The sequence below is a fragment of the Papio anubis genome, chromosome 17 (genome assembly GCF_008728515.1).
Source record: "Papio anubis isolate 15944 chromosome 17, Panubis1.0, whole genome shotgun sequence".
NCBI lineage: Eukaryota > Metazoa > Chordata > Mammalia > Primates > Cercopithecidae > Papio > Papio anubis.
The window spans coordinates 11,551,781-11,695,959 of record NC_044992.1 but is presented as its reverse complement, the minus strand read 5'-3'; the positions used below and the strand labels follow the sequence as shown (position 1 = coordinate 11,695,959).

At 37.9% G+C, this 144,179-nt stretch overlaps 1 protein-coding gene, 1 non-coding gene and 2 pseudogenes across 5 annotated transcripts; 2 read left to right on the top strand and 2 right to left on the bottom strand.

Annotated features, from left to right (window-relative positions):
* Window positions 1-22,620: 22,620 nt before the first annotated feature.
* MAP2K4 (mitogen-activated protein kinase kinase 4) lies at window positions 22,621-143,832 on the bottom strand. Of its 4 annotated transcripts, none has more exons than XM_003912362.4 (12): window positions 143,655-143,817; window positions 132,405-132,437; window positions 109,772-109,874; window positions 83,578-83,752; window positions 70,009-70,128; window positions 57,785-57,904; window positions 55,268-55,319; window positions 52,319-52,446; window positions 39,603-39,680; window positions 35,687-35,835; window positions 26,543-26,588; window positions 22,621-25,285 (listed from the first exon to the last, which is right to left on the bottom strand). In XM_003912362.4, the coding sequence occupies exons 1-12, from the start codon at window positions 143,767-143,769 to the stop codon at window positions 25,172-25,174; spliced, it is 1,233 nt and encodes a 410-aa protein (XP_003912411.1). In that variant the 5' UTR covers window positions 143,770-143,817; the 3' UTR covers window positions 22,621-25,171. The 4 variants fall into 4 exon arrangements, 3 of the variants coding, with proteins under 3 accessions (XP_003912411.1, XP_003912410.1, XP_021783870.1); XR_002517842.2 differs by lacking the exon at window positions 22,621-25,285 and adding an exon at window positions 35,400-35,491; XM_003912361.3 differs by lacking the exon at window positions 132,405-132,437 and having other exon boundaries at window positions 143,655-143,832.
* LOC103878651 lies at window positions 48,828-50,352 on the bottom strand (annotated as a pseudogene).
* Window positions 87,975-88,052, top strand: LOC116271191 (annotated as a pseudogene).
* Window positions 128,071-128,210, top strand: LOC116271144. The gene has a single exon (XR_004179582.1). It is a non-coding gene; the product is annotated as a U11 spliceosomal RNA (small nuclear RNA).
* Window positions 143,833-144,179: the final 347 nt, after the last annotated feature.

The window sequence follows — 144,179 nt, the reverse complement described above, 5'->3', positions numbered from 1 at the left end:
TTATACGTCATGCTACCCCTACTCAGGGGCTCCGTATTTCCGTGTTTTCTTTCAGCCTCAGTTCCCACCGCCACCTGCTTATCTCAGCACTTCCCAGTTCAAATTCTTGACAAAGAATAATTTGTCCACTCATCGTTTTCCATCAGCCCTGTCATAGCCTCGCCTATGGCTCAATTGATTCTCCATGGTCCAGTAAATTATAACCAGCGGGAGAGGGTAGAAGGCATTGTCACCTGTTACTCTGTGGTGACCTGAGGTTGTTCCTGTCATCGCCCTATCTAGAACAAGTAGAACTGCCAATGTTCTTCCTCTACTGTTTTTGTTGTTGTTGTTCTCTAACAGCTTTTTCTCGTAATTTGTTATTGTGGTAAAATATGCATATCACAAAATTCACCGTCTTGACTATCTTTAAGTGTACAGTTCAGTGGTATTAAATTATACAGGCGAGGTCGGGCGTGGTGGCTCACTCCTGCAATCTCAGCACTTTGTGAGGCTGAAGTGGAAGGATGGCTTGAGCCCAGGAGTTTGAGACCAGCCTGGGCAACATAGGGAGACTTTACCTCTACAAAAAATTTAAAAATTAGTTAGGTGTGGTGGTGTGTGCCTGTAGTCCCAGCTACTTGGGAAGCTGAAGTGAGAGGATCACTTGAGCCCAGAAGGTCGAGGCTGCAGTGGGCCGTGATTGCGACTGGGCAGGGCTGCACTCCAGCCTGAGTGACAGAGTGAAACCTTGTGTATAAATAAACCTTGTGTATAAACAAACAGGCAAACACAGAGGTGTTGTGGGTTTGGTTCCAGACAGCCACAATAAAGCCAAACCAATGTTGCAATAAAGTGAGCCACACAAATTTTTTGGTTTCCCAGTGCATGTAAACGTTTTGTTTACAGATTCTTTTTTTTTTAGACAGTTTCACTCTTGTTGCTCAAGCTGGAGTGCAATGGCGCAATGTTGGCTCCCTGCAACCTCTGCCTCCCGGGTTCAAGTGATTCTCCTGCCTCAGCCTCCCAAGTAGTTGAGATTACAGGCGTGCACTAGCATGCCAGCTAATTTTGTATTTTTAGCAGAGACAGGGTTTCACCATGTTGGTCAGGCTGGTCTCAAACTCCTGACCTCAGATGATCTACCTGCCTCGGCCTCCCAAAATGCTGGGATTACAGGTATGAGCCACTGGGCCCGGCCTGTTTACAGATTCTGACAGTGCAATTGTTGTCTAGATGGGGAGACAGATCCCTGGCGCTTTCTACTCCTCCATCTTCTCAGACTCCTCGTCTCTAGAATCTTTAAAAAATTTTTACTGTGAAATAGTTCAGATAAATAAGCATATGTAAAAGATATATGTACGGTTTTTCAAATAAAGCGAACATCACCGTACCTACCACCATCCAGCTTAAGAAACAGACTTAGTCATGCACGGTGGCTCACATCTGTAATCCTAGCACTTTGGGAGGCTGAGGCCTGTGGATTACTTGAGCCCAGGAGTTCAAGGCCAGACTGGGCAACATGGTGAAACCCCATCTCTACTAAAAATGCAAAAATTAGCTGGGTGTAGTGGCACACCTATAGTCCCAGCCACTTGAGAGGCTGAGGTGGGAGCACTGCTTGAGGGAGGCAGAGGTTGCAGCAGGCTGAGATTGTACCACTGCACTCCAGCCTAGGTGACTGAGTGAGACCTTATCTCAAAAACATAAACAAACCAAAAACAAGAAACAGACTGAATACTCTAATTACTCTCTTAGAGGCAAACTCCTCTATGCCCCTCTCTTCCTTTCTCTCCAGAGAAAACCAATATCTTGTATTTTGAGTTAATCATTCTTTTGGTTTTTATGAGTTTTAATATATTTAAATGTATTCCTAAAATATATTTTAGTTTTACCTGATTTTGAACTTTCTATTAATGGATTCATAGCTCAAAAGCCTTCTATGACCTGCTTCCTATATTCAACATTACTCTTTGGAGGTTCATGTATGTTGATGTGTGGAGGGATATTTCTTTCATTTTTAATTCCTTACAACATTCTATATGTATATGTGGCTAAATATGTATAATTATACATTTGTTAATATTCTATAATATACGTCCAATTATACACTTGTAGATGTCCAATTATACATCTATTCCACTGTTAGTAGGCATTTTAGTATTTCTGGGCTTTGTTTTTATAAGCACTATAGACATTTGTACATGCTTCCCATATATTGGCAAGAGTTTCTCTGGCGTACATACTTAGGGCAGGTTTCTGGATCATAAAGTATTATTATTCTCAAACTTACTAGATTACAACACTTCCTCCCCAAAGTATTTATATCAGTTGACTCTCCCAACAACAGGAGATGAGAGTTCTCACAGTTCCACATCCTTCCCAACTTTGGTTTTGCCCAGCTTTTAAAATACTTTCAAATAGTTGAGTATGAAAATGGTACCTACAATTTGCATATCAGTAAGAACAAGCATCTTTTCATATGCTATTAGTCTCCTGTTAAAATGTCTATAAAAGGGCCAGGCGCAGTGGCTCACACTTGTAATCCCAGTAAGGCTGAGGCAGGCGGATCATTCTTGAGGTGGGCGGATCACTCCTGAGGTCAGGGGTTTGAGGCCAGCGTGGTCAATATGACGAAACCCCGTCTCTACTAAAAATACAAAAATTAGCCGGGCATGGTGGCACATACCTGTAATTCCAGCTACTCAGGAGGCTGAGGCAGGAGAATCAGTTGAACCCAGGAGGCAGAAGTTGCAGTGAGCTGAGATCATACCACTGCACTCCAGCCTGGGTGACAGAGCAAAACTCTGTCTTAAAGAAAGAAAAAAAAATGCCCATAAATGTTTTTACACATTTTTTTTTTTTTTTACTGATTTGTTTGTATTTCATTTATTGATTCACAGGAGTTTTTTTTATATATATTTTAGGTGCCCCAAGACTTCAAGATATTATTTTCTATTGCCTTCTAAAGTTTTAAAATGTTGCCATTCACATTTTCATTCTAAATCTATATGTAATTGATATTCATATATGCTATAAAGTTAGGACTCTAAGATCACTTTTTTCCCCCCATTTGAAAGACTTACTGGCACAGAACCATTAATATACCTTTCTCTACAGAGAATTTCCACTCTGCCAAGAATCAAGTTTTTTATGCATGCATGAGTTTATTTCTGTGGTTCTACTCAATTTCATAAAAAAATGACTCACAGGCCCAGGCGCGGTGGCTCACGCCTGTAATCCCAGCACTTTGAGAGCCTGAGGTGGGCAAATCACGACGTCAGGAGATCAAGACCATCCTGGCTAACACGGTGAAACCCCGTCTCTACTAAAACAACAAAAAATTAGCCAGGCGTGGTGGTGGGCGCCTGTAGTCCCAGCTATTCGGGAGGCTGAGGCAGGAGAATGGCGTGAACCTAGGAGGCGGAGCTTGCAGTAAGCCGAGATGGCACCACTGTACTCCAGCCTGGGCAACAGAGCAAGACTCTGTCTCAAAAAAAAAAAAAAAAAAAAAAAGAGTCACATCATGTCCTCCTCTTATTCTATTCTCTGAAAAATTTGGCAAAATTTGAAATTATCTGTTTTATTATATTTGGTAGAACTATCACTAAAACCAAGCATTAAGGTATGGTATGTTTTTTAATATTTTAAAACTATGTTTCATTGACTTTCATAATTATAGAACTAATGTTTTCTATTTCTCCTTGAATAAGTTTTGGTAAACTATAGTTCTCTATTCATTTTTTTTTTCAATTTCCACTAAGTTTGCAAGTTTATCAGCATACATTTTTCCCCTAACATTCCACTGTTTAGTCTCTGCAACAAGTCTAGTTACAGACCCCTATTCAATCCTAGTGTGGTTTGCACCTTTTCCTTCTTTATATAGAAATAGAAATCTTACCAATGGTTTATCCTTTCATCACCCCTTCCAGATAAATACATTTTTTTCTTGATTGATCCTCCCTATTAAATTTTGTCATTGGATTCTCCGTCATTTATTTCTGCAATTAATAATTTCCTTCTGGCCAGGCGCGGTGGCTCACACCTGTAATCCCAGCACTTCGGGAGACCGAGGTGGGTGCATCACGAGGTCAGGAGATCGAGACCATCCTGGCCAACATGATGAAACCCCGTCTCTACTAAAAATACAAAAATTAACTGGGCGTGGTGGTGGGCGCCTGTAATCCTAGCTACTCAGGAGGCTGAGGAAGGAGAATTGCTTGAACCCGGGAAGCAGAGGTTGCAGTGAGCCAAGATTGCACCACTGCACTCCAGCCTGGCGACAGTGAGACTCCGTCTCAAAAAATACTACTACTACTACTACTAATAATAATAATAACTTCCTTCTATTGTCTTTTGTTTTTCTTTTACTTTTTATTCGTTCATTTATTTAAAAATATTTATCAAGAGTCTGTTCTTTCCATACAGGTCAGTATTATGAAGAAAGGGTACACAGTGAGATGACAGGGCCTACTTATTAACAGACATGTTGCTATGTCAGGGAATCACATTTCCTCCAAAACAATGATACTTCCTTGTCTTAACAAGATCAAAACTATAATATCTCCTTCCTTTCGAGTCTACAAACCTTTTGTTGCAAGGCATAGAGCATAAATGGAACAGTGAATCAGTTTATTACAATTAATTGTTTTCATCTTTTATCTTAGAATCAGGGGTACATGTGCAGGTTTGGTACATGGGTATTCTGTGTGGTACAAGGTTTGGGGTGTGATCGAAGCCATCATCCAGGTAGTGAGCGTGGTACCCAGTAGGTAGTTTTTCAGTCTTTCCCCTATTTCTTCTCTTCACACTCTAGCAGTTTCCATTGTCTATTAGTCCCATCTTTTTTTTTTTTTTTTTTTTTTTTTTGTGGCGGAGTCTCGCTCTGTCGCCCAGGCTGGAGTGCAGTGGCCGGATCTCAGCTCACTGCAAGCTCCGCCTCCCGGGTTCCCGCCATTCTCCTGCCTCAGCCTCCCGAGTAGCTGGGACTACAGGCACCCGCCACCTCGCCCGGCTAGTTTTTTGTATTTTTTTAGTAGAGACGGGGTTTCACCCTGTTAGCCAGGATGGTCTCGATCTCCTGACCTCGTGATCCGCCCGTCTCGGCCTCCCAAAGTGCTGGGATTACAGGCTTGAGCCACCGCGCCCGGCCTATTAGTCCCATCTTTACGTCCATGTGTACCCAAGGTTTAGCTTCCACTCATAAGTAAGAACGTGAAGTATTTGATTTTGTTTCTGTATTAGTTCACTTAGGATAATGGCCTCCAGCTGCATCCGTGTTGCTGCAAAAGACATAATTTCATTCCTTTTTATGGCTGTGTAGTATTTCATGGCATATACGTATGACATTTTCTCTATCCAATCCACCATTGATGGGCACCTGGGTTAATTCCTTGTCTTTGCTATTGTGAATAGTACTGCAATGAACGCACAGGTCCATGTGTCCTTTTGGTTAAATGATTTATTTTCCTTTGGGTATATACCCAGTAGTGGGATTGCTGTGTTGAATGGTAGCTCAACTCTTAAGTTCTTTGTCCTTCTATTTTCTTTAAATTTACTCTGCCATTAGACAAACAAAAATCAGCAAAAATATAAAAGATCTGAATGACAAAGTAAACAAGCTTGATCTAATACACATAGAAAGTTCTGAACCTAACAATTAGAGAATGTACATTTTTCTCAAGCACTGAAAAAAAAAAAAAACTTTTTTTGAGATGGAATTTTGCTCCTGTTGCCCAGGCTGGAGTGCAAGGGCGCAATCTCAGCTTACCGCAACCTCCACCTCCCAGGTTCAAGCAATTCTCCTGCCTCATCCTCCCAAGTAGCTAGGATTACAGGCATGTGCCACCACGTCTGGCTAACATTTTCTTTTTTTTTTTTTTTAGTAGAGATGGTGTTTCTCCAAGTTGGTCAGGCTGGTCTTGAACTCCTGACCTCAGGTGATCTGCCAGCCTTGGCCTCCCAAAGTGCTGAGATTACAGGCGTGAGCTACCGTGCCTGGCCAGAATATTTTTTTAATGATCATTTATTATTCTTAAAAAATTTCAATTTCGAATAAGTACTATATGTACTAATACCTCTGACTGCAATATAATTGACAATTTAATAACAAAATATTTTTGAGAATATTAAAACATAATGCTAAATAACACCTGGAGAAAAAAATTAATCACAATTGAAATTTGAGGGAAACCTCAAACAGAAATATAGTGAAACCACTATATGTTGAAATGTATGCATCAATACCTGTTCTTAGAAATGTATAGCCTTACATGTTTAAATAAAAAAGAATAAAGGTTCAAAATTATTGGATCTAATGTCCATGTTAAGAAGTTAGAAAAATAACAACACTGTAAACCTAAAGAAAGTAGATGATGAGGTAGTAAAAATAACAGCAGAAACAAATAAAATAGAAAAGAAAAGCAAAAGGTGATTTCAGAAAAACTAACTCAGTAGACAAATCTCTGGTCAGATTAATCAATGAAAAAAAGAGAAGATGAGAACAATATCACTAATGAAAAAAGGGAACTGATGAATTGTATTAAAAAGAAAAGTATTGGCCAGGTGTGGTGGCTCACGCCTGTAATCCCAGAACTTTGGGAGGCCGAGGCAGGCGGATCACGAGGTCAGGAGATCAAGACCATCCTGGCTAACATGGTCAAACCCTGTCTCTACTGAAAATACAATTAACCAGGCGTGACGGCATGTGCCTGTAATCCCAGCTACTCAGGAGGCTGAGGCAGGAGAATGGTGTGAACCTGGGAGGCAGAGCTTGCAGTGAGCCAAGATCATGCCACTGCACTCTAGCCTGGATGACAGAGCAAGACTCTATCTCAAAAGAAAAAAAATATTAACATTCATATGCCAACAAATGTAACAACTTAGATGATATAGAGAAATTAACATGAGAATGGATGGAAAAGAAAATTTTTCATTTCATAAATCATCCTATTAAAAAAAATAAAGCAGGGCTGGATGTAGTACCTCACACCTGTGGTCCCAGAATATTTTGGGAGGCCAAAGTGGGAGGATCACTTAAGCCCAGAAGTTCAAGGCTGTAGGGAGCTGTGGTGGCTGGGTATGCCACCATATGCTGCACCTTTTCAGGAACAGCATCAGAGGCTTAACACACTGTGTGTGGTGGGGGGATAGTACAAAGGAAGTAAACTTCACTAAACTAATCCAACCAGTTGCTAAAAATGAAACAGGCTAATAAAAAACCCCAGAGGGGAAGGATGAGTGCTGATGTTGCTACAGTATCTAAAATGTCCAGTTTCCAACAAAAACTTACAAGGCATGTAACGAATCAGAAAGTATAAACCATACAACAGAAAAATAAAATTAAAAACAGCCAACATAAACTTCCCATGATTACAACCAGATATTAGATTTAACACAATAAGATTTCAAAATAGTCATTATAAATATGTTCACAGAACTAAGGAAAATATAACTAAAGGAGTAAAGGAAGTATGATGACAAAGTCACATCAAATAAAAGAGATCAATAAAAAGAAAGTATGAAAAAGAAACAAATGGAAATTATAAAGTTGAAAAGTACAACTGAAATTTTAAAAAATTCACTAGGGGAGCCCAACAGTAGATTTGAACTGGCATAAGAAATAATTAGCAAACCTTAAGACTGATCAAACAGATTATGCAAGCCAGAAAAAGACAGAAAAAAACACAATGAAAAATATGAACAGAGCTTCGGAGAAATGTAGGACACCACCAATCACATGCATTTATGTAATGGGAGTAACAAGAAGAGGAGAGAAAGAATATGAAAGATTATTCGAAGTAATAGTGAGAAGAAATTTCCCAAATTTATTGAAAAACAATAACCTACACATCCAGGAAGCTCAATGAACACTAAACAGGATAAACACAAACAAATCTAGAAACAGATATGGTAAAAATTCTGCAATTCCAAAAAGAAATAAGGGGTTGGGGGAAGAAGGAAGGGCAGAAGTCTTGAAAGCAGCAAGAAAAAAAAAGGAGTCATCAATTACAAGGAAACTCCAATAAGATTAACAGCTAATGTTTTCACAGAAACTATGGACACCAGAATGCAGTGGGATAACATATTTAAAGTGCTCAAAGAAAGAAACAAAACTGTCATCCAAAAATCCTGTATCAATAAAAACTATCTTTTAAGAATGAGGGAGAAATAAAGACTTAAAGATTAAGAAAAAACTGAAGTAAAGCATTATAGAAAACAGTATGGAGGTCCCTCAAAAAAAGTAAAAATAGAACTACCATATAATCCAGCAATTCTACTTCTGTGAATATATCCAAAGGAACTGAAATCAATGTGTTAAAGGGATATCTACAATTCCTAGTTCATTACATAATTATTTATTATAGCCAAAATATGTAATCAATCTGAGTGTCTATGAACAGATGGATTGACAAAGAAAATGCAGTAGGCCGGGTGTGGTGGCTCACACCTGTAATCCTGCAAAACTTCTGGGAGAGCCAAGAGCAGTCTGTGATTCACGAGGTCAGGAGATCGAGACCATCCTGGCCAACATGGTGACATACCCCGTCATCTAGGTTAGACCAAATACAAAATCATCTGGGCATGGTGGTGCATGCCTGTAATCCCAGCTACTCTGGAGGCTGGGACAAGGAGATATTCACTTGAATACAAAGGGAGTCAGAGGTTGCAAAGTGATAGCATGTGATGGCAGTGCCGACACCTCCAGCTATGGTGAACATGAGTTAGACATCCATCCGAAAGAAAGAAAGAGAGAGAGAGAGAGAGAAATAAGGAATGGAAATCATAAAATACATTAAGATGATAAAAATGAAGGCGCAATTATGGGATACAGCCGAAGCAATACACAGAGAAAAGTTTATAGCTCTAAATACCTATATGAAGATCTCAAATCAATAACCTAATACATTAAGACCCTAGGAGATGAGCAAACTGAACCTAAAGCAAGTGAAGGTATGGAAACAATTAAGATCAGGGCAGGAATAAATGAAACAGAGCACTGACAAACAATGGAGATAAATCGATAAAACAAAAAACTTGTTCTTGAAAAACATCAATAAAATTAACAAACTTGGCTAAACTGACACCAATAAAAATACAGAAGACTCTGATTTCTAGAATCAGGAATGAAAGAGGATATAGGACTATAAACCTACAACAATAAAAAGGATTAGAAAGGAGTACTAATTAATGATTATATGCCAAAAAATGAGATAACTTAAAAAAAATCCCAGGAAGACACAAAATACCAAAATTAATTTAAGAAGAAATAAACAATCTGAAAAGACCTGTAACACATAGAAAGACTGAGTTAGTAGTTATAAAATTACTCACAAAGAAAATATCAGGCCCAGAGGGCTTCACCTATGAATTCCACAAATATTTAAATAAGAATTAATGCCAGTTCTTTAGTTCACAAACTTTTCTGAAAATTGAAGAGGAGAAAACACTTCCCAAATTATTTTAGAATAAAATGACAAAACCAGACAGAGACATCACAAGAAAATAAAACTATATATCTCTTAAGAATACATACATGGCCGGACGTGGTGGCTCACACCTGTAATCCTGGCACTTTGGGAGGCCGAAGCGGGCAGATCACGAGGTCAGAAGATCGAGACCATCCTGGCTAACATGGTGAAACCCTGTCTCTACTAAAAAAAATACAAAAAATTAGCTGGGCAAGGTGGCGGGTGCCTGTAGTCCCAGCTACTCGGGAGGCTGAGGCAGGAGAATGGCGTGAACCTGGGAGGTGGAGCTTGCAGTGAGCCGAGATCACACCACTGCACTCCAGCCTGGGATACAGAGCGAGAATCCGTCTCAAAAAAAAAAAAGAAAGTACACAAAATTTTTTGACAAAATGCTAACAAATCAAATCCAGCAACATATAAGAATTACACCCCATGACTAACTAGGATTTATCCCAGGAATGTAAGTTATTTCGATATCTGAAAATCAGTTAATGTCATACGTATCAATAGAATAAATAAAGATCACACAATCATGCCAATGGATGCACAAAAAGCATTTGACAAAATCCAGCATGCCTTTATGGTATTAAAAAAACAAAAACATGGCCGGGCATGGTGGCGCACGCCTGTAATCCCAGCACTTTGGGAGGCCAAGGCAGGTGGATCACCTGAGGTCAGGAGTTCAAGACCAGCCTGACCAACATGGAGAAACCCCATCTCTACTAAAAATACAAAATTAGCCAGGCGTGGTGGCACATGACTGTAATCCCAGCTACTCAGGAGGCTGAGGCAGGAGAATGGCTTGAACCCGAGAGGCGGAGGTTGCGGTGAGCCGAGATCACACCACTGCACTCCAGCCTGGGCAACAAGAGCAAAACTCCATCTCCAAAACAAAAACAAAAACAAAAACACACACACTAAGAAAACTAAGAATAGTTTCTCCAACCCAGAAAACAGCTATCTATGAAAACCCACAGCAAACATCATACTTAATGATGATAGATGGAATGTTTTACTCCTTAGATCAGAAACAAGAAAAGGATACCCACTCATCATTTTTGTTCAACATTTACCAGAGATTTTATTCAGAGAAATTTGGCAAGAAAAATATATAAAAGGCATCTGAATAGGAAAGGAAGGCCAGATGCAATGGCTCACGCCTGTAATTTCAGCACTTTGGAAGGCCAAGGCGGGCAGATCACTTGAGGTCAGGAGTTTGAGAACAGCCTGACTGACATGGTGAAACCCCATCTCTACCAAAAAATACAAAAATTAGCTGGGCATGGTGGTGTGCACCTTGAATCCCAGCTACTCAGGAGGCTGAGGTGGGAGAATCACTTGAACCCAGGAGGCAGAGGTTGCAGTGAGCCAAGATGGTACCAATGCACTCCAGTCTGGGTGACTATGTCTAGCTAGACTTTGGCTCAAAAAAATAAAAATAAAAATAAATAAATAAATAAATAAATAAATAAAACCAGATAGGAAAGGAAGAAGTAAACTATCTTGTATATAGAAAATATTAATTAATCTACTTTTTAAAAACTATATTAGAATTAATAAATGAACTCAGCAAGGTTGCAAGATACAGTATCTATATAAAAATCAATTGTATTTCTATACATTTGCAGTGTAATCTGAAAATGAAATTAAGAAAACAATTCTGGGCCAGGCACAGTGGCTCACACCTGTAATCCCACCACTCTGGGAGGCCGAGGATGGAGAATTACTTGAGGCCAGGAGTTCAAGACCAGCCCGAGCAACAAGGCAAAACCCTGTCTCTACAAAAAATAAAAAAAGAATTAGTCAGGTGTGCTGGTGCATACCTATAGTCCCAGCTACTCAGGAGGCTGAGGTGGGAGGATCTCTTGAGCCCAGGGAAGAGAAAGCTGCAGTGAGCTGATTGTGCCACTGCACTCCAGCCTAGGGGACAGAGTGATACTGTGAGGAAGGGAGGGAGGGAGGGAGGGAGGGAGGGAGGGAGGAAGGAAGGAAGGAAGGAAGGAAGGAAGGAAGGAAGGAAGGACCGACCTAATAATTCTGTTCATAATAGCATCAAAAAATAAAATAAGGCCAGGTGCAGTGTCTCATGCCTGTAATCCCACCATTTTGGGAGATCGAGGTGGGAGGATCATTTGAGGCCAGGCATTCGAGACCAGCCTGGCCAACATGGTGAAACCCCATCTCTACTAAAAATGCAAAAACATAGCCGGGCATGGTGGTGCATGACTGTAATCCCAGATACTTGGGAGGCTGAAGCACAAAAATTGCTTGAGCCTAGGAGATGGAGGCTGCAGTGAGCCCAGATCATGCCACTGCATTCCAGCCTGGGTGAGAGAACAAGACTCTGTCTCAATAAAATAAAATGAAATGATAAAATAAAAAAGTAAAATAAAAAATAAATAAAATAAAATATTTAGGAATACATTTAACCAAAAAAGTGCAAATCTTATACCCTAAAAACTATAAAATATTGTTGAGAGACATTAAAGAAGACTAAATAAATGGGAAAACATCCCATGTTTATGGATTGGAAGACTTAACATTGTTAAAATGACAAACTGACTCCCAAACTGATCTACAGAATGAACACATGCCCTGTAAGAATCTCAGCTGACTTCTTTGTATAAATTGAAAATTTTATCCTAAAATCTGTATAAAATTGCAAGTTATCTAGAATAGCCGAAGGATATGATGAGTGTCCCATCCAAATATGTTGAAATGAGATCTCCAGTGTTGGAGGTGGGGCCTAGTGGGAGGTGTTACATCCTGGGGCAGATCCCTCATGAATGGCTTAGCACTATCCCCTTGGTGATAGATGTGCTCTTGCTCAGAGTTCACATGAGATCTGGTTGTTTAAAAGAGTCTGGGACCTCCCCCACTCACTTTCTCTCTTGCTCCTGCTCTTGCCATGCGACATGCCGGCTCTCCATCACTTTCCACCAGGATTGTTAGCTTCCTGAGATCTCACCAGAAGCAGATGCTGATACTATACTTCATCTACAACCTACAGAACTGTGAGCAAATTAAACTTTTCTTTATAAGTTTTATAAAGAAGTTTTATTAAGCTTTTCTTTATAAATTACTCAGCTTCGGGTATTTATTTATAGAAACACAAGAATGAATTAATACAGATAATTGGCACCAAGGGGTAGGGCATTGCTACAAAGATACCTGAAAATGTGAAAGTGGCTTTGCAACTTGGTAATAGGCAGAGGTGGAAGAGTTTGGAGAATATGATAGAAAGATGAGGGTAAGTTTGCAATTTCTTAGAGACTGGTTAAATCATTGTGATTAAGATGCTGATAAAAATTTGGACAGTTATGTCCAGGCTGATGAGATGGAAATGAGGAAATAACTCCAGTTATTGGAGTTATGCCCTATTAATGAGAGTTACCCATGTTATGCCCTAGCAAAGAACTCAGCTGCATTGTGTTCATGTTTTAGAGATCTTTGGAAATTTGAAATTAAGAGTGATGACTTAGAATATCATAGAAGAAATTTCTAAGCAACAAAGTGTTCAGGAAGTGGTGTGGCTGTTTCTAGCAATCTGTTATCAGATGTGGGAGCAAAGGAATGACTTAAAGTTGCAACTTATATTTAAAAAGGAAGCGGAGTATCAACATTTAGAAATTTTGCAGCCTGACCTTGTGGTAGAGAAAGAATCCAAGCAGGCTGTGGAGTAACCACTTGCTAGAGAGATTAGCATGACTAAAAGGGAGCAAACTGCTAATATCCAAGACAATGGGAAAATAGTCTCAAAGGCATTTCAGAGATCTTCAAGGCAGCTCCCCCATCACAGGCCCAAAGGCCTAGGAGGAAAAAATGGTTTCAAGGTCAGGCCTGGGACTCTGCTGCTCTGCACTACCTCTAGAGGCTGCTCCCCATAACCCTGCTGCTACAGCTCCAGCTGTGGCTCAGAGGACTTCAGATACACCTTGGGCTCCCACTTCAGAGCATGCAAGCCATAAGCCTTGGAAGCTTCCATGTGATGTTAAGCCTGCAGAAACACAGAATGCAAGAATGAAAGAAATCTTGGCTTGGCACCTGCCAGCTAGATTTCAGAGGATGTATGGAAAAACCTGGGTGTCCAGGCAGAAGCCTGCTACAGGGTTGGAGCCCCCACAGAGAAACTCTACCAGGGCAATGCCAAGGGGAAATGTGGCGTTGGAGGCCCCCACACAGAATCCCTACTAGTGGAGCTGTGGGAAGGGTCCACCACCCTCTAGACCCCAGAATGGTAGGTCCACTGGCAGCTTGCACCCTGAGCCCAGAAAAGCTGCAGGCTCTCAACTCTAACCCATGAGAGCAGTCACATGGGCTGTGCCCAGGAAAACCACAGGGATGAAGCTACCTAAGGCCTTGGGAGCCCACCCCTTGCACTGCGATGCAAGATACAGAGTTAAGAATTATGCTAGAGCTTTAAGATTTAATGCCTTCCCTGCTGGGTTTCAAACTTGCATGGGGCCTTTAACCCTCTTCTTTTGGCCAATTTCTCCCTTTTGGAATGGGAATGTTTACTCAATGCCTGTATACCACTATTGTATCTTGGAAGCAAATAATTTGGTTTCAACTTTACAGGCTCATAGATGGAAGAAACTTGACTTGAGTTTCAGATGAGACTTTGGACTTTGAACTTTTGAGTGAATTGAAGCTAGAATACGTTAAGATTTTGAAGAACTTTGGGGAAGGGATGATTGTATTTTCCAATGTGAAAAGGATATGAGATTTAGGGGGAGCGGAGGAAAAATTACATGATTTGGATGTGTGCCTCCTGCAAACTTCATGTTGAAATGTGATCTCTAATGTTGGAGGTGGGGCCTAGTGGGTGGTATTGGATAATGGGGGTGGATTCCTCATGAATGGCATGGCACCATCCTCTTTGTGATAAGTGAGATCTTGCTCTGAGTTCACATGAGATCTGGCTATTTTTAAAAGTCTGGGACCTTCCCCCTTTGCTTCTTGCTCTCCTCTTGCCATGGAACATGCTGGCTCCCTGCTCCCTGTTACCTTCTGCCAAGATTATAAGCTTCTTAAAGCCTCACTAGAAGCAGATGTTGGCACTGTGCTTCCTTTATGTTCAGCTTGCAGAAACTTGAGCCAATTTCTATTCTATTCTATTCTATTCTATTCTATTCCCCACTGAACAGTCTTGGTACTTTTGCTGACAATCGGTAGGCCATAGATGTATGAATTTATTTCTGGACTCTCAAGTTTACTCCACTTACTGCCAATTCTATTTTCTTTCTAAATTACCCAGCCTCAAGTATCTCTTTATAGCAACATAAGATGAACTAATACACTGAATAATCCTGAAAAAGAACAAAGGAGGATGACTCATACAGTAGCAGGGCGAGCCACTGACAAAAATCCTCAGACACCGAGTTAAAAAAGGAAGGGGTTTATTCAGCCGGGGGCATCGGCAAGACTCCTGTCTCAAGAGCTGAGCTCCCGGAGCAATTCCTGTCCCTTTTAAGGGCTCTCAACTCTAAGGGGGTGCACGTGAGAGGGTCATGATCAGTTGAGCAAGCAGGGGGTACGTGACTGGGGGCTGTATACACCAGTAATTAGATCAGAACAAAACAGGATAGGGATTTTCACAGTGCTTTTCTATACAATGCCTGTAATCTATAGATAACATAAGCAATTAGGTCAGGGGTCGATCTTTAACTACCAGGCCCAGGGTGTGGCACCAGGCTGTCTACTTGTGGATTTGATTTCTGCCTTTTAGTTTTTACTTTTTCTTTCTTTGGAGGCAGAAATTGGGCATAAGATAATATGAGGGGTGGTCTCCTCCCTTAATACTTCCCAATTTCAAAACCTACTGCAAAACAATGATAATCAAGACAATGTGGTACTAGTACAAGGACTAATATATCAACAAGTAGAGTAAACTTGAGAGTCCAGAAATAAATTCATACATCTATGGCCTACCGATTGTCAGCAAAAGTACGAAGACTGTTCAGTGGAGAAGGAACAACTGGATAGCCACATACAAAAGAATGAAGTTGGTCTTTTATTTTACATCAAATATAAAGGTAACTCAAAATGAGTCAAGTAAATAAGTGTAAGAGTTTTGCTCTTTATAGTTTTACACTATGAAACTGTTAGGGAGAACAACAAAAGTAAAGAAACCCAAATCCTCATATACTGCTAGTGAGAATGTGAAATGGTACAACTGCTTTAGAAAACAGTCTGCCAGCTCCTCACATGGTTGCACATAGTGTTAACATAAGGCCCAGAAAATCCACTCCTAGGAATATTCGTAAGAAATGAAAACATATGTCCACACCGAAATTCGCACATGAATATTCATAGCAGCATTATTCATAACAGCCAAAAGGTAGAAACAACAGCACAAATGTTCAGTAACAAATAAATGGATAAAAATGTGGTATATTCATATAATGGAATATTATTTAGTCATATTCATATTCATACAATGGAATATTATGTAGTCATAAAAAGAAATGAAGTACTAATATATGGTCCTTATATGAACTCTGAAAATTAATTAAGAAGCCAACCATAAAAGTCCACATATTATCTAATCCCATTTGTGTGAAAGTCCAGAGCAGGGAAATCTACAAAGGGAATGTAGATTAGTGGTTACTTAGGACTGGGAAAGGTTAGAGTCAGAGAGAGTTTGTCAGAGTATGAGGGTTTTTTGAGGTAATTAAAACATTCTAAAATTGACTGTAGCAATGGTGGTACATATCTTTGAATATACTAAAAACTATTAAATTGTACACATTAAATGGCTGAATTATGTGGTATGTGGATTAGAGTTCAATAAAGCTATTTTTAAAATACATATAGAGGAAAACGGGGTCAAGAATAACCAAGATACCTGTTAAGAAGAGCAGAGAGAGGGGATCAGATATGAGGATTTATTATGAAGCTGTAATAAAGACAGTGTGGTATTTGTTCTGGGATGATTAAATTGGCCAATGGAATAAAACTGAAAGCCTAAACAAGCATGTATGTTAGGAATATTTTCATATGATAAATATGGAATGCATGATCCATATGAAAAGGAGAGGTTGATTGTTTAATAAATCGAACTGGAAAAAATGATTATTACGTGGAAAAAATTGAAATTGAATTCCTACCACACACCGTCTACAAAAATCAATTCCAAATGGATTCAGGACTTAAACTCAGGAATAGCACTTTAAAACTCTCAGTATAAAATACAGGGTAAATGAGAAAGAATAGAGAACCCAGAAATAAAGCCACACACCTACAGCCATCTGATATTCAAGGAAGTCAACAAAAATAAGCAAAGGGGAAAGGACTTCCTATTCAATACATGGTGCTGGGATAACTGGCTAGCCATATTCAGAAGAATAAAACTGAACCCCTACCTTTCATCATATGGTTATGGATTCTTGGAAATTTCCTCCAACGTGTGCCAAGATGAAGGCAAAGATGTTTCAATTCATCTCCAACAGATTGGCATATTCATTTATTTTCCTATTTTATACTTTGTATGGAGCCCTTTGGGGTCTCAGCTTTATTGGAGGATTTCCTGTTAGATATCCCCCAAAGCTCAAAGTTCCCAGGGTTCAGAAGAAACTTTCAGCATGAAAGACCTACTTATCGGCACTTGGTTAGGCACGTTTCACAGAAAGGCCCTGACATCTTCAGACACAAAAGTTGATCCTAGCAAATTCTTAACACTTTTTTCTGTCCTCAACTGAAGCAACTCTTCATGATTTGGAAATGGATTTCTAGAAAAAAGTAAAAGCAGGTTGGAATTCAGAGTCCCTGCTTCTATTTATGTGGGAGCTTGACAGATTCCTTATTTTTGTGCCAGCTCAGAAAAGCATTTAAAAATAAATATTTTTATTTTGTAATTGCCAGTGTAGTTACTCCAGTTGGGATTATAATTAATGCTATATAACTTAGCATTCTGTCAGAAATGGAACACACTAGTACTTTCTTAATGGCTACTGATAATTGACTACTTTTGTTTAAACAATACCTAAAATTTGATTGCTAACCTTTGACTGTGTGGTAGGATAGCCCCAATTACAAGTCACATTCACTTTGCATTTAACAGAAGTATGCCATGGATACATTAATCCAACTTATTTTGCATTCGAGGGGAAAATCATCTAAGCTAAACAGAATAAAATACCATCTTCAACAAGTGTGATAAAATCAGGTGTATGTGGCCTTTCTAACAGAAAATCAGTATCATAATATGACAGCCTCGGCTGACTAGAGGACTGGATCTTACATATGACTAAGACTGACTTCAAATTAACACCAAGTAAGAAAATGTATGAATGACTATAACTCAACAGGATCAAATGTAACATAAATATATGTAGAAACACATATTCTGTTCTCTTGAGCTCAAAGAATAGACTTGGGAAAGGGTTCCTAAAGTGTCTGACATTTAACCTAAGGTCTTAAAAGATGAGTAGGTGCTTTCAAAAGGCAAGTTAAAAAAAAAAAAAAAGAAAAAGAAAGAAAAAGAGAATTCCCAACAAAAGGAACCAGCTTACGCAACTAGAAGGCATAAAAGAGTAAAGCAGATTTGGTAAACCATGAAAGGTTATGAATGGTGCAGCAGATGGTATAAAACAACCCAAACCACTCAAACCAGAAAACATTATTCCAGGCTTCTTTACCCCACACTTTTGATTGGGAACCAATAAAGTAGCTCGTAAAATTCTCTCTTCTCCATTCCCAATTCTACCACTTCACCTCTCTTAACGTTTTACATTTTTTGCCTAAAATATTACAAGTTTTCTAATTCGTGTCCAAGTCTCCCCACTTCCATTTTAGGCTACATAGTCACTGAAATGAATTGTCTAAAATACAAATCAGATCAAACAATCTCCTTGCTTAAAATCCCATATGGCTCACAAGCAATTAAGAGATAAAGTTCAACATTATTGGCACAATGCACCATTTCCTATATGAGTATGACTGTCTACCTTTTCAGACTCATGCCCTATTGTTTTTTTCAAATTTAACAGAAATTATTTTAGATTATTATTTTTTATTTCAATAGGTTTTTGGGGAACAGGTGGTGTTTGGTTACATGAGTAAGTTCTTTAGTGGTGATCTGTGAGATTCTGGTACACCCATCACCCAAGCAGTGTACACTGTACCCGGTGTATAGTCTTTTATCCCTCACCCTTCTCCCAACCTTTCCCCTTTCCTCCAAGTCCCCAAAGTCCATTGTATCATTCTTATGTCTTTGCATCCTCATAGCCTAGTTCTCACTTATGAGTGAGAACATATGATGTTTGGTTTTCCATTCCTGAGTTACTTCACTTAGAATAATGGTCTCCAATTCTATCCAGGTTGCTGCAAATGCCATTACTTCATTCCTTTTTATGACTGAGTAGTATTCCACGGTATATATACACCACAATTTATTTATCCACTCATTGATTATCATGCCCTATTCTTGATCCTTCTAGATTCCTCCTTGGCTGTGAAATAGTGGGCAAGTTACCAATCACAGTGAACCCATTTCCTCATCTTTAAGATGAAGATAATACGTCCTATCTATGTGTTCAGGACTAAATAACACTACATCTAAAACCATGAGTTTGGCCTTCATTTTGGGTATTCCAGGGATTCATTAAGGAATTTAAACAGAAGAACATGATTAGAGAAATACTTCAGAAAGGCTAAGGACAGTAGTGGGGAAGGGTCTGAAGGGAGCAAAACCAGAGGTGAGGAATGAATACACAGCGTCAATGGAAACAGGAACAAAAGGAACTAGAGAAAATTAAGAAACGTAATCAAAGAACTTGGTCCCTAATTAGAAGTGGAAGGTGAAAGAGAAAGGACTTATCAGAAAGCATGTTTTAAAGAAAGGGCCGGACACCTTCAGGAACAAAAACTGATCCTAATGAGTTCTTAATATTTTCTGCTTCTGAATGAAACTACTGTTCGTGATTTGAAGATGAATTTACTTTCTACAGACAAAAGTGGGTTGAGATCAAGTCTTAGGAACTAAGCAAGAAACTGTGAAATACCATTTAGGATTAAAAGTGAGCAGATGATCATGTAATGTTGCTTCTAATCATGTGCTAAAGGCAATTTTCCAAAGGAAAATGGTTCCAGGGGTTAGAATAAATGTAGCACGCGGGAGTCATATGTAAGTAACAAGCTTTTGCTTTTACACCTTGTAATTCATCATTGTCAAACAGGAAGCACAGTTTCATAAAAATCCTAACAAGCCAGGTGTGGTGGCTCACGCTTGTAATCCCAGCACTTTGGGAGGCCGAGGCAAATGGATCATGTGAGGCCAGGAGTTCGAGACCAGCCTGGCCAACATGGTGAAACCCCATCTCTACTAAAAATACAAAAAATTAGCCAAGAATGGTGGTAGGTGCCTGTAATCCCAGCTACTTAGGAGGCTGAGGCAGAAGAATTGCTTGAACCTGGGAGGCGGAGGCGGAGGCTACAGTGAGCTAAGATCGTGCCACTGCACTCCAGCCTGGGCAACAGAGCAAGACCCTGTCACACACACAAAAAAGAATCCTAATAAGCCATCAAGAGACCTGAGCTCTATATACCCTCTTGATGATACCTTAGGCAAATTACTTAATTATTTAGTACTGTTAACCCATGTGTAGAACTGAAACAACAAAATACCCTCCCTTTCTACCTTGAAGAATGGTGTTCACATTAAATCTGTATAACAATTAGGAAGAACTGGAAGTCTTAATACACTATTCTTTAGCAAAATGCATATGTAGATAGAAATTTCAAATGCAGACAGAAACTCGATTCGTTATGCATAACAATTACTGAATTGTGACTATATGCTATACGGGTTAACAAGTTTTAAATAGCAGGACTACATTTTACATTTCAGATGTATAAATACACTTTGGCATATCAGAAAAACAAAACAGAATGTTATCAAAAGCAGATACTGAACCACTATCCTTACGATTTCAAGGTTTGAGATGAGAATTTCTGGATATTCACGTATCGGATAGGAAGAAACAAGAAATAAAGATAACTTCAGTCTGCACTAAATTACCAGAGGACAAGCTGTTTCCCCTTCTACAGGTGTTCCTTATATGATGTTGTCTAGTGTCAATTTTCAATGGCGTGGTTCTTACCGTTCATCCTAAGAGTTATGACTGCTGATTACATTTTCTCTCAACCACTTAATGAGGTATTTAAAACCAAGCCAGTAAGGTTAAGACCAAGCCTTTAGATTATCTGTCCCTCACGTCCCAAGCAGTAAGTCCAGGTGCAATGGATGTGACTGGTGCATACAGCCCTGCACAAGAGATGGAGATACATAATCACTACACACTGCCACGACAAGTAACCAGTGTCCCAAGGGTACTTTTAAGACCTTATGTGTCCTTTCTCTATTCTCCTGCAGCTAAGACAGTTGGATCAAATCAATTAAAGGGAGGCTGAGCATGCTGGCTCTTTGTAATCCCAGCACTTTGGGAGGGCGAGGCAGGTGAATCGCCTGAGGTCAGGAGTTCGAGACCAGCCTGGCTGACATGGTGAAACCACATCTCTACTAAAAATACAAAAAAAAAAAAAATTAGCTTGGTGTAGTGGCAGGTGCCTATAATCCCAGCTACTTGGGAGGCTGAGGCAGGAGAATTGCTTGAACCTGGGAGGCAGAGGTTGCAGTGCGCCGAGATTATGCCATTGCACTCCAGCCTGGGCAACAAGAGCGGGACTCCATCTCAAAAAAAAAAAGAAAAAAAAAATTAGCCGGGCGTGGTGGTGGGCACCTGTAATCCCAACTACTCGGGAGGCTGAGGCAGAATTGCTTGAACCTGGGAGGCAAAGGTTGCAGAGCCAAGATCGTGCCATTGCATTGCAGCCTGGGCAACAAGAGCGAAACTCTGTCTCAAAAAATAAAAAATAAATAAACGAAAGGGCACTTTACTCATTCTCAGTGATTGCCACATTCTCATGCTAAGGGAGACGTTCAGTCCATGACACTGAATTCTCAGGTGTTGCACTTAAGAATTACAACCTAGAGTTCCTCTAGTTAATTCTAAGGTAATTACACAGCTGCCTATGTATGGATCACTTTGCATGTAACCCCACTGTGGCCCTCAGAACCTCTGCCTTCAACTTGTTTCCAAAACAACAAAGCAGGCCCTGGTCAGGTTTATGAACACAGTGTCCCCAACTATATGCATTCTTCTACTTCTCAACTCCACACCACTTCTTTAATAGCAGTGTTTTTAAATTAATGTAACTTCTTAGTGTACGTGTTATGGCCTTGAATTTGAATCTCAGCTCTGCTCCCTACTGTTATTTGGGCCAGAACTTCACTTCTCTGGACCTTGGTTTTCTTATATCTAAAAGGGGATACAGCCATTTGATTTTAGCGGGCTGCATTTGGAATCAAATGAGATGAACAAATACAAGGCAGTGTCCTATGAAACACGGGAGTGTGTAGTCTCTCTCTCATGCCAGTGTTGAAACCCAATGAGTACCCTTTCCCTTAGCAGCTGAGGCTTAGCTGGAGAGGCCAGAATTCCTGCTTTCACACCCCTCTCAGGGGAATGTTTGATACCACATCTGGCTCTGTAATAGTATCTCAGATTCTGTTTGGAGCAGGCACAAGGGTAAGGTGCTGAATCACCATAATATCAATGAATCTGTTATCCGATCAGTCACTGGTAGGAGGAAGAGTACAGCAGATACATACAGTGCTGGAGCTGCAAAGTGCTTTTCTCCAACAGTTTCCAGGCTCCCATGGTTTTCTGTTCACTTCCATTGTCCTCTCATCCATAAACATCCCAGGTTTGACCTCCCAGAGGTCTTTTACCCACAATCTTCCCTACCCTTCTAAGGTAACAGTGAGTGATTCCAACCCAGTAAGTAACCTGACATCTAATGCTCACCTGGCAGCTGTAGCACCAAGAGCCAAGGGCATGACTGGAAACCATACGCGGGGCCCAGATAGCCTTCCAAGTTGCACCTCTCCACCATGACACAGGTTGAAGAACTGTACCCACTTCCTTTAGCATTAAGAAAGCTGGGGCAGGCAAAGAAACTCAAGAGACTGTGATGCCTGTTCAAGCAAAGCTGTGCTTAACAGATACATCTGTGGTTTCAAGAAGGATAAGCAAAAAGGGTAGCCATGGGAAGAAGAAAAAGAAAGCAGCCATGAAACACTTCCAAAAGGAGGTCATTTTCCCCGGTGTGAATTGCACAGATAATTTAATGTAATTTACTTGATTTTCCCCTCTCAGGGTCTGATTTCAGAAAATCAAATTACAAAGTCATCATCACATCCTAGATTTATTACAACTGACCTGCAGGCAAAAGGATAGAACTATTACATAAACACTTCGATTCCATGTATATATCTTAAATAGAGGAGGAATTCAAACAAGAATACAGGATAAAATATTCCAAAGCTCCAAGAAGCAGTTATGTTACTGAGCTCCATTTTTTACAGACAAATAAGGCAATATCCCTGCACATTAGCTTTTTGATAATTTTTATACATTTTTCTATGGTACAAGAGAAAAATAACCAGAGCTCACAATGTACAGTTCTTACACTATTTTCACAGTTTGTGAACACTATACACCCTTTTGTTTTAATAAAGATACATTGTAATAAACTCCTTGCCCTTAAGTTTATAGTTCATAATAATCTATGATTAATACACTAAAATTGCCTTTTTATGTGGACATCCACACAAGAGAACGGTCAGATTAGCTCCTGGACAGTCAGAATTGCTTTTATCTCCATTTGCATAACGGCAAAGTGACCCTATGCTGAGCCAGACCGGAAGTTGACAGCAGAGAAACAGATTCCTCTTGAGTTCCCGGGAGCAATGGAGGATGATGGCTTGCTGTGGTCGAAGGGAGACATCAAGCAATGTCTCTTTTCAGAACAGTGGGAAGTCTAAAGTTTAGGATACCGTGGGGGAGAAGATAGGGAAATGAGGCAAGTAGATCAAAGAGATAATCACTTTCGAATTCTGCAATTTACAGGGATGTGACTTTAAACAGCACCATTCTCCCTTTATTGTTTGATAGTATTTATGACTGTCACTCTGAGAGGAGACACGGCAATACCTGCCACGATTTGGTTCTATAACGGCATCACCTGCATCTCAGGCCATGGCCGTTTTATATTCCAGTGTGCCTGAACCACTCACCGTGCTGCTTCACTGTCATACAAAGCCTAAGGTTCAGTGCCAGGGAGGCCCAAGCAAAACCTAATGAGAACCTGGCTAATGGGTAAGTGAAGAAGCACAAGATACTTAAATGGCCTCTTGTAACAGTGCTGAGGGTTTTGTTTTGCTTTTTGTATTTTTTTCCAGTAGAATTCCAATGCCAAGAAATGGTGGCAGACTAGGAGAGGTTCTAGCAGGTGATGAAGGTAAAGGCTGCCATTTCAGATCCTCATCTGGTCCAATGTGTCTCTAGAAAAGATGCCTCTTTATCACCTACCACATCGGCTGGGCCCCACTATTCTTAGCCTTTTAAACACCAGCGCATATGAGAGATTTGGGGCTAAAAATCCTCGGTAAGGAACATCCCTGCTAACTGTAAAGGTTTTTTGATATAGAAAAAAGGCAAAATATTGGATTAAGCGAAAGTCACATAGCGACAATAGACCACAGGGGAAGGGAAAGGGATTCAGAAACTGAAGACCTGGACCAGTGATGGCAAGAAGCAAACAACTGAGATTTGGTCTTTTGCTGCCTACTAGAAATCTTTATCTAATCAATCAAGGCACATTGCTACTAGCTACTTCTCCCTGTTAGTGAGTTATGATGGCTAAAGTATCAGGCTTGGGACCAAGGGGAAATATATAGCTGCTACAAGTTGTTCCAGATAAAATACTACAATTAAAAACATCTGTAAACTTTGCCTTCTGTACTGTTTTCTTCTTTCAGTCCTGGTGGTTTGTGGCAGGTGGAACATCAAGTTGGCAGCACACCGAATTCTGAGAATGAAAAATTCTTAGGATCAGCACCTTCTTTGACAAGTGGCAGACTCCTGAGTCTTCCCAATGAAAAGTAGGACTGGTAAAGGAGAAAACACATTCTGTCCTGTCTCAATATTTTAATGTTCACCTCTTTGAACGCAACATGGTTTTTGGTAAAGATAAATTCATTCTAATTTAACATGATATTTCAAACAGGAAATTTGGCTGAGCACATCGATCCCCAAACATCAACTGTAACTGTAAAGCAACAGAATATCACATCAGTAAATCTATTGCACTTGGTGAAGAAAGTAAATTCCTCCTTTGTCTCCCAGCTCCAGAAGGCAATGTGTCTCGTTGGCTGCGCAAGCTCTTCTCACTCAAGCCCGAGTTTCTAAGTTCAGACATAGTACATCCATCACCGTGTCCTTCCAGGATTTGGACGTCTGACAAAACACCATTCCAGTAGCTGCATCTCCAGGTTTTGAGTCTAGAAATGAATTTAAGATGTGATCTAATCACAGTCAACAACTTGATCGTACTGACTTCCATATTTCATGAATATGTTCATCACAAAAGAGCAGGATGAGGTCTCTCTGACCAGCACTCACACCGTGTGATCAGTCAGGTATTACAAGGATGCACGTTCTAGGTGACAGGAGTATACAGACATGATGGAAACGAACACCAATCTTATTGCACATGGTGTCTGGGCGAGCAATAAAAACACTGTGATACGGGATGAAAATTCTTTACGTCTTGCTTCCTCTCAGCCCTTTTTTCTAGAGTCTGATGTAGCAGCGATATCAATCGACATACATGGGAGAGCTGGGAGTAGCTGGCATTTGATCCAGGATTTTACAAACATAGCATGCGACCTCAACGGCACGTTCTTCATACATCAAAATAAAGGGATGTTTCTGTAAGAAAATTGTAAACAAAAAAGTCAAAAGTTTGTATGACAGCCCAAACTGAACATTTTCCAATTTTTATAGAACACAGAACTCCAGGCTCCCAACCACACACAGCTGTGAAATACTGCAACACCACAAGTTCAGAGAGGTGAGTTCAGCCTTTATTCCATGCAGATATGCTAATGGGCATGGGCAGGCCTGGAGAGGATACGTGGTAATGATTTGAAGGTGCCACCTTGGCAACGAGGTCTGGAAACTTATCTGTATACCACGGAGTGTTTGTTGAGGGAGACAGCTAAGTTGTTACTCAGCACGAAACATAGCTGGAGTCTCCACCACACCATCTAAGAGCTAAGAAGAATGACGTAAATACCAGTCGCTATTCCTCTTGGGACACCAGTATAAATCTCAACCTCCATTTCCCCCATATACAACAGGAGGACCTTTTTACAAAAAGGTCGCAATCCTTTTGACCTCTTCTTTTGACCTTTTAACAAAAAGGTTGTAATCCTTTCGACCAAAAGAGGCCTAAGAAAAATTTGCCCCAGGAGCTTCTTCCCTGTACTCTCCAGAGTCCGGGCCCCAGCATCTGCTTCAGCTTTTAAACTCCACCTCTATCAACAGTTTTCTTCTATAGCCTAAGTACGCTGACTGGATGTTCTTACAGTCATTGATGGACTGCAATATCGGAAGTTTGTCACAACATCCTTGGAGAGCTAGTAGTTAAATGTGACAAACAAATGGATCTTTTCTTAAAATATTCCCACATTATTAGATCACAATACTTTCTCCACTGCCCTACCAATGCCACACCCAGCAGACTGCTTAAAACACCCAAGTTCCATGGGATGAATGAGAACTTTCAAAGAAATGGGAATAGGCCGTATGATGTAAATTTGTGTGAGTTTTTATAAGGGCAGAATAAACACAAACTTTTCACTAATTTTTTTCTTACGGCTGCATCACATAGACTATGCAATGGAAAATGGCTTCTTAAAGTGAAAGTCAGAATTCTCTGGGGGTAATTTTTATAACATGTTAAGACCAAAATTTTCCATGAGAATTTAGCTAGTATTAGTAGAAAAATTATAACTACAAATTTTCTCTTTCCAAATATTTGTTTAAAAACATTAACAAAAAAAACTCAATAAAGTTGAGATGTTTGTTTACGACAGAGAGGCCCACTGCTTGCTTAGTGAACCAGCACATTAAGAGAGTTCCGGTGTGAGGATGTACCTACAATCCCCACAGTCCCACACTCACCAGAAGCTCTTTATACTTTGGCCTTTTGGATTCATCCTTCGTAAGGCTAAAATAACAGAAAAATAACATTATTAAAATGTAGATTCATTTGCCTAAGTATTTTTCTTTTCACAGATGAAATATTACAAAGAATGAAATAGTTCTTTCCTTCAGATCCAAAGTAACAATGCAGACAGCCTGCTAAACACAGTAAAGCACATACAAAAAATTATGACAGTCTATAATCTGAAGATTTATCTCTGGGATAGTCAGTGTAGGATGATTAGTTAAAAATTAGAAAAATACTAATTCTTGAAAATTGACTAAATTATGGCATAGCTACACAACACTAGTTAAATATATAAATGTTGTACAAGTATAAAATTATTTGTGTACATATATGCTTTTCTAAATGTAAATAAAAAAGTAGACAGGTATTTATGCAGAGACTACCCAAGAGAAACCAGCAATCAAGTAATTCTGGGAGATAAATTACATATACATTTTTATCAATTTATCCTTAAGTTTTAAAAAGTTTATACTCTGTATCTCAATATGTTCTTTGGTCCAAAAGTCTAAAACAATATAACTTCACTAAAGACTACATCAGTATATACAAATCTCTGCCCTGTTGACATTTTCTCCTTGTCTCCTTGAATTCTACCTTGCCTAATTAAAGCTGCCAAAAGTATTTTCATTTTGTTTATATTTACTTCATCTATCTTAGCCCGTATCTTAATCACCATTCCCTTCCAACCTCAGTATTTTACTATCAAACATGAATATGGGTAACATAGTTCACCTCTTTCTAAACTCATTGCTGTTTTCCATATCCCACTTTCTGTAATGGATACTGCAATGTGCTCTGTAGATTCCCTCTTTGAGGAGGAAGGACTTATTCTTCCACTGTGGGGCATGCTACCAGCTGACAGCCCTTTACTATCGGCCTCTTCAGAATTACCACAGCTAAAGAGAGCCACCTTAGCCCAACTGGGACAGTCCGTCTCTAATGACTGAGCCACAAAAGTGTATAAAAATCCAAGGTCCTCATTCCAAGGCAGATCAATACTAAAGGCCCTCCCAGCTTCACAGATTCCCAGAGTTGCCTGAGGCTTTCACTGACACGGCGCTGCAACTCAGCTTCTTCTGCTCAATCTCGTTTCCTTCTCATTGCTAGTGTTGATCCCAAGATCACTACCTAGTCTACACTCTTATCTCTGTCTCAAAAGCCTGCTTTCCAGGTATCCAACTCGTGACATCCTTCTTCTGGGTTAACTCTTCTTCTTGGCCAAGTACAGTTGGCCCTTGAGCAACACAGATTTGAACTGTACAAATCCACTTATATGTGGATTTTTCTTCTGCCTCTGCCACCCGAGATAGCAAGACCAACTCCTCCTCCTCCTCAGTCTATTCAATGTGAAGACAAAGATGAAGATCTTTATGACGATCCACTTTCACTTACTGAATAATGTATTTTCTCTTCCTTATGATTTTCTTAATAATATTTTCTTTTCTCTAGCTTACTTCATTGTAACAATGCAGTATATAATACATATACAAAACGTTATGTTAATTGACTATGTTATCAGCAAGGCTTCTGGTCGACAGTAGGCTATTTGTTAGTAGTCAAGTTTTGGGGTAATCAAAAGTTATATGCAGATTTTTGACTGAACAGGCGGTCAGCATCCCTAACCTCCACACCATTCAAGGATCAAAACAGTCTATGAATTGTAAGCTCACAGTCTTCCCATTCCTAAAAATGTCTGTATTTCTTCCTTATTGTGAATATTTGAGTGCCTGAGTATAAAACTTTAGGACCAGGTTGACAATTATTTTCCCTCAGCACTCTGGTGCTGTGACTCCACTTTTTCCTGCAACTATTGTGGCTGGGAACAAATCTGCTGTCAGTTCTATCAATCCTTAACAGATAATCTGTTTTCTCTTCCTGATATTGTTTGATAATTTTGCTTCAATGCATAAATGATGAGAAACAAAGGTATAAGTTTATGTACCTTATACCTTTGTTTATACCTTTTTCATCATTTATGCATTGAAGCAAAATTGCACAATATCAATTAAAATTTACCTTTTAAATTTATATTTAAATTTACCTTTAAGCTTTTACCTTTGTTTATCCTACATGATAAACAGACTTCATTTTCAATCTGAAAACCTATACTAAATCAGTTTTCAAATGTTTTCTTTCCCCTATGATCTCTGTAAATATTGCTTCTGCACTTTCAGAGTTGCCTTCTCTATTTCCATTACATGCATCTTAGAACCTCTTACTTGGTATTCTATTCTGATTCTTTACTGCTTTTCATATAATCTGTGTCATGCTGGGGGAACTTCTCAGCTCCATTTTCTATTTCTCTAATTTTGCCTTCGATTATTTCCAGTCTAGAGTACATCAAGTCTGTTGTGTCTTTCATATCAACAGCTATGATTTTTCCATTTCCAAGACTTCTATTTCCAACTGCTTCATTTGTTTCTTCCTCAGTTTTAATTGAATTTATGCCCTTATTTCCTTGAGCAACCTAAATATACTGATTTTCTTTTACAGCATATTTCAGACAATTTCAGATATCTATTTCAACTTAAAAGTTTCTGTTCCATTTTGTTAAATGCTTTCTTAGCATTACCCTTCAGTATTTAGGAATTTTGATTTGCAGACTCATTTTGAAGTAACATGCTTACCCTCCACGCATATCCATACATTTGTTCAACAAATGTCTGAGTGCCCTACTGATCACTATGAACTGAACTGGGAGCTAGGGATACACATATAGAGCAGTTTTACAGTTGCCTCTATTTCACAGGGCCACCAGTATTGAACAGGGTCCTATAATGGACCTTTCAAGTTCCACTCCTATGTTGGTATTAGGATAATTACAGTTCCAGTCCTCTGGTTGCAAAATCGGTATCTAAAGCCTTGTTGTTGTGTAGTACCATAGCTTGCTTAAAGCTGTGGCCCAGGAAGTAACTGAAATCATTTTTTTCATTTTCCAGAATGAAAAATGACCTGGAATACAGCAAGCCCATGGCTTCAGATCTACACAGCATTTTGTAAGTATTTTTGTTGCATTTTTCACCCACACAGATATTTGCCTTCTTTGTAAAGCTGCCATTACCTTTCTGGTTTTGTGTTTTTCTATTTCATCTACTGGAGCAGAAAATTATGTCAGTGTATAAACCTATGATGCTATTTGGGTGGAAATCTTAAACTATTAACATTGACTGTCTTCTGTTTCTAAATTACAGCTGACATTAATCATCTGTTATCAATAATTATATTAGCTTCCCTTAGACTAATAAGGTAGCCATTAGCAAAATTAATTCTAATAAAATATGTATTTCCTTAGTTACATTAGCCACATTTCAAATGCTAGCAGCTACCACACTAGACAGAGCAGAATATAGGCCATTTCCATCACCTCAAAAAGTTCTACTGGGAGAGCTTCAGCTCATTAATCTCTCTTCAACGATATCTAATCTGTTGAATCCAGCTATTGTTTTAATTTATGCTTTTTATTTCTAGAAGTTCTATTTGGTTCTTTATAAATGTGTTCCCTGCTTATATTTCTCAGCTGCCTCTTTGTTTTTCTTTACACTTATATATTTTTTGTTTCCTTTCATTCCAATATTTGAAGTCTCTGCAGATCTATTCCTACTATCCATTGTTTCTGATTCTCATTTCTTTTGTGAGTGTTGAAATTTTTTTGTGGACTACATATTCCACTTAACTTTATTTTTCGGAATCATTTAGTCCTAGGCTGAATGATTTGCTTTTGCTTCTGCCCATCAACTGGGGGCAAGAGGAGGGTATCTTTCCAACCAGGGACTTTGAAAAGTAATTTTTCTTAAAATTAAATTCTCTAAGTATTTTTACCATATACAATATGAATTTAGACAGCAAATCTACATTTGCTTGGGTTATCATAATTTACTTTGACTCTTCCTTCTCTCCCATAATTTCCCTCCCTGAATTTCAGTCAATTTCAGAGCTCCATGGATTCCTCAGTTTTGCACCAACTCTTTTACATTTTAAAAGGGACTTTAGGTGGGGCACGGTGGTTCATCCCTGTAATGCCAGAACTTTGGGAGGCTGAGGCAGGCGGATCACCTGAGGTCAGGAGTTCAAGATTAGCCTGGCCAACGTGGCGAAACCCTGTCTGTACTAAAAATGCAAAAATTAGCTGGGCGTGGTGGTGCGTGCCTGTAGTCCCAGTTACTCAGGAGGCTGAGGCAGGACAATCTCTTGAACCCAGGAGGTGAAGGCTGCAGTGAGCCAAGATCACGCCACTGCACTCCAGCCTGGGCAATGGAGCCAGACTCTGTCCTAAATAAATAAATGGCACTTTAAAATGCTTATCCAGGCCAGGTACAGTGACTCACGCCTGTAATCCCAATACTCCAGGAGGCTGAGGCAGGAGGATCGCGTAAGCCTAGGAGTTTAAGACCAACCCGGTAATACAGTGAAATACAGTATCTACAAAATTTGTTTTAAGAAATTAGGCAGGTGGGCCAGGTGCAGTGGCTCACACCTATAATCCCAGCACTTTGGGAGGCCGAGGCGGGCGGATCACCTGAGGTCGGGAGCTGACCAACCTGACCACCATGGAGAAACCCCAACTCTAGTAAAAATACAAAATTAGCCAGGTGTGGTGGTGCATGCCTGTAATTCAGCTACTTGGAGGCTAAGGCAGGAGAATCGCTTGAAACTGGGAGGTGGAGGTTGCGGTGAGCCGAGATTGTGCCATTGCACTTCAGCCTGGGCAACAAGAGCAAGACTCTGTCTCAAAAAAAAAAAAAAAAAGAAATTAGCCAAGTATACACACTGCTGTAGTCCCAGCTACTTGGGGGGCTGAGACGGGAGGATCGCCTGAGCCTGGGAAGTTGAGGTTGCAGTAAGCTGCGATCATGCTACTGCACTCCAATCTGGGTCACAGTTTAAAATGTGGGCTGAGATCTGAGGAGAGCAAAATCACTTGGTGATCACTGAACAGGACCCAGAGACAAAAACTCCTTATCTGAGGAATTTAGAAGGGAGCAAAAACCACCCAATGACTATCAAACAGGCAATCTGGAGGCAAAATTCCTCATCTGGGGAAAATTAGAATTAGACTTCCCAGCCCGGCGCAGTGGCTCATGCCTGTAATCCCAGGACTTTGGGAGGCCGAGGCAGGTGGATTACTTGAGGTCAGCAGTTCAAGACCAGCCTGGCCAATGTGGTGAAACCCCATCTCTATTAAACATACAAAAATTAACCAGGCATGGTGGCATGTGCCTGTAGTCCCAGCTACTTGGGAGGCTGAGGCAGGAGAATAGCTTGAACCTGTGAGGTGGAGGTTGCAGTGAGCTGAGATCGCGCCACTGTACTCCCACCTAGGCGACAGAGCGAGATTCCATATGAAAAACAAAAACCAAAAAAACCAAAAAAACCAAAAAGTAATTAGACTTCCCTATTATCTAAAGCAGGCATTGGTTTCAGATTTTTTCCCCCCAAAAAACTTTATAAGTAACTAGAATTTCTATACATCTTCAGAATGCCATGTTGAAATTCACTGTGCAACACTTGCTGACTTTAAGGAAAAAATTACTACAAATGTGATCATTTATTGTGACTTACATGGATAATATGGTCCAAATTACCCTCAAGCTTTAAGGTCCATAAATACCCCTAAGGAAAAATCCACTGTGGCATGCTCAGTGCCCCGCTGCACTCTTCTGCAGCACGCTTTCTTTCTAATAAACTTTTCTTTTTCAAACCTATACTGTTGTCTGTAAATTCTTTTTATCAACCCATGAGTCAACCATTTCCTAATGCCGGGGGCTCAGACACCTCGGCCGGCAAGGTCTTCCTTTTGAACCATAAGTCTTATCCTTTTTTTTTTATCTTAGGAAAACTTTTAATTGAAGCAGACACACAGAAAACACAACTCCTAAGTGCAGAACTAAAATAAAAGTAACAATATTCTGACTTCCAATACCTTATATTGTTTGCTTTTAACTTTCATATAGAAATAGAACCATACATGCTGCTTTCTGTCTTACTTCTTTCACTCAACATCAGTCGTGAGATTTACTGAAGTTGCTGAGTGAAGCAATGGTTCTATCTTCTCGATGCCATATACCGCTGTATACATAATGCTACAACTTATTATCTGTTGTACTGTACAAAGAGTTTCCAATAGTAGGTTATAAATCTGCTTTTCTGGACATTCTTATATATGTCTTTTAGTGTATTTATGTCCACACTTTTGTTGGGTATATAGTTAGAACCTGAATTGCTGAACCATGGTGTATACATCAACCACATTAGATCAGCTATACTGGATTACTGCTTGTTTTTCACGGGAACTGTACTAATTTATACTCCTACAAGTTATGTATGAGACTTTCAGTTGCTTCAGATCCTCATCAATACTTGCTACTGTCAGTATTTTAAACTGTGGTCATTCTGGTGATTATAGTGGTATTTCATTGTAGTTTTGACCTGCATTTCCCCTGATTACTAATAATGCAGAATGAAGGCAGCACACTGAATATGTTTACTGGCCTCCTGAATATTTTAAGTGCCTTTCAAGTATTTTGTTATTTTTGGTTGTTATTTTTCATAAGTGTTCTACATTTTTAAGTATTCTTTACATATTCTGTGTAAGTCCTTTGTCGAATATAGGTATGAAAGATAACTCCTAATGTGTGGCTTGGCATGTCATTCAGCGCTGTCTTTTTAATCAATGGAAGTTCCTAATTTTAATGAAATCCAATTTTACCAATCTTTCTCTACGTTCTGTTTCAGAAATCTTTACCCAAACGTAATGAAAATATTCTCCCATATTATCCTCTGTGTGCTTTTAATTTACATAACTGAAGAAATTCAGTTTGGCAAAAACCATTCAAGGAGAGGGAAGTCATAAGAAATCCGGCCACAGCGAGCCAGGTGCAGTGGCTCATGTCTGTAATGCCAGCGCTCTGGGAGGTCAAGGTGGGCGGATCACGAGGTCAGAAGTTTGAGACCAGCCTGGCCAACACGGTGAAAACCGTCTCTACTAAAAAAAATAGTAATAATAATACAAAAAATTAGCCGGGTGCGGTGGCACGTGCCTGTAATCCCAGCAGTACTCAGGAGACTGAGGCAGGAGAATCGTTTAAACCCAGGAGGTGGAGGCTGCAGTAAGCGGAGACCACGTCATTACACTCCAACCTGGGTAACTGAGTGAGACTCCATCTCAGAAAAAAAAAAAAAAAAAAGAAATGTGGCCAGAGCAATAAACTAAGTCCAGATCATTATGGGTTCTGAAAGCCTAAATTAATTAATTTTAAGGATAAGATGAAGTTTCTAGAATAATATTTCTCAATTTTTTTTTCATTACTTATCCTCCCCATCATGAAATTTAAATACGACAGATATAGTGCATATCTGTTTATATTCTATGGCCCTTTGGAGGACTAAAAACCATTATACAATCCAAGATTTTCATTTCTCCAAAATCAATTTTTGCCTCCTTAGGGTCAATATCACCCTGTTAAGAATGCATACTTTAGACAGAGAAGTAACATGATCAGATATACATCAGAAAAAATTCAACTCTAATAAAAAGGGGAATAATTTGGAATAAGGCAATATTGGATTATGAGAAATCTGAATGATCCAGGTCAGAGATTACAGGCAATGTCCAAGACAAAGAGTGGCAGAAAGAATGGACAAATACGGAGAGCTAATATGAGCATATTATAAACATAAGTATCCTTCAATGTAGACGTTAACGATTTGCAATGACATGGAACTATGAACCTACTCAGGGAAAACAATGAGACTCTAATGTCTAAAACTGTCACTCTACTATGGCATCAAGGGAAACAGAAATAAACATGTACAAGTACCAACACATACAGAACAAAACCAATAAAGATATCAAGGAATTAAAAAGAAAGCAACCATGATGGAAGGTTCACAGGTGATCATTTTAAATATTATACTCTAAGACTTATACAGATCCTTTTAAGCAAATATTTCATAAAAATGAAATACATAAAATGATCACATTTATGCAATTATAAACTATCCATATTGTGTGCAAATTAATAAAGGGTTGTGTTTTAAAAGGAGGAAGCAGCCAATTTGAGTCATCCTTATGTCCTTCTTCTACCTAGAAAATCTTGAAGTATTCCTCTCCCCTCTGAAAAATCAACACAAAAGTAGAATTTGGTTACAGAAGATGAAAGAGACTTAAAAACTATAGTCAAACAAATATTTTTAAATTTTTCATACAGAGGAGGGCAATGTTCCCTAATATAAGTCTGTAAGACCTAAAATGAGTAGAGAGAAATCGCATTCTTGGCAGGAAAAAATTATGAGAAACAAAAAGGTATTTTCAGGAATAAACAGAAGATACACAAAATGCTCTGAGGCTTTTTGTTCATACCATATCTTACATTTAAATCATGTTGGATAAACAAAATAAATGTCAAAATATTTAAATGATAACACAGAAATATTTTATTTAAAATAGAGACTGAAACAGTATAAAGCATGATTATATTTCTTCCATATATGCATATGTTTATTCTTAGGTGCTGCATATACACAAACACACAACACACTATTAGAAAGGTGGACAAACAACAACAGGTGTGGGGTTCACACCTTCCTTGGAGTAAGGTTTCAGAGAGCAAAGATACATAGTTCTACCAACTACACTTTGCATGTGGATGTGACCGTACTACGTAAACCCGACGGTTTTCTGTTATGTCAGAACACAGATCCAACCCTGAAAGTCTGGTCTGACAAGGTCTTGATTCAGTAAATGCTTCCAGGTGATTTTGGTGCAACTGCATTGTGAGAACCACATTAGAGTAAGATGATCAGTCTCACCTAGAAGTTTAACCTGGTATTTCTTGTACCAGGGTACTGGAAGTCTGGAGACAGCAGCTTCTCCACCACTCATGGCTGTTTTTCACCAATACCTGAGTAGCAGAATAAGAAGGTGATGCCTCTCCCAGCTAGCTGTAACCTTCCATACAGCCACAGTGATCCAGAGTCCCAGCTTAAAAAGCACGGTGATGTGACCAAGGGTCCCCTTCCTCCATGCGCTGCTAAGACCAAGTAAATCTCACTATTCTCACCATGCATGTTCGACCATTCATAAATCAGGTACTCACCACAAGTTGACAAAGTTGATGAAACTTGGGGAGAATTCCCTTTCCTCAGAATTACTCAGCTGCGGAGGATCTCCTTTCACGACTTGTGTTAGTTGATCAAATACACTATTCCACTTTGGATAAGGAAATCGGCCTGTGGCCAACTCATACTAAAGAGAACAAAGAGGAAAGAGCAAAATACACCAGGCATTATTTACTACTCTCCACTGGAATGGCCACGAAAAAAATCTAAACTACAAGCAATACTCTTGTAAAACCTTGAATTAAACACAGGTTAGTCTGGGGAGGAATCTTCAGAATCATAAAGGCTAAGTAGAAGTTATGTTTAGAAATCAAGATCATATAGAGAATTCTGAATTAACCAAATTCAAGGACTTGGAACACAAAACTTAAGCCTAGACAATGTCCCTACAATGCATGCTCCAGGGCGGCCTCTGGGTCTGACTTCTTTGTGAGAAAGTCTGGAAGACTGGTTTTAGAACTATTTTAGTATAGAATATGCACAACTTTTGGCCACCTTAGAGGAAGGCCTTGGTCCAGAATAGTGGTTAGATTCTTTTTTAAGGCGAAAGAACATCCAACAAACAAAAGCCCAATCTGAGCTTCGAGGAAACAATGTGCAAATCCTGCTCTACAGCTATTCTGTAACTACTGCAATTTCAACCATAACCAAATTTTACAACTAGTGAAGAAATCAAGTCAGGGTCAAACCCTGCACCCTGAAGTCCCAGTAAAGGGCTCTGGACAGTACTTCTAAGCCACACCAGAAGAGATCTGAAGTGTCTTACGTATGTCCCAATCCCATCAAGGGTCAAAAATATTCTCTAATAACCAGTGAATCATATTCTCATCTATCTCCCTTTCTGCTCTGAAAAATAATGAAAACCTACAAATTAGGCTGGGCGCGGTGGCTCATGCCTGTAATCCCAGCACTTTGGGAGGCCGAGGCGGTGATCACGAGTAGATCAGATCGATCATCCTGGCTACATACAGTGAAACCCCATCCTACTAAAAAATACAAAAAAAAAAAAATTAGCTGGCGTGGGTGGCGGCTTCTGTAGTCCTGGGTAGCCACTCTGGACAATTGAGACAGGAAAATGGCATGAACCTGGGAGGCGGAGTTCCCGCAGTGAGCCGAGATCATGCCACTGCACTCCAGCCTGGGTGACAGAGCGAGACTCTGCCTCAAAAACAAAACAAAACAAAAACACTACAAATTTTGTTTTTTTCCCAAGAAATGTATCTAAATCTGCACCATCGCATAATGAATCCCATTTTACATGCACTGACAGGTGACTGATACATGAGGATGAGGCTCCAAACATATTACAGAGGAAGATGGCATACAGGAAGAGAGACAGAACTCTCAGAACACTGATTCCGTTTCCTTCCTAAAAGATGCCTCTGTCAGCTCACTGTTGTTTCTAATTACACACATGTGTGCACAAAAGTAAGCAGGCATTCATGCATACACACACAGAAAAATGTATTCCTTCAGCTGAGGTTTCTTTTTGTTAAAAGTATAAATGCTTTTCAAGATGTAAACCTTCCTGGTTATTCACAGAATTAGGAATAACTTCATTAGATTCCTTCCTGTGTTTTAATAATAGGAAGAAAAATTGGCTGCATATCATAAAATAAAGGACTTAGGATCTTAGAAATTAATTTCATACATTTCATAATTTTTATAAGATTATCCTTATGAAAAATAAATTATGAACCAACTGTAAGTACAGAATACCTTTCAAACAAGGTTTAGCTAAAAGTACTTAAACTTGCTAAAAAATTTTGTTAAAACCTTTCACAAAACAAAATTTTCTTTCTGTAAAAAAGTACATACTTGCTTTTAAAATGTAATTGTTTAGTCATAGATAAGTATTTCTGAATTGTAAATATCCTGTATATGCAAATAGTTGCCTCAGCTGGAAGCTCTAGGTCTTGCTGCAGTCTTTGGGACCAGCTGCCAAACCTAAAAGATGCCCAAGATCCATGTTCGCTCCTGTCTAAAGAAGAAAGAATCTCTTCTTTAGCTGGTTGGCTTCACAATGAGAAAAGATTCCAGAAGGTATTTCCTATATTTGGTCACAAAGTAAAGTAAACAAAGTCCTCTGCAGAAGTGAGCTGTCAGCCTTCAACTCTCTATACAAAGAATTCTCTAGGCCTGGCAATATGATTCATCAAGAATAACTAACAAGGGTATGTGTTTCTGATGACACAGAAGATCCTAGAAACATGTAACACCAATGAACACATGAAGATTATTTAATAAGCTACAAAAAAAGCTCAATGCTCTGAACCTGTGTATTTCTGGGCTACAGAGTCTTAGGTAGTAAAAACTGAAAATGGCAGAAAATGAAAGAATAGGATTGGCCTGCCTACCTACAGGACAGCCTCATCTAGGGATACAAAATTCACCTTCAATGTAGAAGCAGCTAAAGAAGCTACCCCAAATCAGAAAAACCGAGCAAGTCCTCGTAGAACAGCAAGCACAAGAAAACAAACCTAAGACCTCAAAACAAAATTTGGTAAAAAGGAAATGAGCAAAGATACTGCTAGAGACTGAATGTTTGTGTGTCCCCACCCCCCAACGAATTCATATGTTGAAGCCTAATCCCTAATGCGATGGTATTTGGTGGTGGATCTTTGGGAAGTGATGGGGTCACAAGGGTGGAACCCTCATGAATCTAATCAGTGCCCTTATTAGAAAGACCCCAGACAGCTCTCTTGCCCCTTCTACCATGTGAGACCACACCAAGAAGATGGCTGTTTATGAACCAGGAAGCAAGTCCTCACTAGCCACCAAATCTGTCAGTGCCTAAGTTGGACTTCCCAGCCTCCGAGACTGTGAGAAATTTCTGTTCTTGTTAAGATTATAGCCCAGAGGTCAGCATTTGGTTAGAGCAGCCTGAACTGATACAGATATTTTAAATGAAACCAAAATTTCAATAGAGTCCATAGGTAAGAAGGAAGAGTTTATATAATTGCGTTTGCTTGTTGCAAATTAAGTAGTTTTCTTATTAGTCTTTCTCAATGTTGTTCTAAGGTAGAACTTTCATTTAGAATTATCACCTAGGTAGTTCTTGTTTGGTATGGTTTGGCTCTGTGTCCCCGCCCAAATTTCATGTCGAATTGTAATCCCTACGTGTTGAAGGAGCAGCCTGGTGGGAGGTGACTGGCTCATGAGGGTGGTTTCTAATGCACCATCCCCCTAGTGCTGTCTCATGATAGAGTTCTCATGAGACCTGGTTGTTTAAAAGCGTCTGGCACCCTTCCCTTCGCTTTCTCTCTCCCCTGCTCCTGTATGACCTGCGTAACTGTGAGGCAATTAAACCTCTCTTCTTCATAAATTACCCAGTCTCATGTAATTCTTTACAATAGTGTGAGAATGGACTAATATACTGTCCCTCAAAAACTGAATTACTTTCAGCTCATTCACTTGTCATTTTTCTATTCAGTGAATAGAAAATTCCAAGTAGAAACTATTTTCTACATATAAAAATATGTATAATTAATATATGCACTATATACAGTACTACTGGACATACTACACCTTGCCTGAAAAGGGAGAAGCCGATGTGCCTTCATCAAAGAATTGACTGCAGGTAAGCTGGCTTCTCCTTTTCCTATTCTTAGTGCAGTTGCAGATAATAGTTGACTCCTATTATCTGTGGCCAAGAGATCCAGCTAAAACATTAAAGGGCTCTAGACACTTCACATAACTTCAAGGGAAATAATCAAGTCTGATTTGATTTTTAAGGTAAATAAATACATACTTTTTCTTTTTCCAGCAACTTAAAATCATAGTATCTGTGATTATGGTTCTTAATGAGGGGGGGAAGTCTCATTAAGTTTTCTTTCACTTCTAAATTTCTTATTGTTACACTACTGTGGCAAGGTTGAATCAGCATAAACATACCAATGTGATCCCCAAACTCCAGACATCAGAGCGGACATCATATCCTTGTCGTGATGCGCTTGGGTCTATTCTTTCAGGCTGGAACATAAAGACAAGCGTAAGTTATTAATTGCCTTACTCTCAAGGAATAAGCAAATGGAAGCAACAGCTGGGTAGACAGCCAAAATGCCAGTATATTCCTAGAGAAATCCATGTCTAGGGTCAGACTGGAAGTAATAGGAAGTCATCATTATCATAAAAACAACAACAAAAAACTTAACGGCTACTTCCATAAAGAGAACACCAAGCAATTCATTTAACTATTCCCCCCAAAGACTCAAAGGCATTTACAAAGCTGAAGCTGAGGGAAGAGGGAGAGAAAGGAAGAAAACTTGAAAACATAAACAATTACAAGGTCGCCAGGTGCGGTGGCTCGCACCTGTAATCCCAGCACTTTGGGAGGCCAAGGCAGGCGGATCATGAGGTCAGGAGATCGAGACCATCCTGGCTAACATGGTGAAACCCCGTCTCTACCAAAAATACAAAAAACTAGCCGGGGGTGGTGGTGGGCGCCTGTAGTCCCAGCTACTAGGGAGGCTGAGGCAGGAGAATGGCGTGAACCCGGGAGGTGGAGCTTGCAGTGAGCTGAGATCCGGCCACTGCACTCCAGCCTGGATGACAGAGTGAGACTCCGTCTCAAAAAAAAAGAATTTAAAAATTTTAAAAATGTAAAAAAAAAAAAGAATTACAAGGTCACATTTGTGGCAATGAGTGACAAACAAACAAAAAAGACTATCTTTGATTTTTAAAAGACTTTGTTCAGCAATGAGATCACTTGGACACAGGAAGGGGAACATCGCACACGGGGGCCTATTGTGGGGAGCGGGGAGGGTGGAGGGATAGCATTAGGAGATATACCTAATGTAAATGACAAGTTAACGGGTGCAGCACACCAACATGACACATGTATACATATGTAACAAACCTGCATGTTGTGCACATGTACCCTGGAACTTAAAGTATAAAAAAAAAAAAAAAAGACTTTGTTCAGTGGATGAGGCCATACCACAATATATTTGAGACACAAAAGCAAAACAAGAGCTAAATTTATCACAATTATTCCACCCGTACTTCACAATAAAGCTAAATTTATCACTACACATATGTGTAAAGATATTTGTCTGTCAGTCATTTGTAGCCAAACTAAAGCACTACCGAGACAGTAATATATTATCCTACCATATGTCCAGTAGACATCATTTTTAGTAATTTCTGTGAAAGGAACAGCTTTACATTTCCTTGAAATCAGGGACCATCTAAATGATGTGTCAGGGACAGGGAGGAGACAGAGAAGGTCTTGGTGGCACAGAGTTGACACTGGATCCTTCGCCAAGTCTGAGAGTAACTGCTATTGAAAGAAATGTCCACAGAAGCATAACAGTTGGCTGTATTACATTCTCTGCCTGTGAGCACCAACTACTTTACAGACTTCTGTATATTGCTTTGAGCATGAGTACTGTGCTGCATACAATTCACTGTAAGCTATTTACTTTTTTTGTTGTACATATATGTATTTGCCTGATAAGGTACACATTAAAATCCCAGATATTCAACCAAGAGAAAAAATACCACATCCAACAACATCAAAATCAACATTTTCCCCAAACTAGTATGGAACATTCCTTAACCCTGACCACATTCTGGAGCATATAACATACCTTGTTTTAAAAGATGGAAAGCATGCAAGCCATGTTCTCAGATCACAAAAAAAATAAATTAGAAATCAGTAGCAGGAAGATATCTGCGAAGTCCTCAAATATTTGGAGATTTAACAACACACCTCTAAATGACATATGAATCAAAAAAGTCTCAAGAAATAGTTAAAAAATTGAAGTAAATGAAAATGAAACTACAACTTATCAAAATTTGCGGGATATAGCAGAAGTAGTGCTCAGAAGAAAATTTATAATGTAAAATGAATACATTAGAAGAGAAGACATCTCAAATCAAAGCTACTTTATAGCTTAAAGAATTAGAACAAAAGAACAAATGAAACCCAAAGCAAGCAGGAGGAAGAACGTAAGAAAAAGTAAAGTGAAGACAAGTAAAACAGGAATGGAAAAACAATAGAGAAAAGTCAAGAAAACCAAAACAGTACTTTGGAAAGATCAATAAAATTGACACAACTTTGGCTAGACTGACCCATAGAAAAAGATTCCAGTTACTAAAATCAGAATGAAAGAGGGGACATTACTACTGTTCTTACAGAAATAGATGAAATAGAAGTATTTTGTGAAAATGAATACCTACCAAAAAGAATATCAAAGTGTGAATAACCTTTAAACCATGTTACTTAATGAATGTTATTAAAAACCTGCCCAGAAAGAAAAGTCCACACCCAGATGGGCTCACTGGTGAACTCTTTTCAAATATGCGAGAAGTAATACTAGTCTTACACAAAATTTTTTTTCAAAAAAGTGAGAGAGGGTATGCTTCCCAACTCATTTCATGAGGCCAGCATAACCATTTTTGAAAACCTGACGAAGTCATTACAAGATAATAGCCCTTGTACACAAAGACACAAAAGTAACAAAATAGGAGCAAATCTAATACAGCAACATACAAAGAGGTAATGTATCATAACCAAGTAGAGTTTATCTCAAGAATACGATACTAGCTTAATACTTGAAAATCAATGCAAGGCACCATTATTTATAGAATGGAGGAAAATAATGTGATCATCTCAATAAATGTAGAATCAGCATCTGACAAAATTTAAAACCCACTAATAACAACAGGAATAACAACATACTAAGAGAAGAAAACATCTTTATTTCCATAAAGGGCATCTAAAATAAGCAAGAGTTAACATCATACTTACAGGTGAAACATAGAACACTTTCTTTTTAATTAATATTAGGCATAAGGCAAATATGTTAACTATCATTATTACTATTCAGCATTATATTGGAGGACCCAGCCAGTATAGAAAGGCAAGGGGGAAAACAAGCATTACCTTTATTCACAGACACAGAAAATTCCTACTGAAACTAATAGTAAAACTAAACTAGCAAGGTCACAGCATCCAATGTTAACACACGCAAAGCAGCTGTATTTCTATATAATAATAGCAACATATTGGAAAATATTTTTAATTCCATTCCCAATAACAGTATTCTAAGGTAAAAAGAAATCGGAGACAGGTCTCAATCAATTTAAAAGTTTATTTTGCCAAGGACAACAGACATGCCTGAGAGGGAAGTTTGTGCCTTTCTCCAAATATGATTTTGAGGGCTTCAATATTTAAAGGGGAAAAGCAGGCAGCAGGGGGAAGAGGGAGGGTGTAGTCACATTACTGAATCCGTATGTTGCAAGAGAAAAGGAGCAAGTACGGGAATTGTCGATTATGTATTTCTCTCATCCTTAGTAAGTCAGCACTTAAATAAGGTAAGGTGAACAGAGTAACTACCTGTGGAGATATTTAACACTTTATCTGTAGCTATCTGCTTAAGAACAAAAGGAAAGGCAGTTTTTTTTTTTACATCACTCAGCTTTCAGCTGAATTTTTTGTTTTGGCATAGTAAATCGGGGTCCCAAGTTTTTATTTTCCTTTCACAGTATCACAAACCATGAATTCCTTAGAAATAAATGTAAAAGGTCTTCAAAAGCTGCACACTGAAAACTACAAAACATTGCTGAGAGATGGCAAGAAGACCTAAACGAATAGAGGAACATACCAGTTTCTATTCTGCAACTGTTTTAACTGCTTTAAAAAAAGGCATGTCTGTAAACATTACAAATAGTAACCATTATGTGCTTTGCAATGTTATGCAATAAAAAGCACTCCTCATACATGAAGAATGCATGTCTAAAAATAGTTGTAGTCTGAATCTAATCATGAGGGAACAATCAGATATTATAAGAATGCGAGACTTTCTGAAAACACTTCCAAAACCACCAATGTCACAGAAAACAAAAAGACTGATCAAGCTCAGTATGTATTAAAATAAAGAATGTAACAACTAAAATCAATGTGGAATCTTAACGTGACCCTGGATTGACAGCTAAAAAATAGTTTTTTTGACATATGGGAAATCTGAGTATGAACTATGTATTAGATAATATGGAATGAGTATTCCTCATCCAAAATCCTCATCCAAAATCCTCATCCAAAATGCCTGGAACCTGAGTGTTTCGATTTCGGATTTTTTCAAATGCTGGAATATTTGCATGTACATAATATCTTGGGGATGGGATCCAAGGCTAAACGTGAAATTTACCTTTCATATACACCTATATATATAGCCCGGAGGTAATTTTATACTGTATTTTAAATAAATTTGTGCATGAAACAAAGTTTGTGTACACTGAACCACCAAAAAGCAAAAGTGTCACTATCTCAGCCACCCAGGTAGACAATCTGTGGTTGCTGGGCATCACCATCATTCCGGACTCGGAATTTACATGCTATTAATAGGAAATCATTATGTTACACTTGTTCATACATAAATACTTAACAGGAAAAAATACGATGTATCATTAATACAGTGAAAAACAATGAGTTCTGGGGAACTAAGCAGCACAGCAGCATCGCCAGAATACCTGCATCAGCTGTTAAACAGCAGCAACAACAAACAGCTGCAGGCTTTCAGCCTCCAACTACGATGCTGTGTTTTGATTAAAAGGCTACTGGACACTGTATTTTATTTTCTTTTTAGGTGAGAAGAAACATCAGAGGCATCTTGAGGGGCCAGAAGTAGGTCCTTTAGTAATGAGGAGGCATTCTGCTAGATGGCTTTGTAAATGTTTCCTCCCAAGTCATCTAACTCATTAACAATGGTTTTTGTCTTAGAAGTCTCTCTCCAACTTTATAAACTGACACGATTTCCTGTTGTGTTATGAATGCATACTGCTCTAATCCTTTAATAAAGTCCATTACACATTTTCATCAAGAGCATTTTTTTTAGGGAGGTGGATGAGGGAGCTTGTTTCCATTTATTTTTAGTTTTAGTTTTTAGTTTCTTTCCTTTTTATTTATATATGTTTTTTGAGATAGAATCTTGCTCTGCTGCCCAGGCTGGAGTGTAGTGGCACAATCTCAGCTCACTGCAACTTCTGCCTCCCAGGTTTGAGCAATTCTCATGCCTCAGCCTCCTGAGTAGCTGGGATTACAGGCGTGTGCCACTGTGCCTGACTAATTTTTGTGTTTTTAGTAGTGATGGGGTTTCACATGTTGGCCAGGCTGGTCTTGAATTCCTGGCTTCAAGTGATCCGCCTACCTTGGCTTCCCAAAGTGCTGGGATTACAGGCATGCACCACCACACCCGGCCTAATTTTTATTCTTTTTTAATTTTTATTTTAGGCCCAGGATTACACATGCAGGTTTGTTATACAGGTAAACTCATGCCACAGGGGTTTGTTGTACAGATTATTTGGTCACCCAGTTACTAAGCCTAGTACCCAACAGTTATTTTTTCTGATCCTCTCCCACCTCCCACACTCAAGTAGGCCCCACTGTCTGTTTTGCTGCTCTTTGTGTCCATGTGTTCTCATCATTTAGCTCCCACTTACGAGGGAGAACATGTGGTATTTGGTTCTATTCCTGCATTAGTTTGCTAAGTATCCTTAGATATTAATGGATCGCCTACAGCTCCATCCATGTTACCACAAAGGACATGCTCTCATTCTTTTTTATGGTTGCAGAGTATTCCACAGTATATATGTACCACATTTTCTTTATCCAGTCTTCCACTGATGGGCATTTAGGTTGATTCCATGTCTTTGCTACTGTGAATAGCACTGCAATGAACATATGTGTGTATGTGTCTTTATGACAGAATGACTTCTATTCCTTTTGTTAAATACCCAATTTCAGTAATGGAACCGCTGGGTTGAATGACAATTCTGTTTTTAGCTTTTTGAGGAATCACCACACTGCTTTCCACAATGGTTGAATTAATTTACATTTCCACCAACAGTATATAAGTACTCGCTTTTCTCCATAACCTCACCAGCATCTGCTGTTTCGACTTTTTTTTAACAGCCATTCTGACTGGTGTGAGACATGTCTCATTGTGGTTTTGATTTGCATTTCTCTAATGATCAGTGACATTGTGTTTTTCATATGCTTGTTGGATGCATGCATGTCTTCTTTTGAAAAGTGTCTGTTCGTGTCCTTCACTCACTTTTTAATGAGGTTGTTTTCTTTCTTATAAATTTAAGTTCATTATAGATGCGGGATATTGGAACTTTGTGAGATGCATAGTTTGTATGTATTTCCTTCCACTCTGTAGGTTGTCCGTTTACTCTGTTGACAGTTTCTTTTGATATGCAGAATGTGTGCTCTTTCTATGGGCATTTCTTCCTCGGTGTTAACGTCATCTTCATCATCACTTGATTCAGAACCATTTCAGCTATTTCATCATTGGTCAATAAATGAAAAACTGAAGCTTCATTATTTGGTAATAAAAATATTACCTTGATATCCACTTCTTTCAGTTTACTGACAGACTCGAAAGATGTATTTTTTGCATATAAAAGGAGGTCAGATATCATTTTTTTCTCACTTTAATATATGGAATCCATCCCAAGTCACTACCTTGTTCTTCTTCTTCTTCATCATCATCATCACCACCACCACCACTGAATAGTCACAGGCCAAAGGTTATGCCAAGCATGCACAACTGCGTCTTACGTCACTGATGGCCAAGTCCTGGCAACAGCATATGAGACATCCTTCATGCTAAATGCCTTCTGCAAACCTCCCACACCCACACCTCTGTTCACTGCTGCTCGCATGATGTTCAAGAAAGGGTTCTTATATTTACCCTTCACTGATATAAGGATATCCTGGTCACACGGCTGAATTAATGAAGTCACATTTGGGTGAAAGTACGTGGCATAAACATTGTTTTTTATGAGAATTTCGGTTGCAGTATAAGGAGAACAGTTGTCAATGGATAACAAAATCTTTCAGTCTTCTTTCAGTCCAGCTTCCCTGCAATAAGCATAAGGCACCGGTACAAAACATTTATGAAACCAATCAGAAAAGGTATCCCGAGTGATCCAGGCCTTTTGATTAGCATAATAACGCACTGGTAAGACATTCACTTCTTGCAAACAGGAAGGATGCAAGCTTTTGCCTCCTACAGATTTATACCTATACGTGCCTACTGCATTAACACATCCCGTTACAGTTTTTCTGCCCTTGGCATCCTTAAATCCTGCAGGGGCTGTCTCAACAGCTGTAGTGTCTTTCTGGGGCAATCATGCCAAAACAGTGGTATTTCCTCAGCATTATACCTGTTCTGATGTTGAATTTTCATCATCACTATCCCAGGCGAACTCATCAATGAAGTTCTCCACTGCTTCATGGTCGGCAGATGCTTTATCACCAGAAATCTTTAAAAAGTGAATGCTATGTTTTTTCTTAAATTTCTGTAACCAGCCTGTTGAATCTTCACGGTTCCCTTCAGTTTTCAGTTCATCATGGTAGATGCTCATTTCATGACGAGCATACTATCAAGTGGCATGTGTTCCCTGCGAGTCTGACAGATCCATTCTTTCAATTCATTATCAAGATCTTCATTTTCAGCTATAGGTGGTGTTTTTCTATTTGTCAGTAACTTTTGTTCATCACTTTCAGCACAGAACTTCAGCAGTTTCTCCTTCTGTTTCTTCAGGTCATATATGGTGGTCATACCAACACCACACTTTTCTGTAAGACATTTCGCACTTACACCATTGTCCAGTTTCTCTAACAGCTTGACTTTCTGTGCTATAAAAATAAACACTTCCCCTTTAACAAACTGCTGTCTTTCTAGGGGTATCTGCAGGCCTCTTTGACATTTTCAACATTATCTTTAAGCTACTGAGCAAAAAATCAGCAAACAAACAAAAAATATATAATGAGTAATACAGGTAGGTCTTGACCCCATGTGGGGTATAGTGTGGAATCTGTCATTAGCATATCTGACCTGCATACATGCCATTTTATTACCCTTTGTAGGCATGCTTATGTCGGGAAAATCTGGGCATGTGTGGAAAAGATATATTGCAGCTAAAGGGGGTACAAGGGTCTTTTATACCTTGGGAACACTGAATAAACAAGGTGTGGTGCACCTGCATTTTGAATGTGACCCATCGCATAAGGTCAGCTGAATTTTCAACTTGGGTCATACTGGTGCTGGTAACGTTTCATATTGTGGAGCATTTCGGGTTTTGAATTTTTGGAATGGGGATACTCAAAGATGACATTCTTGTTTGTTTTTTTAGGTGTGGTAAAGATATTGTGGTTATGTAGAAGAATGGTCTTTTTCTTGGGAGATACGCACTGAAGTGTTTAGAATAAAATGCATGATATAACTTACTTTCAGGTGGTTTGGCACATCCATACCCACATACAGAAATTGTCTCGTGCTGCAAAACAACATTTTGGTCAACGACAGACCACATATACAAAGGTTGTCCCATAAGGTTATAATGGAGCTGAAAAATTCCTATCTCCTAATGACACCATAGCCCTCATAACATACAGCGACACATTACTCACGCTTGTGGTGATGCTGTTTTACACAAACCTATTGCACTGCTAGCCATTTAAAAGTACAGCACATACAATTATGCACAGTACACTATACTTGATGTCCTTCTACTTATTAAAAAAAAAGTTAACTATCAAACAGCCTCTGGCAGGTCTTTCAAGGAGGTATTATGAAGAAGGCATTGGTACCAAAGGAGATGACAGCTCCCTGCATGTTACTGCCCCCGAGGACCTTCCAGTGGGGCAAGACGTGGATGTAGAAGACAATGATATTAACAATCCTGCCCATGTATAGGCCTAGAATGGTGTCTTAGTTTTTAACAAAAAAGTTTAAAAAGAAAAAATAAGTGAACAGAATAGCCTTATGGAATAAAGATATAAAGAAAGAAAATATTTTTGTATGGCTGTAAGTGTGTGTTTTAAGCTAAGTGTTAATACAAAAAAAGTTTTAAAAATGTTAATTGAAAAGTATATAAAGTAAAAAAGTTACAGTACACTCAGGTTAATTTACTACTGAAGAAAAATTTTTTTATAAATGTGTAGCCTAAGTGTACAGTGTTTATAAAGTCTACAGTAGTGTCCTAGGCCTGCAAATTCACTTACCACTCACTGACTGACTCATCCAGAGCAACTTCTAGTCCTGTAAGCTCCATTCATGATACATGCCTTCTCTCAGTGAACCATTATTTATTCTTCATATCATATTTTTTTAGATTTGAATAATTTATTCTAACAAAAGTATAAAGTATGGAAAATTAGTGTATTTGAATCATTTCAGAGAGGATAGCAAGTTTCACACTAGAAGATTTCAGATTTTAGCACCTTTGAAAAGAAATATTCAGAGTGACAAGTGGCAACGCAGGCTGCAGGTGACCTACAGGGATACTCATCTGAGTTTAGTGCACAGTTCATGTAACAGTGCAGTCATTTGTTTTTTTCCTCTACATTTTGAGAGTGCCACAAAACAGAATTAAAAAGAACGAGAAAAGAGTTCACTGAATTCATAGCTGGTGTTAGAAGATGAACTACCGGAGGAAGGTCACAGGCTGGACTAGGAGGTCCAATACCCAGTTCAAAGGCACTGACGATGCAGTACATGGTTTTATTCTCCCATCGCATGGTGCAGCTCCTGTCAGCAGAGCTGTCCCAGAAGCAGGAACTTGCCGTGTGTAATCCAGCTGCGTTCTTTTGCATAATTACACAGGTCACAACGTATTTCAGTGGTTTTCCCAGCTTGGTGAGTTGGCTTGAAGTTTGTTCTACTACATTTGTGGTCCACTGATTCACTTTGCTGTGTTGGTAAGCGTTACCACCAATTGCGCTTTCTATAGCCTCTTTTACAATCTGCTCAACTCATCAACGACAAAAGCAGTCTCCTCGGCAGCCTGGTAGTCTTCCATCTTTCCTCCGGAGTGTTGCCCCTACCTCCTTTTTGCCATATTTTGACCTATCTTTTCTATATTTAGATACACAAATAGTTACTGTTGTGCTATAACTACCTTCAGTATTCAGTAGAGTAACATGCTGTATAGGCTTACAGACTAGAAGCAATAAGCTATACCATATAGCCTATGTGTGTAGTAGGCTATACCATCTAGGTTTGTGTACGTACACTCTATGATTTTGCACAACAAAATCGCCTAACGACACACTTCTCAGAACATATTCCCATGGTTAAGCAACATAAGACTGTGTACCTATATGAGGGCATGGAGTTGGGAAAATGTTTACAGGAAATCCATTTATGGGAAAATTTATGTGTAAACTCTACATTTTATTTATTTATTTATGTTGCACAATCTAATGAGTAATCCTAAGTCCTGTAGACTAAAGACAATTATAAATCTCAAATAAAATGATATACCTCCAACATGTTTTGTCAATATTTGAAGAAAAGTCAAACCACTTGAAGGCTTTTAAAATTAACATTTCGTTCTTGTCTATCTAAATAGGCTTTGAAAGACGAGAATGGACAGAAGAATTTAGTTTGGTCCAGTAAAGATTAGAGGCGAAGAGTTTATCAGCCTTTGTGTTCCACAGATGAAGGTCAGCAGGAAAACAGAAGTCTTACATCTCCTGGGCCTGCAAAGCATATCTCTGCACAAGAATGAAGAAAGTCTGTTTTAAAGAAAGTCTTGGCCGGGCGCGGTGGCTCAAGCCTGTAATCCCAGCACTTTGGGAGGCCGAGACGGGCGGATCACGAGGTCAGGAGATCGAGACCATCCTGGCTAACACGGTGAAACCCCGTCTCTACTAAAAAAAATACAAAAAACTAGCCGGGCGAGGTGGCGGGCGCCTGTAGTCCCAGCTACTCGGGAGGCTGAGGCAGGAGAATGGTGTAAACCCGGGAGGCGGAGCTTGCAGTGAGCTGAGATCCGGCCACTGTACTCCAGCCTGGGCGACAGAGCGAGACTCTGTCTCAAAAAAAAAAAAAAAGAAAGTCTGCGTCTTTCTTTAAAAGCTGAATTAAAAAGTATTCTACTTTATCTGGGCTTCAATTGCATTTTCAAAGCCTGCTTCCATCAAATATAATTCTTAGTGTCACACAACAAAAACATTTAGTCACTGTTAGTATTGAGACAAGCCCTAAAACTATAGATAACAATTTCAGTTCATTCTCAGGGTATCCTTAATAAATATGTAAATCACATTTCCCAATGCTCCATGTCTAATTATTTTTATTTCTTGCCTTTGAAACTATTATGTCATTTGTCCCTAGTTATCCAGAATAACAAATGATCTTCCGAACTGAGTCAAGAAATCTGCCCAGCCAGTCAACATCCATAAAACCAAAAGTTTAAAAGAAGGTCTTACCACACAGGTTAGGTGTCTACCCACACACACACACACTCCTTTTACATGTTCATCTGAAGAAAAAGTGATATGGGAAGATATAACAAAACCAAAAGAGGACTGAAAAATGCAGTAAGTTGAAATTTGTAGTAGCACTAAGCCTATCCATTCACAAACAATATATCACAAACAATATAGAACACCTATAATATCTAGCCTGTGACTCTTACTTTTTATTATTTATAGCACTAGGTTTGAAAACATATATATCAAGGAGGAAACAAAGAAAAAGAAAAATTTTATTCAATTCTAAGCTTATCTTTAGTTGAAAAGAGTCTACAAAGATGGAAAGAAATGCTGCTGGCAGGAAGGCCTCAAGAAACAACCATAAAACCTTATGTGTCGCATTTTTTGTTGTTGTTGTTGTTGTTGTTGAGATGGAGTCTCGTTCTGTCACCCAGGCTGGAGTGCAGAGGCGCAATATCGGTTCACTGCAAGCTCTGCCCTGCGGGTTTATGCCATTCTCCTGCCTCAGCCTCCCGAGTAGCTGGGACTACAGGCGCCCATCACCATGCCTGGTTAATTTTGTTTTGTATGTTTAGTAGAGATGGGGTTTCACCATGTTAGCCAGGATGGTCTCGATCTCCTGACCTTGTGATCCTCCTGCCTGGGCTCCCAAAGTGCTGGGATGACAGGTGTGAGCCACCGCGCCTGGCTTGTGTCACATTTGTCCCCAAAGAACCATGGCAACATTAAAGAAAGACATCAACACCTCGGGAAATGTCTGAAACACAGACACTAAATTCTTATTCAAATATAGATCAAAATAAAGGCTGTAGGAACACTGTATGCAAATATACTGGGTAAGATGAGTGTGATATCTATGGATGGATAGTGTACATCTGTCTCTTTGCAGAAAAAGAGGCTCCAGGTTGCAAAATACTGAAGGCCTCGACTTCTGCATTTGTTGGTGTGCTTCATCTACCCCTAAAACAGGGACTGACAATATTCAAAACATATAGCTTCAGACTCTGTAATACATAGTGAATTCTGCTATGAACCCAAGGCTTCCCATTTGTCTCACTAAGGGATAGTAGGAACTTTCTGAGAAGTTACCATCTGCTTAATGAGTTGAATTGAATATAATGAACAAACAATAATCAGAAGACCACAACTGCTAAATACCAAATAAGAGAAATAAAGCAAGACAGTGAAAACAGGAGCTGACTGGGATAATTTAGCAAAGTTTCATGGAGATGCTAGGACCTGAGCATGGGCCTAAGGGTAAGGGAAATATTCTAGCAGTTTCATGGTAAAATCGCATGACTAATGGTCAGCACAAAAGAACATAGGTTCTCTGTGCGATGACTATCAAACAAGAAGGCCTGGACTTAACACTTACTGCCATGTATGGCCTACAGCCAGCATCTCTTGTCTTGGCAATAGAGTCCACAAGCTGTCCACTGATGCCGAAGTCACAGAGTTTAATATTTCCACTTCTGTCCAGAAGAATATTGGAAGGTTTGATATCTGCAAGACATAGATATCATTCAGTATACAATTAGCTTCTTCCTAGGTTACATAAGGCCTCACTTTCAGCAAAAATATTGAAAAACCTTAGACAACGTAAGTGGTCAAGTCCTTAAATTCAGATATATAAGAAGTAAAGCATCTTCATTTATCACATACAATAATTACTCATGTTTTAAACAAGTAGCTTTAATAACTATAATTGTGTAAATGTAACAGCAAAAGTCATTTCACAAACATCTTATTAATCTATAAGATATAGACAGGGATTGATTTTTCTCTTAACATCTTCATATTTGTAAAACACAGAAAAAACAATGGTTTTCTTCTATTGAAAATGAGAAAGGAAAACAATTTTCTGAATGCCAGTGCTTAAAAACTGAATATCAAAAAAAAATTTCAGAAGAAATTTAGGCATTAAATTGTTTTCAAAAGGCTTACAAATTCATTTATTTAGTTCAGATTCATTGCATAACAGTCAAAATATAAGGAATGTCAAATCCCTTTCTCACTGACAATCAAGTCACTACCAGTATGTGCCAACTAATTCTCTATCCATAGGTCAGTCCTTCATCCACGTCCTTGTCACTACCCTGGCTCGATGAATAAAAAATAAGGTTTTAAAATACAGGATGCAGAAAACATCTAAATGTAACTCAGAAGGTGATCCACAAAAAAATTCAGTAAAGATCTCTTACCATGATTGAAACAGCTGTGGACCTATCAAAAATCCATTCCTAACCAACCATACTTTCTTTTTTTTTTTGAGACAGTCTCACTCTTTTTTACCCAGGCTGGAGTGCAGTGGCGCAATCCCCACTCACTGCAACCTCCGCCTCCCAAGTTCTATCAATTCTCCTATTTCAGCCTCCTGAGTAGCTGGGATTACAGGTATGCGCCACCAGATCTGGCTAATTTTTGTATTTTTAGTAGAGATGAGGTTTCACCATGTTGGCTAGGCTGGTCTCAAACTTCTGACCTGAAGTCATCCAGTTGCCTTGGTCTCCAAAGTGCTGGGATTACAGGTGTGAGCCACCACGCCCAGCCCCATCCATATCTTCTAACAGAACCTGTGTTTTATTGAGGTATCTCTTCTTATCAACAGCCATACCTCCAAATCCTGGCTGTTGGCCGGTATAAGTTTTATAAGGGTAGTCTCATGCTTCTTGATAGTAGCTGGTTTAAGGGCATGAGGCACTTCTAGTGAATGAGCCAAGAAAAGGTATTAGAGATGTGGGAAAAGTTTCCATATTCCCCACAGAGCTGCACAGCATGACAGCACCTCTTCTTCAAGAGGCAGTCACATCTAGACATGACAGTGGGAACTGCTCTAGTTGTTACTACCCTGAGGACAGAGTTAACACATGAAGGAGGACAGAAGCAAAAGGAGCAAGCATGACCCCTAGTCATATTGTGCTTTCAGCCACCCCATCTTTGGATTTATTATGACAGATAATGAATTTCCTTGAAATTTAACGAGAGTTATCAGAATTTTCTATTACTTGTAATCAAAAGCACTGACTCCAACAAAAAAGCTAACTGATCCTAACTGATAAAAGACAGCTATAAACTCATCACTTTATTTAGTAAGAGAAAAACAAAAGTTACTTCTGAAGATTTTTTATTTTATTCAACTACTTCCCAGGCAGTACCTTGGTGCTTTACTGCGGTCACTAAGTATCCCTAAGGTAACTAACAAATGTCTCAAAGGTGCTACTCTCACAATTATAAAACACAGCTAACGAAGAAGGGAAAAAAATCAAGACAAGAAGAACAACTACAAGAGAAACAAAGAATTTTGTCTAGGGACCTAACTCTACATAATTTTAGGCCAAAAGAAAAAATGATATTATTTCTAACAAGCATTAAGCCAAACAAAATTAAATAAAATATACTGATGTTCAAGGTTCACTAATTTCAGTGGTCTAGTGTCAACCACAAACAAAATAACTTAAAAAAATGGCCCAATTACTAATTTCTTTAACCACCAGAAATTGTCTCCCAGAATTAGAAATTTTTCACTTCTCTTGATTTTGACCTTTTACTTTTCTTCCTATTTACTGTCAGGCTAAATCACACACTGCCACGTACTGTCTTAGGTTTTTCCATTACAAATTTGCTGAGGGGTAGTGACCCAGTGTGTTTCCTCAAAGCCAGCACCTCACTACCCTGAGTCTAGCACGGTAATAAGAAAAGCAAGCATTTCATCTATTTGCTGGATTAAATTCGGGATTCCCACAGGGTTACTACTTTTCTAGGTTTGGCCTTCAACTACATCAAATGTTTCATTTGAATATGTATCTAATAAGGGCAAGATCACTGTTTACACAAATACAACATGCTTTAGAGAAATTTCAACTTATAATACCAATTAAAAGATTTCTCTCAATTTAGAAACATCCTCTAATGTGAAGAAGAAACAACAGACAGGGATAGCGTGCCTTTAAAATGCTTGACAGTACTATCCCTCAGATTCTTCTCTGAATGTCCACAGGACCACTTCGATGCCTTATTTGTATGCAGAAAAACATTAATTATCTATCAGGCAAATGCATAATTATTTTTCAACTAATAGTAATAACAATGTGCAGCAAAATCTATTTCAGTTTCTAAGTCCAACATACTAAGACAGACTGAAATTTATTGAATCCTAAAGAAAAAAATAGTAATAATACGAGCTTTAGAGTACATAAATCATTTTTTGCTAAAAATATGAATATTTTAGGAAAGTTTATACAGTGACACTGTAATTTTCAGTAACTGTTCATCAATTAAGAGAAAAAAGTTAATTTCTATTAAGCAAATACCAATCCATACCCACCTCTGTGAATAATTTTCAAGTTTTCTTTTAAGTGGTTTAGTGCTTTCACAGTCTAGGGAGAAAAGAAGAGATGAAATAAGCACCTTGTTTCTTTTTATTCAAACAGCATAATAGTTGAAAATAAGTAATATCCCATGTAGTCCTTTGCATACACTTTAAGCTTAATATTTCAATATTCTGTCATTTCTTGTTATCCAAAGATACTGAATAATTTCAGATCTAAAAGCTTAGTTGTCTTTATATGCTGTTCCCTGATGGCTAAAACCAACCAACCAACCAACCAACCCACCCACCCAGTAACTTAGGACTTATAATTTAATAATTCATTTAAAATTTTATCTTTTTTTGTATCTCCAACCTAAAATTTCCTTGTATTTTTTTTCCCTTTTTGTTTTGAGACTGGGTCTCGCTCCCACCACTGCCTCCCAAGTAGCTGGGACTACAGATGCATGCCTGGCTAACTTTTTAAATTTTTAGTAGAGACAGGGTTCTAGCTATGTTGCCCAGGCTGATCTCAAATTCCTGGGCTCAAGCAATCCTTCTGCCTCAGCCTCTCAAACTACTGGGATTACAGGCATGAACCATTGTGCCTGGCCTCTAACATGTTCAAAAATAAAAACAGGACAACAACGATCACTGAGTTGGTTCCATTTCAACTAAGAGTAATAACTTGCAGCAAAATCGATTTCAATTTCTAAGTCCAATAGTACATAAAAAGTTTTCTAAATTCTCAGTTCCTCACAATTATCCACCCTCATTGGGTGCTAAGCCTTCAAGGTGATTTTTGAAGAGCTAGCGTAACTCTGTTCACCACTGTGGGAATTTATCCTGTTGCCTGGTCACTGATCATGATCAGAATATTACACATTTATTCAGGAAGGGAAGGAAGAGAGAGACAACCTCAAACTAAAGGAGAACTAAACAACAGGCCAACCATTTGCTGTAAGATTAAGTCTTTGCTGATGTCAAGCTGCTAAGTACGAGAAATGTAGAACACATAAATTTGTTGTGAATAGCTATGCTTGTGTGTTTGCTGGTTTATTAATTAGCAAGAAAAGACTAAACACAAAATAATTTTACATGTGTGCTTAGTATATATAAAATGATCACCAAGTCTTGACTAACGCAAATATGGAATAAATCACTTTCTACAGTATATATTCTTTATATTGCAATATATAAAATAATTTTCTGTTTTCTAATTTCATGGTCATCCTGTCATAGAGTGGTTAAGAGCAGGGTTCTGGGATCAGGCTGCCTGGATTTAAATCATTTGCCACTTCTAACTGCATACACTTCAAAGCACATTAATTATTTCATCTGTCTATGCTTCAGATTATCATCCATAAAGATGGGGTAACACTATTTACACCACAGAGAGTTGCTATGAAGATTAAATGTCACAAACAGTTTGATGCAAATAAGCATTTAATAACCATTAGCTATTGTCATTTTTCTATTATTATAATTATTACGAATAGTAACAAGTTTCAAGATAACACTGGTTTAATATATTGGAGAGAGATGGCTAAACTAATCATTGTAAAATTTCATATACCCAGCTAAATAATGAATAAGTTTCTAGTCTAAGTTAGCTTCATTTTATACAATTATTTTCATAAAATTTAAAAATAAAATGATTTTCATAAAATCTTTTTATGAAATTATTTGAAAGGGTATATATATCTTGGTGAACTACATTGGAGGGGTAGTATGCAGGTAAGGAAGAGCTGGGAAATTACATGCAACCGAAGTATCTATTTTACAACTTCCTGTATGATTTAGTTTATATATCAACTAACCTAAAACATGCCATTAGCTCAGATTCTCAGGAGTTTCTAAGAATCTTATGAATTTTGCTCTATGAAAGTAAATTATCTTTTTCCTTTAGGAAAAAAATCTACATACATTTGCCGACTTAAAGATTCAGAGCAAGAAACAAAGTGATCAACCAATTTACTTTCAAAACTATAAACACAAATGTAAAAAAGTACTTATTTTCTTTTTTGGTCCTTTGGTGAAATGAATTAACCAAACTTAGTAGTAACACTGGTCCCTGAAACTGCTAGTCAAAATTTTAGATAGTTTAGACTGAATAACCAAAATCTTAAATCACAGTAAACATACTTTGTCCAAGGGCTTCAATTATGGGGCTTCAAGGAGACGGCTGTGATTCTGATTAATTTCGGGATAACTGTGCTAATATAGCCTATTTAAAAATAGTTAAAGCAACAGGAAAAAATGAACAGAAAATTCCTTTTTCTAGTTTTATTTACAGAACAGTCTGTTATGATTCATTGAGATTCAAAGGGAAAGAACATTGGCAGTATTTATCGAGACCATTATGACTACTATTGTGCTAACTAACCCACAGAAGTAACTTTGTCTCTGGTTATTCACTACGAATTATTTTCAGGAAGGTACTGTGAGTGACATTCAAATATGTGTATTCAAAACTCCAGCAGCATCTCTATATAACTATATACACAATGAATAATTTAAAGACTAGGTACTTACTGCTAAAGTGATTTTGCCTAAAATTTCTTCTGGAATAACATCATCTAATACACTATATACATATTTGTAAAACTTATCAAACGAGGTAGACATGAGTTCCATACAGATCCAACAGTCACCCTATAAAATAACAAATATCTGTTATTCTTACATATCTTAAATATCACCTTGCCTTTACTTAAAATGTAAATATAATAGAAAGGAGCAATCTTATTCTTGTTTATTTCAAATCTCAAACTAGTAATAATATTTGTTTTCTTATTAAAGCCTTCAACAGATTTAAATACAATGTAGTTAAAGCCAATTTCCCCCACTCTTTAATTGTATGGACAGGGACAGGCTTACACAGAAAACTTCTGTGCTTTTATAAAAATTTCAAATTTTGCCAAAATAGAAAAAAAATAGGAAATATGTAGAAAACCATTCATTCTTACTAACAATGAAAATAGATGACAGTAATCTTAAGAGACTACATAAACTTCTTAAATTAGCCACAAAAGACAAAAATACATAAAGTAAATCCCATGCCTCAAGACCCTGTTCAAATGCCACCTTCTCAGCGAGGCCTACTTTAAGTAATGTAAAGCGCAAGTCATCCCACCAGGCACTCCCCCATCCTGCTCTGTTCTGTAAAGTCATCATCATGCTCTAATGTAAAGTGTAATTTACTTATTTATTATGTTTGTCATATATATTCCCCACTAGAATGTAACCTCTGCCAAAGCAAAGACGCAATAAATACTTGTTAAACGACTGGATGCTGGCTATAATTAACCTGAATCATTCAAACATTTCTTGCATTATAGATTGTTTTAAACCAATTTGACAGCAATCTGACAATAAAACAGAAATAAATGTGTTGATACCATTTTACAGAATCATCCTATGTCTGGGAATGTAACTGAAACAAATGCTCCATAAATTACACAAAGAAAAAACAAAACTAGAAATCGATGAACTATCTCACAAAAGGGAATACTACAACATTAAAGAGATTATCTAAAATCAATATTTCTGAAAATGAATACAGTTCATGAGAGAGATGCATGAGTCATGAAAAAATAAAAAATAAAAGCAGATACCATGATTATAATAAAAGTACAGGACACACAGATGAACAAGAACTACAAAGTACCTTACAAAAATGAAAATACTATCAAAATGATTTTTAAAAATTACCTTAAACAGTTCTGTATGTTGTTGCTTATTTATAAATACAACAAAGATTTTCTACCCACTAATCTCGTATCCTTCAAATATATAATGATTATATAATCAATTCTATCCTTGGATTATATAGGAGATTAATGCCTGTTAAAAGTAAAATTACTTGCCCAGAACAATACACTTACCCATGAATAGAATCCAGCGTCCCTAATGTTTTTCTTTTATCAATGTTTACAATGCACTCTTACAACAGGACCACTTTCTAGGACACTCACATAGCTAGCTACATGGCTATACATAATATGTTTTTGTAAAGCATATTGGACATAGTAAACTTTTACTGATTATTTCTGCATTTAAGTCTTTCTTCTCTGTAAACCTCTTTTTCTTTAGAGAGACCTGTGAGAATGGCTATCGTGAAAGATCAAGTAACACCCTCCACCCAAAATAGACATAGCTTTATTTTAGAGACACTATCTAAGTAGGTTTACTAAAAATTTTTATTAGAGACATACAGCACATTTACCTCATCCACTTATAAAAACAGTAGAAAGAACGAACCTCAATAATACAGCAAAGTGAAAACAACAACAACAACAAAAAAAATGACATTAGGAGTCTGAAACGCCTGACATTATCCAAGCTCTCCTACTTTCTACTTTTATAAGCTTGGGTCTCCTCATGTCCTCATCTATGAAATGAGACTGCCCCACCATCCTCAGTGGACTGTGATAAAGGGCAAATCAGTTAACATATGCAAAGCACAAACTAAAGTGCCTGGCAGGTGGTAAAAACTATAGTTACCAAATGGAAGGGAGAAGGAAGGGAAATACGGGCAAACAAAACAGCAAGATGGGCATGGGAGTGGGAGAATAAAGGTAAGAAGTAAACTCAGAACTGAAGATGAGAAGTGGGGACAGAAAAGAGCAATGAGCTCGAGAGAGAGAGACATCTTTGTAATTTTTAAGGAACATAACCTAATGTAACCTTCTTATCTCTCTGACAGTTCCTTTTGGTCATACAGAGAACAAGACAATGGTAATGAGCTGAATTTAAAAAATGAAATGCCCTGAGCTGTCTGAAAAAGTAGTGACAGCAGCATGAACTGTCATGCTCAAAGAGAAAACAGGATGACCACAGGTCTGAAATGCAGAAGTTAATAAATGTGGGTTTACTGGGGGGAAAAAAGCTAGAGAATGATGAAAAACTCAACTACTAAGGTAACATAAGGGTTCCTAAAGATTCATTTATAACCAATAACATATACCAATAATAACTAATTAGAAAATAAATTTAAAAAGATATCATTCTCAATAAAAATATAAACTAAGTCACCAGGAAATATATCTAATAAAATAGGCAGAACCTTTATGAAAACAAATATAAAATGTTACTAAAGGACATAACAACCACCTGAACAAATGGAGTGGCAGACCATGATTACAAATGTGAAGACTCAAGATGAGAAGCATGTCAAATTCTCCCAAATTAATCTAAGAATTCAGTTAAATTCTAATCAAAATTTTCAAGGACCTGAACAAACTGACCCTAAAGCTTATATTAAAGTAGAGCCAAGAATAACTAAGATAATTTTAAAGAAGAGATACTGACCTACTACACAAAGACTTTTTATGAAGCAGTCAGAAATAAAAGGTAAATAAACCAAGGAAACAGATGCAAAAGTTCATACACATACAGAAATCTGACATATGACAAAAGTTAAAGCAAATCATAGTAAAAGAATGTATTATTCAATGAATGCCGCTGGGACAACTGACCTTCCATATAGAAAAAAATTAAATTCTGACATCAAATCATTCACAAATATATATACAAAAACTCCCAAATGGATTTTGCAAAAAAGCAAAAGTTTTTTTTTTCTAAGAGTTCTCCATGACTTTTATGTCGGAAAAAAATTTTTCCCAAGAACACACATAAAAACAACAAATCACAAAGGATAAGACCTGTTAAATTTAACCCCATTATAATGAATACTTCTGTATAAACAAGGATAACATACCAAAAGTTTAAAAATGAGAGACAAAAGCATCTATTTGGATGTAAAGAAACAAAAGATCAGTATCCTGAATATTAAACAGTTATGCTAAATTTATTAGGGAAAGATAAAACTTAGTAGAATTATATCAAAGGCAATTAAAAAAAAAAAAAAGCCTAAATATATGTAAAAAATTCTGAACCTCACCAATCAAGGAAATGCAATTTTAAAAGTGAGATACCATTTCAAACTGCCAAAAATTAAACATTTATTATCAAATGTTAGTACAGACCAGGTAAAAGATCTGTGACAGTAAATGCTGATGGCATACTCAATAAACACTCCCCCTTTCCTCTGCACAATATACCTAGCTAAAATCTACATTTCCCAGTCGTTAAATGTAAAGAAAGGCAGCCACAGAGGTATCAACACAAAATCATTGGTTCATGACTCCAGGAAAATCCTTTTCATTCTTCCCTTTTTTTTCCCCCTTCGTGTGGACATGATAGCTGAACTCTAGGAGCCAACGTGGACCAAGAGGTAACCATAACAACTGAAACCATAAGCTACTAACAGTCAGGAATGACTGATACCAAATACAATTCTCAATACAGAAACTTTGGTGGAAATGTAAGTCAGTACTCCAGCTGGAGATATGGGTATCATTAAATTTAGCAATTGTATTTCCAGGGACATATGCTGAATAATCTGTAACCTAAGTTGTCAAGGAGACATGCAAAACAATTCTTCATTTTTGTGCTGTTTATAATCGTAAAAAATTAGAAGCAATCTATGTTAGGATTATTTCTAAAAATAAAACAAAATAGGGTGTATTTAATCATTAGAATACTACATAGTTAAAATAAATTAAATCTATATATTATGAACCTATATTTACATAAATCTTGAAAACTATGTTGAATAAAACTGTTGAATAAAATGTGTAATAGAGAATGCATTTAGCATTCCATTTACTCAAACTGTGAAAATACAGAAAGCAATATTATGTAAAATGTAGGGGAAAATGCCCATATGGATGACCTAAACCAACAAGCAAGTTAAAGGAAACACTCAGAGTAGTGATGAGATTTGGAAAGGGAAATGTGATGAGGGCTTTAAGTGCATTTATAATATTTAAAGACATATAAAGAGTAAATATGCCAATATAGGATTTGGGTAGCTATTCCTCCTCTGTAATTTAGTCTATGTTTAAAATATTTCACAGTTTAAAAAGAACATGGACCACCTTAAGAAACAAAGAAAAAAAAAGGAAATCAAGCAAAAATAAGTAAAAGAAAGTAAGAAACCACAATCAGAATGAATCCCCCCCATCAAAAAATAATAATAGTAATAGAAAAGCAATACAGAAAATCATGTAACTGAGGCTGGACGCAATGGTTCATGCCTGTAATTCCAGTGCTTTAGGGGGCCAAGGTGGGAGAAAGGCTTGAGGCCAGGAGTTTGAGTCTAGCCTGATCAACAAAGTGAGACCCCACCTCCACAAAAAAAAAAAAAAATTAATTAGCAGGGTGGTGGTAGTGCATGCCTGTAGTCCCAGCTACTCAGGAGACTGATGTGGGAAGATCCCTTGAGCCCAGGAGTTCAAGGTTGGGTTGAGCTAGGATGATGCCACTGCACCACTCCAGCCTGGGCCACAGAGCAAGACCTTGACTTTAAAAAAAAAAAGATAAGAAAAGAAAATCATTTAACTGAGAGCTAGCTGGTTCATCGAGATGGTCAATAAAATTGATAAACCTCTAGCTGGACTAATTGGGAAGAAAAAAAGAAGACATAAATTATCGGTATCAGAAACAAGTGGCAGGGAGGGAGGGACAGGGAAGACAGAAGTAACACACTACAGACTCTACTAATATTAAAATAATAAAAAAGAAATATTATGAATAATTTTATTCCAATAAATTTGATAATTTAGATGAAAGGGATAAATTTCTTCAAAGAAACAAATACCAAAGATCACTCAACAAGAAATATGTAACTTGAATATAACTCTATCTTTGAAAGAAACTGTATATTCAGTCAAAAATATTCTCACAAAGGCATTGCTAAGTTCAAGTGGCTTCACTGGTAAATTCCATCAAATATTTACAAAAAAAAAATACCAATTAGATATAAATTCTCCCAAAAAATTCAGGAAGAGGAAATATTTCCCAACTCATTCTACGAGGCTAGCATTACACTGATACAAGTCAGACAAAAATAAGAAAACTATACATCAATGTCTCTCACAGATATAAACATTTTAAATGAATTTTAGCAAATTAGCTAAATGTTAGTAATTTAGCAAATTGAATCCAATGACAGATAAAAAAGAGAATACGTCATAACGCCAACTGAATTTCTCCCAGAAATAAAAGCTATGCTTAATATCAGAAATCAATCCATATAACTTACCATTATTAAAACAACCAACAAACCATACATCTCAAAAACATCTCAAGGATCTGGAAAAAGAATCTGACAAAAGTCTAACATCCATTCCTGACAAAATCTCTCAGCATACTATGAGTAAAAGGAGACTTCTTTAACTTGATTTAAAAAAAAATTATGAAAACCCCACAGCTAATATCATATTTAATGATGAAAACATGAATGCTTTCCCTCTAGGATCAGAAAAAAACACAAGGATGTCTACTCTCACCGTACCTATTCAACAGCATACTGAAGGTTCTAGCCAGTGCAATAAGGCAAGACAAAAATAAATAAAGGAACTAACTGGGGAAGAAAGAAGTAACTCTCTATTCACAGACAAAATGATGATCTATGTAGTAAATCTGAAGGGAGCTAAAAAAGCAACTGGAATTTGAGTTTCGCAAGGCTGTTGCACACAAGATCAATATAAAAAATCAAACGATATTTGTGCATATTAGTCACAAGAGAAAATTAAGAATATATATTACAGCATTACAAATAAACACTTAAAGGCAACTCTAGTAAAAAGATGAAAGACATACAGTAAAAACCATAAAATATTGCTGAGAAAAATTAAAGAAGATGTAAAATAATAAAGTGAGATGCCACAGAAAAGGGTCAATAGACTTAATATTGTTAAGATATCAATGCTCCCCCAGTAGACCTACAAATTTAGCAAAATCCCAATCAAAAATCCCAGCAGGTGGTTTTTTTTTTTTTTTTTTGCTGGTTTTTTTCAGGTCTTTTTTTGGTAGAAATCGACAAGAAGATTCTAAAATCCACATGAAAATAGAAAGGATATGAAAGAGCTGAAACAACTTTTCAAAGAACAAAGTTTAAGGACCAACACTCTCAAATCTGAAGACTTTCTACAAAGCTGGAGTAGTCGAAGGCCATGTGAGATTAGTGCAAAGACAGACAAACAACAGATCAACAGAACAGAGCAGCCCAGAAACAGACCCACATCTGTATGGACAACTGATATCTGATAAAGGTGCAAAGGATATCCACATGCAAAAAAAAACCCATCACTATATAACTCTCGATATATATAAAAACTAACTCCAGATGGGTAAGCATAAATGTGATACCTAAAACTATAAAACTGCTAGGAGAAAACATAAGAAATAATCTTAAGTGAGCTTGAGTTAGACAAGAGCTCTTACATACAACATAAAAAGTACAATAGATAAATTTAAAAATTGGCCCATATCAAAAATTTTAATGGCCCACATTAAAAACTTTTGCTCTCCAAAAACACTGTTAAGAATATATATATATATATATATATATAAAGATAAGCACAGACAGGAGGCAGTATCTGCAAATCATAGGTCTGATAATAAACTTGTATTCAAAACATATTTTTAAAAACCTCCCAAAACTGAATAACAAAAAAACCCAATTTAAATAAAAATGTACAACAGGTTTTAACAGGATCTTCATCAAAGAAGATATACAGTTGGTAAATAAGCACATGAAAAGACATTCAACACTGTTAGTCATCAGAAACATGCAAATTAAAAATACAAACAGATTACACCATACATTTACTAGAATGGCTAAAGATTAATACGACAGATCATACTAAGTGCCGGAAAAGACATGGAAGAAACAGAACTCTCAAAAACTACTGATGGAAGCATAAAATGGTACAACTACCTTAGAAAAAAGTTTGTCCATTTTTAAAAAAGTTAAACATACACCTGCAATATGATCCAGCCATTCCACCCCCACGTAATTACCCCAGGAAAATAAAAGCTTATGTCTATACAAACAATTGTACATAAATGCTCAAAGCAACTTTATTTGTAATAGACAAAAACTGAAAACAATCCAAAAGGCCATCAACAGGTAAATGAGTAACAAACTGATATGTCTGCATAATGGAACATTACATATAGTACTCGGCAATAAAAAGGAATAAACTACTGATAAATGCAAGATAATTATACTGAATGAAAGACGACAAACTGAAAAAGAGAAGTACATACTGTAAGATCCCATTTATATAAAAATCTAGAAAATACAAATTAATCTATAAAGGCATAAAGCAGGTCAGTGGTTATCTGAGGATGGGGACAGCAGAGAGGTGGCAGGCATTACCTATGTGGTATAAGGAAACTTGTGAGTGATAGGTACATTCATTACCTTGATTTTGGTGATAATTCTACAGGCGTATATGTTTGTTCAAACATATCAAACTGTACACTTTACATATGGGAAGTTTATCAGATGTCAATTTTACCTCCATAAGCTGCATTTAAAACTTGCAAGGAGAAAGAAGAGGGAAAGGAGAAGAGGGGTGGAAGTAAGGATAAAAAAGGGGGAGATAACTCGCTTCAGCCAGCATCACTGCCTTCTATAATCTGATGAACTTCTACATTTAGAAGTTACCCAAGAACAGTGCTTTCTGCACTAGAATTTATTGCCCAACCTCAAAAGATGTTTTAAGAGTTTACCTGCTATGAAATTCTCAAATTTTATGTATCAGAAAAATTTTTAAGTGATACTAGGTTTCAGCACTGTTAAGATAAATGCTAGGTCTTTTTTGTAAAATATAGGCTAGCAGTTACTTCCATTATTCAATTAATATCAAGCTCTTTTTTCCACCTACTTACAAAGCCTGAAAATGACTCTCAGGAACATGTGCAATTGAGTGACCTAATAACTTATCTAAACCAAATCCAAGCTGTACTTTGGACTTTTTTTTGAGTTTGGTTCCATCCTAGAAAGAACTATGCATGGTTGAAGACAATGGCAACACAGAAGTTACCAACTTCAGTATTAAGTATTATTCACTGCTCTGAATAAGTGACGGAACTTTCAGAAGCTCAATATTACCCAACAGCAAGATTAATCTCTAAACAGTGGAACTACCATTTGATCCAGCAATCCTACTACTGGGTATCTACCCAAAGAAAAATAAATCATTATATCGAAAAGATATCTGCACTGGTATGCTTATTGCAGCACTATGTAAAATAGCAAAGTCATGCAATCAACCTAAATGTCCACATTTTTAAAAATGTGACATACATACACAATAGAATACTGACAGCCATTAAAAAAAGAATGAAATCATGGTTGGTTTGTTTTTTTTTTTGTGGCAACACAGATACACTGGAGGCCATTTTTAGTGAAACCACCTAGAAACAGAAAGACAAATACCACATGTTCTCGCTTATAAATGGGAGCTAAATCATGTGCACGCATGGACAGAATATGGAACTGGAGACCTTGGAGACACAGAAGGGAGGGAGGAGTTGAAAGGGGTGGATGATTGAAAATTACTTGATGGGCACAATTTACATTGTTTGCGTGACAGATACACTAAAAACCCAAACTGTACCACTGCTCAATATATCCATATAAAAAAACTGCACTTGTATCCCTTAAATTTAAATAACATTTAAATTAAACAAATAAATAGTTGCTGCAAGAATGAGAAAAGGAACATCTCATAAGCTCCTCGATGGATGGCTGACTGAACCAAACCAAGAGCTGAAGTCCAGTGGTTGTATAAGTTAGGCGAAATGAAATCCCTGGAGAGTGTCTCACAGTAACAGGAATCGAAAGCACTGTCTCTCTCACAGTGCTAGTAAGGTAAGGTAAAAAGTCCTGACTACATACATTCATTTCTACTATTTCCTTTCATGAACTCAGATTTTTTTTTGTCTATTATTGGAACTGAAGGTCATGTCACCAAAAAAGATACATGTAACTCATCAACTGCAAAAGAAAAATGTTTCTTTAAACTCTTATTAAATCTCTTTTATATGTATGTGTGTGTGTGTGTATATATATACACACACACACACACACACACACACACACATACATACTATTATTATTTTTTTTTTGAGATGGAGTCTCGCTCTCTTGCCCAGACTGGAGTGCAGTGGCGAGATCTTGGCTCACTGCAACCTCCACCTCCCAGGTTCAAGTGATTCTTCTGCCTCAGCCTCCCGAGTAGCTGGGACTACAGGCATGCACCACCACGCCTGGCTAATTTTTGTATTTTTAATAGAGACAGGGTGTCACCATATTGGCCAGGCTGGTCTCGGGCTCCTGACTTCGTGATCCACCGACCTTGGCCTCCCAAAGTGCTGGGATTACAGGCTTAAGCCACCGTGCCTGGCCATTTTAATATTTTTAACCTTTGTAACTTGGGGAAATACACTTCTACTATTCACTCTTTAAAGGTAAATAATAAAAGTAACACTTTTCTTGTAAAACTATACTTTTATTGTAAAACTATTGAAAAACTATATTTTTATTGTAAAACATACTATTGTAAAAGTTGTTACTTTCTGCTTTCTTAAAACTTAATCTTTTATTATTCAGAAAGTACCTATTACAGATTGCATTCTAATTTGGGGGGAAAGTTCATGTTTCATCTACTTAGGCATTCCGGGTCTTTGTACAGCTTAACTGTGTAGTTCCTAAGCCTTCAACTTATCACGCATCTTATCATATCAAAAATCTTATTTAAAAAGCATATATATCTATATCTATATATATATCTTCATCTCTGGACCACTTGTAATAAAATAGAAGGAACAGCGAGATTTCTGTCTCTGGAATCCCATCTCTGCCACTTGTTGGCTGTGTAACTTTTGTCAAATACACTAGATTTCATTTTCCTATCTGAAAAAAGGGGATAATACCACCAAATCCCGAAGATTATTGGGAAGAAAATATATGTGAAAACTACAAAGCATTCAACAGATGTTAGTGTTTACAGCTGCATATGTCAACTCCCTTCAACCCTTCTGAGACATAAAACCAAATGTGACTCAGCTATCCATGATAACAAAACCATTAGAATATTGCTCAGACACTACTCCAAGCTTCTGTGCTTTGTTTCTACACCTTTGTCAATCACGAATACGACTTACTCGGCTTTCTTTTCATATAGTCAGACTCCCACACTATCTAGCCCGAAGCTAGGTATGTAAATGGTACTTGAATGATTAAATAAATGAACGAGTGAAATAAATTGGTATATTCCAGCACTATGGAGGTGATTTAGGGTTCAGGTAGAGCTGGGGAAAGTCTATAGTGAAAATGAATACAGCACTGAAAAAACTAACCACAGAATCTAGTTAGGAGAGAATATCTAATTTAGTCCCTAATTAATTATTGCTCTGCATATGGTGTGATGATTCAATGATTGTGAAGAAAAGTTCACAGTTTGGGAATAAAGGGAGGAGGAGATGGTAAGATTCTTGTGCAACATGAAGAAAGTTCCAAACATTTAGAATAACATTACATAATATTTAGGTCCAAGTTATAGTCATGCACATGAATACATGACTGTATACTGATGTAATGGAATCTGATGTGAAATGATGGAAGAAAATTAATAAATTCAGTATATCTGGTCATAAAAATGAATATTCTCATCATTAAAAAGTAAAAAGACAGGAATAGAAAGAAACTACATGAGTCTAGAACTAACAATTAGTGATTCAACAAAGAAATGGGAATGTCTCATGAAGTAGAATGTGTTGTTACTAGTTACCTAGTAAGAGTACAGAAAAACAAATAAAAATTTCAGAATTAGGTTTAGAATTAACTAACCTCTAACATCTTTTCCAATTGTAAGATTTCATATATTTCTATTCAGTGCTACATTCAGCCCTGTTTCAAAAATATATATTAATTTTAAAGCCAATAACAATACAAACCCCAAGGATACACTTTATAATCCCATCCCAAAAAGAAGAGAGCAGGAGGGTTTTTCTTACCAGTTTATAACAACCCAGCTATTCATACTAACATTTGCAAAATGAGAAAGGTACTTTTTTAAAACAGTATTTGAAATGCTTAGCAGTTCAGTTCAAGTCCTACTAAGTATCACAATTTTTGATGGCAGTCTAGGACACCATAATGTATTGCTTCATTTACAGCTTCAGTTCTACTCCTAGCCCAAACTCACTTCCACATTTTAGGCAGCTGGATGACTGGAAATGAGTAAGTGGATTGAGAGCTGGAAGCAGAAATGATAACCCAAGTTGGGACACAAAATAACCAGAGGAAACAGGATTATGAGACCAAGAAATTAAGAGCTTTAGTTTCTACACAAAAATCTGGATAAAAGAATTAGAAAAAAATAATTTACATTATAATTGTTCATTTCCATGTCTGATGGGTATACTTCAGGATTATGGGCAGGGACACATAAGTGTTTATATTAAATGCAGATATACACTTGATGACAGATGAGTAAAAGGTAAAATATAAAGTTGGGTGGGGGGCAGGGGGGCATTGCTCAAGGCCCAATGAAAATCTAAAACTGTAGCAAAAGCGCTGATATTTAGAAGTCAGCTGATTTTTCAGGTTCTTAAAGAACATAAAATGTTTGTATGAGATTTACAAATGACAGCCACAAATACTAAAATACACACACACACACACACACACACACACGTATGTGATTCACCCCTTACCCACCACCCCAAAAACAGTCAGAAGTTAATATGTACGTTATCATGGTTACATACTAAGATACTGAGATATTAACTTGTTACTAATATATTGCATTTAAGAATAGAATCAAATCCTGCCATCTTCATTTGTCCCAATTAGATATTCATTAGTCAGCTAAAACCCAATTTATTCCTACCTCTCTGAAGAGTGCACCATAAAACTGAACGATGTATGGGCAATCACTACTCCGCATTACTACATCCAAATCCATAAGAAGTTGTTTTTGTTCTTTTTCATCCACCGTTGACCGAATTCTCTGGAAAAGAATGACAAAAGACGTCAAAAAACCAAAATACTTTTGTCAAAAAAACAATAATTTTTAGTCTCATGGTAGAGAAAAACCTCTACCATGAGACTAAGAATTACCAAGCAAGCTTCACAAATACCAGATATGAAAATTACCATCTTTCCTTACACTTCACAAGAATTACTTTTATCACAGAAAGTTTAACAAACAGCACTCAGAAATCCTTTAAAGGAGACAGGGCAATTTAACCATGAGCATTTACTAACAATGTTGGGAGTTATGCAACGAAGTTCTTAGGCAGTAAAAATTAACCCCCATACGCAAATATAAAGAAAATGATAATGAGTTGTAACAGCTTCATATGAATAATTATAGGTAGCTTTATACATACTTTTAACCACCGTTTCAAAATTGTATGGAATCTAGGCATTCAATGCAAGAACATCCCTCTTCACTCACTAGCATCCCCATACCACAGTGTCCTCATTCATAAAGATGGGAAATAGTCCAGAACTGGATAAAGTGAATACTAGTATAGGAGTAGTGCACAGACAAGAATCCAGGTCTCCAAAATCCTAGACTGGGACTCTGTCCTTTAACTGCACTTTCTATACATTAAAAACAAAAAGTTCTACCTGACTCTCCAACCCACGAGTCAGCATGCAGGGCAGCATAAACCTGTGGAAGAAAACCTAAAAATGAGGAAACAGAGGGCTCTTTTTGTCTATTCCTAAGCTGATAAAGCGCTCCTCCATCTACTGCAGACCAGGGATATATTCCTAACCAAGCGGCACAACAATTTCTTTGCACATTTCTAAGAGACTGCCAGAAAACATTAAGTACCCCACCTCCCACCTCTTATTCAGGAACAGTATAGAACACAGAGGTGTTGGGAGGGACAGTTCCCACTGCAATGGAGAGAGAGGAAAGAATCATGTTCAGAAATTATAAAAAATTAATAATAAAATTATAGATTAACATCAAAGCATGCAAACAACTTCTGTTCTCATAAAAAAGTTCACAATGTCACACCACGCCACTGTGTACAATACATAGTATGTACTTACAAGGCAAGTTAGTATCAAAAAATACACAAGGTGGCATTTTGTCTTCCAAAGACTTCGAGGTATCTGTCAATGTTCTTGAAAGGGATGAAGGCAGTCAATTAAATTCTCGAGCCCGTTTTACAGAAAAGCCAGAGGCACAAAGAGATACAAAAGATGTATTTCATGTGACATGAGAATAAGCAGTTGTTTAAGGAATAGAAGTAGGTTCTCTCAGTTTCATTTTTGAGGAATTCCATATATTCCAAACAAATTTAATTTTGCTACTTAAAATTTACAGCTTGCTAGCTACAGTATTTCATAAGCAAATAAAATTTATTAACTGTCATCTATGTTATATACAAAGATTTATCTACAACTTTTATATTAAATATCAATACTCAGATAAACAAGGACTAAAGTAAGAATGAAAAATAGAAACAAAATAAGACTAGTTCTATTAATGTTAAGGAAAGTTTCCCTTCTCATTTTGATTATTTTCATAGTTTATGAATTATTAATCTTACTTTTAAATCTACTTCAGCACGTTTGCTCAGAAAGGATTTTTAAAAGTCAAAATAGATGTGATCTGTATTTGTACAAAGCATGATGTAATAATTTTTGTAAATATTTTACCTTTGTACCTGTTTTTTAAAAAATAACTCTAAAAGTGTAGCTGTGAAAATGCTAATTCAAGAAATTATTTATAAAAGAATCTTAATTATCCTATATATCTAAATTTAAAATAGACGAAGAGTTGTTAATTAGAGACAAGTAGGGAAGAAAAATCAAATAACCCTTTGGCTGGGGAAGATTTCTACCTAATTCTCACTATTAAAAGGTGTTAACAAATGTATTTTTTTCTATTTTTACTAGTATGAATATATTGGCAAATGGAAATACACTCATACACATAAACTACTATTTTAAAAGGTATCTTCTTTACTAGTTTATTTTTTGTTTTGCAAAACTGGTTGTGTGGTATGCTAAATATACATTTGTACAAATATTTATATTTCAATTAGAAAGCATATTACAGTCAAAACCTCAATAGTTATCATCAAGAACTGACTTTAGGGAGTGAGCCAGTGTCCAAAAACCCTACTGTTACTACAGAAAGGATATATGGATTACATGATGTAAAGGCCTAACTGAAGTTCCAACAGCTTACTGATACCTAACACTGAGACAATCTCTGACAGAACTGTTATTAACCAGAATGTAGAGAGTTCCCAGCACAGCTCTAACCTTTGAGATCACTGGCAGGAAAACCTATTCAACTGTAAATATTCTTTAATGTCACTTCTAGTACAAAATAGAACATAGAGCAGCTGAATGGCCTACTAGTATAACATGAAGTTGATTGTGCTTTTCAATAGATCAGCACCTCCCCACACTCTCTGAACATTTTGTCGAAGTATCTGGCAGTAGGTAGAAAAGTAGCTGCTGGTATTGCATCTGAATTGTTTGGAATTGAGCAATAACAGCTAACTCTTAATTATACTAATGTTTTAGGGTTGAACTGTAACATTTACCATGTGAGCAATTAATAAACTATTTCAAAAGGCCTAAAGGACCCCAAAAGGGGATTAACTGCAAACACATGCCTCTAATAGCAGTAACTTCAAATTAGGGATTTTAATAACTCAATAAAGAATTCAAGCAGAAGACATAATGACAATCAGCGATTCAAATCAGAGCATACTTAGAGACTAAAGCTACTACCAAGAAAGTTTTTCTAACCGACCATCAGAACAATATCTACGGGAAAGACTTCTACATTTGAATCAAATGAGTCCAGGATCTTCTAACATTAAAGGAGCATAACTACCTAAAAATTGGACACATCAATAAGAACAAACTTCTCTTCCCTTTATAAAGCTGTCCCTAAGAGCACAGAAAAATGGAAGTACAAAGGTGACACCAACTATATGACTTGAAATTCTCATAATCATAATGTTCAGAAGCAACAACCATTGATTAAAAGACCTTGAGTAACAGGAAAATTTCATTTATTTATATAAATTTAAAAGTTAGATAAGGCTGTTTACTTGAGCTCAGCAAACCTTTTTTCCCTGCCAGTAAAAAGTAGAATGAAAACTACAGGAAACCATAAAATACTTAAGAAAATCAACTCAAGAACATTAAGTTTTTTATATTATTTTCAAAATCATTCTTTTTCATTATGGGGTTACTGAGCTCTTTTACTGAACACAACTTTACTAACTTAGCGTTAAGTTATTACATGCCCCCAGGACAAATTAAATTGTGTTTCTTGAAAAAAAATCCACCTCTCTTTCCCAATAATAAGAAGTATTTTCAGATTATTTCAAGTTTTACTTTATTTGGAATATAACATAAAGAAAACATTGAAAATCAAAACAAAAATTACTACTCTACATATATAAGTAGTTTTCTACAGTAAAGAAATTTATAAATTTGAAGTTAATTTTTTTAACTGGTGTCCAAATCTGTATTCAAGGTTGAGTATAAGCCCAGTAAAGCAGGTAAATGCCAGTAAAAACAGCAGGTAGATACACATCAGAAATGCCAACATCGACTCCAATTGAGAATCACTTAGAGACACAGGGAAAAAAGATTACATTCCCAGTTATCTGGCGTTAAGACTATTAACATTATGCATGGTTCTTGTCCAATTAAAAAAAAAATTCCAAAGAACATAATTTTTCTGTAACTGCCAGTCCAACTCATGCCATTGGTTGGATCAGCCACAAATTTAGTTGCTGGGAGTTCTGTATGGATTAAGCTGCAGTAATTGAAAGTTAACAAGTCCCACAGGACAAGCTAAAAATTTTCAGTTACAAATGATCCCCTTGCCCTCTACTCCACCTCATCGCAAAACACAGCAACATCCACTTGGTGAACAGTCCCAATCATATAGAAATGTCCCAAATTCCCAGTTGTTGAAAGGTTGCTTTCCTTCTTTTGGTGCAACATGGCACCTAAAAGTCACTGGTATATTTAAATGTTGACAGCTTATAACATCTATTGATCAAAATCTTGAATAATATTTAGCCTCATGTGGAATGCCTCCATTTTTAACAACTTGAATTTAAAGTATAAATAACCTTTTACTGATACTGAAGAACTATGTAAAAGTGGTGCTGTTCCAGGTGTCCTCTAACTTTATACTGAGATCTCCAGGGAAGCTCTCTCTTCACACTGACACCATTCTCCAGCCTTGTATCCAAACCCTACCAAATCCATCTCTCACATATGATTTGTTGGTGCTCACCAGGCATGAATGACTAGCAGTAAAACATCGGTAAGTATGAAAAACTTTAAAGCAGACTATGACACATTGTTATAATGAAAAGGGACTAGAGGAACTAATAAAACTAAACTCACTTAAGGACTGGAGTGGAAGAGCAAAGAAAAAGAAGCAACAAGAGGATGGAGAGAAACAGGCAGTAGATACTGTCAAGGAAAACTAACTGATTCCCTTCTTACTCAGATATTATGCCTCAATCCCATCAAAATGGTGACTTTTTGTTTGTTTCCCTTCATTTTCTAAATTTGTTTTCATGGGTGGGAAGAGACCGGGAGAAGAGATAGTGGGAAAGAGCACGATGATGAAGTGATCGCTATTAAGGGGTAAGGTTAGGAAGACTCAAATGTGGCAAAGGAGGGCAGGCTGACAACGCAATGGCTAAGGGTGGAGTTGCAGACGAGGCAAAATAAAGGCTCATGTAGTAGGTCCTAAGAAGCAGGTCACCAAGTAGCATTGTGCCTAGATGCTCAATAAATACCTGGCTGATTCTGATAGTGGTCCTTGCCAGTCACCCTGATTCAGAGTTAGCCCTTACATCTCCATGTTAGGGTGCTCAAAGATATCTCAGTTACTAGAGAAATCAGGCACACACACCTTATCCCAAAGCACCAGGGCCTGCCTTGAAATGACCCATTCTGTGATTGCCTGTGTCCTGATGTGACAACTACTGATTCTTCCAGATCAACCCAGTTTTTCTTCCTGCCAAGTCAAGCTAGAGAAAGAAAGCTGTTAGATAGAAAACAAATGCTATCTCTTGAACAATGTGTGTGAAGAGGCACTCTGGGTTACCTGATCCCATTCCTACATGGAGAAAGGGAAAATAAGTCATTATATACTCAAAAGACTCAAGAGTAAAAAATCGATTGGATGACAAGTCATATATGCACTTCATTAAAACAGAAGTTCCACAGAGGACATGACAGGTGTCAGTTCCTAGGATCTGAACATTCTAGGCGAAAAGGATATGAATCATCAGCAAACATGTAAGGAATCAAGAACTGAGGAGTCCAGAAAACAACTTTAGAAAGCAGTGGTGCCATAGACACTTGAAAATAGCATCATAATCAAATAAACTTACAAAATGGCTACCAATTCTAACTGATGCTATTTTTGTTTTGTTTTGAAATGGAGACAACGCATGGAGGAATGAGCTGTGAGGGGCATAAGAAATGGGAAAATTGACGTGGAAAGGAATGACCATCAGTCCTGGCAGATCTCTAAATTCTCACATGACAAATTCTTGTCAGGTGTTTGTATGGCTCAGCTGAGGGTCCCAGAGGGCAGTATAAAAAGACAGTAAGAGCAGAGCAGGAGACAGATCTCCCTGCTGCACAGGTACACCTGTAGCTGCTTAGAGAAGTTAGGAATGGGTAGAGTAGTCCAAAGTAAAAAACAGGTGAGTTCCTGGATCAGAAATTAGGACTCAGACACAATGAAACTCAGCAAGGTGATGAATTCAATCATTACAAGAACACAGTATAGGGCTTTAGAGATTATTCCAGGGATCAATTAAAACAAATCGACACAAGATAAAATAGTGCAAGCTACTAGTAATTTGGCCATTAGCAAGAGAAAGCATCATTTTCAATTCACCACCAACCAAAATCAGAATACCAGAAGGTATTTACTCTTCAGCAATCTACGTGGAATCTGCTATAACTAGGTTAGCTAAAGCCCATACTTCAGTGCAGGGGGCTTGTTCCCCTGCAAAAGCACCTACTGTCATCTAAGGTTACCAAAACAATCTCTATTCCAGGCCGGGCACAGGGGCTCACGCTTGTAATCCCAGCACTTTGGGAGGCCGAGGTGGGCAGATCAGGAGGTCAGGAGACCGAGACCATCCTGGCTAACACGGTGAAACCTTGTCTCTACTAAAAATACAAAAAAGTTAGCCAGGTGTGGCAGCGTGTGCCTGTAGTCCCAGCTGCTGGGAAGAATGAGGGAGGAAAATGGCATGAACCCGGGAGGTGGAGCTTGCAGTAAGCCAAGATTGCGCCACTGCACTCCAGCCTGGGTGACAGAGCAAGACTCCGTCTCAAAAAAAACAAAAACAAAAACAAAAACAAAAAAAAAGAACCTGTATTCCTTATGTCAAGTAATTGCCAGTTGTTGTCCTGTCGAATTATATGATGGCTAAAACCACCACAGCCAAGACAAGAAGCAAATCGAAAGCTCCCTATGACAGTTGTCTACTTTTCGTACCAGGCAGACATCAGTAAGTATTTTATCCCCCATGCAGAAATCCTGGAACTAGTACATGAGCAAACACAACACATGGGACCTTCTCTCCACAGAAAATGAAGAGTGATATAGCAAAGGTTCAGCATTAAAAATCAAAAGAAGAACAAAGATTATCTTAATACAGCTGTGGTAATATTTTGAAAATGCATCCAGTTTCTGTGATCTACAAACACCAATACTGCTATGCCATAAACATACCCTTCAATTGTTCATTAAGTAATCCTTGCTAAAGATCCCTCTTAAGGTTACCGTCTATAAATAAAATGTGAAGGGGAGTCCACTGCTAGTCAATGATTGACATCAGATCAACCGAAGTCAGTGATGTAGAGGATAGGACAGCAAGGATCACACTCCTACAGTGTCCCTACTATTCTGATCCCTACAAATCTGCTGCTTTCCCAGCAAAAATGTCCAGAATTCCATTGTAATACAAAGTTGGAAAATCCTAGAAACCAAAACTGGAAAATCCTAGAAACCATAGCAGCACCTCAATATCCTATCACCTTCCTCCGGGCTGCAGAAAATCTTGGGTATTCTTATTTTCCTTATTTGTGGTACGAGTTCCTCCTTATCAGCCAGTCTTCTAAATAGATCACACACGAAAATGGCCATGATTTCTCACAAAGTCATCATTAATAAGGTCAAAGCAGATGGCAACATTAACCAAAACAAACAGTAAAAGAAGCAAGCAAGATATCTGGAATGCTGATCACAGATGTAAATCTTGCTTTCCTGTGAAAAAATAAGTGTCTGTTAAGTCAACTGTTTTCAATTATGAAAGCACATATGGTTTTACTAAGGGCAGAAGAAACAATGCTAATTCTTAATTGCAAAATCACTCAAATCTTTTAAAATCAATTTAATAAACTCTCAGTTGTATCTCAGCCTCATTAATTAATTAATAGTAATGCCCCGTTCTTCTCACTGGGGATACTGAGATCCACTTAATTCCTTTTACCTTACCTTCTGCTACGTATTATCAGAGCACCTGAGAGATAAGTTCCAAAAGCATGTGTTATATTACGTTATGGGAAGAGCTGCCCTGAGGACCAAGTTAATGGAACAAGTTTGACATGCCTTGGTAAGAGTGGTATCATCTTCTTCCTAACTACGTCATCCACATTTAAAGAAACAATGTCAATCTTAGCACTGAAATTGTTAAGGGTCTAAAGACCATAAATGACAGACCATCACTTCAGTACTTACGACAATAAAATGAGGTAACAGTAGAAATCTGATATAGTCAACAAATTTCAGAGGCATGGTCATAAGATGACAAAGAATGATAGAAAATATGCAGGAAATGTATCAAATACTGGTTCAAATGACACCCATGCAGAGTGAGGTATGGTAATACAGGTTGTTGGCTGGGCATGGTGGTTCTCGCCTGTAATCCCCAGCACTTTGGGAGGCTGAGGCCGGCAGATCATCTGAGGTCAGGAGTTTGAGATCGGCCTAGCCAACATGGCGAAACCCCACCTCTACTAATAATACAAAAATTGGCTGGGTGTGGTGGCACATGCCTTTAGTCCCAGCTACTTGGGAGGCTGAGGCAGGAGAATCGCTTGAACACAGGAGGCGGAGGTTGCAGTGAGCCAAGATTGTGCCACTGTACTCCAGCCTGGGCGATGGAGTAAAACTGTGTCTCAAAAACAAAACAAAACAAAACAAACAAAAACCAGGTTTTTCTCCAGATAACCAAATAAGCTGGGATTTAGTCCAACGTCAAAATTCATTCAGGTTAACCAAGTAATGGTAGAAGGTTTCAGAAACCAGATCTCTAGAATGTTCAAAAACACATAATGATTGACTAAAATTCACCTAGAGCAACCGTTTCCAAACTGTCTTAATTGTACCCCTATTAATTCCTCGGAGCTGGTGCCCCAAGGGCTTCCAATATGACTATAGGTAGAGTCTCCACTTCCCACCCTCACATAACCCCAAACAGTACTGATTTATTTCTTGGGTTGCACATACAATTCTGTTAGTTCAACAAACTGACAGTCTGAAAAGCACTAACTTGGAGTGACAGCAAAACATACATACATGTATACTGGGAATAAGCAACCTGAGTTCAAAATCAAGGCTGCGAAGAGGACAGCCCTGCCACATCTCTTGAATGTGCCTCCTCCTGGAAATGCTCTGCTTACACTTTTCATATGACCACCATAGCTTTTAAGCAATATTAGGAAGCATAAAAGAATACAGCTCAGTCAATCACAGATGCCTTAGTCAAGTCACACGATCTGACCAAACGACAGCATATTAGACTACAGTCTCAATTCTAAACAAAAGAGCCATGGCATCTGCATCCCACAGGTGATTTGGATAATCAAATATGATCACTGCGGCCCTTTGGAAGTGAATAAAATGGCCTAACAAAGCACTCTATGCCATCAAAAAGGAACTTTTCCAACTGAAGGCCATCCCAGCAACATTCTAGTGCTTTCAGAACATGCAAGACCAGTGTTTAAACACTAAAATGAACCTCCTCAAATCATTATTCATCATCATAATCCCCACTGAAATCATTTGGTAATGGAACTTTTGACAGAAGTGGCATGGTCTCTCCAGTGGCAGGAAAACAAGCCAAGCCATACTTTTCTGATACCTGACTTCCCATACTCGCCGTATTATCTACACCAGGGAGGCCTATCCAACCAGCAAATTAAAGTTCCATTCTGCTCAGAGAACAGCTAAGCTGTGGGCTGCTGATACTGTCAGCAGAGGGCTCTCATCCTTACTATTAAGCATCAGGATTAGGCTGGGTCTCAATTCCAGGTCAAGGACACTAAAGCCAAAATCCAAAAACCAAGGAGAGGCAGGATTGCAGGAATCAAAATGAGGTTAACAGGCCAGGATCAGCAAGACTCACATCAATGAAACAGCAGAGTTGAAAGGGTAGAGTTGAGGTTCAAAAGAACACGACAAGTTAGGCAGATCTCCAACAGAAAGAAAACACTTGAAACTCTTGCATACCAGGTCACATTGCTAACTTAGTCTGGCCTATGCACCTACCCTCAAACAACAGATCTGTTTTTCTTGATTAATCCAGGTAATTTCTCAAGCAGAAGACTGAAAAGTCATCATAATGATCCACAATGACAAATTTAACATGACACATTCTTATTCCCACCTACCTGCTCAATATTATTCAGTTCTTCAATGAGATGACAGCTTTATTACAGTATTAACCCTTCACACAACAATTCAGATTCCATTGCCTGCCATCATCTTTAGTGACAGGAACTTCAGTCCTTATATTCCCTCTCATTTTCATTCTTACTTTTCCACGTTCCTTTGGGTTTTCACACATATTCTACAAACATGAAAAGGGCATGCATACCTTCAAGAAGTCAATCTGGACATGAGTCTGCTAGAAAACAGCAGGGAAGCTGGAACTCCAGGCATGCAGGATTTTTTACACTGCAGGCAGAGTCAGGTGGAGAACATACTGTCAGGTATCGGAGGCCTACAGTCATTCTTTCCTCTGTCAGCCATCTGAGCTTGTAAGCCCATGGTCTAAGCTGTGACATTTCATTTACTCTTTCTCTTTTCTCCTGTGTCCCTAGATTTTCTGTGGGATCCTGATTCTGATCAGTGATGCTAGGTGTTTCTCCCAGATCTGAATTTCTCTAACCCTAGCTCAGAAACCTAATCCTAATTGCCTCTTCAAACATTTGGTCTGAACTCTGGGCTTTACCCCGCTACATTTAACCCTGCCAGGAGCAAACACCTACTTTATGCAGAGGACAGTGACTATTCATGTATAATGTTTTCATTCAGTGGTTACCTCACCACTGTGCAAAACAGGACACTAAATAAATATTATTTGTAAAGGATATTGATCACAGTCAGAAGTAAATCCCTGGTAAGAGTTGAAGGTTGTCCTCCTGAGCTTTAAGAAACCCCAGAGGCAACAATGGCTTTGCCCTAGGCAGCCCTAAGACTAGTCACTCAGGCACAACTATACAAATTACTCCCACTCACAGGAGAGCAGACCCTTTCCCCAAGCATGTGCAATTAAAACTAATGGATAAAAAATGTTCACATCTTAGGTCCTAATGCAGGAACTCACTGATAGCTTGGGAGACTGTCCTCAAACCAAAGATCAAAAACATGTTTTAAGTATAACTCTTACAATGTTGCCTCACTAAATCTGATTATATCATAACTGATTTTTAGATTAAGTCTTCGGGGTAATTATTTCTGGTTACTAAGAAGTCACCTTTTTCAAATACTTCTTACATATGGCAAAATAAATTTGGGGGAGGATTTCCTCAAAACCAAAAATGAGGAATAATACAAAGAAAAAAATCAAGCTAATATCACAGTTCACTTTTCTATAGATACTGAAAGTAAACATCTAATACTGCAGTTTAACATCTAATAAAGCATCTAATAAAGCATCTAATAAAGCAATCCTTCTTTATTCTCAAAGTGCATATTAAGATGTTAGCACAGTTACTTCAAGTGTGTTTCTCATTTCACCAACAGCAATGGAAAGCTCTCAGCTGTGTGAACCACTGTCTCATGGTTCCTTCAACTGTAAAGTCTCAAATCAAACTCCTCCTTAATCATATACTGATTCTGTATATTTGTGCCTGTCAATCCAGTCAATGTACCTAAGTGAGGAATGAATGAACTCTCTCAAGTGTGATCAAAGACTATTCTTTGAAGAAACCAACAATAAATATATTCTTTAATTCAGAGATGGCATACATCAGTCATCAACTGGTATCAAATTTTAATGCATATTAATGCAAAAACATTTATTCTTTCAGTATTAATAAAGTCACGGAATCCAAAGGTACTCCTCATCTATATGTTAATTGATGTGTTGTATTGCCATCCTCTCCCATCCCCAACCGCTACGCGTGTTCAAGAATTTGAGATGGTAAACAAAGCTAGGTAGTACCATGTGGTGGGTATACATGTGACAGCAACCAGTTTGTAGGTCTCATGACTGCCTTGAAAGTTCTTCCTGTACAGCTGGGATTTTTAATAGCATCCCAACTGGAGCTGTCACAGTAGCCACTGATAAGGTAAAATTACAAATGATGGACAACAATTTCCTATTTTCATTCTTGAATTCCTACAAAACTTGAGTAAGCATTATACAACCCAAAATATTATCAAATTAATCAGTGAGAAAAACTTTTAAATGTCAAAATGAAGTACCTTCTTTTTACCTTTATGACCTCTTTAACAATGGCTAAAATCAATCCGTATTACTAAAACAGTTTATAATGTTCATCAACAAAGTTGAAGCACACATAACACAAACTGTAAAAAGCAGGAAATAATTTGTTTAAATTACTTTCCCTAGTACCTGAAAGAAAAGTTTACAACTTTAACTATATAGGAAACCTTTCCCTTAAGATCCAGCCAACTAAAACTGGATGTCACACACAGGTAGCACAAAAGGACAATACAACACTCATCCAGGAGTCTAAATAAAATGATTCTTTCCACTTATACTGCAGTGGCACAAGACAGGAATACGGAAATCACTGCATATTCCAAGAAAGCATTTTATTTTAACACATAATGCAGAGTTCTTCACCTGTGCATCTTCAGAGGTCTGTGGTTTGTATGTAAAATGTTGTGTATATATACATCTGCCTACGAAAAGTCTATAGTTCTCACCACATTTTAAAAATACAGCCAAAAACAATGTTAAGAACCCAGAGAGAATCATAAAAATTTTCCCCACCACTAATTTAACATTACTTTCATATGACCCAGTAAAAAGAAATGCTCAACAATGAAGGATACTAAAATAGTTACAGTAAGGTTTGGCTCACAACAGACTTCTACACAGAAAGCATTTTATTTTAATATAAATTCATTCTCAAATGTCAAGAAAAAACTAAGGACTCTTATCAACCACTCTGACAAACTCTCAAAATAGGACACTAATAGGAAGATGATTAGCTTGGACTATATGCAAATCCATTCTCAATTCTTGTAAACTGAAACATTTTTGTTCCCATAGGAATTTTAAGCTCAGAGAGGGTATGGCCACAGCTAGGTTTTTTTTCCTTTGTTTTTGCAAGTTGTTCCCGCTGTTGCTGATTTTCCTGAACTATCTTACATACAGCAAAGATTTGTTAAACATCTAAACAAACAAAAGAATAAGTTACAATTACATGAAACCACTAGGAGTCAAATGGAAACCACCAATTCATTACAGGTACCAGCCTAAGCTTGCCAGGTATAGTCTATGGATCAAATTTCCTTTTCTGGCCATTTTTTTTCTTTTTAATGAACATATTAAGTGGCACGACACTCACAATCAGGACAAAATGTGACAACATTATCACAAGGTATGCATTTCAGTACAACTTTAAAACCAGGGAACAGGGCAGTACTGAGTAGAGATGAAATAAACAAACAGAAGCCGAGCCGGTCAGGACCGAGTAAGGTTGAGGTTAGTGGCAACAGCATGTGCGTGGTTTCCAGGAAACCTTCAGTAAGACTGCTGTTAGCCCTAGCCCCGCACCTTGCCCAACCCAGTGTGCTGCGTCTTCTTCCAGCTCCCGCCTGGCTCAGTGCAGCACTGCCCTGCTCCCAGGGGTGCAGCCGCCCAGCCTGAACTCACCTTGGCAGTAGAAGGGCCTGAAGTTTAAAACATGTTAATGCATCATGCCAAAAATGCAATCAACATGCACACTTCATACACTCATGTTTCCAAAGAGATAGAAAATGTGCCACCAGTAAGAAACCTCTACACAGAACACCCTCAAAGGAGTTGGAGAAACAAGTTTTTAAACACCCACATTTACCACAAAACTAGGAACACAACAACAGTGGTATTACTGCACCATGAAATTTCACCTAATGGATTAAAGTACCAAAAATAATCATGGCATCACCTACTTTAACTGCCATTATTTGCCCACTTGGTTTGTGGACCATTTTGTTGACAGAACCATAAGCTCCTCGTCCAATTTCTCCAAGGTCTTTCAAGTCCTCTGCAGTGAAATCCCAGTGTTGTTCAGGGGAGATCTTCAGTTTTCCTGATGACTCAATGCTGTGTGTTCTCAGTCTCTCTCTGTTAAAATATTGGGAAGCAATTTTTCCACATTTTAAATAGGTTTTAACTTTTTTCTTTTAGTACTGATTAATGTGTGGGAAAAATGTTTTCTAAATTACTAAAATAGTCTGACCTCCAGGTTTTTGAAGTTTTTCGTTTGTGTCATCCTGGTTTTTTACACACTGGATTAAGAATGATCTAGATTTAGGTAGTCAATAGACATAGCTTCAATGGGATTCATAAAAGCAAATTCCCAAGAAGACTTACAATTCCCATTTATTAATTCTGCGGATCAGTTTTCATTTCTAAATATAAGATCTTATTCAAACTTGGATAAGGATTTATCCAAAGAGCATCATTAAGTGAGAATCCCAAGAGCTGCGAACCTCATTGAGAAACAGTTCTTATCCTATCTTACCCAACATTAGTTATTCCAGTGCCTCAATCTTCAGTTAGTACAACTATTCCCAAAGTTGGCTGTACCTTACAATCACCTGGGGGAGATTTTTAAAATCTCAATGCCCAGGTATCATCCCATAGCAATTAAATCTGAATTATCCAGGGACAGGAGTCAGAAAACAGTATTTTTAAAGACCCCCAGATGATTCCAGTAATGTTTGGGAAATAGTGCCTTAGTATACTGTCCCGTTCTTGTTAATACCATGCTGAGGTGGGAGAACAGTCAACTGAACAGCTAGCTGGCTCTAAGAGGAAAATTGCCATGTGCTATTCAAAATTGAAATTTTCAGCCCTGGTTCGATAAAGCAATGGGATAAAAAATAAGTGGCTCATAGACAAAAGAGCTCACTCATTACATATTTCCATTAAATAAAAAATCATCTCCAAAATCTCAACCTGGAGATCAAAGTATTAATTTCTAACCATGCTTTATAAAAAAGTAAATCCAATGAAAAATGTAAAACCAATCTGTTTCTCTCTCTTGCTCTCTCTCACACACACACACACACACCCCAAACCCAATGTGTAGGAACAAACTATCAACCACACACACAATGAAAACAATTCATTAAATATCAACTACATTTTTCAGTTTCATACAAAATGATCAAGATTTCTTTTTAACTCTGATCCTATGAAACCAACAGGAAAAGTTTATGTGCTTGGTCATTTATTTTTCTTCTTGCAAAATTTAGGAATGTTTTCTCCAATCAGTAGAATGGTTTTCTGTAGCAACTTTTAAGGTTCCCCAAAAACTTAGAACTTTAAAATCTACCCCCACCCCGAGAATAATCGTATGTTCTAATATTAAGGTTCAAAGTTACACTTCAAAGATTCATACACTTGGTCTAAATAACAATTTACTATATCAGTGTTCCAAGTAACAGACTTTCAAATCATACTAGGTGATAACACCAGCTTTCATTCATTCAAGTGCTTTTCAGTTCAAAATCCTTTCACCCATATTATTTGATACTCTAGCATCCAGAGTCACAAGCAGCCTGGAAATCAGTAGCATAAGTGACCATTTAGGTGAAGATGAAGCCGGAACTGATCTTTTAGGAAGGAACTCAGATCTAGGCAAAAATAGGAAACTTTTCTTGGTAATCTTTTTCATGAAGTAGACGATTAAGCCTGAAAAAAGTTCCAACATGAAGAAGTTCCATGTATAATGATTACTGTTCTATAATCTTTGGCAAATAAACACTATCTCAATGGCATAATTTAATTACTGGTGAAATATACAGCACCAATCTACCACCGAGGGAAGCTGAAAAAAAGTTAATTAAGATTACTTGTAAATCGGAAGCAAAATTTTATAAAGTGTTCGCTAATTGAGGGGCTGTGGCAGACAGGCTCCAGGAAGTCCCCATGATCCCCACCTTCTTAGTGTTCATATTTTTGTGTAGGTACTTCTCTTTGAGTGTGAGTGGGACCTGTGACTTGCCTCTAACCAAGAGAATATGGTAAAGATGATGTACTATGACTTTCATGACTACACCGCTATATAATACTTATGCTAGCATTCTTGAGAACTGAAATGAAAGATACTTCATTACTATACAGAAATTACAGAATGAAAATGGTTACAATATTATCTCTATTACTTTAAAGATCAAATTTTAGTATTTATGGAATATCTCTACTAATTAGTTTAGCTCACTGTAGTTTTTTTGTATAGTTCCTGGATAAAGTCCCTTTTTTTCTTTTTGAAAATGAACAGGTTGAAAGCTAAGTGATACAGGGTATCTACTTGGGCTAATATCCAAAAATCGAATAAGGTACCAGATGCACAATTCTGTAAACATACTAAATGCAACTGAACTATACACTTTAAATGTGTGAATTGCAGAACATGAATTATATCTCAGTAAAGCTGTTAAAAGAGGAGAATGTGATTCCTACCCAGAGTTCCAAGTTTCTCATTTACAAAGAAAAAGTGCTGTAAAAACACAGAAAAACATGCCACGGTTACGACATCAGCAAGCCATGTTCATACATTCATCTTTATACTGGGCTAGCAATCTTTCCAGTAAAACTGAGTCCATTTCACAGCAATTGTTTTAACAGTTGGTACAACCACAATGGCTTCCACAGAAGGGCTATACACAGATACAGTGCTGGAGTGACTAGATACAGGAACCAGACCAGAACCTTACCATTAAACTCTGCAGTCAATCAATTTCTGTCCTAAACTATGTAAGCGGCCTAGGAAAGAAAGAACATAAACAGTAGAAAACACACCTCATGAGAAGATTGGTGAAAAATAGAAACCAATAAAGATGCAAAGTTGCCCTTATTTGCTGATAAATATTTCCCTACAATTATACTCTTAAAGAAAAAAAAAAGTTCCCTGACTTTTCCTCGGGATAGCACTTTCTTGAGAATGGGGACTATATTTTATCAAAAATAATTCCTAGTACAATTGGATTGTTTGTAACACAAAGGATAAGTGCATGAGGGGATGAATACCCAATTTCCCATGATGCAATTATTACACATTGCATGCCTGTATCAAAACATCTCATGTTCTCCCATAAATATATACACCTACTATGTACTCCCCAAAATAAAAATAATTCCTAAAATCCCTCATCTTTCCCTTCATAATTTTCTGTGCATTATTTTATACAGATCACCCTTACCTGCCTCCAATGAACACTTCATAGGATTCCAACCCCAAGGTTCTCATTACCAACCTGGAAAACTCAGACAACAGCCACAGTGGCAGTAACTATCAGCTGTCACCCAACATCCATTCTCCTCTTCATCCTCCCTAACAAGATCCTCGTTTACTTGGGGCAGCAATGCACCCAGCTAAAAGGCTACATTTCCCAACTACTATCAACTGAACTGTGTTCCCTCTCAAAATCCACATGTTAAGGCCCTAACCCCAAACATGACTGCACTGAAGACAGGGCCTATAAGAAGATAATGAAGGTTCAATGAAGGTTAATGAAGGGTGGGGCCCTAATCCACTGGGATTAGTGTCCTTACAAGAAGAGAGACCACAGAGTTCACTCCCTTCTCACATGTGCAAAAGGTCATCTGAGCTCACAGTGAGAGGTGGCCACCTGTAAACCAAGGGAGGAAGCCTCAGGTTAAAACCTACCTTGCCAGCACCTTAATCTTGGACTCTCCAGTCTTCAGAATTGTGAGAAATAAATTATGTTGTTTAAGCCACCTAGTGTGTGGTATTTTGCAGCCTGAGCTAAGTCACCAACATTCCTTGCAGTTAGAGGTGGAAAATAGGAACACAGTACTTAAAAGGAGCTAACTCAGTTGGAAAAAAGACTCTTGTTCTTTTCCTCCAACCTCCTTGTTGTTGCCTGGAATGTAGGTAATGACTAGAGCTCCAGCCACCCTCAATGCCCTGCAGAAGTGAAATAATGTCCTGAGAATGATGGAGCAGAAAACAGCACTGACTCCAATAACAATGAAGCCACTACACCAACCCTAGCCTTCCTATCTCCAGACTTTTCTATGGAAAAGGGAAATAAATTATCTGGTTTAAGCCACTATTTGTTCCTATCCTGGTTGTTGTTTAGATGCAAACAAACTTACTTTTAATTAATACAGCCCCTAGCATTATTTTATTTCCCAATGACTCTCAAAGAAGGTAGTGCCCGGACACCCCCAGCGTCAGCAGCAGTTTGGTCATCACAATCACTGGGAAGTGCAATTAGCATTTAGTGGCTGGGGGCCAATGATGCTAACTGTCTCCAAATCCACAGAGCAGTTCTAGACAACAGGCCAAAAGTATTTCCTTGAATAGAATCTTAAGACTATACTTTCAGGGGTCATTTCTATAGTTCATTACTGGAGAAGTGTCTCTGAACCTGTAGAGCACCTAACACGTTTTCATTCTCCTGAACTCATTCCTGATGTCTGATACCCTGGTTGAAAACAATGCAGTAAAGCATCCTGCCTCAGAATGACTTTCCTATCATCCTTCATGTGTCATTCCAAGGTTTCTTCATGAGTCACTACAAGTTCTCTAGTCCATACCACAGTACCCCGCAAAAAACACATGAATAAGGCAATACAATCTGATTAAGATACACACACACAAAATACACACACAGAAAAAATACACACACAAAAAAAATTCTTAACTCTGGTGTCCCTGATTTCAGAGCCTTACTATTCCACATCTAATAATTCTTGGTTCCCAGAGACTTAGCAGTTCCACGTTCTAGAGAAAACACACACACATGCACCCGGAAAAACTGCCACAGATGTCACAGACATTCAAAAGAAGTGAAATATGAATGGTCCTAACTTTTTCAAAACATGCAAGATTATAGATAGAATACTTAATATAGGGCATGAATTCATATAATACAGGCCTTATTAAAAGTACAATTCAATGTACAGAAATTATATTTTGATATCAGAGATTTATCTTGTTAGATTAAAATCTGAAAACTAATTTTTTAAGCCTACATATTTGCACTGAAATCCTTCCTGATTGTTATCTTCTGGCTAGAAATGACAAATGTATCTGTTAACCTAAATTTAATACTGAATTAAAATTATTGTGTTTTAGTTGTCCTTTCATTGACCCAGACTAATTTACTAGTCTGAAATTTCTGAAATCCTACAGATTAAAAAAACACACAAACACACAAAGAACCGTGACATAATGTCCCAGAATATCAATCAGACTGGACACTGAGAAAAGCTGTATTTCTATACAATGTCTAATAAAGCTGCCTGGGACTTCGTAAATAGGCAGGTAGCCTTGCTTTTTTAAAGAAATACAGTGGCCAGTCAAGTACGGTTATTAGGACAGCTCTAGCCACGTCGTCTACCTTCACCCCTACCCTCTATTAGATGCAGTGTGTTTGCTGTGCAAATTCAGCAGCAGGACCAGAACTTGAACTGCTTTTTCCAATCGGATTACCGAATCTAAAATCCCTCCTAAAGCTACAAAGGTAGAAGATAAAAAGGAAAATGGAAAAATCAATCATAATCCAGAAAAAAACCAATATTCACAATTTAGTACATATTACTTTGTATCTTTCTATACTATGGGAATAGGTTGCAAAAATAGCGTATTATACCTACTGCTTACAGATTTCACTTAACATATTTTAACACAGTCATTAAATAATTGGTATCACTACTGGAATGGCTGCGTACCAAGCCTGCACTGATTTAGGAGTACTATCAGCCAAAAGGTGCCCACTGTACTTAGTCAACAGCACCTTTTTCCTCAGGCCAATTTGAAAAGTGTTAGAGTTAGATCATTCTTTTCAACTGCTAGAGTTGAACATTCTTATGCTATCTGGTGAACAAATGTGTCTTTTTTTCTGATGATTAACTGACTAAGATAGCACCCCTGAGCCTTCCTAGCCCAGGTGTTTGTTTTGTTATCGCTGCTTCTACTAACAAGTTCCTTACCTATTAACACCATCAACCCTTGTCCTGCATTGCAAATATTTTCCCAGTTTGTGGTTTACCTTCCCTTGTGTTTATGAATTTATATTTTTAAGAAATTCAGTAATTGGTATGCTTTCAACTCAATGACTGCCTTCAAATTCTTTTGCTGTCCTGTAGTATCATTTATATTCACAACCGCATCAAAAGGGATTTCACTCTACCAGTGCTTTTCAGGTCCCTAGCTATGTCTTTCCCTCATCTGTCCCTTTTCTGTAATCTTGCTGCCTATCCATCCAGTCTGTTTTCTCCTTGAGATTTTTCCAATCCATTTTTATAAATGCCATGACTTCTTTCACTGTATTAAGAATGTCAGTCACTATTGTAAGAAACTATTTTGAATCCTGCAAGATATCTTGTTTGGAGATGCTCTTTCTCAAAGTCTTCAAGATATTATTCCCTAGTTCCACAATTCCTGTTTCCGTCTCACAGTGAGAGTCAATGTGGCACCTTCACTTGTCCTACTATGAAGTATCAAGAGACAGACTTACCCTCATACCTAAAACAACTGAAAAAAACAGAATGTACAGGCAATCTGGAAGACACTGGAAATCATCAGGAAACAAAGGGCAGCAGACACTGAAAGACAGGAAATATGTAAGATGAGCCCTACAATTGTCCCCAGCTTACTGCCTAAAGAGTTCACCAACTGTGATACAGGGAGGGGGATCTAGGCAGATCCTGGCAGTGCCCTTGTGTTGAGGACAAGGATCTGGGAATCTAGGGAGACCAATGTAGCCAGAGTTCACATGGCAGAGTACAGGATAAGAGAGAGCTACACAGAAAGAGAACCCCACAGATATGCAGAGGGCCCTCCTTGATCAGTGGATGATTGTGAGGAACCTATACAAGCCTGAAGAAGCAGCCACCTAAAAGGATTAAGAGGGACTCATACCCAGGCTCATACAAGGCAGTTCCTATTCTTAGCCATTGGAGTGGAAAACTTCCTGACTGGAATCCAACAAAGTAGTTAGAAGGATTTTACCTTACTAGCGAAGCAAAATTACCTCTAGAGTAGTCTCATCTGCGAAAGCTAAAAAGCAAGACCTGAAAGGATCAAAGTATCTCCAAGTAACTTAACCAAAGAACAAAACTCAAAAACAGTCATGAAAATACAAAAACAGCCATCACACAATAGTCTCCAGCACGCAATCTAAAATGACCACAGTACACAAAACAGCAGAAAAACATGACCTGTAATGAAGAGGAAAACATCAATCAATTGAAACTGACCCAGAAATGACAAAAATACTAGAATTAATAAAGACAATGAAACATTTACTACGTTCCATATATTAAAAAACTAAAGGATGGATAGAGTATGTTAAATATAGACGTGGAAGAGAGAAAGAATAACCAAATCAAATGTCTAAACATAAAAACTGTAACAAGAGGCCAGGTGCAATGGCTCACACCTGTAGTCCCTGCACTTTGGGAGGCCGAGGTGGGCGAATCACGAGGTCAGAAGTTTGAGACCAGCTTGGCCAACATGGTGAAACCCTGTCTCTACTAAAAATACCAAAAATTAGCTAGGCGTGGTGGTGGGCACCTGTAATCCCAGCTACTCGGGAGGCTGAGGCAGGAGAATCTCCTGAATCCAGGAGGCGGAGGTTCCCAGTGAGCCAAGATCACACCACTGCACTCCAGCCCAGGCGACAATGTGAGACTCCATCTCAAAAAACAAACAAAAAACAAAAACAAAAAAACCCACTACAACGAGAAGGAAGAAATTCTGGGAATGATGGATATGTTAACTTGACTATGGTGATGGCATCACAGAGGTACACATATGTCAAAACCTAGCAAATGACATGCTTTAAATATATACAGTTTATTCTATGCCAATTATACCTCGATAAAACTGTTGAGAGAAGGAGAGAAAGAAAAAGAAGATTATCTTTGGGCTGCACTCTACTTGTCTGATAGGGATTTGCCCATTACATGCCTATGGTTCAAAGGCAGATTTGAGATATCTAGATCTAGTATATTACGAATTAGAGCACTCATTGCTCCCATGGTAAATTCTCCTCTCTCCAACTTCCTTGGTCTCTAATACCGTATTCTGAACCGACAACAGCAACATAAAAATACAATCCTAAGTCTATACTGGGCAGCACAGCAGCACTATACTGTTACTACAATCCTTCTCTACTTCCACCTAGAACACTTTACTCATAATGACCACACTTCCCAGATAAAATTCGTCAGCATCCATTTCTCCTCCCTCTTCCCATCCCTCCCCAGTTTTTTTCTGGTAGTTACTAGTATGGGCAGGAGAAGAAATAAACATGAAAAGGGATGAAGCCTCTGCTATAAAAGAAACCCTAGGTAAAAATTTTCCTTATTCTGGCTGTGTTACTATTAGAATCCATTATTAGATCCTATAGGGAGTTAAGTTATCTTAATTTTCAATGTTTCATATTTTCATCTATGTTTCTTAACAAATATTTTAGCAGGACACTGCTACTCATATATCATTTTGCACTACAAACCTCAAATTGCTTTTACAAAGTCAGAAATTTAGTTCTTAAAGCAAATTAAAAACCAAGAGTCTCACGACTTTTCATTTGTGATCTGTTAGCTAATTCTTAATACTATTACTATGTGAGTTGTGTTTTGAACACCTACTTATTAAACATCCTCAAGCTTACTTTTATTATTTTTGAGACACTTACCTAAACATGTCAACGAGAAAAGGAAAACAATTTTATAGAAATAAATTCTATATATAGACACATTTATTTTACATCATACAAAGACTTGAAATCTAGGGTATTCATGAGTACCTTATACTGCTTAAATTTTAGCCTGTACATGTGAACTATGATCAACCAGCTTAATTTAATCCCAATCTATGCTTTACACCTGATTTTATTCTAGTTCCTTATGATATTGTTATCATATACTCATGATACTAACAGAAAAATTAAGAGTTAAAGTCTAGTTGTAGTTGGATTCAAGGGAATTTGCGTCTTTCTATGTAGCTATTTAGGCAGACAATTCAAATGTTTTGCTAAAGCAAGAAAATAAAAACTTTCATTCCCATGGCTTCCAATTTGGTGTTCAGAATATACATGGTCACAGACTAACAGAATTTGATTAGAAAGAAAACGCAGACTTCACTCTTGTCCTTCTAAGAAACTTCCTGAAAATACTGTATTGGGCTTCGTCTTCCTCCTCTGTGCCCATGAAGGTTGAAATCAAGATACACCTAGTCTCTGCCAAACTCCTGCTCTACAGTCCTAGTAACACTCTCAAAAAAGTATATTAGGCTAGTTTGGTACTGCTTACTTACTCTTAGTGAACCCTAATTTGGATTAACCATTTGTTTAATTCTTCTGATGATCATCTCCATAAAGTCTGTATCAGAAGTTTCATTTCAAAGTGTGCAGGTGAGAATATAGACAATATTAGGTGGCTTTTCTCTGCAGCTCCAGCACCTACACTGGAATCCCTTGCCTACTATTTGATTCTTCACCATGTGAATTCATCACTTTTTAAACATTTCAGAATATACCCACATATGGTAAATGAGACTTCCAGGGAATGCAAAGATAGATATCTACCACTGTTATTATGGTTTAGGTTTACAAATATGCCCATATGAGAAGAGGAAAAATATCACAGACCTTCTCTCCTGCCTAGGCCAATAGTTTGTATACTCCCACAATGACAAGAAGGCTCTCAACAACAGCCAAGTCTCAGGTTCACTGGTCTTTACATTGGTGTATACTTTCTACACTGCCACTCCTCTACTTGCTTATTAAGTCTATTTCTTTTGAATCATATATATATTTCCCGGTGCCATAATTTAGCCATGAGCCATCCCTCAAAACTGTGATTTTTGTTTTCGTGCCAACTATTTTTCATTAAAATTTCAAATTCATGTTGTTGTTTTTTTGGAGGTGGGAGTTAAGTGGAGAAAAATATGAAGAGACAAGAAGAGAACGATATGAAGCATCAGGCACTGGTCTTCATCAGCTTTCTGAGAATATTTTAGTAGTCTTTCTCCTGTGAATTTTCTAGTACTCCCTTTACTCTACTGGTTATGTTTGTGTCACAAAAGCTATCTTCTATGATTCAACTATGCCTCTATCACCTTGCCTTTGAAACCTGGTTTAATATCTTCTCCAGCAGGTCAAAGGAAACACTAAGAACTGGCTATCCCTAATATACAATGTGACTTAAGCCAAAACCCAGTTCTTCAATACCATCTGCACACACACACAAAAAAGATATGTCCATCCAGAATCTCAGAAAGTAACCTATCTTTACAGATGAAATTAAGGATCTCAAAAAAGAGATTCTGGATTAGGTGGGCACTAAATAAAGTGACTGTTCTTATAAGAGACCAAACAAAGAAAAGGAGAAAATAGAGACACACAAGACAGACACAGGGGAAGAAGGCGATAGAGATTATGGTTACGCTGCCACAAGCCAAAGAAGAGCAGCAGTACCAGAAGCTGAAAGAAAGGAAGGATCCTCCCCTAGAACCTTTGGGAGAAGCATGGCCCTGCCAACACCTTCAGATTTCTGGCCTCTAGAACTGTGAGAGAATAAATTTCTGTTGTTTTAAGCCACCAAGTTTGTGGTAATCTCACAGAAGCCTTGAAAAATCTAGTACACCATCTAAATCACGAGTTACAAACTTTTTCTGTAAAGAACCAGATAGCAAATATTTTAGGCTTTGCGGGGATGGGTGTGGCTATGTTCCAATAAAACTTTACTTACAAATACAAGCAAACAGGATGGATTCAGCTCATGAGCTGTAGTTTGCTGACTACATGATATAAATGATACCAAATGATATCTAGCAACCTAAATTGCACCTATCATGCAAATAATCTAAATCATATTTTCTATATCCTTTTTCTTTTAAATTTATAATTATGCTCTGTATGACAGGCACCTTCAATTATCTGCCCAAATCCTATAGTTTTGTTTCCAGAATTTAATCTCAAGATACATTTCAGAATTTTTCTTGAAAACCCCCCACCAATCAACAGGGAGTGGAATTAGGGGCAGAAACCCTCCTAGGATTCTCTCATCACTGAGGTAAGTACACTAAGATGTCAGCAAACTTCCTTGTTTAATATCTTGGACATCTCTCATATCTACCTATCTTTCAGCAAGTAATAGGTAATTATCTTAACAGATTTCTTCTTCCTGGACACGAGAACTTGATTTCTCAAACTTGACAATGTCTACTATTTTCCTTCAATAAATAAATATCTTCTTGTGCCTAGAACCGCTATCTGTAAGAACCTTTTATTATTTAATTAGTTTGAAGTATGTTTTCTCCTCTTATTTCACTATCACATTCTTCTACCTCAATCATCTGATCTTGATTTCTTCCCAATGCTATCAAATATACCTTCTTTCCCAAATCATTTCTTCCTTCTTTTTCCTAAGCAACTTTGACTCTATCAAGCCAGCATATACTAAAATGCCCCAAGCTGTTTTACTGTCTCCTCAGCATATATATATATATACACACACACACACATATATATGACTAATCTTCCTTAGACAGGAAAATAAAGGTAAGACATACCCTGCACACCACTGCAACTGTTCTTCTGTGTCCGTACTGTTACGATCTCTAGATGAATACTGCTTTATGCATCCTTCTGCAATGCAGCTCTGTTAATTCCGGAAATTTCCACAGTAAACTCGGTCTGTCAGTTACCATGGAAACTGCCTGCTTCCTGGCACTACTAACAAATGAGTATCTTTGCTGTGATCTAAGATGAGGCAAAAGGAAGAACTGAAAAATGAAATGTCCAGAAGAATGGCTCAAACACTGTAAATAGAAAATTTCAAATTCTGATATTCATATTTAGTGAACAGAATGTATTAGACAAATTAGATAAGTCTGCAGTATTTTGAAGTAGTACTGATTTATAAAATACAAAGAAATGTTTTATCACCACGGAAAAGAGTAACATTAAAGAGGACAAGACAAACATTCATGTTTGCATCACGCTGCTATTGACTGTTTCCTAAGAGCTGATCCTGTGTCAGTTGTACTCAAAGTTTACTCTTAGAACAGTTTTTCTGGTCTATGCTTCTTCAAGAAAAGGTAAGCAAAACTGCCCTAAATCTATAGGCTACATGTTTTCATGAGATCCTTTCCCTGTTTAGGCTCCAATTTCCAGTGACAGCTAAAACCTCTTCCCAAGTATATAAGAAATTAAGAGTAGTTTAAAGTATAACTTGGGAGCTTTTGCCAAGAGGGTAGCTTTACTAGCATTCTCAGAACATTAGACATAGCCAACCATAATTCCTTCCCAACTGCACTTTGAAACAATGCTAGATTTCTATAACATCACATACTACCAGTTTGCTTCCTAATTATCAAGCATCTTTTAATTTTTGCCTGTCCCTCCTCTTCTATCCAACCTCTAAATGTTAGATTTTCTTGGGGCTCAGCCCTGGACCCAATTTTCTCATCAAAATACATTCTCACTCTCTATTCCTAGGCAACTCTTTCATCTATATGCCAGCAATTCTCAACTTTTTATCTCCAATCTACAACCTCACCTCTGGCACCAGACTCATATTTTCAACGCCACAGTATGTGATACATGCACATAAGCACAGACACACATGTACACATACACATACATATATACACACACACTATATATATATATGTTTTGACATCACTAATAAAATATGTCACACGTATCTCAAACTTAGTATATCTAAAACTCAATCTTGCCCTATGACCCCCATTTATGGATGCTCCATACCCAGTAGTCTCCATCACAGTAATCGCAGCTGAACCCATTAATTCAAGCCAGAATTCTACAAGTCACTATGAACACCTTCCTCCTTGTCATCATCTATAAATTATCACCAATATTTATTAATTACTTCCAAAATTTCTTCACAGTCTCTACCTCAACTGTCATCAATTTAATATTATTAAAGTCATAATAGATGACTATTATGCTTTAGCTATATTACCACAGCTTTATCAGGTCTCCCTATATTCTTACCTCCTTTCAATACATATGCCACACAGCAGCCAGAATAATTACTTTAGACTGTAAATAATCAGTTTAGATTGTAAATCACTCAACTGCTTATAGCTCCCCACTACACTTTGGATGTCATCCAGCTCTTTATCTACAAGGCCCTATATTATGTGGCCCATCTCTCCACATCTAACTGTCTCTACAACTTTAATCTAAATTTGTTTTTCCTTTCTCATTCAGTCATCTTCCATGTGAACTGCCATTCCTTCCATTCCATGACAAGTTGAATATTTCCCACCTTGGTAATTTCAAATACATGCTATTCCTTCCACTTGGAACACTCATCAATCCCTCCCCCAAATCTAGTAAAATTCACTCAGGTTTAGAAGCCTTCACTGACTACATTTTCACCACCCTCCTTCTAAATTAGGCCCATATTTCATTCTCTCATTAGCACCTGGTTCTCTTCCTTTAATAGCATGTAGGTGATTATAATTTTATACACACACACACACATCTTTGTCTACCTCTAAATCTCAAGCTTCATGAAGTAACAATCACATCTCTTTTTTCTACATGAAATACCTATGCCCACACCATAGTAACTAGCAGAAGGCAGACATTCAACAAACATTTGCTAAATATATGAAAGAACACGTACTGGATTGCTTTGGTTTCTGGCAACTATGACTTGCTCCCAAAGCTTTGATGTTCTCCCTGGACTCTATGAGATATCCCTATAGCCCTTCTCCAATTCCCCTTTTCTGGCATCCATTCAAACCCCAAGGAATACACCTCTTATATCTGACTTCTGCAGCTCCTCAGTCAGGAAAAAGGTTCATCTGTGTAAACCTGCAGTGCTCTCTGTACCAGTGGTCCTAAGAAGCAGCAAATTTGCACCCCAAGGTTCATTTGGTAACGTCTGCAGACATTTTGGCTGTCACAGCTAGTAGGGAGCTTGTGTTACTGACATCTAGTGGGACGCCACTAAACTAAACATCCTACCATGCACAGGACGATGGCCTCCCACAACAAAGAATTTTCCAATCTAATATCTCAATAGTAACGAGGTTGAGAAGACACAGCTACTTCCAGTCTCTCCTATGACAAGGGCTGAAAATTACCAATCTATGAAGAAGTAAACATTGGTTAATTTTTAAAAGTACATTTCACCAGCACAAAGTTGTCCTCTAAAACATTGTTTTTAATTAAACAATGAAAATAATCTAAATAGCTATCAATAAGGAAACATAATACACCTATACAATGAAATGAATACTATACAACTAAGAATAGGATATGTGCATGGGGCACAGTGGCTCACCCCTGTAATCCCAGCACTTCAGGAGGCCGAGGCGGGTGGATCACTTGAGGCCAGGAGTTCAAGACCAGCCTGGCCAACATGGTGAAACCCCATCTTTACCAAAAAATACAAAAATTAGCCAGGTGTGGTAGTGCATGCCTATAACCCAGCTTCTTGGGAGGCTGAGGCACAAGAATCACTTGAACCTGGGAGGTGGAGGTTGCGGGGAGCTGAGATCGCACCACAGCACTCCAGCCTGGGCAAGAGTGAGAAAAACTCAAAAAACAAAAAAGAAGAAGAAGAAGAGGAGGAGGAAGAAAAGGGTATGGGTTAATTCAGAAATATTTTCAAGACGTACTAAGTTATTAAGTCAATAAAAACTCAAGCTACAAAAAAGTGCAGAAAAAAAGCTGCTATTGTGTGTAAATATTCTTTAAGGATCTATATAAATTATTATGTATTCTGACATATAATAAGCTTTTGTGCAAGGCATTTTACATTTAATAGGGTTATCTTTGGAAATAAATATTAAGGGCACGAAGCTTATTTTTTGTTTTATAACTTTCTGCACCAACTGAATTATCTTACCAGAAGCAGGTACTACTGATTTTTTAAAGGGTAACATGAACTACCTGGATGATAAGATAATGGGCCATTTTGGCTTTCTTCTTTATACTTTTTCTGTATTAAAAAAAGAAAGAAATGTTATTTTTAAAGCACACTGAAAACATGTCCCCACACATTTTAGGGAACTCTAGCTACTTAGGGGTACACTATACCTGATGTGGTGCAACAGATACTCTAGATTAATCCTCAAAAGAAACTTGATAACCTTCTTAAAAATTTCACTCTTTTGAATTTTTGAGAAGGGTTCTTCCAAACATCATGAAAAGGGAAACCACATGGGCAGAAATAAAATTGATCACAATATTGTTCCACAGGCATGAAAGCTGAATTCAATAAAAACACAGTGTTCACATATGTATCAGGTCATCTAAATTGTTGAAATGTATAGGTGCTTTGAGAACAAGGACAGAAAACCACAAATACTGTTCAGAGAGACTAAAAAAACTATCAATATAATTTTTATTATTACTGGCCGGGCACGGCGGCTCAAGCCTGTAATCCCAGACTGTGGGAGGCGAGTCGGACAGATCACCTGAGGTCAAGAGTTTGAGACAAGCCTGGCCAACATGGCAAAACCCCGTTTCTACTAAAAATACAAAAATTAGGCCAGGCCCAGTGGCTTATGCCTGCAATCTCAGCACTGTGGGAGGCCGAGGTAGGCGGATCACCTGAGGACCAGCCTGGCCAAAATGGCGAAACCTTGTCTCTACTAAAAATACAAAAAACTAGCCAGGCACAGTGGTATGGGCCTGTAATCCCAGCTACTCGGGAGGCTGAGGCAGGAGAATCACTTCAAACCAGTAGGCGGAGGTTGCAGTGAGCAGAGATCGCACCATTGCACTCCAGCCTGGGTGACAGAGCGAGACTCCGTCTCAAAAAAAACCCAATAATAATAATAATAATAATATATGTATATATATTATTGTTATTGTTCTGGATTGCTTTTTAAATTGAGGCATCATTTACATATAGTGAGATGCACAAAACATAAGCATATGTGGCTCAATGAGTTTTGCCAATGCAGGCACCTTTCTATTTCACAAAATATAGCAAGATATAGAGCATTCCATCACCCCAGAAAATTCCCTGGTTCCCTGGTGCCATTCTTGTCAATCTCCTCCAGAGGCAAACACTGATCTGATTTCAATCACCAGAGATCAGTCCTGCCTCTCTCGATTTCACAGAGATAGAATCAGTATGTTCTCTTTTGCGTCTGGCTTCTTCTGCTCAGCATTTTCAGGGATTCATCAATATGGTTGCAGGTATCAGTATTTCCTCCACTTTACTGAGGAAGAGTATTTTATTAAATAATATACCACAATTTGTTTCTTCATTCTTCCATTATTGAACACTCTGGGTTCTTTCTAATTTGGAGGCTATTCCGAATAAACTTTCCATGAACATTCACTTACAAATCTTTCTGAGAGTGTTTTCATCTTAGGCAAATAACAACAAATAGGACTGCTGGGTCAGGAGGCAGGTGCTGATTTATTTTATTAAAAACCTAGCAAAGAGTTTTCTAACGTGGCTGTACCATTTTCTGTTTCCTCAACAATACAGGAAAATTCTGCTTACACCACATATTTGCCAAGATATGGCCTGGTCTTTTAAATTCTAGCCCTTCGGGTAGAGGTGTAGTGGTATCACCTTTTTGTTTCAGTCTGCACTTCTCTTATTACTAATGTTCTTACGGCTGTTTCTCACATACTTATCCATTCCAATACCTTCTTTGTAAACTGTCTATCAGAGTCTTTAAACCATTTTTTAAAATGGGTTGTTTGGGCTGGCCCAGTGGTTCAATGCCAGTAGTCCTAGCACTCTCGGAGGCCGAGGCAGGGGGATCACTTAAGGAGAGTTCAAAACCAGCCTGTGCAACATAGCAAGATCCCACCTCTACAAAAAAATTTTTTTAAACGAGTCAGGCGTGATGGAATGTGCCTGTAGTCCCAGCTACTCTGGAGGCTGAGGCAGGAGGATCGCTGGAACCCAGAAGTTCAAGGTTGCAGTAAGCTATGATGCACTCCAGCTTTGGTGACAGAGATTCTGTCTCAAAAACAAAAAAGTAAACTGGCTTGTTTTGAGTTGTAGTTCATTATACATACAAAAGTCCTTTGTCAGATATATATACATTGTGAATGTTTTCTTCTCTCTCTCCCTCCCCCTACCCCTCTCCTCCTCCTTGCTCCCCGCCGCCCGCCTCGACAGAATTTTGCTCTTGTCACCCAGGATAGAGTGCAGTGGTGCGATCTCTGCTCACTGCAACCTCCGTCTCCCAGGTTCAAGCAATTCTCTCGCCTCAGCCTCCCAAGTAGCTGGGGTTACAGCCATGCAATACCACGCCCAGCTAATTTTGTATTTTAGTAGACATGGGGTTTTACCATTTTGGTCAGGCTGGTCTTGAACTCCTGACCTCAAGTGACCTGCCCACCTCGGCCTCCCAAAGTGCTAGGATTACAGGCATGAGCCACTGCGCCTAGCCTTGCCTGTTTATTTTCTTTAAAAACTTTTGATGAGCAGAAATTTTTAATTTCGATACAATCCAATTTATTATTTTTTAGTAGTTTCTTTGTCCTATCAAAGAAATTTTTGCCCATGCCAGACAATAAACATATTTTGCATGTTTTCTTTTAGAAGCTTTATAGAGTTTTTGCTTTTACTTTTAGGTCAATAAATCATCTTGAGGTAATTTTTGCATATGGTGTGAAGTAGAAATTAAGATTTATCCTTTCAAACCTTTTTCCAGTTTGTTCCATCACCATGAAAAGCCTATCTTTTTTCCCATTGAACTGTACAAGCATCAAAGTCAAAAATAAATTGACTATACATGTGTGTTTGTCTACTGGACTTTCTATTACATTCCATTGATCTATTTGTTTATCCTTAATATCCTTCCACCAAGCCTTAATTACTGCACCTTGTAGGTTGTACTTGTAGGCTGATTGTGTTACAGTCAACCTTGAAATCAGGTTGTTTTAAGTCCTCCAACTTACTGTTTTACAAAATTGTTTTTGGCTAGGTCCTTTCCATTTTCATACATATTTTAGAATCAAAATGTCACATTATACATATTTTAAAAGTCTGATGGGATTTCACTGAATCGATATAGCAATGTAAGAAGAACACACATCCCAGATGAATAAAAGAATAATAAATTGTCTTTCCTAGAATGAAAGAGTGGTTTCTAGATTGAAAGAGTCCACTGAGAGCAAACTACAAGGAAAAAGAAAGGTAAGGGGAGGAGGGGAAGGAGGGAGAAGACTGGGAAAAGGGAACAGGGGAGGTGTATGGGGGGAAGAATGCAAATATATCAAGATTTCAGACACTGGGGAAAAAGAAAAAGCCCCACAATAAATCACAAAAGAAAAAAGAGGTTACATACAAAGGTTCTCGAATCAAAGTCACATCTAATGTTTCAAAGTAACCATGGAAAACAGAAAACATTGTCAAAATACAAACACAATTCTGGAAAAAAATTTCTACCCCAGAATTCTATACCCAATAAAACTGCTAATCTATTATGAGGGTTATTTATTTAAAGACATTTTCAAGGCCAAGCAGTGATTCATGCCTGTAATTCCAGCATTCTGGGAGGCCGAGGAAGGAAGACAGCTTGAGTTCGAGACCATCCTGGGCAACATAGCAAGACCCCGTCCTCTACAAAATAATTCGAAAATGAGCCAGGCATGGTGGCACATGCCTGTAGTGCCAGTTACTCAGGAGGCTAAGGTAGGAGAATCACTTGAGTCCAGTTGTTCAAGACTGCAGCAAGCTATGATAGCACCATTTACTCCAGCCAGGGAAACAGAACAAGGCCCTGTCTGAAAAAAGACAAAGGCATATTCAGGCACACAAACACCAAAAAGCTTAAGAAATAGTTAAAAACTACTAAGAAAGAATTATTATCTCAGGAAGACTTAGAATATACACTCTACCAAAATGAGAGTGGGAACGCGAAAAATAAAACAAAAAGATAAAATCCCAGAAACAGAGAATCAGAATCAGGCATTCACAAAACAATGGCAACAGCCCTGTGAAGCAGGCCTCAAGTATAACCACTCCAGACTAAAGCAAGAGTATGGCTAGATAGCTAACTCAAAAAAAAAAAGGTGGGGGAGGAGAGGGGAAGAACTGAATGATCAACTGATGTATTTAATTACGTTCAGAGAAGATTCACAGTGAACCATAAATGAGGCGGTTATTAACTCTGGGGAAAACAAATTTGCTCAAGAACAATAATATAATCATACTGTTACTCAGTTGTAGACTAAAAAAAAAAAAAAAAAAAAAAACACTGAAAAAAAGTTACCTTTATATAGAAAATTTCCTTAATAATAGATAAAAGTTTCCAGAAATATACATACTACAAAGGCAAAAGGTCTTACAATATTCTGATTGAAATCAGAACTCAAAAACATAACTGCCTGATTAGAAATGGTTGGAACACTCATCAACAGCTAAGAAGTCAGCTATATCTTCAAGGAACAGCACTTGGAAGTACTGTTGGTTAAAAACCCAGGGCTATCTTCTAATGTCTGCCTCGGTCTCTGATTCAAGAACAAAGACGATTTATAATACCAAAAGCACACAACTCAACAGCATGTATCATTAATCGATGCAAATATATATTCCAGAATTAGCATCCACCACCTCAGCTATAAACATCCAGCTTGAACGGAATGTGAATCTCAAGGGGGAAAGGGCCCACAAAGAGAATCAGTTCTACCACTTCTATTACCACTGCTACCTCTGTAGAGAATCACTTCTCCAGTGAATTGCTGACTTACGGAAACGTACCACAGCTTCAGGTACGCTGAGGTACAATGTGGGACTAAAGATAAGACTGAATATCCCTAAACCGTAACTTTAAGAAGTACAATGATCTAAGCTTTAAAGATTATCCCAAACACAGCATCATTATTTACTAGAGCCAAAAGGTAGAAACAACCCAAATGTCCAACAACAGATAAATGGCTAAACAAAATGCTGCATACACATAACTATAAAATAATAATTATTCACCCTTAAAAAGGGTGGAGAAAGATACATTCTGCAATATGAATGAACCTTGAAGACATTATTTTGAATGAGATTAGCTAGACACAAAATAAATATTGTTACGATTCCACTTACAAGAGGTACCTAAAAAGCAGTCAGATTCACAGAGACAGAGAGTAGAATGGTGGGTGCCAGGGCTGGGAGGAAGGAGAATAAGGACTTACTGCTTAACGGGTACAGAAGTTCAACTGGAGAAGAGGAAAGAGTTCTAGAGATGGATGATGGTGACAAATGCACAACAATGTGAACGTAATTAATCCCAACAAACTGTATACTTAAAATGGTTAAGATAAAAATTTTTACTTTATGTGTATTTACTACAGTAAGAAAAAAAGATTCGCAGCAGTAGCGCCAAACCAGTCACACACACACACACACGCACACACACACGCCATAGTATTTACCACATTTGAGATTAAACAGCATCTACTAATACACACCCATAAATACTTCTACCATTACTGCTATTTTGTAAAAGTGTTCCACTACAGAAATGTAGAGATTTCATAGTATCATGATTGCTTCAAAAATTTCAGAGATAGAAAAAACCTTCCAAATTCATGTAGATTAGAGGTATTCACACTTAGAAATTCACCAGAGATGTCCTGGGACTATTCTGGGGAATGAAGGCAGACAACGCTACAAGCTCTCTCCCACCTCACAAACACGTCAGTCACAGAAGGTCCTCCTTTCCCTTTTTAGCCTATCAGTCTTGTAGATGAGACTTTATTTAAAGAAAGTAGTGCAAAGCTGGCTTAATTCTCTCCCCTCCCAATTCATTACATAAAATAGTGTATGCCGCTATTCTAATTCAATGCCTAAATTGAGATCAGAATTAAGTGATAAAGTCAAGGTCACAGAGATAACGACAATGCAAGGATAGAAATCCAGACTCCTAAATTTCTACCCATTGCTATTTCTTTTAAAAAACAAATTTTTATTGTATTTTTAAATAGAGACAGAGTCTCTACTCCTACACAGGCTGGAGTGCAGTGGCACACTGTAGCCTCAACCTCCAGGGCTCAATTGACCCTCCCACTTCAGCCTCCCAAGTAGCTGGGGGGACCATAGGCGCATGCCATCACACATGGCTAATTTTTTCTATTTTTGTAGAAATGGGGTTTCGCCATGTTGCCCAGCCTGGTCTCGAACTTCTGGGCTCAAGCAATCCTCCTGCCTCGGCCTCCCAAAGTGTTGGGATTGCAGGTGTGAGCAACTGTGCCCGGCCTCATCATTAATTCTAAGACAGCAACGTTTAAAAGACAAAGTTCTCACAATTTAACCAACAGAAGAAGAAATTCTAAGTTTTAAGATAAAGTTCTACTGAGAAGGCTCATCAAGAAATATGAGGAATATTAGTTATTAACTAGGGACTTTGAAACCTCTTTAAACTACTCCTAGATGTTCTATAGCACAATTAAGTGTCTGTTCCAATGCAATAAACAAAGATATGGGAGATCCTAGAGATCCTTTTGGTCTAAAGAGAGCCCTTTAAACTTAAAACGTGTGGTTCCAAAACGCTTAAGCCCCAAAATGTTATCTGCATTCATCACTATTTATTTCCAGTGTTAACTTTTAAGCTAGTGTTTCTTCTTGACAATTGTGATATGTTATGAAGATAAAAGGGCTGTTCTTTCAGAATAACAATTGTACTGAATACATTCTAAATGATTCAGTACACTGAGAGCACTCAACCATAACTCACCATCATGAAAACACAGAATGTTTACCAGAATATCTACTTCTGTTTGTCAAATTCATATACACAACATGATTTTGACACAAGCCGGCCACATTTATAAGAATATCCCTAGAGTATCAAAAAGACTTATAGTGTCTAGTAGAATCCAAACCTGATGAAAATTTAAAAGGTAGCCACACATTTTTCCTTTGTTCTTTCTTTGTACTCTTTGGCTATCCAGTTTAATCTTTCATTTTAAAAGCCAAGGGGCAAAACGTTAGTGGGTACAAGAGTCTCTATTATAATATGCATTTTCTGTCAGAAATATTTATAATTTTAATCAATGATAATTAAAAATCAAGGTTTCCTGTTCAGGTTGTCTCCTCATCCTCCAAGAACCCCCCCCAAAATCCTTTTTTAAAGGAAATAAGCAATAAACAAATTAAAAGAATTAAATTTCCGAATGCCTGAGAGTAGATAAAAATGTATCACAAAGAAAAACTAATTGATTTCAAGAGAAGGAACTCTAGTTTAAAAGACTGATCAGTTAACTGCATAGAATGCAGGACCTTGTATAGACCTTACTTCAAACTATTAAAAATAAAAAAACTAATGAGGTCATCTGCTTATTTGATGATATTAAAGAATTATTTATTCTTCTAGATGTAGCAATGGTACTATGATTATGTCTTTAAAAAGCAGCTCTTATCTTTTATAAATGCATACTAAAATATTTATAGATTGCATAACATCTGAGATTTGGTTAAAACTAAGGGGTTGGAGGAAAAGATAAAACAACAATGGCCATGCTACTAACTGCTGAAGCTGTTAAAGCTGATTGACAGTAAAGACAGATTCATCTACCACTTTACTTTTACTTTTGCAATTTTCCATAACAAAAGGTTTAAAAATAAACAGAGAGAAAAAACTATAACCTGTAACAGATGGTAGGAGGCAGACATGCAGCGAATATGAGAGAGAAATCATGGTCCCAATGGAACCCTGGATCAGAGAGAATTCATGGTCAGAAGCAATGAAAGCCTAGAAACCGGAGTTAATTAAACTTCTTTCTGTAGGGAAGGTCTAGGCCAGGCACTTTGGGAGGCTGAGGAGGGAGGATCCCTTGAGTCTAGGAGTTCAAGACCAGCCTGGGCAATATAGTGAGACTCTGCCACTTAAAAAAAAACAAAACAAACAAACAAACAAACAAAAAACACTAGAAAATCTAGTCAGTTCCACTTTTCCTCTTTACTCTTCCCCTAAAATAAAAAGGGGACATGTTTTCAAAGAAAACAAACATATCTAGAGAGAACCAGGCTTCCTAAGGTGAATGTTGGCTCTACTAATTCTAGCATTGGTAATATTCCTGGCCTAAGAGCTAGCTCTCAAAATACTCACAGAAAAGTAAAGCCAAGCCCACCAGGTGATGATCCATAACCAAAGCTCCCATTCAAGAAACAATCAAGAACAAGACATGAAAAAAAAAAAAAAATTATAAGATGTGAAAAAAAACTAATGAGAAAGAAAAGGGTCAGAAAAACTGACCCTTGAGGAAATCGATAATTCAAACAACAGAAAAGAATTTTTTAATTCCCTATTTTGCATCCATAAATTAAGAATAGAATCCTAAGAAAATGCCACAATCAACTCTTGGAAAAAAACTGATTGCCAAGATTCCATAGAGGGGATGGAAAATAAAGAAAATCTCCCAGGATACAGAGTAAGAAAACAATGAGACGGAACACATTTTTTTAAAGTCTAAGATACAGGGGATACAGACAGTCCAGCATCCTAGTAACACAAGTTTCAGAAGAAGGTGATAGGAAAAACATGAAGGAATGTACCAAAAGGAAAGCAGCAGCAATTTTCCCAGAAAAAGAGATACATGAATCTTTAAAAGGGTTAATCTGATACATGGGAAGATGATGCAATTTGAGGCTATCCTCATATAATTACAGAATATCAAGAATAAAGAAGACATGCTAAAAGCTTTCAGTGAGAGAGAGAAATAGGTAATCTATAAATAACATCTCTGCTACAATTAAACACATCTACACATGGTTCCCAAAACTTCTCTTGTACATATGCGCTCACCAGAATGCCACTGTCTCTTGTCTTCACTTAACCTTCCCTGCCTGGCTTTCGAAATGCAGTAAAATCTTGTTCTTCTGGGAAACATTTCATCACGCAGGTTATCTAAAATGACTTCCCCTCGTGCACTTTAATCTGACATTCACTCCATATTACCTTATGCCTTACTAAAATTACCACAGCCAATTGGCACTTCTTGGAATTTTATTTAAACTGTTGGTTCTCAGAAAAAAAGAACGCTCTTACAATTTTTTTTTTAAATCTTGCAAAGGATCCTGCAATCCAGGAGATATCAAATGCCAAGGAGATCTGAAACCAGATCCTGTGACATATCTTAACTTCATTAGGTTGCTTATTTCATCTTATCTTTTCCTAAATTCATGAACAAGTTTTATATTCACATCCGTAATTATTAAAGTTCAAGGAAATTTTAGGAGAAAAAAACATGTAAATGGTAAGAGATATCTTACTTCAAAACTCCCACAAACTACAAGTTATGTTTTTCTAACTGCAAGTACTCATCCTAAACAGAAACTAACAATGGCTTTTAGTGCTGATGGCAAACAACTCAGAGGAAGAGTACAAAAGGATACCTTTTGGAAGGGGCTGAGAAGGTAGAGGAGATAATGCTGTTCTAAGTAATAAAACAGTTATCTCTGACCAGTAACAATGCTAGCAGTTACCTATTCCTAACCCAGAACAATTGACCTGTACAATAAAAAACTTCCAACAAAGTCTGGGTCTCAAATTTTTACATACCAGAATCAAGCTCTAAAGATTCTACCATAAGGTAAAAATACCTATCACCATGTCCTTTCAAACTTTAAATACTTGCTGAGAAGAAACAAAGGATGAGAAACCTAGCTGGCTATAGGTTTATTATAAAACATTAGTTAAGAACAAAACAAAAAATAAAACCTGAACTCAACTTTGGAAGAAAGTTTTTTTCCACCCTGTGTTTACTATTGCTTAAAAAATTTTGCCCCATGAATTCCACATACATAAAGAGACTCCAGAGGGAAGACAGTACAAATAGATGAATGTTTTTCCAGTTCTAATTTAAGTCAGGTTGTCTTTCTCCTTGTCCAAAAAGGCTTTGGAAAAAGAAATATCTGGTAAGTTTGGTGATTACTGCTACATCCTTTCCTTCTTAGACTTCAAACATATGGTTCAGCTAGTAACTACGGTAACAGAAATGAGCTACGTTAAATAATTAGTTTTGTACTAGCTTTCACTACAAATTCTAAGAAATAAGGAAGGAGGTTCTTTTAAGAATTGTTTCCTTGCTGCTGAAATTCTGACTAATTAATAAATACTAAGTTTCCTTCCTCATGAGAGCCCCGTTTCAGAGAAGATAAAAAGGGTGGGACTCTAGGCTGAGCTCTAACAAGAAGTATAAAATTATGAACACTAATCTAATAAAATTGATAGATAATCGAGAAAAATAAATTGTTACTACACTTCTTATTTAAAATATCTTTCATTCCCTCTAAGGCTACAAGTGAAAGTATAAGTATATATACACATACCACACCCCACTCCCTTCTGGACACTGCTGTTTTAAAAATATTTTAAGCATCTCTTTTGCAAGACACTACCTTCTACCAATTTGTTACTGTTTGTAAATACAATGGATACCAAATTCTGAAAGAAACGAGCAATAAAAGTGCCTCTTTGGGAAGAATAAAAGTATTTTAACCTTAATAAGGTCTAGATGCAAATTGTTGAGAAATTATTATTTTTTTTTAAATAATGTATCTGTCAGCTTTTTAGTCATACCTTACACCACTTGCTTTATAGTTCTCAATATTGAAACTGGCTCAAAATTATTTTTATGGACATGGTTATAAAAGTACAGTCACTGGCCTTCATTTTCATGATAGGTTAGGATGGGAAATAAGAAGAGATTTTTTAATATTTCACATCACTTAGATTCAACTGAAGGCGAATGTAAAATACTGTTCTGAAGGTATTGTTTTATATTAACTAAGATGCTCTAATAATATTTTCACTAAGACGCTACAATATTATTTCTATTGTTTAATTTAAAAATCCAGTAAATGAAATAACCACTGATATCTGTAACTCACATGTACACAATTCTTTCAATTTACTATGACATGGAAATCTTGCAGGAATCTAGCTTATTAAGATGGGACTCTATTTTGTCACTAAGTGGTGAAGATTTGTACAGTTGGACAGAAGACAGTTAAATTTCCTAAATGCAACTTGCAATTTAACTGGAACTCCAGAAGGAAAAGAATAAACAATATTCCCAGAGAGTTTAGTCAGAGAAATTACACTGACATCTCATAATTGGAAAAATTCATAAAATACAATAACTTTAAAATATTTGCTTGAGTTGAGCCTTTTATTTGATTACCAAGAATACTCACATGTGTGGGTTTTGAACTCCTGTAGGATTGGGATTCAGAGTAAACCTTGCTGTAGATTTGAAAGGTGGATTTGCAAAATTCAACTTCAGTGCTTTGCGTTTACCTGAGAAATAACAAATAAAAAGTAAAAGTTTCAAGTACTACAAAACAGGTACTATTCTGAGGGCATAAGAAAGTCACACCAAAAGGCAAGAGAACTTGCTTTAACAAACAGTTAATATAAGACAATATTTTGAAAGGCAATGAGGAATTTCTCAGAACTAAGAAAAAATAAAATAATCTAAAGTTGTTACTAACTACAAATCATTCACTAGGTATGATACAATAGATAGAATGCTTATCACTTCAAGTTTCCATTATTCAGGGAAGTTAATACTTTTGCAAATGAAAATACTATTATAAAAATCAATGATCTCAGCAGATATACTGAAAAATTCTAAAAATATTACCATCTATCCAGTGTTATACTTAACGCCCTCAGTTTAATAAATATCATTTTCCCTCATTTTAATTAATATAAACTGTTAACAGAGTGAAGAATCTGAAAAATTGCTAAAAACATCATGGTAGAGTAAACTTCAAGTTAGTAACACAAGTATTCTAAATAATTATTTCCGCGAAGCTGTTTCCTTGGGGTAGGAAGGGAAGAGGTACCAATGTTTTTTATTACCCAAGTAAAATCACCATTGTAGAAGAGCAGAAAATGCAAAAAAAGATCAAATATATTAAAAATGTTACATATACTTCTATACAATACATAGGGTTAAAATTTTACATAAACTTATCAATCCAAGTACCTCAAAATAATCAGTTTACTTTCTATTGCAGATTTTTTCTATACATAGATACAGACATGTATTTTTTCACTACAACTGAAATCAGACCATGAAACTACTTTGTAAAATGCTTTATTCACTGACATTTCTTTCTGTATCAGTAAGTCTTACAGAATCATTTCTTTAGGACTTATAAGGATACTTTGTAACAGAATTGAATTTTTTAAGCATTTGCAGCATATCTTGGTTTCACATTCACCTTAGGGACACTTTTTCCTGCACTCACTCTCTAGAGTTTATTATACAGTTAACTAACTACTTAAAAAACATCTCTGCAATCCAAACACTTTCTGACCTCAGTGGATGAGGATTTACTAGAGGGTTCAAACTGTAAACGTGAGATCTGAAAATCTGACAGAGCCACACTGGATGGAGAAGATGGCAAAGAGACAAGAGCACAGAGCGCCTTGCCACGGCTCCTAGATGAGCTTTCAAAGATGAGCCTCCTTTCTACCAGATCATGTGAATTCCCGTGAAGACCAGACACATCCATTTGCAGAAATAAGGAGAGTACACTATGACTTTTCCACATAATGTAGAGGAAGGACATTCAAACAACATGTGCAAAGGGTACGCTGGGAAAAACAGCAGATATGACTGTATTTAAAAAAAAAATAAAACCCTCAGTATATTACCAAAAAAAACAAAACTAAAAAAATTAAACCTTGGGAAAATTCTGACAATACAAAAATAAGTAGCTCTAAATTATACAAAGACATCATACAAACCAAGAAAAACAGAAAAAAAGTGATAAGAATATGAGCAGTAAAGACAAATTAAGAGAAAAAATATAAAAAGGTACTAACACCAAAAACATTTTAAGCTTTTGTTCATGTGAAAATGGCAAAGTTTGAAGGTTTTATATTATATATACATAATGATAACATGATGATCAGAATGGCTAGGCAAAATAATCACTATTAAGATATATTGCTGGTAGAAAAACTTTCTGTGAGAGGTTCAGCAATACACAACAAAAGGTATTTTTGGTAAATATGCTGTTTTACTTCTTGAAAACTTTTCTTTAGAAAATATTTAAATACAGAGGATTACTCCCAGGTCTTGAAACCAAATGGAATTTGCCCTGGGTAATACTCAGTTTTACCCATGCCTGATTTAAATGATTTTGGTAAAGGGATTCAGGATTTTTGAGCTGATAATATTTAGGTGAGATTTACATTTGAGTTAATACTGTAACGAGTCAAAATTTTGGAGGCGCTGGGGTAGGGTGAATGTATTTTGCGCATGGGAAGGATATGAATATTTGGGGCCCGGAAAGCAGACCGTACTGGGCTGAATGGTGGTCCCCAAAGATACTAAGTCCCTAATCTCTGGAACCTGAACCTGTGAATTACCTTAATGTGGCAAATTGTTTACAGAAAAGATTAAGTTAAGGAACTTTGCTATCATAATTTGAAGAAACTCAATCTTTACAAACTCCTCAAATCAAAAACTGAGCATATGTCATGTAGTTTGTGTTTGAAACCATCTGGCACATCATCCATTATCTCCATGTGAGAAAAACGAAAATAAGACTCAGACAAAATGCAAGACAAGGACAGAACAAAGAACTATTGTGAAAACTATTGAAAGAAAAACAAAAATTGGTCCTTTCTTCAAAAGCCCAATTTGACAGAATAGTAGCTAACCTTACCAGATAAACAATAAAATATATTACAACAATTAAAACTTCAGCTGTTTTCTTGAACATAAATATTTATACTGAATACACAGAGATTCTTTTTCAGCATTGCATTCACATTTAAATAAAAACTAAATTGAAAGCTTTAAAGGCCATTAACTTCATAAATGTACACCATGATTAACAGAATGTGATTTAAGTTACATAAATTAGATTTAAACACATTCTGCACTTCAGAGACATCTGCAATTATCTTGAAAAAGTCCAAATTTATATTCTGATCATTTACTAACAAAATACACTAAATAACTCTGCAAGTTTTGAAGGCTTTCCAAGCAAAGATCACTCAGAGCCTAAAACAAGTGCCAAGGAGACTGGCACATGATCCAGCTACACCGCTGGGTCTCATCTGTGTACCCCAACTCTTCAAATACTAGTCAGTTTAAGATAAACTTCTAAGGCAGTTTTGAGGAGGAAAAGGAAGGCCCCAAAATGTCAACCGATGGTGAGATTCAAGGAAAGTAGAAAAATAGCTTTTACAATACTCAGGAGAAGCTATTTCTGGCTATCTGGAGGCATCTTCTCTCCCACTCACTTTCTCTTAAGTACCAGAGCCTCTACTGGGGCGGGGTCCTTCTCTCCTTTACTTCAAGGGTCCCTCAAAAAAATCAAACTGAAAGGCAATCTGTCACCATGTATTCAGATACTTTTAATGACAAAAAATTACAAGCAAATAGGACATTAATATGAATTTTTTTTTCAAAAACCTGAAACAACTTTCACAGGGAGAAAGGAGGGAAGTGATACTATAAAGGACCTGTGAAGATTTTTAGATGCTAACAAAGATTGAAATATCTGTACAACAGGGTTTAAAATAACTGATCAAAAACATTATGAATTTGTGATTATAATAACCCCTTTGGTGGGACTGTCATAAATCAATTTCTAACCAGTCAATACAGATAAACATCGTCCCTTTGACAATAGCAGGAAAGAAATGAGGCATCAAACATCCTAAAATATCTATACAGAAGGGGTTTCCTGCGAAGGATTCTCTGTATACCTTAAACCTTAGATCTGTGCCTGATACAGAAAACACTTTCAAATGTTTATTGATTTGGGAATAAAGTTGACATGGATAGCCTCAGACAACTTAAGTCTATATGATTATTGGCTGGAGTAAATCTTTGTTGTTTGCAAACAAGGATCCTGACTTAGGAAAACAGTACCTGTCCTCATCACACTTCCAAAGCACTGTTCTACCCCTCAAAGCAATACTGCCTACCTTTTTTCATGCCATGGCTTGTTTGGAAAATAAGAACATTTGTTCAACATGCTGGGAAAATTAGAACTGCAGCTGGCCCAGAGGCTGGCCTAGGCATTGAGCAGTCCTGTCCCCACTCAGTCACTTCAAGGCTGAGGGGAACAATCTGTCAGAATCATCCTTGAAATTCTGGTTTCAAAACTCTGCCTTAAGAGAACAGCCAGCACCATTCAAACAAGCTTTCCACAGCATCTGCACACAGTGTCTTCCTCAAACTTCTCATGAGAAAAGCACTCCCAAACACGGAATCATCCAGAATATTAAGAACTGTAATCCTGAAGAAAGGGATTTGGTCAAGTGTATCCACACTCACTGAGGCCTAGGAATATCCTTTGTCTAACTGTGAGCAACTCACTGACTCACAGAATATTGAAGTTGGAGAGAAGACACTTTCCAGGTTTATTTAGCTTTAAAAACAAGATGATAAAGAGCCCTAAACATTCTCCCTCCACCAACTTCTCAAGCAATACAACCCTTTTTAACATCGCTTTCCACAACCAGCTAAGCTGAGCATACTTTGGTTCGATCTTGGCCAAAAACCCCAACGGGGCAGTTGAGAGTTCACTACTCAATACAAAATCTATGGAATGTCTGCAATCTAGGTTACCAAAAGCATCTTTCCTTTACCTTTTACAGAACAGCAAAAGGTGTCAGCTCCTTTACTAACAATCAGCATTATTTAGTTTCCAAAAACATCAGTCTGTCCCTCAGGGAGAAACACTGTTTACACTGGGCTCACCTTACCATCCTCTCTCATCCTCAAGTCTGTTTCTATCAAATTGTAAACAATTTTCTGCTTTAAAATTTTAACTACCTTGATTTATCTTTGAACTCTGCAAATCACCTATAACGGTACCTCAGACAAAATAGCAGTTCAACAAATATTTATTAAATTACAAATATTAGTAGATTGTTTTTCTTATCAACATTTCACTGCTCCCCCATCCCCCATCTAATGGGCTTGCTTTGTTTCATTATATCATAGGAAAGCAAGATTCTGTTACCCGTATGGTCAGAATCAGAGAACTAGAATCACTCGAATCCTCCCGCCCAGCCTGTAAGAATGGAGACCATCTCTACAACATTTTAGCCAATCTGCATATCTTCAACACCACTGATATCACCATATTCGAGAGCCCTTGTTTAACATCTGTTGTAGTAATAGCAAAGTACTTTATTGTTCATGGTAATGAAGATCACTGACGGACCTACAATAGCTGCCTCTAGAGTATAGCTTTTTAGATGCAGTGATGAGTTCACTGTGGGTTATTTGGTAGATTGTCACAAAAATAACCACCAAGGAATCACAGCTCCCTGAGTCCATACCCATCTGCAAAGGGACCTTGCTCCTCCTTCCATAAACAGGTAAAGTCTATTTCTCTACCTTTTGAATCTGGGCTGGCCCTGGGGCTTGATGTAACCACAATATTATAGCAGAAGGAATACTGTATGACTTCCAAATCTAAGCCCTTTATGAGGCCTTGCAGCTTCCACTTTCACCCTCCTGGAAAGCTACCCTGAGTTTAAATGTGAAGCAGCTCAGTCTATTCTCTTTGATGAAAGACCATGTGGAGCAAAAGGCCCAGCAGTCCCAGTCATCCTAACAGACCTACTAAATACATATAAGCGAGCTCAGGTGAGACAGAACCAGCACTCAACTAATGAAAAGAATCATAAAAATTAAATAGTTGCTCTTTTAAGCCAACTACTCACATGCGAAAGGAGCCAGGAAGGAATAATCAAAAAGCAATCTGAATCAATCACTTTTAGGGAACACCCACTGATACCACAGGATATTCCCTCGAACCAACCACACCAAAAAGAGGAAACTGGAACTGCAGTGCACAAGTCATTCACAGAATACCTTTAAGAATATTGGTATTTGGCCGGGCGCGGTGGCTCAAGCCTGTAATCCCAGCACTTTGGGAGGCCGAGTCGGGCGGATCACGAGGTCAGGAGATCGAGACCATCCTGGCTAACACGGTGAAACCCCGTCTCTATTAAGAAATACAAAAAACTAGCCGGGCGAGGTGGTGGGCGCCTGTAGTCCCAGCTACTTGAGAGGCTGAGGCCGGAGAATGGCGTGAACCCGGGAGGCGGAGCTTGCAGTGAGCTGAGATCCGGCCACTGCAGTCCAGCCTGGGTGACAGAGCGAGACTCCGTCTCAAAAAAAAAAAAAAAAAAAAGAATATTGGTATTTGACCTGCAAGTATTCAGAATATCACATCGCAGAGAGGGGAGCTGTCATTTAAATTCTCATTTCTTCCTTGGCTCTCTCTGTCACTATCTCATTTTCAAAACAGAAAGATTACCTGGAATAATTTTTTAATTATCTGTAATCACTGGTTGTGAAATGAGTAACACACAATTCCAACTGTGCAACTTTAGAGTCAAACAAATTCAGAAATGAAGAAATAAAGTGGTAGAAAAAAACTTACTTTCATTTCTCTTTTCTCCCTAAATTACTACGGTAATGAGAGACCTAACATTTCATAAGCTCAAAAGAAAAAGACATGTTAGGTCAGGCGCGGTGGCTCATGCCTGTAGTCCCAGCACTTTGGGAGGCTGAGGCGGGTGGATCACCTGAGCTCAGGAGTTCAAGACCAGCCAGGTCAACATGGTGAAACCCCATCTCTACTAAAAATACAAAAATTAGCTGGGAGCGGTGGCAGATGCCTGTAATCCCAGCTACTCGGGAGGCTGAGGCAGTAGTAATCACTTGAACCCAGGAGGCGGAGGTTGCAGAGAGCCCAGATCGTGCCATCGCACTCCAGCCTGGGTGACAAGAGTGAAACTGCATCTAAATAAATAAATAAATAAATAGAAAGAAAGAAAGAAAAAGAGATGTTACACTCGCAATATCAGGTATTCCATATATCCACATATTAAGTGAGTTGCTATCAGCTAATATTATATTGCCCCTATCTCCCTGCCGGCAACCCTTGATACCTAAGAGTGAGCAATTACTAAAACACTCATAAAATCTCACTCAGAACTTTGAACTCTCATCTTTAAAGCACTGTTACGCATCCACACAGCTAAGCATTTTGGAAACTAGATGGTTCTGAGTTTATTTAAGAAATCAAGTAAATATCCCCACAGCAACTTTCAGCACATTTTACAGTTTTGTGTGTAAAATGGATTTTTAGAAAGCCCAATATAATACTTTACACAACAACAAGTACAGAAATACCACAATTACAAACAAGTTACTATGCCAGGCAGTGGAGGTGAACAATAGATAAGGCAGCTGACCCCTCCACGAAGACTGTTTCGTTGGGCATTCTGCCAAAAAATTAAAAAGCAATGTGAGGCCAGACATGGTGACTCACACCTATAATCCCAGCATTTTGGGAGGCCAAAGCAAAAGGATTGTTTGAGCCCATGAGTTCAAAAGCAGCCTGGGCAATATAGTGAGATCCTATCACAAAACAAAAAAAAAAAAAGGAAAAGAAATGTAGTACAAGGAGGTTAAAGGGTAGGAATAGGGAAGAAAGTTCTTTTGCTAGATGTCAAATGATCACCACTGAAAATACTAGTAACACTGAAACACTAATAAAAATAAAAACAAGATTATTTCTGTGGTCTAGTAAACTACACATCTGTGAAACCAGGATAAAAACAATTCCCTACTTGGCAGTACTGTTGTGATAAGGATCAATATACCTTAAATATGCTACAACAGTTGGCAAACAGTAGACATGAAAAGTAGAAACTACTATGATATTAGTTATAAGTACATATTAAAACCTAATTGAGAAATTATTAGAGAAGAAAACTGGAAAATGTTTGATAGCGTTTAAACCAACAAAATATATTAGCAACAAAGAATTCAGCTTTCTTTGTAGATTTGTTTAAAACCACTTTCCCATAAAAATCCTATTCCTATCCTAAACCAGGATCCTTCCTAATTGTACTAAATTAGAAACCAGAAAAAGCCATATAGACTAGCAGTGCCAATCGCCCTAGTTTTGAAGCTCAACTCTGCTACTTACTAGCTATATAACATCTCTTGGGCAAATGACTTCACCTCTCTGCCTCAGTGCCATACCTGCCAAATGGGATACCCAGAGGGGCACTGTGAGGAGTAAAGACATTACCATGCGTAACAGAGTCAGTTAGGTATCAATTCCAGCTTTATTATCAATTATGATAGTTGTCTACGTTTATGATGGCCAAGTCCTAAACTAGGGTAAAAGTAGATTACTAACAGCCATGCTGGCTAAATATTAAACATTTTCCTCATCTGACAGGCTGGGGCCTCAGAGGCTCTGCTGCCAAGGAAAAAAACAAAGTAATTCACCCTCAGCATTTCTGGCCTTTGGCAAAAGATTCATAGTCCTTTTCTTGAGTAGAAAAAAAACATTTAACCCAGAATACCAAGGATTATGTTATTCCTCTATCAGTTCCTGAAAGGGTACTGCTTTGACAACAAAAGGCTTAACAGCTCCTATCAGATTCTTAGAACACTAGACAAAGGCAAAAGCAGCATTCTACTTGTAGAATACCTCTTACTATGGGGTCCTCGTTTGGTTAACAAAAGTCTTCAGGGAGAGTTTGAAGGCTTAAAAGTCTGAACTCACTTTCAAGCTGTTCATCTAACAAGGAAAAAAAAAATTTAACTCATTTCAGTTATAATAAAATCAGGGGTTTATGAAGCTTCATGGAATGAAGCTCCCAAAACACCCTATATTCCTTTTAAACCTATTAACAGAAACTCACAACTGATTCATCCATTCTCTGATTCAGCTAACCACCAATGCCATTGATTATAACAGTCCCTCTCTGATCTCCGTTATTTCACATCAGTTAAGCACAGTGCCATCACTACGGGATTCTACAGCCAGCCACACCTTTGAGCTATCACTTAAAGCCAGTAACAGCATCGCTTTCTATCAGACTCTGAGCCAGATGTCTACTACCAACAAGCAAATACATAATTCCACACGCTAAACTGAAAATCTCTCTGGCCAAGTCATGATTAGTACAACCCCATAAAAATTACCCAGGGAGCCACTAATCCAAGAAGGCCCTACTGTAGTTTAAATTGCTGCTAAATTTAACAACATTTTAATCACCAACAAAATATAAAAAGCTTATCCAAAATAACCCCTAAACCCCAACTCCATGTTCCAATGATTTTGCAGGTAGACTTCATGGGAACCTAAGAGTTGGAATTCCACAATTACACAACCACTCTGAGAAGGTTCCAAACGGATACCCACAAGGAGGCAGCCAGTTATCTCCACCTTTGGTTCAAGGGAGAAGAGAATGTATTAATAGTTCTCTGAATCCTTAATTTGTCCCTAGCTCATTTAAAGAGTTCTCTTATACCATCATCCTTCACAGTCCTTAATAAGAACAGCCTAATCTGCTATATACCCGCACTGATTCCATTCACATAGAAGCACTACTGCTATACATGTGCTGAGAGTTCTAGCCAGGAAGAGGAAACATTTGTAGCATATCAAGAGTCAGTAAAGGTACTCCGCATTTTATCCAGGTGCTCAGACCATTTTGAAATCCATGGGATGCCTAAAACTCTGGCAAATCCAAAGGGCATTTGTGTTTTTTAAGCCTCGAACTTGTGAATATATCAACAGAAATCCCATGAAGACAAGTGAGACACAAACCCAAACTGATCAACCCCAACAAAATTTTCTATGTACAGCAGTCAACAGTGGTCTCTTACTTCGTAATACACAGGCCACTTTGATAACCTCTGTCTCCTAATCAAACTCAATATTCTAACTAAGCTCCTCATGAGCACCCCAGTTTCAAGTTACTGTTTCACAATGTACCAAGAACAAGATACTCGGATTTCTGGAAAACCATCCACATAACTGATGCTTATTTTTTTGGTAGCGATCTTACTAATGGAACAAGGAATATAATATGCAAACTTATGAAAGCTATGCCAAGAAAAGTCATAAGGCTTGTTCTGGTTTCCATCTAAATCCCAGAGCCCACAAAGTGGCTTCTAGTCTGACCTCACTGTACAGACAGAGGCACGTATCAGATACTCTTTGAAGAACAGCTTGCTTCAACCCTAGCAAGGAACCAAGTGCCCACAGGTCTCACATCACATTTATTTTTCCTGCTTGGTAAATGCCACAACAGCCTATCACCACTCTATTTTAACGACTTTTCACCACCCGTAAGTGAAATAAAAACATTAACCATATTTTATAACTATAACGTCAACATTTTTCCAATCAGTGCTTCCAAACCTTTTTTATATGTGCATATGAAAAAAAAAAATGTGTACAACACAATGAAAGAAATAGAAAGCTGTTCTTGACTCAAGGACAAAGACACAGAGCTCTAGTGAGTGGCCACAGGGCTAAGGGGATCCATATTTCAGCTGACAGGTAAGTACTCACAACAGCACACAAATTGAGGAGCTACCAAATGTGGTATTGAGAAATACATATTTTTGGTTTTGTCCCCATTTCCTGACACACAACTGCTTAAATTCTTGGAATTTCCAAGGTGATGTATTTTTTGGATGCTAATGAGTTGACTGATGACTGGCAGCACCTAGCAGCTTCAGAAAGATCAGCAAATTAATTAACCCCAAAGGAGGGTTATGGGAACCCTAACTGGGAGCTGGACGGTCAGAAGTTCTGAAGGCCCAGATTTAACAACTGGTATCTGAAGTGGGGGCAGTCTTGCGGGACTGAGCCCTCAACCTGTGGGATCTGACACTATCTCCAGGTAAACAGTGTGAGAATTGAACTGGAGGACACCCAGCTGGTATCTGCTGCAGAAGTGATTGCGTATTTGCTGGTGGGCAAAAATCCCCCACATTTGGTCACAAAGTCTTCTATGTTGATTGTTGTTGTATGGTGTGAAAGCAGAGGAAAAAAGTTTGAGTTTTTTCCTTACCTCAAAACAATCAGATGAGTTCTCCTTCTTGGCAAGTTTATAATATTGTAAGTAATAATGTTATTAACTATACAAGAAAGTCAGACTGGTCATAAGTCTAAGTAATTAACTCTTCTGCACTTCAATTCTATATGAATTTCATTAGCAAGTAGATTAGAATAAAGAAAGCTATAAGATGAAGACAACTTCCTAGCATAAGTACCCATTTGCTCCAAGGAAACAAAAGATGTTCATCCTTTTCACAACACAAAAACCAGCCATCCAGTAGACAACACACTAATGGGTTACCACTCTTTTTCCCAGATAGATTCAAAGCTGTGGGCCAATTGTGTGCAAGGCAGTTTTGCTACAGAGGTACCTGTAGTATAATGAAAAATATAATTGTATTTTGCCTTTGTCTCAGGTTTGGGGCACAGAGATTCTAAAACCCTTAGAATTTCCTGAGTGACACAGGAGTGTCTTTTGTTACCAAAAATGTGGCCCTTTCAGCCATACCCGAGTTTGTGCAAGTATCTGGTAACTCTCCGAAGGCCCCTATATAACTTCAGGATAGGGGCTGGTCACCAGAAAAAAACAACCGAGTGAGTAGCCTGTTAAAACTTTCAGCTGCCACGCCCCATACACACACCCCCAGGAAGGAGAAAAGGACTAGAGACTGAGTTCAATCACCAATGGCCAATGATACAATCAATCATGCCTACCTAATAAAACCTCCATAAAAACCCCTAACAATAGGGTTTGGGGAGCTTCCAGATTGGTAGATGAATCAAGGACAGTGTGCCCACAAAGGTCACAGAACCTCTGTGCTACTTCCCTGTCCCCTCACTCCCAATACCTTGACCTATACAAGGTCCTATCTCTTCCATTTGGCTCTTCAAACCTTTATAATAAGCCAGTAACAGTAATAAAGTTCTTTCCTGAGTTCTGTAAGACATTCTAGCAAATTATCAAACTTGATGGGGGGTGTGGTCAAGTTTGATAATGGGAATCCTCAAATCTGTAGTCATCCAAGCAGGAGTATGAGTATCCTGAACACCCCATTTGTGACTAGCCTCCTAAGTGAGGATAATCTCGAAGCACTGAGTCCTTTAACTTGTGAGATCTGATGCTAACTCCAGGTAAATAGTGCCAGAAATGAATTCAATTGTTGGATACATGATTGTTGTCAGAGAACTGGAGAATTGCTTGGTGTCAGAAACACCCCAAGGTGTCAATACTGAAAATATAAAATAAAAATTTCCTTATTTCCATTAATATTGGTAATTGGTTTTTATAACTATCCAAATATATAAACAAGCCTAAAAACAAGTAAAACAAATTCCAAGTGAATTAGAGATAAAGTGGCAAGATACGGTTTATGAATATATTTTTCTCCATCATATATCAATAGTTGATTTACAAACTGATGTGAAAATATTATCAAGGATTATCAAGCCAGATGTCCTTCAAATACGTAGCAGACTCCTGACTTCAAGAACATCCTTTAAAAGCAAAGAAAGAGCATGTATGTCCACATCCTCCTCACTCAGGAAAGTTAGAGAGTCTACCTTCCTTCCTTTCGACTCCATAGAGAATCACAGTTGTTTGTTTGTTTGTTTGTTTGTTTGTTTGTTTTCTGACAGAAGGTCTCACTCTGTTGCCCAGGCTGGAGTGCAGCGGCATGATCATGTCTCACTGCAGCTTTCACCTCTCGAACTTAAGTGACACTCCCACCGCAGCCTCCTGGGTAGCTGGGATTACAGGCCACCATGCCTAGCTAATCTTTGTATTTTTTGTAGAGAAGAGGTTTCACCATGTTGCCCAGGTTCAGTGAATTTTTTATTCCAAGCTGACTTCTCTCCACCCTCCAGGACACGCCTGACTACCTTGTCCAACTGACCATTACTTTATCCTCAAAGCAAACAATTCATACCACTACTTTACCTGTAATAACTGTTTTTTACCATGATGTGTCCTTAGGAATCCAGAAAGGCAAAAGAATAATTAAGTAATATACATAATTTTGTTTATATTTTAATTTAATTAAGACCATTTAGAGAGGCTTCGAATAACCTGTTACCACTACATGGCACTTTTTTTTTTTTTTTGAGACAAAGTTTCGTTGTTGTTGCCCAGGCTGGAGTGTAATGGCACAATCTCAGCTCACTGCAACCTCCGCCTCCTGGGTTCAAGTAATTCTCCTGCCTCAGCCTCCCAAGTAGCTGGGACTATCAGTGCCCGCCACCACACCCAGCTAATTTTTGTATTTTTAGTAGAGACGGAGTTTCGCCATGTTGGCCAGGCTGCTCTCAAACTCCTGACCTGAGGTGATCCATCCGCCTCAGCATCCCAAAGTGCTAAGATTACAGGCCTGAGCCACTGCGCCCAGCCTCCATCTGCATGACTTCCGACCATTGGAAATCTGATAGAACATTCTAATGAGTCCGACAACTCAGTTCTTCTCGCAACAGCACCTGTCATTTAACAGGAACTCAAATATTTCTTCAATAAATAAGGAATCGAAGCTCAAATGTTTGATTTAACATCTTGAGGACAAACAGTTTCACTAAGAGACACAATAGGGTGTTTTATCCGTATTTCCTGATGGGTCCAATCTGTTGTTTCTTTTTTTTTCCTCATTAATCAAAATATGTATAACTGGATGTTATGCAGGTTCTCTGAAAGTTACCAGAAGCTTTTAGTAGAAAAATGCTAACAATAGAACTTTATGACACAAAAATTAGTCAGACATCTTCTGGCTTTGAAAAAGATATGTGGCATTTTTAACTGCCATGAGTCATAAGACATGTGGCGATCTTTTGTATACTCCACCAACTTTCCATTTCAGTGCTGCATTACACTATATAATCATTTTTAAGAAATGTTAGGTAACAATTCACAGTCAAATTTAAATCAAAATCCAACTATGTCACTACAAAAGCAAATAACAGAGGTAGAAAATGAGCAGGCATCTTCCACACAAAGGTAATACTGTAATAATCAGCAATGTTATGCTCCTCTTCCCATCCGAATGGCTTCTTTTGACCCTCATTAAGTAACTCCCAATTTCAAAAACATTAACATGTGAATGACACTTTTATTTCCTAGTGGATACAATAAAAAACTATTTGCTGCCCATAAATGTATTCTACAAATTGAAAGTTTTAAAAGGCTGGACTAAATTAAGAATAATCAAGAGCATGAATGGAATTCAAAGAAGATATGTTGCATTCTATCTACTTCATGTGTATATAGTACATGAGAGAATCTCGACTGAAATGTTTCTAATTTGTTCCTTACAAAGACCCAAAAAGAAAATCAAAAGAGCAAATTAGTTGTAGAACATTATGAGAGAGACTTTAATAATTTAGTTGAAGTTACATGAAGGAACAGGAGTAGGAAAAAAGGAAAGCTGGTTAAGAAAGTATTACCGCTAAAGGGTGAATGACACCACTGGACAACAATATACTGGTCATTAAAAGGTAATTACTAATTAAAACACAAGTAGGTCATCAGATTTTTATTATTCAATCTTGGATGAGAAATCCTATCCTCTTCTAATCCTCACAAAACTGACTTCTGATGACTCAATCTGATTCCCAAGGATTGGGAAGGCAATGCCCTGAAGGGTCTGAGCATTCTAAGCACTGAACACAAATTTTAAAAGCTGGACTCTGATGTGGGATTGATCTTCATTTGGCAGGACTAGTCTTGCCTAACCACTGGCTCCTCAACTTCACCAGAGAACATCTTATTACTTGACATGTCTTTTGATTGTCTGCAAAGATTAACGAGCCCTAATGAATGGGTCAACTCATGTTCCAGGGTATAAAGGACAGGTCTCCAGTATTCATTCTATCCAAATACAGAGCATCCCAATACATACTTGTATATCATATGTGTGCATATAAATATACTTTCATATCCTTCACTACTGGCACAGTTAAGTCAGAGATGATCAAGGCTTAACTACAATTTGCTTTCAGTGGTATGCCCTAAACACAATTTTGTCTTTTTTTGGCTGGATACAACTACTATCTGCAAAGCCCACAAATGTCTGAAAATGACAGTTAACCTATTCCTAAGAAAATAATTAATGTAGACAAGGTTAATGGGCCAAAACTACCAGAAGAAAGGCTGACGGAGAACTTTACACTATATGGATCACACTGGCAGCACCTAAGCCCACTGGTTTATCTTAACAAGAGCTCCAACAAGAAATCATATGCCTCCTGATGTGATACAACAGGAAGCGCACAGCACCACCTATGAAGTAAGTGTTCTTGCCAAAAATCTGACCAAGTTTCTGTAACTACCAATTAAAGGTAAATAACAGGGCATGAAGGAACATGTTAAACACTAAAAGGATGCAATCAGCCAAATTTGAAATGTATAAAATGCTACAAAAATTAACCAATTTTTTCAATGAATAAATGGTAAGGAAAAGAGAGAAGAGGGAAATACCATAGACTTAAAGAAACTCAAGAGACATATCAACCAAACACAATGTGTGCACAGACCTTGCTGAGGTCTCAACTAGAACAAATTAACTGTAAATAAAGCAGTAACAAAGTTTTTGGGGAAATGTGAACATTCAGTAACTATCTAGTAATATTGTTTTGTTCATTTAAGATAATTTTATCAAGGTTATGTACTTAAGAGTCCTTATCACTTAGAACACATGTAACACATTTATATGGATAAAATAATGATAATCAGAATTTGCTTTAAAGTATTTCAGTAGAGATAGCTGGAGGGAGGAAGAATAAGATTGGTTATACGTTGGTAATTGTTGATGCTATATAATGGGTACATGGGCGTTCATTATACTACTCTATTTTTGTATATGTTTGAAATTTTCTACTATTACAAGTTTTCAAAAATTAAATGTTTTTTCTTCTAACCCTGCCAAAAAGAAAGTGGGGTGAGGATGCATAAAAATTTTGCTAAAAGTGTCAGTTTGTCCTTACGACAGTCTGTACGCAGTGTGTCCTCACAGAGTTCACGGCTGTGCCACCTTGTCCACTAACTTCACAGGTCTCCTTCCTACTAATCTTCTTCAGCTGTACCCAGGCACATTAGTCATTTGAGAATCCTGGAGCAATTTATTCCTTTTATCTCTCTAGGCCAGCAGAGTTTTAGGTTTTCGCCAAACATTTTTTCCCTAGTGGCAGATCCGGTGTTCCTAACTTCATAGCAACACAAATCTTTCTACTTTAATGTTCAGTAAGGCTTACTGGATAACCTTAATAAGCCTCATAAACGGCTGACCAAGATATAAATGGTAGGTCCAGATCTCATAACCTAGTGCAAATGAAGACTCCTCAAAAGCCATTTGATTTAGAAAATCATTCCTGTAAGCACCAACTGCTTTCAAGAATTAGTAAAACACTAAGGTTTACAACGTGTAAACTGTGACCAGACAAAGGTCATACAGTTCTGCCCCTTATTAGCTGTAAGACTTTGGAAATTTTATTTAACCTCTCTGTGCTTCAGTTTCCTCATCTATACTAACTATGATACCTATTTCATAAGGTTGTCATGAGAATTAAAGGAGTTAACATAAAGTGCTTAGAGCAGGGTTTGACACACATTCAGAGTTATTATTTCTACCACACAGCCCCTATACATGCTCAATCTCTCAAAGAACATACACTTCTTCAGAGCAGGCTCTAGATTTAATTTATCTTTAAGGATCCCAGTGCTTCCTATCATTGGTAATATCTTTATCCATCTATTGAAGACATATACAGATACAGATTTGTTAACTGTTACATTTGTGCCTCTCTTTCCTTATCCTTAAAAGAGCTTCTCTAAAAGGGAGTGAATATGTTCGTATGCACTTGATTTTCCTTTCTGATTAATGTTCATTTGGCATTTCTACCTAGAGAAAATAAACAACAAGATGAAGTCACAAGTTTTTCTTAGTGCATCTTATTAACTGGACATTTTTGCCTAGATTCGGAACTCATAAAACCATGTAGTGGTAATCCAAATATTTACTACACCTTATCTGAAAACCATCACCCTAAATGTATGAGCTAAATTGAAAACCACTTTAACTGGATTCAGTTGGGAATACTCTCTGGAAACTTTCCATATGATTTCTACTCTGTATCTGTTCAATTCTGAAAGTTTTGTCAACATCCCTTTGTTGCTAGTAGTAAAGTTCAAGTGGCATATAAATGAAAACTTTCTGCAATGTGGGAAAGTCACTATTTAATTATTTTATCAAAAATGTCACACATTAAGCATCCCCAAATTATTTTAAGGTGCAATAGCTGTTAGAAACCTTCCTTCTCCTAGCAACAAAAAGCATTTTCAGGACAAATTCAAGTTCCCACCATTTCCAAGGTCAAAGACAACTAAGCAACATTCCCTTTAGAATAGTATAAGGTATAAGCATAAAGTATGAGAGGAATAGGTGAATCCTGACTCTGGAATGTATCACTTCTACAGTTCCTGGGCTTTAACTAGTATAAAAACTTTTTTTTCCAAGCAGATGGACTTCCCATTGACAATTTATCATGGTCCCCACAATATATAGTAATGAATATTAGATGTTAGTCTGGCTTATGGCTAATCCTACAAAAGTCTCATTTTTCAACTAACTTCATTATCTATATATATATAAACTTATATAAACGGTATAAACCTCCAAGAGCAGTAAATGACATTTTGTTTCTTAGGATATCTAACAAATTCAGTTGAATTTAATAATTTCCAAATGATATAATTTTTGTCACTGGCCGCAGATTTTTGCTACATAAAATGAGGAATTAGAAAATTAACCAGCTGAATTTTGTAAGTTCTTAGTTTTAAATGCAGAAAAACTTAACCTTCCCTCCACTCCTTACTTTTTCTGTCTTCCTCTATTCCACTCCAATAAAGTCAAAACATCATCATTTACAGACACTTCTTAACGGGTCAGTAAACTTCGTATCTTTCCCAAATTTCTTGGAAGATTCACAAAACATCCTTCTTCCTCTTTATGGTTTCCTTTTTATTATTACCAATTTAAGAAACAATTAGGGATACTTTTAAATCAGTCTCCAGGATGCCTCCTTTTTTTCCTCCAAATATACTGATGTGCAGTGCCACCAAAACCCACCACCACCTGTACTCTAATTTCAATTCGTAGCATCCAGAACAATAGCTCTGGAGCATCTAATCTTCTAAATAAACATCCTGTTGCTATGCAAACACTTCCAAGTTAAACAATTTTTTAAAAGCACAAAGTTTTTAAGGCCACCAAAAATGTAAAAGACAAAGCTACAGAAACTTAACGCTACCCAAAATACTTGGAGCTCCAGAACTCTTCAGCCATGAACTGATAATATGCTACAGTTTAAAAAAAAAAAAAAAAAGGTAGGGGGGAGGATGGTGATAGATAAAGAGTTAAAAGTACCTTTGGGTGAAAAATAAATTATTAAAAGAGTATTTGCCAAACACCTAGCTACTATCACTCTGATTAGCACACAATTCGGTTAGGCATTTTCTGGGGAAAATCCCTATGCCCAAGGATCCTTAATGAGTCACGATTCTCATCTGAAAAAAAAAAATTAGAATGCTGACAACACTAAGGTAAATTCAATTCACAAAAGCACTTCTCAAAAACTATGTTTCTAAAAAAGGGGGCTTCTGTCATGAGTGGCACACGTTGGGCAACTCAGTTGCTCTTCACGAGGAATCAACATCAGGAGGTTTTGGAAGAACGATTTTTTGGTAGTTGGGTAGCTTGTGAAAAAAAATGTTTTCAGGCAAATCCTCATCCCTCCTCAAAAAAAAAAAAATGAAAAACTGGTTTTATAAAGCAAGTAAGTCATATTCTAAACAACTGTGTTCACAGGTTAGCTCATTAAAGTCAGTGAGATATGGTCATAAGTTATATAAATACCTTTACATGTACAAAAACATTATCTTCAAATAACTGATAAATTTATCAACCTTCTAAGACAGGACCTCTACACTTATAATTCTACATTTACAAATGGAAAAATATTTTTTTCCCTAAAGTATTCTTACATTCAGACTTCAGAAAAATTCAATGATCCAACAATATTAAAGAAAACATGACACTATGGTCTTAAATAAATATAACTTGAAGTTCATTTTATCTAAAATAAACATGTATTTCGAAAATAAACTGAAGAGTAGATAAATGCATAAACCATAATCTATAAAAGGAAGACTGTGAGGAGCAGAGTGAATTTTTATTGAATTTCTATAGAAATCTGTTTCCCAAATTAAATATGTAATCTCTATTTGTGCATGTAAATGCATACACACACAACTCCAATAAAACTCCACTGACTCGTAACAGGCAACTGTAATAAAGTGATTAAAAGAGAGTGACGTAGCAATATAAAGAGCAAAAACTACGTGAAGTCAAACAATGAAAAAAATTAATCCTTCAGAGCTTCCATTAGTCATCAGAATCATCTTACAATAAATCTTTTTTATTTGTGATAGATTTGAGCATTTGAAGAAGCCAGTACTCAAGACTTATCAGACTTGAATATCTAATTTTGTGCTTTTTGCCCCATACCTTCCTACAACTACTGTATGACATATAGTTCTTTTTAATAAATTAAACATAAGTTTATCTGACAATTCTGAAATATCCTTAGAATAAAAGTGGAGATTCCAGAAATACAGTGTGCCCAACAGTGGAGAAATCAGTCCTTTGATGATTTCAAGTCTTCATTTTCATTTGTATTTTCTTTCTTTGAGATGGAGTTATTTATTTATTTTGAGACAGAGTTTCGCTTTTGTTGATCAGGATGGAGTGCCATGGCACGATCTCAGTTCATTGCAACCTCTGCCTCCCAGGTTCAAGCGATTCTCCTGCCTCAGACTCCCAAGTAGCTGGGATTACAGGTATGTGTCACCTCGCCCAGCTAATTTTGTATTTTTAGTAGAGGCGGGGTTTCTCCATGTTGGTCAGGCTGGTCTTGAACTCCCAACCTTAGGTGATCTGCCTGCTGTGGCCTCCCAAAGTGCTGGGATTACAGGCATGAGCCACTGTGCCCAGCCCAAGCCCAATTTTAAAGAAATGAGTGACCACTTTTACTCATTTTAATGTCCGTATTCCAGAGCAAACCAGCAGATTGTCTGCAAAAATTACAGATTTGCACTTCTAATTTTTAAGTCATGCAAATCACAGGGCCAGATTTAGAAGTGTTAATATATGTAAGCAACTGAGAACTTATACTAAAATATAGATACTGATAGTACAAAAACACACACTGTCAACTTAGGGCTGGCCATCTCTATCAAGTCTCCAGCTCCCCTCCCTGATGTGTGCACTCCCATTCCCTGAGTCTTTCACTGAGGTCTGAGCCAGCACAGACACATCTGCTTAACTCCAAAGTAGGGTAGGCCCATTGCTGGATCCCTAAGACATGCTGTTCAATCAAGAAAGCAGTTATCATAAGACTCTCAGCACTCTTTATGCTCATTCTCTCTCATGAGATAACAGCAGGATCAAAGGTGCCCAGGACAGATCCACTCCTGCACCATCCTCACCCTGGTTCCAGCTAAAAATCAATTAGTATGTAACATCAGGGGTTGAACCCTTATGTAATCAATGAAGGATCAACTCTAGTCCACTACACTATGAGCTTGCTAAGGCCAGGGGCCTATTCCTGTACTGTATTCATTTCTGTACCAAGAATCTCGCTTACTGTATGGTTTCTAGGTGTCCAATATGTGATTCGTGAATGAATGTATATAAGTAACTGTGTTGAATCCCAAAAGCTGGAAAATAAAGAGGAGCCTTCCAACGGGAAGAGGCAGAAATAAAAAGAGAGATGTGAAAAGCGAGGAGAAAGCAGCCACAGTATAAAGAGACGGTGAAGGCAATCAAGGTGAATAATCAAAGTGGGAATACATATGCCCCTCCACCACATAATTAAGTTCTAATAGGTTTCGCTGTCCCAAGCCTCCATTGTTAAATTCTTCCATATGTATCAAAGCAGGCCGAACTGCAAACCTATCATTTCTATAACGACAAAAACAGAGCCATTTAGAACATTCAAAGGCATTTGTAATCCACATACAAAGCTACTGATAAACACTGTATATACAATCTTACTATAATCAATGTTTCTCTTGTTTTATATCTACAATAGCACTAAGTTAAATAAAAGAACAATAATGTGAATACAAGTTAAAATTTTTAAAAAGTCAGGCCAGGTGTGGTAGCTGATGCCTGTAATCTCAGCACTATGGAAGGCCGAAGTGCAACTGCTTAAAGCCAGGAGTTCGAGACCAGCCTGGGCAACATAGCAAGATTCCATTTCTACAAAAAAAAAATTTAAATGAGCTGGCTGTGGTGGCATACAGTTGTAGTTCCAGCTGCTTGGGAGGCTGAGGTGGGAAAATCACTTGAACCCAGGAATTCGAGGCTGGGCTCCAACTTGGGAAACACAGTGAGACCCTGTTTCCAAAATGAACAAAAATACAAGACAGTCTTTTTCATTAATTAGATTTTAGGTTAAAATACAAATAAAAGCTAAACACTGTCTGGCTAAATATTAAGTAGACATTTTTAAAAGTCAAAGCTAAAAATTATCACAGTGAACATGTCAAAATTAAAAACATAAAATAGAAGTTGTAACTTCATTACATATAGATATGTATCATATATAAAGGTTCACTATGAGCAGGAAATCATATATTATTTTTAGTCCGTTATTTAAGGCAAGGGAGGAGTAACAGTAACGAACCAATTAAAAAAACTTTTATCCTAGGGTCTAACTGCTTGATCTCTACAGTTACACTGTGGGTGAACCATTCAAGAAATAAATTTTTGCTAACTACATTTCAAAGGCATCATAACGATCAACCAGTGGAAACTATACATTCTCATTCCAAAAAAATTTTAAACATAGAAATGTTTTTTCCAGGTTAATTTTTTTTGCCTTTGAATCAATTTACTCAAGAATGATACATATCAAATCATCATTCTTCTCCAGTTCATGAATAAATAAGCAGAAGACAAAACGACCTATATCACATTTTGGTATATTTTTATGTTAATTGGAGAGCAGTCTCCTTGAGATGAGATTTTTTTAACCGTACTTTCTACAGATGACATTTAAGCTTAAATGCTTTTTCTTTTTGGCCAGGTGCAGTGGCTCACACCTGTAATCTTGGCATTTTGAGAGGCCAAGAAAGGAGGATCTCTTGAGCCCAGGAGTTCGAAACTAGCCTAGGCAACAAAGCGAGACCCTGTCTCTACAAAAAAGTTTAAAGTCAGTCAGGTATGGTGGCAGGCACCTGTAGTCCCCGTTACTCAGGAGGCTGAGACAGGAGGATCGCTTGAGGGAGGTCAAGGCTGCAGTGAGCTATGACTGCATCACTGCACTCCAGCCTGAACAACAGAGTGGGACCCTGTCTCAATGAAATAAAATAAAATGCAAGGTTTATAACTTTTTTTAATATAGAAAGTCTATTTTGTATTATATGAAGACTAGTGTCCTAATACAGAATAAGGATGGTGAGGGAGGCAAGAGAAAAACACTGTTTTGTTTTAAAGAAAAAAATCACAAATATATTCAATGTATGGTTTATAATAATTCAATTTTAAAGCATAAGATCTCTGAAAATAGCTCTATACTTTCTGCGCCACGATCTTAAAAGTGAATTCTCTTTGATTTGTAATTTAAATTAGGGTTAAGTCTGAATACCTATATATACTTTTCTATACCTAAATACATATTTCCATATTATATACATCTAAATATCCATATATATTTTGCTATTTCAATTTCAAGTGAAAAAAGTACAATTTACAATCAAGAATATAATTTTTTTAATATTTGGAAGAATGAAAAATGGAAGCTCTTTGAATGTAAAATTGCCAAGGCTAGTTAGCTGAAACAATAGTGGACACATTCCCAATACCAAGATGAATATGAAAAAAATAAATAGCATAATATCATAAAATTTGTAGCTTACTTTGTGCCTTTTCACAGAAGTTTATCTGAAAGCCTAAAGTAAAAAAGATAAGTTCCAGTTCATTTACTGTAAATCAAACAAACCAAAATTGGAACATGACATTGCATTTTTATATTAAATTTTGAATAAAACTAATTCAAGAACAGGTCAAATCACATTACCCCGACCAGAGACAACAATAACACATGAGCTTTCTTTAAAAACTTTAGTTCTGTCAGATGTAGATGTAATATACTCCATGAAACTGAAATCAAGTTTAAATTGTGTTGCAGTCTTAATCTTTATTTTTCACATATATTTAATAAAAAGAACTATAATATAAGCCCTTAGAAGTTAACAGTAACCTTTAAGATAGTTCTGTCCATTTTTTTAATGTTTTGACCTACAAATACAGAATATGAGTTACTTAACTTAAATTACTGATTTAGAGTTACCCATGATTAATTACCATCTATGATTCAAAAGTTTCAGCACTTCATAAATTGTGAAACTTACACACATAAAACATTTCCTAGTAAATTAGCTAACTTCAAACAATAAGACAATGAACTGCTGAAGAGGGGTTGAGATTCTTCTAAAACAGGCCTGAAAAAAAGATAGTGTCCCTAGGAATGAGAAAGCCGAGTACTTTAGAAGTTATAAGAAGAAAACCTGTGAATTCCCCTTAGAAACCTAAACACATTTTCCAAATCCAGTTGGATCTGGTTACACCTTATGCATACATTGTATACAGATATAATTTTTAATAAGAGGCACCCAGTAAAACAAGCCATTTAAAACAAAAGCCTTCACAACATATTCTTTCACCCCTAGTTTAGCGAGTGGATATCTGGTTTTGTTAGTGGTCTATCTACGCTTGTCTTTATTACTGCTTTGGGGAACAAAATGAAGGAAGTAAACTCACAATAACTTTGTGTTTAAACAAATTCAATCAAAACATACAGAAAAAAGAGTGAGGACTGAAGGAAGGATAGTTAAGTAGTCTTTCCTATCCAGTTATCAAAATTCTTAGGATTCTAAGAAGATACCATCTATAAAGTACAAAAACTGAAAAATGCTAATGTAGCCACTTTGACATGAAAGTATCTTTGGTATACCACCAAAGTAATCCACTGTTGACTATCTTATCACACAAACGACAATGCAGGAAGAAGTGAGAATGGAGACTTCGTGGGAAAGTAGTACTAGGGCAAACCTAGAAGGTCTGACCCCGGTCTCTCTACCACTGAAGGTCAATATGCTGCCCCACCAAACGTGCAGTGGGAACAGAATTCACAAAGAAAAACAGAGATGTATGGGTCTTATAAGCCTAAGTAACTAAAGGCCGCTGGCCTCCTACCACGCAAAATGAACTGAGTACATTCAGGAAGAAAAGGGTCCTCTGGAAGTAGCAGGCAAGTCTTCCCCACATCCCATTGGAAAAGGGAAGGTAAAACTCACCTTCTACTACAACTGCGGAGGAGGCTGGGGAAACAAACAACTTTAAAGCAAAATACCTTACTAGGTAGCAAAAAGAAAGAGGTGAAAAGGTGAGATAAGAGGTGAACAAAATAGTAATACGGATGGTGAAAGGAGCAAGAAAACAAATTTGTAAGGTATATGAAAAAGAAATCAATTGGATCTGTGTGTAAGGTTGTGTAAAAAAGAAAGTTACATTGCTTAGTAAGTGCATATTAAAAATGTTAAGGTATATGTCACTGAGAATGACAGAACGTCACCAATGACTGCTCTAACACATTAGAAGCTAAGCCCCAGTTTAAGCGCTAAAAAACTCTCAAAACCTGAAGTTCTCTCACCAGTGCAGAATCTATGTAAGCAGCTACAAAGGAGGTGGAAAGGGGATTAAAATGTTCAAGGCATAAGTATAGACTTGTTCTTTGTATCTAATTATGAAGTGACCAGGTGAACAAATTCTGGGGTCTCATCCAAACATCCATCTCTCCGCATTATTTCTCACTAAGAAAATACTTGGTAACTAGCCCAGAGTCCGCTGACAAGCAAGGGCTAAATTAACTGGAACACACTGGCTCACCTTTTCTTTAGCAATTCTATAACTTTCTTAACATTATCAATTAAATTAGGTAAGAAGCTTTTTTAGTCTGTCTAAATGTCTAAGACCTGCAAAAGTCAGAAAGTTAGTGCTTACAGCACAGACTTGGGAAAGTACCAAATAGCTCCGCTAGCTCATACTCAAAAGGGTAAGGATGAGCAAAGGGGACAAGCAACAATCTTGTACAAGAGAAAGATGGTGGGAAGGAAAAGTGAGGAAAACTTCCAATATCCTCAACTTTACAAAATGCAAGTTCTTAGTTATGCTATAATATTCATTAGTACTCACTTACATACGTTCAAATTTTTTTTTTTTTTTTTTTTTTTTAAGAGACAGGGTCTTATTGTTGCCCATGCTGGAGCGCAGTGGCATGATCACAGCTCACTGCAGCCTCAAACTCCTGGGTTCAAGCAATCCTCTCATCTCACCAGGTACAAGCCACTGTCTGGCTAATTTTTGGGGTTTTTTTGTTTTTTGGGGTTTTTTTTGTAGAGATGGAGTCCGAACATGTTGCCCAGGCTAGTCTCAAACAATCCTCCTGCCTCGGCCTCCCAAAGTGATGGGATTATAGGCATGAGCCATCTCACCTGGCCAATATGCTTAATTTTTGAAGTCTCCCTTGTCTCCGAAATTCTGACTTCCTATTCACTTACTTTAAGTCCTATCTCTGGAAGTACTAGATAATCGATTGAACTTGTTGATAGTAATTGGCTACATTCTAAAAGTCTTGTGTGCCTCACTTTTTTATATCTGGGTGAACCATCTGTACCCTGGGGCTTAATTTGACATGATCCTCCATTTATATTTTCCCCATTGCAAGTAGGGGTAAATTTGAGTCTTTTTCATTTTTCCTGGCCCCAGGTAAGTTTAATTAAACCTTAGAATAAATATAAAGAATATTTATTTAAGAATTTAAATTCTTCACATTGATGAATCAGTATCAAAATGCATAGGACAGAATGCTAGTAAGCCTATATGAGAAATAAAGCTCCATGGGGGTTTTTCCTCCTCCTTTTTCTCTGTAGGTCTCTCCTACCCTCATGCCCACATTTGCCCCTCATTCTCACCCTCTTACCTCAATTTTAAGGTATTTTATGTGGCCATAACTTGAAACCTGCAATTTACTGTTCTTACCACATACGGTGAGGTAAGAGGCTGTTTAGGATGTGTAAGGGTTTATAAAGACAAAAAGCAAACAGGTTTTGATGAAGTAAAAAACAAAATGGAGCATGTTAGGAGAGCAGAGTTCTAGTTCCAACTGTGAAACTGAAGTCATTTCACTTGAGCCCTAGTTGTGTCATTTTAAAATAAATAACATTATCTCAAGGGTTTGAAAACAGTGTGCCTAAATCTAATTTTGCTTGTGTAATGGCCATTTGGCCATCACAGAGTTTTGCAGCTATCTCCATTCCCATTCCTCTAGGTTGATGATACAAATCAGAGAGGGGGTGGGGCAGGACATAAGTGGTTTCCTACCTCCTCAGGAGCTGCTTCTGATTCCCTGGACATTCTGGATTTTTGTACTGCTGAAAGTGCATTATGAACTACAGTATGAACTCACACTAAAGTAAAGAAAATCAGAGCTGCCTTACTGAGTCATGCCCATAGACCATGCTACAAAGTCTTTCCTCTGTCACATGCATGAAGGGTCTAGTTGTCTGACACCTTCAAACTTCCAACCTCAAAATTCTGGCATATGCCTTAAACCGCAGCTACCCATAGTAAATCACTATGGCTCTAACATCTAAGGCATTATCTAAACCTACCCTAAATTTGTATTTTCTCTGTACTCAGAGCAAGTTCCCCAAGATTTATTTCCTGCTGGTTTATTTCTTTTAGATTTCCTTACCTCAACTTTCTGAAACTTTATCAAAAGGGAGCCACCCTAAGTTGGCAATTCCAGGTTGTTAGAATTATCCACCAGTCAGGAGTTGATAAAATACTAATCAAATCCCTTCCACACTTCTTAAATTCAAGATCTTGTCCTCCTCATAATGCCAGCTCTTTCTCTCCTTTTGGGCAATGACCACCTTATTTATTCTTTGGCCACAAAACTAAATGCCACATTACCTTCTCAAGACTGTTTAATGAAGCACAGTATACTGAGGCAGTAACTTACAATTATGTTCCTTCGGGCAAGTATCTAACTTATATGAGCCTCAATTTCCTCATTTGTGAAAAATAAAACAATACCCAAAAGAGCTTTGTGATGATTAAATGGGAAAATAAATCTAAAAAGTCCAACCAAAAGCCTGGACTAAAGCAGGTTATTATCATAGGCGCTGTTATTCCTGTTCTCTCCCTCATGGGAGCAATGATTATGGCACCTTCCCTATCTTTTGGGGCTCACCAGACCAGCTTAACCTACACAAAACCAGTCTTTCTCCTTTCATTCACAGTCATCTTGAGAGAATTAAAAGAGAAGGACTCCCAACAGCCCTGGGGATCCCCACCCCACACTCTACACCTCTGCCACAACCCTTCCAAGGCACAGCCTGGCATCCTGAGGACTCTAACAACCCCAAAAAGATGGATGCTTCCCCACGACAGGCACATAACTAGATTCCAGGGAAACTGCCAAAATCATCAGGGGAGCTCCTTAATGTCACTGATTTCTTTAGCAAAGTCAGGCAATAAATAGACATAGGCATGTCAGATATATATACATCTGACATATAGATATCTCAGATATATATGTCTGGTAACACTTTGCTTGATTCCTCTTTTTTTAAACGTTTGAACAATTTGGTGTGTGTGTTCAGATATATACGTCTGGCAACACTTTTCTTGATTCCTCGTTTTTCAATGTTTGAGCAATTTTGGGTAAGATGAAATACAATATAGCTTGAAAAAGCTGCTGTGATGTCCATTTTAATCCTCTTTCTCCGTGGTGGAGAATAATGTGTTGTTCTTAAAGAACCAAGCTGCATATGATGTAACTGTTTTCTTCATTCAAAAGGCCCACCTTGAGTTGGGTAAACCACTGGCTAATCATCTCCTTTTCACTGTGCAGCTACAAGCAAGGCCAATCTTATGACTTGAATACTTTCTAATAATGTAAGTACACGTTAAACTCCCAACCTTACCGAGCGTGTGAAGAGATACCTGAAGATTTTCTGGAGTTGGGAGGAAACAGCTAGAAGCTAACCCACATCCACTAGCAAAAATAGTAATTTGCCCAGATTACAAATTTAGCCAGAATGGCAACATTTGTTAAATGTTATGCCAAATGAGTTCCTTTTATATATAGTGTTAAAAGGATTGTATTACCTTTCAAATCTGCACTGGTTTCCTGTAATTAAAAAGTCTTCTACTTACTTGGAGATTCCCAATCGAAATGTCTCCAGAATCAAAATGCCACTGTAAACCCTCCAGCAAGTTTAGAACATTGTAACATAAAGTGCACCATTCTTGGAGCACCAAGGCTCCAAAATCATCTCAAAAGGTGGCTGGTTGCTTGGAGCTTCCACCCCCTGACTGAAACCTAAAATAATCTCTCTCCTCTATTCCTGAATCTGCCTCATTTCTGGCAAAGATTCTTCCTTCAGACCTGAATGGCCGAAATGACTTCAAGAGGCTCAGAGAACCATGCCATACAGCAGTAAGAGGAGCAAAGGCTACCAGTCACACAGGTGGTTAAAACCCACCTCCACCAGAACAAATAAATGTCTACCCCCTAAACTATGAAAGGGACTGTGCCCGCTTACCTTTAAAGGGTGGTTGTGAGCATCAAATTAGGTAAGAACAGTGAAAAGAGAGTTGTTAACTGTTAGTTTCCCTTTCTTTTTTAAGCCTCAATTAAAGTTCCTCAGGTTGAATCATTGGAGCTATCTCCATCTCCTAGAAACTACAAAGGAGACTGACCTGGATTACGTAGAATGGAGTTAGGATTATGATATCCAGACCCCTAAAAATAAGGAAACTCTGTGGGCTCACATCAATCCAGCTTCTCAAATTAGTGAAAGAAGAAAAATTTACGAAAAAGAAAACAACTCAAAATACAGGGTTAACTAATATCCCATCTTAAGTTTCAGCACACATTTACGCTAGTAAGGTATTTTAGAGGAAAACGTGAAAAAATATGCATTCTAAAAGTGAGGTGAAATGTTTCTCCACTTTTTTACTTTAATACCAGGGTTGCTCTAATTTTTAAGGGAACATAAAAAGAAATGCAATCTGTGCTTTGAGTGGGGATTAATTTGCTGAAGTGGACTTGTATGAGGTTATGTTAAATAGTGAAAGAAATGTTATGCAACACACTGGGAAAGGCAAGCAGTTCTGGGGTTTTAAACTCCTCACTGCACAATTCAGTTCTTTAAAATTAAAGATAAAGGTCTCCCATGGTTTTCGGAAACCAGAATAATTGGTAAAAATAGACAAAATCAAAAGCAAGACATTTCATATATATTTTATGCTCAAATATTATTAGGAGAAATAACTACATTGATTTTAAATCTTCCTAAACTTTTTCTTAACAGATATACTTCATTACATTTTCAAGTACTGGGTGTGTTTTCTAAAGCAGAATCAAGCTATCATCTTTTTACTTAAATTGATATATAAAAATGCTCAGCTAAGAGTAAGTAGCTAAGGACTGGACTGGTCCCTAAGTTTTCTGTTATATACCTATATTAAGACCTAAGAAGAGGAAGAAAAAAAACTGCCTAGATCAGCACTTTAAGAGAATCAGAGGCACCTACAACATATACTTTATAACTATTTCTCATAACAAGTATTTTACAAATGGCTCAGTGTTTTTCCTAATGAATTATAGATTCTATTCTAACCATTGTAAGAAAACATCTATTGAAAACTGACATTTCTCAGCTAAGAGATCTTGAAATCTATTACATTTTAAGTGACTAGTAACTACAGCAGGCAAATAATGTCTAATAACAATCCGTATATACTTATATTTTATAATTTTCAAACCACTTTCATGTGCATTAAGAATGTGATTCTTAAAATGGCCCTACAGGTTAGGCATTATCCCTATTTTAACAGATGAGAAATTTCTAAACAGAGAGTTCAGAAAAGTTAGGTAATTTCCCTAAAATCACAGTATTTGTAAACATCAGAGCAGTTACCTTAACCATAGTTTTCTGGGTCTAAGACCAGTGCTCTTTCCACTTCAACATCCTTCTGTTTCTTAAACATTACTACATGCTACGAGAACACTAGCTGCTACAGCTACTACTGGAAAAGGAATCATCCTACCTGTGCAATTTCATTATAGAAGCTGTTGAATTCTCAACTAACTGGCAAGCTTTATTAATCAGAATATGCTATTCTCTAACATGCCAACCACGATACTATCTAGTACTATTTGCTACACATCTCTAAGATTAATTACCTGGTGTAACGGGATCTTCTCTTTACAGGATTCACACTAACCCAGCTGAAGTCACAAGGCTTTAGATTTGCCACAAGAGAAAGTCCAAGCCATGGCTAGGAAGGTTCTTGAATGTTACAAGTCAATTCCATATTTTAGGTTGACTAAAGAATCATACTTTTCCACAGAATGAAGCCCTAATATGCAAGAAATTTTCCCATTAAATCTATCTACATTAACAAATCATTGATGAAACATTAAGAAAAAAAACATTTCTCAGAGTAGTTCATTTGAGTATTGTTTCCTCTCTCAAATGCAAACTCATCCTAATGCCAAATACACTTTTATAAAACCACTTACCTAACTTGGCAAACAGATCTACATTTTGTTAGCTTTAGTCATCAAAGAACCAAAGCATAAGAACCACTCAACTTATAAAGGTTGGGTATGTTTGTGAATGAACATGAAAAAAAAAAAAAAATGAGTCAGAATGAGTGAAAACACTCAAATCTATTGAGTAATAACAAAATTAGCAGTTATTCCCTATTACCTAAGGGACAGTGTGGCACAAATGGCCAGATTAGAAGCCACAACTGTTAGTATAAACTTGCAACTAAAGCTAGGTCTGTTGATTACTGTTATAAAGTCAAATTCACTATATATCCCATTCCAACCATCTACCCATCCCCTAAGAAAAAAATGAGCAGAGCAAATTGATAGCTAGACTTCTGTTTCATATCGTTCACATTGTAATTCATTTGGGAGTCCTCCGATCCAGAAAAAAAAAGATCTGGAGTTTGAAGTAGAACAAAATCTCATCTAGGATACTCTGACAGGACAGATCGATAACGAAAAGTGGGAAATCAACAGGCTAGAGAGAACAGCAGGACCTAGTAATATGAAGCTGAAGAAATTGTGTAGTAAATAATGAGAGGTTAGGGACTCATTTACCAATAATAAAAGGGAACATTAATGAGACCATAACAATATTGTCGCTACTAACAATGATGGCTAATGTGTATTGCATCCTTACTACATGCCAGGTCCCAGGCTTACATGCATTCTCAAAGCCACCGGGGAGGTAAGCATTATTCCTACTTTGCAAGTGAGAAACTGAGGCTTCAAAAGGCTAAGTTCATTGCTCCTGGTCACAATACGCATACCTAAATCCCGGCCAAGAGATTCAAACCCAGGACTCCAGAGCTCTGGTTCTTAAGCAGTATTATTAAGAAAACAATACTGCCCAGCCTGGACGACTCTTGGGCCACAAACATGAAGCCATGAAAAAGTATTCAAGGTTATCCAGTGCCCACCACAGTGCTTACCACGTAAGAGGATGGCCAAGGTCTACTGCATGAAACATTCCTTATGTCCCACAACTGAATCCTGCTGTTTCAAAGAGCATGGTCATTAACAACTCCCAGGAAGGAAGTTTTTTGTGTGGCAAGTATAACTGGATTGGGGGAGAAGGCAGTACATCAAACATCTTCTAAGGCCCACTCTGTGAAGTCTGATCGAAAGCAGAAGATCCTTGGTAGATGAAGTATAGTATGGGAGGTGTGACTCTTAGCAGAACAAAACAAACCAAAAAGAAAGATCCTAAATTGCTGCTTAAGTTCAAGCTTTATAACTCACACTGTGCTAGACAACATCCTGAGAATGTCAAGCACTTCATTCTGACTAATGAAAAGAGTTTCAAGAGCAAGATACAACACATTCCTGAATCAATCAAGACTAGACACAATATTGATTAAAAAAAAAAGAAAAGAAAATTCGGCAATAATTCAAAGAGAGGTCTTAGGTCCTTTTTCCTTCTAAAATGGGTTCTGCTTATTAGAAAGTTTAGTTAACTGGGTATCAACATACAAGGGCTGAGGAGAACGGAGAGCATCAGAAAAAAAGTCCTAACCACTGACTTAAGAGTTCCTAGAACACTCCAAGCTCTTCCCTGCTTTCGAACCTTCATACACACTGTTCCCTTTGCCTAGAACCCTCTTCAGGTAAAAGAGGGTTAGGCTTTCCAGACAAGCCTTCTCTGACCATCTTATCAAGCAGACTGCCCTCTATTATTTTCTATCACAAAACCCAGCTTGTTACCTTTATTACTTTCCCAACTAGTAATTTTTCAAGTTGAGCTAAATAACCTTCCCTCCCCCATCTTCACAGGGGGATACCTCCATGAGGACAGTTAGAGACTGTTCAATTCTCTATAAACTCAGCATGAGCGTTTTACGCAGATGCTCAATAAATATTTTTTGAACCAAAAAAAAAAAGTATCCAGCTATTTCAAACTGTCAGCCTCCCCACCAATAAAACAAACAAACCACCTTGTTTTCATAAGCTTTATAAGTCACCCATCTGGAACAAGAAATACAATTCTAAATTGTCATTTTGCCATTTCATTTCCGCCCCCCACCACCTAGATTCTAAAGCTGTACAGTCAGGAAGTCAGTCTTATACTTCATCAGTATAATGTGCTGTGCAACACAGTGGACATTCAATAACTAATTCAATTTGAATGAATGATCTTAGGGCCTGCACAGAAAGTGTCCTCTAAGCTCTGACATCATCCTGTCTATATATCTATCACTGGTTTTTATGTACATTAAAATTATTTCATGGGGAGGGTGACAGGGATGTAAAGATAAATAAAATCCTGTCTCTTCTTTCTGAAATACGGCATGCTCTATAAACATGAAATATTCAATAAATGTCTGCTGAACCTAACTAAAGACAAGAAGCCCTTTAAGAAGAATGGAATAAAAAAGTAACATGGTCACACTGACTACCAAGGGTACCCCGACCCTTAATCTGTTAATAATTCAACACAAGCAGTTTGCTAAAGTTGTCAAGAGATTTCTGAGATTCCCTGTTTTAAAAATAGCATTACTACTCAAAATTCCCCAGTAAATTTAAGGAAATGGTCCCTAACAGGCTCGGGCCTGGTATTTTCAAAACACCCCCTGTCAAGAGCCATACAGAGCTAATAAGCATTCCCACTGGGGAAAGCCATTAATTAGCAGAGCTGCCTCAAATGTCCAGACACTACAGTATCCCTTTGACCCCTGTCTATTTCCTGCATCTCTCCATTTAAACCGAATTCAGTCTTTTTTTTTTTTTTTTCTTCCTGCATGCAATGCTAACACAGAAATCCCTGGCCTGGAACAAAATGCCTCTCCCAGGCCAATGGCAGCCTACCTACCTACCTTACAGGTGGCACAGGCCTGGGCAACCCGCCCCCCACCCCCCACCCCCATCCCCTCCAGCGCACAGAAACCCTGCAAAAGTTTGAAAACACAGGTTCCAAGAGGCCCGCGGAGCCCGAGGTCAGCTCGGTGGTCCGGCTCCAGCTGTACCCGGCGACAGCCAAGATGGCCCTGAGCGGGGCCCACTGCGGCGGCGGGGCCGAGGGGCGCCGGCCGGGGCCGCTGTCTCCACCGCCTACCTGAGCGGCGTCAGGGACCAGGAGGCAGGCCCGACGCCCCTCCCGCCCTGCCGCAGCCCCGAGCCGGCGCGTTCCCGGAAACGGGAGCCGGGAGGGCGCCAGGTAAGCGGCGGGGGCGATGGGGGTGGCCGCGGGGGCGGTCCTGGACCAGGTGGGCCCCGGGGGCCGGCGGGGAGCCCGGTAGGGCCCAGGGACCAAGCGCAGGCAGAGGCCGCGGCCGGGGCCTATGCGGACCGGAGCCCGGATCCAAGCCGGGCCGGAGGCGGCAGGGAGCGGGGCGGGAAGCCGGGGAGGGAGAGAGGGAGAAGCCGGCGGCTGCCGTGGCTTCCTCAGCCGGGTCCGGGGGCGTCCGCTGGGGCAGGCCGCGACGACGCGGGTTGCCGCGCTAGGGGGCCGGGGTCTCGGCGCGGCCGCGTTCCTTACCCTGCATGCTGCTGACGGCCGGGTGGCCCGGCGCCGGGGACCCTACGGGGCCCGGGGTGCCGCTGCCGCTGCCGCCCCCGGAGCCGCCGCCGCCGCTCGGGCTCGGAGCCGCCATTGTTGGGAGTGAGGAGCCGAGCGGCGCCGCGGCGGCTGCAATGCAGCAAGCTCGGCCTCTCGCACGGCCGAGGGGCGCGGCTTGCCCCCGCCTTGGCCCCGCCTCCGACACGCCCAGGACACGCCTCCTGACACGCCCCCGCCCGAGCCCGACGCGCTACCGGCTCCAGATGCTGAGCTGCAGAACCGCCCCGCTAAGGGTGCCCGACCTGTGAAGCAGACAGCTGTCTTGGACCAGGGCTGCGGGCCCGCGGGGCCTAAAGTGGTTTGCGGAATTAAAGGTGGGCCTGCATTTGTGGGGAAAGAAGGTACACAGCTTTCATCATTCCCATGGAAGTCTGTGACTCCTAAAAGTCCCCTTTCTTGCAATCTCAGAACCCCAAATCAGAATAGTAAAGTTGAAAAGGATCC

Bases quoted from the DNA above. Each gene is read 5' to 3' on its own strand.
- MAP2K4 (XM_003912362.4), bottom strand. From the start codon at position 143,769: ATGGCGGCTCCGAGCCCGAGCGGCGGCGGCGGCTCCGGGGGCGGCAGC. The intron at 70,129-83,577 runs GTAGGTGATGCC...ATTCTTTTCCAG, and splicing joins GGCAAATAATGGCAGTTAAA to AGAATTCGGTCAACGGTGGA. The intron at 26,589-35,686 runs GTGAGTACCTGA...CTGTTATTTTAG, and splicing joins ATCAACTTTGTCAACTTGTG to CCTTACGAAGGATGAATCCA.